Consider the following 144,179-nt stretch of genomic DNA (forward strand, 5'->3'; position numbering starts at 1 on the left):
GGAGCTGGAGGAGTGGCGATTTCGGTGACATGGGTGGACTGCGTGGAAGACTGACTGGTGGTGGACAAATTGCTCGAAGCATTGTCAGCAATCCACGACATCACCTGTTCGCACTGTTCTGGCCTCAACAGTGCTCTACCACGAGTCCCAGTAACTTCAGACATGAACCTAGGGAGTGTAGCTCTGCGGCGTTCCCCTGCTCCCTCATCAGCAGGTGGTGTCTCACCCCGCCCAGGACCACGGCCTCTGACCCCTGCAGTAGTTGGACGCCCACGTCCCCGCCCTCGTCCTCTACCCCTAGCCCTCGGGTTAAACATTTTTAAAATGAGAGTTATAACTTTATTTTTTTTTTTACTTTTTTTTGTGTTTTTTTGTGTTTTTTTATTTTTTTTTGTGTTTTTTGTTTTTTTTTGAGTTTTTAAAACCAAACAATGCTATCCTATTGCTATGGCTATTTTCTAGCCAAGTATCAAAGGAAGCACAGTACTATGCCAGATGAGATGACACTGAGTTATTGCCTAATAGAAATCCAACCCCTACTGAATTTTGCCACTTCGGCCTTTGCTATGGATATGTGCGCCACTAAGCGCAGAACACAGCGGTCGCAAGTCCCACTACAAATTGCTCAGAATTGGCAAGTACATGCACTGCAGAAACTACAGCCACCAGCAGATCAACCAGAAATCAAATATATAGAACGCTACTGTAGGCTTCAAGATCAAGAAGCTGTTTGTATTCTCCTATGGCTATTTTCTAGCCAAGTATCAAAGGAAGCACAGTACTATGCCGGATGAGATGACACTGAGTTATTGCCTAATAGAAATCCAACCCCTACTGAATTTTGCCACTTCGGCCTTTGCTATGGATATGTGCGCCACTAAGCGCAGAACACAGCGGTCGCAAGTCCCACTACAAATTGCTCAGAATTGGCAAGTACATGCACTGCAGAAACTACAGCCACCAGCAGATCAACCAGAAATCAAATATATAGAACGCTACTGTAGGCTTCAAGATCAAGAAGCTGTTTGTATTCTCCTATGGCTATTTTCTAGCCAAGTATCAAAGGAAGCACAGTACTATGCCGGATGAGATGACACTGAGTTATTGCCTAATAGAAATCCAACCCCTACTGAATTTTGCCACTTCAGCCTTTGCTATGGATATGTGCGCCACTAAGCGCAGAACACAGCGGTCGCAAGTCTCACTACAAATTGCTCAGAATTGGCAAGTACATGCACTGCAGAAACTACAGCCACCAGCAGATCAACCAGAAATCAAATATATAGAACGCTACTGTAGGCTTCAAGAAGCTGTTTGTATTCTCCTATGGCTATTTTCTAGCCAAGTATCAAAGGAAGCACAGTACTATGCCGGATGAGATGACACTGAGTTATTGCCTAATAGAAATCCAACCCCTACTGAATTTTGCCACTTCGGCCTTTGCTATGGATATGTGCGCCACTAAGCGCAGAACACAGCGGTCGCAAGTCCCACTACAAATTGCTCAGAATTGGCAAGTACATGCACTGCAGAAACTACAGCCACCAGCAGATCAACCAGAAATCAAATATATAGAACGCTACTGTAGGCTTCAAGATCAAGAAGCTGTTTGTATTCTCCTATGGCTATTTTCTAGCCAAGTATCAAAGGAAGCACAGTACTATGCCGGATGAGATGACACTGAGTTATTGCCTAATAGAAATCCAACCCCTACTGAATTTTGCCACTTCAGCCTTTGCTATGGATATGTGCGCCACTAAGCGCAGAACACAGCGGTCGCAAGTCTCACTACAAATTGCTCAGAATTGGCAAGTACATGCACTGCAGAAACTACAGCCACCAGCAGATCAACCAGAAATCAAATATATAGAACGCTACTGTAGGCTTCAAGAAGCTGTTTGTATTCTCCTATGGCTATTTTCTAGCCAAGTATCAAAGGAAGCACAGTACTATGCCAGATGAGATGACACTGAGTTATTGCCTAATAGAAATCCAACCCCTACTGAATTTTGCCACTTCAGCCTTTGCGATGGATATGTGCGCCACTAAGCGCAGAACACAGCGGTCGCAAGTCTCACTACAAATTGCTCAGAATTGGCAAGTACATGCACTGCAGAAACTACAGCCACCAGCAGATCAACCAGAAATCAAATATATAGAACGCTACTGTAGGCTTCAAGAAGCTGTTTGTATTCTCCTATGGCTATTTTCTAGCCAAGTATCAAAGGAAGCACAGTACTATGCCAGATGAGATGACACTGAGTTATTGCCTAATAGAAATCCAACCCCTACTGAATTTTGCCACTTCAGCCTTTGCTATGGATATGTGCGCCACTAAGCGCAGAACACAGCGGTCGCAAGTCTCACTACAAATTGCTCAGAATTGGCAAGTACATGCACTGCAGAAACTACAGCCACCAGCAGATCAACCAGAAATCAAATATATAGAACGCTACTGTAGGCTTCAAGAAGCTGTTTGTATTCTCCTATGGCTATTTTCTAGCCAAGTATCAAAGGAAGCACAGTACTATGCCAGATGAGATGACACTGAGTTATTGCCTAATAGAAATCCAACCCCTACTGAATTTTCCCACTTCGGTCTTTGCTATGGATATGTGTGCCACTAAGAGCTAAACACAACGGTAGCAAGTCCCCCTGCTAATTCCTCACAAAATGGTAAAATATGCAAATTAAAATAAAAAAAGTAGAACGTTATTGTAGCCCTAAGAAGGGCTGTTGGGTTCTTTGAGAATCACTCCTGCCTAACAGTAAGCTAATAGAACACCCTAACGCTTTCCCTGAGCAGCAGCAGCTCTCTCCCTAGCGGCATCCAGAGACAGAATGATCCGAGCAGCGCGGCCAGCGGCTAGTCTATCCCAGGGTCACCTGATCTGGCCAGCCAACCACTGCTATCGACGTGTAAGGGTACCACGTCATGCTGGGTGGAGTGCAGAGTCTCCTGGCTTGTGATTGGCTCTGTTTCTGGCCGCCAAAAAGCAAAACGGCGGGAGCTGCCATTTTCTCGAGCGGGCGAAGTATTCGTCCGAGTAACGAGCAGTTTCGAGTACCCTAATGCTCGACCGAGCATCAAGCTCGGACGAGCATGTTCGCTCATCTCTAATTGTGATGTTTGGGAGCCAGGCTTGGAAAAGTTATGGTCATCTTTTAATGCAATAGTTGTAGCAATAATCGGCAATGACTAATATTATATGGCATTCACCGTATAATCTACACCTAACATTGCGACATTACATTATAGTGCTTTCGGTTGTACAATGTATTCTATGTATAGAATATAGGCACTTTTCTCACAACAAGTATGGAATCTTTATAAATACCCTACATGCTTTTTACACCTTCTCAACATACACAATAGAGTTATATAAAGACACCCAACCCCCAGATGATTAACTTTTCATCTACAGATGGAACATTGCTTCTCCTTTGTATGTACCAGTTTCCACTTACTGAATCTTAGCCATTGCTCCTAACTGTGCTCAGTTTAAAGACAAAGTCTGACCAATGTAAGTATATTGTATGGCTTACTGGGGTTTTAGAAAAGGCATTGCCTTCACTGTAGAACTAGCGAAGAATTTCTTTTGAAGCCTGTGTAATTTTTTTTCCATCACAGACCTAATCTTTTCCATCAGAAAGGCACACTATGCCATTCTAAGAAAATGGAGAAAGGCTTTTGTAAAAAGGGAATTGTCAAGCTGAAAATTATCTGCCTCGCCAGTTTTTCCGGAGCCTTTTTATAAAGTAATATACTTTCTACAAACTTATGTAAGGTAAAATCATTTGTATGTGTTACTTTTACTCCAGTACCTGTCACATTGTAGCTACAGCTCAGTCTGATGGGTCTTATGATGTAGAGATGGAAATCTTTTTCCCAGTTACATATTTTGAATAAGTTTCTTAAAAAGGATAAGTAAATAAAACTGCATGTCTATAGCACTACCTCCACAGTGGGAAACCAAAATTTCGTATCATAAAATCTATATTTCTCCAGATCCCTCTATGACGATGCAACCTTACCTGAATGTGAATCCATTAGAGAAGTAAGCCCTAGTTTGCACTAAAAAACTGTCTGCACCACATTTATAAAGAGTTTTAGACAGTTTTCTGCTTCTCCTATGGCTAGCTCAACAAAGGGGCGTGGCCTAAGAAAAGTAGCGTGTCTTCATGGCAAAAAGGTCCGTGTGCCATAAATACTGCTGACCCAACAGAATTGTGCCTTAACATTCTGGTATAAAGTACATAAGCCAACTAATGGGAGATGCTGAGTACAACTAGACAGTCTTATACTAGGACAGATTTATCATCCAATATTAGACACTTGTATTCCCTTTTTCCCTTTTGTTAATAAAAAAGTAAAGTTAGATGAAAGTTTACCTTTCTCTCTGCAGAGCTGTGTCCCATCTACTATGGGAGTGGCAAGTGAGGAGCATTTTCCACCCCATCCTTGGGAAACTGCTCTGTCATGCGTCTATTTCAAATAGGAGGAGATGGGATTTTTAAAAATTGAAATAGACACATGATAGAGCGGTTTTCTGAGGGTGGGGGTAAACCACTCCGCAATGGCCACTCCCATGGGACACTGCTCTGCAGAGAGAACGGTAAACTTTTTATTGGAAAAAGAAAGTTTTATTATAAAAACACTTTGGCAATGTGCACACTATGCTCTACAGTCACTTTCCACTGCAATTTCCACTGCTTTTTATGAGTCTGCAGCTTTGGAACAAACACTGTAGCTTCCTGCTTGTATATTTGCTGTGATAGGTACTACATTCACTTGAGTGGAGTATGGTGAAAGAAGACCATATGACATATTGAGGTGACATATCATAAGTCTCACCCAAGTGAGTGGTTTTCTTAAAAATTAACATGGGTTGCATCCAATAGTATATTACTAACTGAAGGAATGACAGGTTAAGCATTCAATGTCTATGGGAGTCCAGAAGTTACTGAATACAGGAGTGCTAGACTTAACCAAGCAGTGTGCTCTGCAATTTCTGCTGTTCCTATAGAACTGAATGGAGCGGCAAAATACATGCTTGACCTACTACTCCATTAGTGATAGCGGGACCTCTGTTCTCATGATCAATGAGGGTGCCGGTGGTTGGACCCCACCCATCAGATTCTTTTCCTCTGGCCTGCATATAAGAGATAACATTATAACTTGCCACAACCATTCAACCCTCACCAGACACTTTATTAGGTACACCTGTCCAACTGCTCGTTAACACTTAATTTCTAATCAGCCAATCACATGGCGGCAACTCAGTGCATTTAGGCATGTAGACATGGTCAAGACAATATCCTGCAGTTCAAACCGAGCATCAGTATGGGGAAGAAAGGTGATTTGAGTGCCTTTGAATGTGGCATGGTTGTTGGTGCTAGAAGGGCTGGTCTGAGTATTTCAGAAACTGCTGATCTACTGGGATTTTCACGCACAACCATCTCTAGGGTTTACAGTGAATGGTCCGAAAAAGAAAAAACATCCAGTGAGCGGCAGTTCTGTGGGCGGAAATGCCTGTTGATGCCAGAGGTCAGAGGAGAATGGGCAGACTGGTTCGAGCTGATAGAAAGGCAACAGTGACTCAAATCGCCACCCGTTACAACCAAGGTAGGCAGAAGAGCATCTCTGAACGCACAGTATGTCGAACTTTGAGGCAGATGGGCTACAGCAGCAGAAGACCACACCGGGTGCCACTCCTTTCAGCTAAGAACAGGAGGCTACAATTTGCACAAGCTCATCGAAATTGGACAGTAGAAGATTGGAAAAACGTTGCCTGGTCTGATGAGTCTCGATTTCTGCTGCGACATTCTGATGGTAGGGTCAGAATTTGGCATCAACAACATGAAAGCATGGATCCATCCTGCCTTGTATCAACGGTTCAGGCTGGTGGTGGTGGTGTCATGGTGTGGGGAATATTTTCTTGGCACTCTTTGGGCCCCTTGGTACCAATTGAGCATTGTTGCAACGCCACAGCCTACCTGAGTATTGTTGCTCACCATGTCCATCCCTTTATGACCACAATGTACCCAACATCTGATGGCTACTTTCAGCAGGATAATGCACCATGTCATAAAGCTGGAATCATCTCAGACTGGTTTCTTGAACATGACAATGAGTTCACTGTACTCCACAGTCACCAGATCTCAATCCAATAGAGCATTTTTGGGAAGTGGTGGAGCGGGAGATTCGCATCATGGATGTGCAGCCGACAAATCTGCGGCAACTGTGTGATGCCATAATGTCAAAATGGACCAAAATCTCTGAGGAATGCTTCCAGCACCTTGTTGAATCTATGCCATGAAGAATTGAGGCAGTTCTGAAGGCAAAAGGGGGTCCAACCCATTACTAGCATGGTGTACCTAATAAAGTGGCCGGTGAGTGTACATCACCTCACCACATTTTGTAACATTTGTGACAACTTTAGGAGATGTGAATTTAGATTAGACAATCTTATAGTTAGGTTAGTGCAATAATGCAACTGATTTATCATCCAACATACTGTAAGACACTTCAACAAATCTGGCACATTGAAAGACCGTCTGGTCTATCTGTTTAAAAAGCATTAGTGAATCTGCCCCAATATTCCTGTGAATACATTCAGTCTTCTTTGATCCGATCTACATTGAGGCCTTTATACTAATTCTGGTTGTCTTTCAACTTTCACAGTTGGAAATTACTTTATTTTTCTATATACCCCATTGAACAATGTTAAACTTTTTTTTACCTTGTCAAAATTTTACCAGGCTGTCAATTGAAATATATTTTGTGAAAGTTTTGAGATACTTGCTTTGCATTTAGGATGCCTTGAGCCATCATATATCTAGCACTTTCATATGCAAAATCAGCAAAGTTGAATTCTTGTGTATGTTTTCCCATATCCATGAACAGTAATGAGATTAGTGGCCCAGCAAGTGGCACTTATGCAGAGCCCAACTCTTTTAGATACACAAGATCAATAGTAATTGCATGCATTGTGAGCATCAGGAAAGGCATTTCTCCCGCTGTTCTTGGCCTTTGAACCTGGAGAATCACAAGAATTGCAAACTGAACCTGAATGCCCTTAGAACCTGATGTTCACAGATGTGCAGATACCATAAACCTAATTCCTTCTTCTACCAAATGAAGAGAATCAAAACACCCTAATGAATCCTGCTGGGAATTAAAACCTCCAGGTTTAGTTTCTCAGTCGTAAATGTGAAAAAACAGGGTCAGGATTATGAGATCATTCTTAACTTTTTCCAAAACACAATTTTTCCATTTCTTTCTGCTGTTACAATCTTAACGCATTTCATATTTCTCAAGTTGCCATAATGTTAATCTTTCGTATCTTTAGTTTAGCGTTCACACCAGTTTTCTGTCTGACTTTGCACTGAAGAGAAAGTGCAAACTGCTTGCACATGTATTCATAAAGTGTCTGCGCCAGTTTTGTGTCGCGGTTGCACTGTGTCCGACAAGACAGAAAAAAATGTTCATTTAAAGGGGCGTGTTAGTGCTTAGTTTATGCTTGACATTTATTACTGACATGCGCCACAATTCTGCAGCATGAATAAAGTGCACCAAAAAAAAATGTTGCACAATTCCGGAGCAGTGCAGGAAATGCAGCTCTGCTACTGTGCTATACAGGGGATACAATGCCCCGCTGCTGTACTATACAGGAGATACACTGCTCTGCTGCTGTACTATACAGGGGATACACTGCTCCGCTGCTGTACTATACAGGGGATACACTGCTCCGCTGCTGTACTATACAGGGGATACACTGCTCTGCAGAATAGCTCAGCATTGCTTCTCAGTCTACGCCACCTTCAGGCAGGAGTTTTTGCCAAAATTGCATCTAAATCGAAAAATCGCTAATGATGAATCATTAGTAGGTGCAGCAAAATGTATGGATTGATGGGATAAATGAGGAAAACATGGATATTATTGATTGGTGTTTAGGTGCAAAACTAGTGCAAAATTACTGAGATAAAATGAAAAATCGCTAAAACAAAACAAAAAAGTGATACATCTGACCCCATGTAAGGAAACTAAGATATTTGTCATTACAAATCTTACGTGAAATAAAAAAATACTGGCAAAATGTTTTCTTATGCCAACACATTTCATCAAGGATTTGCAGTTTCAGTGAATTAACTGTAATATTCATAGTCTTCTTATACTGGGGCACCTTCATGGAGTTGTTTTCACATAAGTTGCGCTATGCAGTTTCTTTAATGACACGTCCTTTCATGACAGAGATTTATTTACCGTCTGCTGGCATTCCTTCTACATGCTGAAAAAATAGACATCATGGTGACTCACTGTTTGATTTTCTGTTGCCAATTATGTCAGATTGTTTACCAGGTCTCTCTAGTAACTCAAATTCATTTACCTTAAAAAAAGCTCTACATCGTATGAGGACTGCAACTGTAATGTTTTCCTTATTAGATGCAAAAGAAGGTCCTGGAGAAAATTTGTCACTTGAAAGTGCACGGTCATGATATGGATTCCGTACCCTTAATTATTCGGTTTTCTGGGATCTTACTGGCACCTTCTAAATTAGCTATTCCCTCACACATTGCCTTTTTCAAAAATACTAGCTTGGTACAGGTTAGACTCATTTCACACCTAAGTCAGGGCTTGCAGCTACTCTCTCCATTTTGTGGGAGAGTGTAAGAAAAATTAAGAATGTACGGTACAGAATGTCTTCGATCAACATCTGTTCCCCTTTGACTTACATGTATTTAAGAAACAGGGGTAGACTGTCAGGAACACGAGTAGTGGAACCACTGTACCACCGCAAGTGGTGATGTAAGACAACACCTGGGAGCGAAGTCTAAAAGGCAATAAAAGTTTCAAAGTGATGCAGCACCTTATCTGTAGGAGGAGCTCAAACAACGGTCCCAGGATGGATCCAAAACATCCGAAGATTTGAAGAAAATATTCTACGGTATGACCGGAGCTCTATTTAGTCTACAAGTCCCTTAGTTTTCATCCAGATTCCTATGCATTATGTGTACACCTTTCAATAAAATCGCTTGTCCTGTTGGACCATGAATATTCCAGACGAAAATAAAGCACCATCCAGACACGGAACCGCTCAAATATATTTCTAGTCCCTAAGATTCTCCAAGTATTTTATTGAAAGGTATACACATAATGCATATGAATTTGGATGAACATTAAAGGACTTGAAGACTATATAGAGCTCCAGTCACACCATAGAATATTTTCTTGAAGTCTAAAAGGTTTTCACCAGAGCCCGCCACAAAGCGGGTTGAACTTCCCGCAGCGTGGTACCACCCGGTCATTCCACAGGCACGCATTTGTCCGTGGTGGCGGCCAAGGTGAGGTACAGAACTGTGAGGCAGAGACGGAGTCATTGACAGGTAGGAGGTTAGGACAGGCAGCACGGGATCAGAGTCAGGGACGTAGCAGAAGGTCAGGTAAGGCAGCACAGGAGCAAAGTCCGGAAAGGAACCAGGGTCACAACAGCAATGTAGCAGACAATCACAAGGCATAGGGATAAAGCTTTCTCTCAGGCACGAGGCAAAAAGATCCGGCGGGGCATGAAGAGACAGTCTATGCATTAAATTGCCAGGGGCCAGCGCCAATTAGCAGCGCGCTGGCACTTTAAATCTCAAGAAGCCGGAGCGTGCACACACTAGGAGGCGAGGAAGCGTGTGCCGGAACAGGGGAGATAGCACTGGATCACAAACAGATGAGCGACCCTGCCGCAGGGGGGTACAAAGGGAAGCATACGGCCTCCCGTATGATAGAGGAATTAAAATGCTGTCCGCTGCCCTACATTTCTACTGTTTCATCATGGAAGAAGGAACGCAGGTGTGAACTGAGCCTTACAATTTTAATATACTTTCTGACCTGTTCCTCCATCTCCAGACAAATTGTGGAAAGATTGGGCACACGATCTTAGTGAATTGCGGCACAGTGCATTTCCATCGGACAATGAACTCCACGGACTGGGTAATTAAATGTGCCCCAATGTCTGTCTGTAGGACATCATCTTATGCAAATATGGTGGCATATGCCTCTAATAACTTTGGTGAATCTTGCTTAAGCACAGCCATATTTTAAAGGGATGTGGGGGGACAAAATTATTAATGATTTTGCAAAGAATAGGTCATTAATTTGTAACTGGGGAGGAGCAACATTGGGCTTTTGTGATATCCGTAATATGTGATTGCATAGGAACAAAGCAGTGTCATGGTATAGGGGAGGAAATGTGTGGTGGTGTTAATACAGGAAAGAAAATATATACAAATATATGGAACATAGTATTGGCACCCATTCGATTTTCTTTTTTTCTAACTTTTCTTTTTATGGGAAAATGCCAGTTTTATTATAAAAAACACTTTGGCAATGTGCACACTATTCTCTATGGGGACATGGGTGATCCTGATGACCAGTTAAAAGAAATGTGGTATAATAAATAATCTGGGATTTATTTGAACAATTATATACAGTGTCCAAGAGGCAGGTGATTACTGATAAATGTAATTTTATACAACAATGATATTATTCAGTCAAAGTGTTAGTAAAAAATGATAACAGACAATTTGAAAACAAATGCAAACATCCAGGGGCAGGGCTCAAGCCAATCGCATTTATGTTTCTAGTGATCCGTAATGAGCACCTGGTCTCTTGCATTGTTTACATGCGATCAGGTTGAGCCCTCTCCCGAGAAGCTTGCATTGCATTTTTAAACAGAATACTAATCTAGCATGTTAATGTATCCTAATGTTATGTAGTGGCTTTGCTGGTTGACTGAAGGATTGTCTCCAATTCAGATGACCATCAAGGATAGTGCTTGTCATAATCACATATTAATAACCTATTCTAGGGATAGGTCATTACTACTTCTGGTCCAGAAAACTCTTTAACCCCTTAAGGACGTAGCCAGTTTATAGCTTAAGGCTCAGCCGCATTTTTAGTATTCTGACGTTATATGGTTATAACACTGTTACTTGTCAAAGCTATTCTGAGATTGTTTTCCCCCAAATGTTGTTCTTCATTTAAGTGGTAAACTTTGGCTGACTATTTTGGGGATAATTACTGTCTTGAATGAAATTTTAAATATTTAACATTTAAAAACCTCCTATCTATCAACCCATTTTCAAATCCGCACCCCCCCCCCCAAACTACCATAGATAACTTTTAGGAAGATTGTTAACTAGAGATGAGCGAGCACTAAAATGCTCGGGTACTCGTTATTCGAGACGAACTTTTCCCGGTGCTCGAGTGCTCGTCTCGAATAACGAGCCCCATTGAAGTCAATGGGAGACTCGAGCATTTTTCAAGGGGACCAAGGCTCTGCACAGGGAAGCTTGGCCAAACACCTGGGAACCTCAGAAAAGGATGGAAACACCACGGAAATGGACAGGAAACAGCAGGGGCAGCATGCATGGATGCCTCTGAGGCTGCTTAATCGCACCATTATGCCAAAATTATGGGCAACAGCATGGCAATGACAGAGTGACCGAATGAGGCTAGATAGCATCTAAAACATCCAAAAATTGACCCTGACACTATAGGGGACGGCATGCAGAGGCAGCGGCAGCAGTGGCAGGCTAGAGAGTCTCATGGCGACATACCCTAAATGGACTCAGGTTTCACCAAAGGAGGTGAAATGATTTCCTATGTGAACAAAAGGTTGACGGTATATTTAGTCGATAACACAGCATGGTGGCGACATAGTGACCAAGTTCCATAACGTATCTGGTGAAACACCCGAAAAATGAGCCTGACACAGCTCTTTTGATAAGGGGACGACATGTGGAGGCAGCCATGGAGACGACTTCCATGATTAAGAGCGACAGTATGGGGCATTCATATTGCGCTGCTATGATTGCAACTTCAGGTCTCTAGCATGGCGGCGATAGATGGGCCGAGTTCCACTATGTATCTGGTGAAACACCTGAAAATTCTGCCTGACACAGCTCGTTTGATAAGGGGATGATGTGCTGCATATCCTCTCGTGCTCCAGCGTCTGGGGTATAGAGAGTTGACATTGGTGGACGCTGTGGAGGATCGTGGAGGCAAAATGGACAGGAAACAGCAGGGGCAGCATGCATGGATGCCTCTGAGGCTGCCTAATCTTGGGATGGAGCTGGCGGTCCACTGCCAGGCGAGCTTGTCCAAGCCCCTGTCTCTCGGCTCCTCCCCACCCAAAATGGGCCTGGGGGCCAGAAGCGTTTACTTTGAAAAAATTATAATTTTCAAAGCAGGCTGGGTCGTTTGAATATTCCTAGGAATAATGGAATAGCATAGTGGTTCTATTTTTAATTGTTTTTACGGAAATGGTTCCATGATTAAGAGCGACAGTATGGGGCATCCATATTGCGCTGCTATGATTGCAACTTCAGGTCTCCAGCATGGCGGCGACAGATGGGCCGCGTTCCACTATGTATCTGGTGAAACACCTGAAAATTCTGCCTGACACAGCTCGTTTGATAAGGGGACGCTGTATGGAGGCAGTGAACTAGTATTAGATTAAAGGTGCTGCAGTTAAAACTATGTTAGTTGGATCTTGAGATGGAGCTGGCGCTCCGCAGCCAGACAAGCTTTCGCCAATCCAAGCCCCTGTCTCTAGGCTACTCCCCAAACAGCACTTCTAAGAACCTTTTGTATAAGATCAAGTGTAGTACCGTTCTTATAAGTTTAGGATATGGCGGGTGAGGGGAATGTAAACAGATGCGCAAGAAGCGCTGAAATAATATTGGTAAATGATAAAAGTTTGCCAGTATATTTTGTGGATTACACAGCAGGGTGGCGACAAAGTTAACAAGTTTGATGTGGAATCCATGAAAACAACCCAAAATTCTGCCCGACACAGTTCGTTTGATAAGGAGACCATGTATGGAGGCAGCTATATGGACGACTTTTGGAGGCAGCTATAGCGATGACGTGTGGAGGTAGCAATGGAGACAACGTGTGGAGCCAGCTAAAAAGACGACATGTGGAGGCTGCTATGGAGACAATTTAATTTGGATAGTGCCTATATGTGGCAGTCCAAAAAAGTTTTCAAACCAGAGGAGCAGGTAGGTGGTCCTCCAGAAAAATTAAATAGATTGAGTGCCTGTATGTGGCACTCCCAAAAATTGCTTAAAACAGAGGATCGGGTAGGTGGCCCTCCAGAAAAATTAAATACATAGAGTACTATAGCTAGAGCCAGTTGGCCCTGGCAAAAAATAGCCAGTTTCCTATGCTTTAGTGTACAAAGAGGAGGAGAAGGAGGACAATGAGGAGGAGGAGTGCATACATTATTCAGGTTGAGCTTCTTTCACCTGGTGGAGAATGAAAATCCGGAGAAATCCAGGCTTTATTCATCTTGATAAGCGTCAGCCTGTCAGCGCTGTCAGTCGACAGGCGTGTACGCTTATCGGTGATGATGCCACCAGCTGCACTGAAAACCCGCTCGGACAACACGCTAGCGGCAGGGCAGGCAAGAACCTCCAAGGCGTACAGCGCCAGTTCGTGCCACATGTCCAGCTTTGAAACCCAGTAGTTGTAGGGAGCTGTGTGATCATTTAGGACGATGGTATGGTCAGCTACGTACTCCCTCACCATCTTTCTGTAAAGATCAGCCCTACCCTGCCGAGACTGGGGACAGGTGACAGTGTCTTGCTGGGGTGACATAAAACTGGCAAAGGCCTTGTAAAGCGTACCCCTGCCAGTGCTGGACAAGCTGCCTGCTCGCCTACTCTCCCTTGCTACTTGTCCCGCAGAAGTACGCCCTCTGCCGCTAGCGCTGTCAGAAGGGAAATACTGTTTCAGCTTGTGCACCAGGGCCTGCTGGTATTCATGCATTCTCACACTCCTTTCCTCTCCAGGGATGAGAGTGGAAAGATTTTGCTTGTACCGTGGGTCCAGGAGAGTGAATACCCAGTAATCGGTGCTGGAATAAATTCTTTGAACGCGAGGGTCACGGGATAGGCAGCCTAGCATGAAATCTGCCATATGTGCCAGAGTCCCAACGCGCAAGAATTCACTCCCCTCACTGGCCTGACTGCCCATTTCCTCCTCCTCCAACTCCTCCAACTCCTCTTCTTCTGCCCATACACGCTGAACAGTGAAGGACTGAAAAATGGTCCCCTCTTCTGTCTCGCCAACATTCTCCTCCTCTTCCTCCTCCACCTCCTCCGATATGCGCTGATAAACAGACCTAAGGCTGCTTTGGCTATCAACAAGGGAATCTTCTTCCCCCGTCTCTTGTGACGAGCGCAAAGCTTCCGACTTCATGCTGACCAGAGAGTTTTTCAACAGGCCAAGCAGCGGGATGGTGAGGCTGATGATGGCGGCATCGCCACTGACCATCTGTGTTGACTCCTCAAAGTTACTCAGCACCTGACAGATATCAGACATCCACGTCCACTCCTCATTGTAGACTTGAGGAAGCTGACTGACCTGACTACCAGTTCTGGTGGAAGTTGACATCTGGCAGTCTACAATCGCTCTGCGCTGCTGGTAAACTCTGGATAACATGGTTAATGTTGAATTCCACCTCGTGGGCACGTCGCACAACAGTCGGTGAGCGGGCAGTTGGAGGCGGCGCTGCGATGCCCTGAGAGTGGCAGCATCTGTGCTGGACTTCCTGAAATGCGCACAGATGCGGCGCACCTTCGTGAGCAAATCAGACAGATTGGGGTATGTCTTGAGGAAACGCTATGAGATTTAACACATGGGCCAGGCATGGCACATGTGTCAGTCTGCCGAGTTGCAGAGCCGCCACCAGGTTACGGCCGTTGTCACACACAACCATGCCTGGCTTCAGGTTCAGCGGTGCCAGCCACAGATCAGTCTGCGCTGTAATGCCCTGTAATAGCTCTTGGGCAGTGTGCCTTTTATCGCCTAGGCTCAGCAGTTTGAGCACCGCCTGCTGTCGCTTAGCAATGGCACTGCTGCTGTGCCTAGAGCTACCGACTGATGGCGCCATGCCCACGGATGGTAATTCGGAGGAGGAGAAGGTGGAGGAGGGGTGGGAGGAGGAGGAGGAGGCATAGTAGGCCTTTGAGACCTGGACCGAGGTAGGCCCCGCAATCCTCGGCGTCGGCAGTATATGAGCAGCCCCAGGGTCAGACTCGGTCCCAGCCTCCACCAAGTTAACCCAATGTGCCATCAGCGATATATAGTGGCCCTGCCCGGCAGCACTCGTCCATGTATTCCGTGGTCAGGTGGACCTTGTCAGAAACGGCGTTGGTCAGGGCACGGATGATGTTCTCTGACACGTGCTTGTGCAGGGCTGGGACAGCACATCGGGAAAAGTAGTGGCGGCTGGGGACCGAATACCGAGGGGCGGCCGCCACCATGAGGTTTCGAAAGGCCTCGGTCTCTACCAGCCTATAGGGCAGCATCTCCAGGCTAAGCAACTTGGAGATGTGGACGTTGAGGGCTTGGGCGTGTGGGTGGTTTGCACTATACTTCCTTATGCGCTCCAGCGTCTGGGGTATGGAGAGCTGAACGCTGGTGGATGCTGTGGAGGATCGTGGAGGCGAAGATGGGGTTTTCGCACGGGAGGTGTTTGGGCCGTGGTCCTGGGCAGGGGATTGACTAGCAGATGACACAGGGGAAGGAGCAGTGGTGTGCCCGGCCAGAGGTGAACGGGCTTGGTGCCATTGAGTGGGGTGTTTAGCATTCATATGCCTGCGCATACTGGTGGTAGTTAATCTAGTAGTGGTGGAACCCCTGCTGATCCTGGTTTGGCAAAGGTTGCACACCACAGTCCGTCGGTCATCCGGTGTTTCTTTAAAGAACCTCCAGACTTCTGAAAATCTAGCCCTCGCCACGGGAGCTTGACTACAGGCAACATTTGGCGCTGATGCACCAGCTCTGGCCCTGCCTCTCCGTCTGGCCCCACCACTGCCTCCTCCAACCTGTTCTGCTATAGGACTCGCCTCCGTCTCAAAAGCACTGTGTTCACCCGGCCTATCAACCCATGAGGTCTGTCACCTCATCATCCTCCGATCCCTCAGTCTGCTCCCCCCTCGGACTTCCTGCCCTGACAACAACTTCACCACTGTCTGAAAACCGTGTCTCCTCATCGTCCGACACCTCTTTACACACTTCTTCCACTACGTGAATAATGTCATCATCACCCACAGACTGCGACTGGTGGAAAACCTGGGCATCGGAAAATTGCTCAGCAGCAACCGGACAAGTGGTTTGTGACTGTGGGAAGGGTCCAGAAAACAGTTCCTCAGAGTATGCCGGTTCAAATGCCAAATTTTGCTGGGAGGGGGGCCGACTGGGGGGAAGGAGGCTGAGGTGGAGGAGCCGGAGGAGTGCTGATTTCGGTGACATGGGTGGACTGCGTGGAAGACTGACTGGTGGACAAATGGCTAGAAGCATTGTCCGCAATCCACGACATCACCTCTTCGCACTGTTCTGGCCTCAACAGTGCTCTACCACGAGTCCCAGTAACTTGAGACATGATGAACCTAGGGAGTGTAGCTCTGCGGCGTTCCCCTGCTCCCTCATCAGCAGGTGGTGTCTCACCCCGCCCAGGACCACGGCCTCTGACCCCTGCAGTAGTTGGACGCCCACGTCCACGCCCTCGTCCTCTACCCCTAGCCCTCGGGTTAAACATTTTCCAAATTAAAGTGTAAACTTTAAAAAAAAAAAAAAATTCTGTTTTTTTTTTTTTTTTTTTTTTTTGCTATGGCTAGTTTCTAACCTACACTGACTGCACACAACTGGATTTTGTGCTGTGCCTGATGAGTTTGAGCTATAAAATGAAATAAAGGTAAAAAAAAAAATAAATCAGCAGACTCTGCCTAATTCTAATCAAACCCCTAATAAATTGTCCCACTTCGGTGTTTGAGGTGGATATGCGTGTCACTAAGAGCTAAACACAACGGTCGCAGGTCTCCCAGCAAATTCCTCACAATATGGTACCAGCTGGACTACTAATGCCAGCAAGCCCAGCCACAAGCAAACAAAAAAAAGGAAAATATAACGCTATTGTAGGCCTAAGTAAGCCGTTGGGGTTCTCCTATGGCTATTTTGTAGCCGACACTGAAAGCACACTGCTTTGCAAGATGAGTTTGAGCTATAAAATGAAATAAAGGTAAAAAAAAAATAAATCAGCAGACTCTGCCTAATTCTAATCAAACCCCTAATAAATTGTCCCACTTTGGTGTTTGAGGTGGATATGTGTGTCACTAAGAGCTAAACACAACGGTAGCAAGTCCCCCTGCAAATTCCTCACAATATGGTACTAGCTGCACTACTAGTGCCAGCAAGCCCAGCCACAAGCAAATAAAAAAAAAAATGTATAACGTTATTGTAGCCCTAAGAAGGGCTGGTGGGTTCTTGTAACACTATTCTAATAGAACACCCTAACGCTTTCCCTGACCAGCAGCAGCTCTCTCCCTAGCGGCATCCAGACACAGAATGATTCGAGCAGCGCGGGCAGGGGCTAGTCTATTCCAGGGTCACCTGATCTGGCCAGCCAACCACTGCTATCGACGTGTAAGGGTACCACGTCATGCTGGGTGGAGTGCAGAGTCTCCTGGCTTGTGATTGGCTCTGTTTCTGGCCGCCAAAAAGCAAAACGCCGGGAGATGCCATTTTCTCGAGCGGGCGAAGTATTCGTCCGAGCAACGAGCAGTTTCGAGTACGCTAATGCTTGAACGAGCATCAAGCTCGGACGAGTATGTTCGCTCATCTCTATTGTTAACCCCTTGAGATCTTTATGGAGGTGAAATTTAGAATGGTCAAATTTTGTCGGTTATATGTTTATTTAGCCAAAAAATGTACACTTTTCCAAAAGATAAAAAGAAAACTCACCTTTCAATTTGTTATGCAATTTCTCCCGAGTACAGAGACCCCCCACATGTGGCCTTTCTTGCTTTATGGGCGCAAAGCGAGGCACACAATGGACGAAGCGCCCTGCAGCTGCCAGGATTTTAGTTTCCTCATTGGCCCCTTTTGCAGGCTATAAAATTTTAGGTTTTTCATTATTGGGGCCATGTTTTTTTGCAGAATGAGATGCTTTTTCCAGTGTTACCATCATGGGGTTGGTATCCCCTGTTGTTGAAAATTTATGAACTTTTTTTTACTTTTTGGATACCATACTTGAATATTAGTAAATTTGCCAAATAAAACCCTAATGTGGGGAAAATTTATTATTTTTGCATCGCCGTCTCCCAAGTGACATAACACCTTTTTTGCCTAAGGAGCTGGTTGATGGCTTGTTTTTTGGGGGACATGTTGTGCTTTGCTACAGTATCATTCTGGAGTACATATGTTTTGTTTTATCACTTTTTATAGAATTTCTTGTGGGATTAAATAGGTAAAAATCTTAATTTTTGGCAGGTTTTTAACATTTTTTTATGGCGTTCATCGTGCAGGTGCAAACTGTTAATGGCCAATATTGGTACCACATGTTAAAAACAAACACATCGTGCAGGTCCAGTAATTATTTACTTTTATTCTACGGTTTGTTACGGACGTGGTATGTGGGGTTTGTGTTATGATTTAAACTTTTTTTGTGGATCATATGTCTCTTTATATGTTATGGGGCTTATGGGCATTTTTTATTGATTTATTAATTTATTTTTTATTGAATAACTTTTTTTCGTACTTTTTTATTAGATCACCATGGGACATGAACAAGCAATCATCTGATTGCTTGTTCATGATAATACTCTGCAATACATCAGTATTGCAGGGTATTAGCTGTGTCAGCCTATGCATATGTATAGGCTGACACTGTGCCTTTAAGATGATATCATAGCCGCCATCTTACAGTCACTGCCTGCAGGCAGCCCTGGGGTCCTGATCGACCTCAGGGCTGCCATAGGAATGATCAGCACCCCCCGAAGATGGCGTTGGGGGGCAATCGTGGGGCAGAGACCCCTAGAATGCAGTTCAAATGCTGCAGTCGCACTGACAACAGAATTTAACAGGTTAAACACCCACAATCGGAGCCCACTCTGACTGCGGGTGTTACTCAGGGATGTCAGCAGTTAGTTACAGCTGGCACCCCATGTTTTCCGATGCCGGCTCTGCTAAGATCTTGAGCTCAGAGTCGCATATATCTGCTGCTGAGCTCCAAGGCACTGCGCTCAACGGCGGATATATCCGCTGCGGAGCAGGGAAGGGTTAAAGGTTCACTGCCAAGAGATTTTACACTATTAAAGTGTAACTGTAGAGTTACTTGACAAAAAATAGTTTTAGCACAGCTGGAAAGAGCCTGTGACAACAATCCCAACAGGAGCAATATCATCCTTCTGTCTTCTTCCTATTCTGAGATATAGGGCTATTATAGGGCTAGTTATATGAGGCTCTCTGTAATATCCTTTCAGCTTTTCTTGAAATGGGGGGGGATTTCCTGTTGTGACTTCAGCTATTGGCAATGATGCCTATAGCACTCAGGGCATTCACATGAACGTACACAAACAGCTCAGCCAATCAGGACACTTTGTTCACAGATCTAGTGCAAGAGCATGCATTGGAGTTCTACATCACAAAAAAAAAATACATGTCCACCTACTCTATAAAACACCTACAAAAGAAGATGAACACATGGTAGAATCACAGCATGTATAAAGGACCCACTCCTGGTATGTAACTGAATGACCTGAAGCATATGATTAGTCACATGCTTATGACATCACAGCAGGTCCTGGAGCTTTGTACATGCTGCCGGAACTCATATTGTCTTGCATCCAGCAGCTACGGATCAGGAGCGTCCAGCTACAGATTCCCACAACAACCAACCAAGCAAAGACAGACAGACAAGGTAGCTGCTAGCTGACAAACAGCTGCGGAAAGTTAATGGGGCACATTTACTTAGAAAGACAGAAACTTCACTAAAAGTACTCTGTCTGTGTATATGTCAGCACCTGTCCGGCAAACCGCGCAACCACAACCAGGATTGGCTCTAGCTGCCAGACTACGTAAGTGGTGGCGAACTCACCCTGCGACGTCCCTGCGTGCTAAGGCCCTGCCTAAAGCAGATAAACCGCCCTAATAAGAGCGAACCCACTATCAGGAACCTAACCAACGGTCCCTGAGAGACCCTACAAGATGACAGGGAAGACCTACTTTGTCTGGCAGCTGCTGGATGGTGGAGCAGACAGGTGACTGGAATACAGAAATAGACCAGTGTTCACATTGGTGCACAGAAAACTAACTCAGGACTGAGACAGGGAAAGCGGGATGACACTAGGAGGTAAACGATACTGAGGGACAAACAACGGATACAGGATTTCAGGCAGGTTATACACAGTTCAGGTCAAGATCAAGCAGGTTATATACAGGTCAGGTTCAGATCAAGCGGGTAATATACAGGTCAGGTTCAGATACAAACAGACAAGCGGAGACAGATCAAGATAGCTACAAAGGTACAGAATCGGATACAAAACACAAAGAACCAAGCAAGATAGCAAGAGCTCTAGATACAGAGGTAAGACTTGAAGAATAAAAATAACCAGCCAGGTATAATGGGAATAGGCAGGTATATAAGGCCGATCCTGGACACGCCTCCAGCAGCACACTGGGGAACTGTCCATCAGGCTAGTAACCCTTGCTGCGCAGGACAGAAATGCAAAGAGCAGGATGTGGCTCAGATAATCCAAACACAAGCACTAAGCTGCAGTTCACACACAAATAAACGCATCTATTCTGCCAACAGTGGATAGCGTGATGTTTAGGCACGGACGTTACAGTATAATGCTGGGTGCGACCGATTCATTAATTTGTCGCTTTCCCGCACTGGCCTGACAACCTTTTGCTGTTGCATGGAGGCTAGCGCAGCTGCGCCGCAAAGGGTCGCGTACGACACAATAGAGGCGCAGACACTTCTTAAATACCTGTGCAAGCCGTTTTCACCTAAAAGAACGTGCAAAGTCTGTCAGAAATGTGGTGCAAAGCCCTCAGAAAATGTACCCCAATGAGTGTAGATTATAGAATTGCTTATTTTGGCTTAGTGCAGAGCTATGCAAAAGTTTTATACTTTACAGTTGTACTTCAAACTACAACCCCCCTCAGGTATTATATGAAATGTCCTTATTAGAAAAAGTGTATAGAAACATGCTTTTGGTGTTGTATGAAACATAAGAAGAGTATATTTGTCATGGGCACGGGTGCTCCTGTGACCCATATCCCGGGCCTTAGGCGCACCCGTATTCCTCCCTGTGCCCCCGGACCCAGCCTGCATGGAAACTTACCTTCCCCGGCTCCAGTGGCGGTCTCTGTGGCTCCCGTGGTCCAGCGCACCTGTCTCCTAGGGCGTGTCGGCTAGCTAATATTTAATGGGCCAGGCTGACCGCCTGCCCTGATACATTCCCAGCCCCTTTCTGTGTTCCCTGCTGGGTCTTTGTGCTTCTATGCCTATGAGAAAGCTGTGTCCATGCCCTTTGCAATTATCCTGATTTCCTGTTGTGACCTCGAATACTTTCCTGACTCTTATCCCATGCTGCCTGTCTTGACCTACTATTACGTCCCCGACTCTGATCCTGTGCTGCCTGTCTCGACCTCCTGCCTGGCCCGATCATGAGTTTGCCTTATGATTCTGTTCTTGGAACGACCTGGTGGTACCATGCTGCAACAAGTCCAACCTGCTTTGTGGCGGGCTCTGGTGAAAACCGGGTACCACTTAGACTCTGGTTTCAGGTGTTGGCTTTCATCATTTCCAAGGTGGTCCGGGGGGTCCACTACCCTTAGTGCCTGACAATATTTCAGATTGCATCAGTCTTTTAGTTCTGTGAGCTACAGACCTGGAGATACAGGAAGTTTAATACATAGTTGGGAATGCGAGCTGCTGATAAAGATCCAGTTCCAGTCTGCATTTTTATAGGTAAACAGAAGAGATTTCACAAAAGAGGGGACTCTAGAAAGGTCATTTTATACCTACAAACAGAACACTTAGCCAATTCAAAAAATACACTTATTTTATTGCATATTCAATTAAGACAATATATCACAATTCATAAACAAATCAACAGGAAAGAACATACAAGTCGATGGGGCTATCACATAGAAACGTTAAAAACATGTGGGACGGGATTGAGAGGTGGGGTACATAGTCATATGGATCACATGTATATACAACTTCAATGCATAATACAGTACATGCCCAGTACTGGGTAATTAAGCAAATGATGCAATAAAGTGCTTGCCATACAGCCTGATGTACGTTAGTTCCCTATAGGCATGTAAAGTGCTCAATGCATGTGCAAAGAGTGTAAACATACCCTTGGCCATCGTACACCTCCCGTCTGCCACAACCAGGTTCCCAAGGTCATTTTATACCCTATACTGTGACTGTGGTAATCTTCTTATATTTGTTATCCATGGCCTCCTTCCTTCAAAAATCAACTTTTAACATTATGATAATGAGGCTGTAGGGCTCTGGGGGTGTTACCAGAACCCCTCAGTGCTGCAACTTTACAGGCTGCTACAGAGTGCAAGGAGCACTTCTGTTTTCTTTTTCTTTGCTGCAATGAGATCACTTGGAACTGTTGGGAGAGCATAGGGAGGGTGAGACAGTGTAATAGCCTGTGAAGTTACAGCACTGAGGAGCTCTGATAACACCCCCAGACCTCTTCTGGCTCATTAGCATAATGATAAAACTTGATTTTAGAAAAAAAGGATATGAAATATAAGAAGATTACCACAGCCATGGTGACTGGTTCTACGAGTAAGTGTCCCTGGTTTAAATGAGGCGGATTATTGCGCCTGAATTATCACAAGCTACAACCATCTGTGATGAGTTGAGTTCATGCCTCTTGGTAATCACTTTTGAGTCTTGATTTTGCTACTGCACTTTATTTTACAATATGTGATCAGTGGCGTAACTACAAGCTGATGGGCCCCAGTGCAAAGTCTATGCCAGGCCCCTCGACTATAATGTATGGTTTATAGTATGGGAAAGCGACACCATAAGGGCACCCTAAACCTCTTGGGCCCAGGTGTGACCGCAACCTCTCCACCCCCTTAACCCCTTAACGCTCTGCGCCGTAGCTCTGTGGCTCAGGGGTATAAGGGATGTATGAAGAGGGCTCACGGGCTGAGTCCTCTTCATACAAAGGTGGGGGTTTTTGCATTTTGCATAAAACCCCCACCGCTAATAACCACGGTCGGTGATTGCCGCCGGCATAGTCGCCGGCGGCGCTTAAAAAACGGCGGCGCGCGGGTGCCGCCATCTTTAATGCGATAGCCGCGCCCCCGAACGTCATCGGGGGGCGGCGATTGGTTGCCATGGTAGCCTCAGGTCTTCTTTTGACACGAGGCTACATGGCTTCTGCAGATTCGTTACAATGAGCCAGTGGCTCATTGTAATGAATGACCTACAAAAATGCCATATATTGCAATACAGAAGTATTGCAGTATATGGTAGGAGCGATCTGACCATCTAGGGTTAATGTACCCTAGATGGTCTAAAAAATAGTGAAAAAAAAAAGAAAAAAAAAAGTTTAAAAAATAAAAAAAATTAATAAAATATTAAAAATTCAAATCACCCCCCTTTCCCTAGAACGGATATAAAACATAATAAACAGTAAAAATCACAAACATATTAGGTATCGCCGCGTCCCAAAATGCCTGATCTATCAAAATATAAAAACGGTTACGGGCGGCGGTGACCTCCGAGGCGGGAAATGGCACCCAAATGTCCGAAATGCGACTTTTACACCTTTTTACATAACATAAAAAATTATCAAAATGTCGCACAGACCTCAAAATGGTAGCAATGAAAACGTCGCATCATTTTGCAAAAAATGACCCCTCACACATCTCTGTGCGCCAAAGTATGAAAAAGTTATTAGCGTCAGAAGATGGCAAATTTTTTTTTTCTTTTTTGTACACATTCGTTTAATTTTTTAAAATGTATTAAAACACAATAAAACCTATATAAATTTGGTATCACTGCGATCACACCAAACCAAAGAATAAAGTAGGCATGTTATTTGGAGCAAAGTGCGTTTTTTTTTCAATTTTTCCACATTTGGAATTTTTTTTCAGCTTCGCAGTACACGGCATGTTAAAATAAATAACATTATGGGAAAGTAAAATTTGTTATGCACAAAATAAGCCCTCACACAGGTCTGTACACGTAAAAATGAAAAAGTTATGGATTTTTGAAGTTGGAGAGCGAGAAATGAGCCGAAAAACCCTGCGTCCTTAAAGGGTTAAGTTACGTCCTCCAATAAGCTTTACTCTGCTTCTCTCCCACACCCCAGCATGAAGATGACACTCGCAGCAGAGCCCAGGTGTCTGACAAGCTGCACCCAGTGATCCTCCTCAGCAGTGGCTTCCATCATCTCCTGGAGGGGTTCCCCAGGGGTTCTGCTGCCTCCCTGTCATTCTGGCCAGTATTTCTCCCAAGAACCAGAGTGGTCATCATGCTACACGGGTCACTTCTGTGTTCTATCTGAAAGCTCCTAAACACTTCTTTTCTATCCTGCTTTGAGCTGCTGCATTTGCAGATAATTTGTAAATAGAAGCTTATGAACTATGAACAGTGGCTGCATATATTATAAACATTGACTGAGCTATGCAGCTGTACTACATAGGTGCTACACTGCTCTGTAGAAGAGATCAGTGTCTTGCTTCTCAGTCTACGCCACCTTCGGGCTGGAGTGTTATTGTGCCAAAAGTGCGCCTAAATCAAAAAGTCACTAATGATGAATGATTAGTAGATGCAGCAAAACATCTGGATTGGTAGGATAAATGAGGAAAACAGTTATTTTTGATGTGCCGCTAGTTTGGTGGTTTGATGCAAAATTACTTTAACAAATTACATATACTGTATTAATTCCCATTAGCATAAAAAGAGGATAAGGATTAAATAGCAACATACCAAATTGCAGTATAAAGAAAAGGAACTGTAGATCCAGAAAAGAACTGGAAGACATGATAATACATGTAAGGTTAATATCGTTTCAGCTGGAGACAGTTGGTGACTGTCTGCTATGGAAATTCCTGCCAGTGTTGTAGGTCGAGGTACAGCTTAGACACTAGTATATAGAGTAATCTAAGCTGGGAGGTGAGTGCGCTTGTTATGACATGCCGTGTCCTTCACCCTGTGCACCTGCTCTAACAGTAAGTAAGGTCTGTGGGTTTTCCTTGACAGATCTTGGTGTAACTGCTTTAAGTTATGTGTGGGTGAAGGATGTGGGTAGACCTGCCTCTGCTTGCTGTTCTGTTTCTGATCTCCAACCTGACATCACACAGTATTTCTTTAACTTGCCGCAGGGGGCAAACAGACAGCTTTAAAAATAACTTGAAGAAGGAAACTCTGCAACTTAAGCAACCACTGAAATAAGAGTAGAAATCAGTATGAGAACCTGAAGAAGTCTTTGATGATAATATATCTTAGCTTGGTTGTGGGCAAACGTAGAATTGATTATATTTCCCACCATTAAAAATATAAATATATCCTTTTTTGTTAAAAATTAAAAAACTCTGAATCAGCAGAATCAGTCTATTTACAAAAAGCAGAGGAGATAAAATGTGGTTATTATCTGGCCAGATGTATGTACTACCCGGACTTATCAAATATAGAGAACAGCTGCTGGGATTGCAGCGATGCCAGCAGTGGCCTCACTTTCACATGTCCACAGAAGTTGTATGGAACTCTTCAGATCTCTGATAAGGCAGCTGCATTGGAAATCCAGAATCTCTAGTGCTATGGAAACTGACCAAACAAATGATACACTGCTGTAAGAACCATACATCTAAAAGATTCTGCCGAATGCCTGCAGAGGTGGGGTATCTCCAGCACACTGATGCTTTTACTGTGCGTTACAGTCACATACTGTATTGTGCAAGGATTAAAAACTTGTTTCCTAAGCATTAGATATGTCATCAGTAGAGATGAGCGAGCACTAAAATGCTCGAGTGCTCGTTACTCGAGTTGAACTTTTTCCGATGCTCGAGTGCTCGTTTCGAATAATGAACCCCATTGAAGTTAAGGAGACTCAAACATTTTTCAAGGGGACCAATAAAATGTGTCATTTTATTGAGAAATAAGTAAGTCAGTCCTGTTTTTTCGATTTTTTAATCAATGGAATATTCGTGGAACTTCAAAAAGGAGAATGACCCATGTTAAACAGAACAGTTAAACTGACAGGATAGAATATCTATGTATTATTTTATTCTATTCTATTGTTTGTAGCAATGTACATATTCCTGAAACAAAGAACATGGTGCACATCAGTTGGCTCTACACTGTATTGTCGTTCTTCACACATATGAAGAGATATGTTCTTCACAACTTAGCAGAAAACATGAGTCCAGAAAGATGTTCTTCACAATAGTATGTGAAGAACAATATGTGTGAAGAACACATTGCAGATGTTTCCATACATCTGCTAACTTATCAGAAGTATATTTGCATTGATTGCCATCAATCGCAAATGTGTGTATTACTGTGATGGTGTATTGACAATAAATGATCCTTAAGTGAAAGCTCGTTCTCGAACAGGCGAAATACTCGTCCGAGCAACAAGCCGTTTCGAGTACGCTAATGCTCAAACGAGTATGCTCGCTCATCTATAGTCACCAGTGGTTGTGCGTAAAATATGTTTTGTACAAAATTATATTCTTTTAGTTTTATAAGTTTTTTGTGTGATATTTTTGTGTTTTTATTACTTGCTTTTAATTGTGATAGCACAATATCCTCTTTTCCTGTAATTTCATTTTTCTATATACAGTAGCCATTTTGTTTTACAACCTTACTCATAGTGATGCCCTAATCCAACCACAGCTGTTTTGGTATCATTTTTACTTTTAAGCTCCACTCCTTTTCATATTTGATTTAATGAGAATGTCTGGTCTGGTGGTTACCCTGATCACTTATCCATAAACGCTACAGGGTTAATTATCACTAGGACAGTTCTTGGGCTCTCTTAGGAGCTCCACTGCCCACCAGGTTTATTCAAGTGGCTTCTTCCCTTCATTAAAGCAGTTTGCAATTTTAAAAAAGGTTGCAGTGCATAAATCTGGCCTTGCATGGCCTAACACTGCCGTGTACTAACCAACAGATTGATATATCTTTCGGATAGTGCTTCTATGCTTCTTTGGATAGAATTGCCCCAGTTTGTTCAATCTCTTCAATGAGTCCCTCCCATCTTTTTGAATGCTACAACAGTAAGAGGGAGGGGCTATGCTGTGTTCAGTGAAAAGATCTCACACGCTCCGAATCCAGCTACAATCATAGAATATCAATTCAGTTTTTACAGTCCTGATGCTAATATCAACACGTACAAAGGTATAGTTACACACATCTCAAGCATAGCTACCTAAAACTATGGGGCAAATTTACCTACCTGGTCTCTGTGCAATCCCCGTTCCGGAATGTCAGAAGAGGATGAACTCTGCCGCGATTCACGTGCGACACAATCCTCTTATAAATGCACCGCAAAGCAGAAATTGTTTGACTATCCGATGAAAGATCTGGCTGCAGGACCCTCAGTAAATGAGACCCTGTCTGTAGCTTTGTATAGTCACAACTGCTGACAGATGTGCTTTAACTGACAATACAGTGTGTATTTGCATGTATGACACTGTATCTTTTAGGTAGATCACTTCTCAGTGTACTGGTTTTTGTGAAGCAGGAAAATTCTAGCCCTGTTTTGTAAACACCCAAGGAATAGTGGCATGTTTATTCCACTGTATCATAGACACTTAGACCACTAGCAGCCCCAGTTACATCCCTAGCCCCAATATATCAGATTATCTAAAAATGTTTTATTATGAACAAGCTGTAGCTCCCAGCATTGCCTGGGATGGTAAATAACGGCTATTAGCTACAACAAAATAGAATGGATTAAAAAAATATTTTATATGTATCTATACACTATGTCAGACTTTTACTGACTGTCCCTTTTTTGTAAACTTTTTTGACACTGTTATTCTGTTATTTTTAACGACTGTCTCTGACACTTTCATTCCAGCGACTGTCTGTCTCTGACATTCTCATTCCAGAAACTTTCTGTCTCTGATACTCTAATTCCAGCTACTGTTGTATAGGTTAAAAAAAATATTTTAAATTTATTTATGCACTATGTCAGACTGTCATTGACCGTCCCTTTTTTATAAACTTTTTTGACACTTTCATTACAGCAACTGTCTGTCTCTGACACTCTCATTCCAGCAACTGTCAGTCTCTGACATTCTCATTCCAGCGACTTTCTGTCTCTGACACTTTCATTCCAGCAACTGTCTGTCTCTGACACTCTCATTCAAGCGACTGTCTGTCTCTGACACTTTCATTCCAGCAACTGTCTGTCTCTGACACTCTCATTCCAGGTACTGACTGTGTCTCTGGCACTCTCATTCCACCGAATGTCTGTCTATGACACTCTCATTCCAGCAACTGTCTCTGTCTTTGACTGTCACTTTGTCTATGGGGAGATTTATCAGAAGTGTCTGAGAACAGAGCTGCTCTTGTTGCCCATGGCAACCAATCAGAGCTCAAGTTTCCTTTTGCTCAACTGTTTATAAAATTACAGCTGATCTCTGATAAATCTCCCCCTATCTCTGTATCCCTATCCAGCTTACCTCATACATAAGTTGTCTTATATTCATTGCTTCTATTAACCAATCAAAGCTTGAAGCTCATACTAATGACCTGTGACAAAAATAGCAGCCAATCACGGCTCAGCTTTTAACTGCCACAGCAGCAGTAGACACTGGCTCCTGATAGGGAAAGTTATAACATCTGCTACTGTGGTTTATGATAAGCTGAGGATAATTCTGTACATTACTGCATAACTACTGACTTAGATTGGCGCTTCATAAATTATTACCTTATTATCACTGTATTCATTTTTATAGTAAATATATGTAATATATAAAGCTGAATGTAGGTATGTGTGTGTATGTATGTATGTCTGCCAAAGGAATCTGTAACGTCACATTTACAATCACCAAATTTAGCACAGCCGCTTTCTGTGACTCAGGGAATGTTATAGACTTGGTTTTGAGCCAAACTATTTACTCTGCACTTTCCAAAATCCACTTATTACCCACCATATACAGTAAGATAACAGAGGCAGTGTTGTAATTCAATAGTTGTGGATATTCAGGCCACTTTCGTAGAACACACTGAATTCTCTCCTGAAGACATGTTGTAGTCAATCAGCTGACAGGCATCACATGTCTGATGCTTCATTTAGACTAATAGAGAGAGCAAACTGTGTCACTGGCAGTAAGCACTTACTTTTACACAGTAACATATTAAATTAGATTTCCCTCTAAGTAATTTTAGCTTGGATAATTGCTTAATTTTTCCAGTGGCCATTTTGTAATGTCTCATTAGAATGCATCTGTCATCAGAGCGCCGGGCAAAATGACTTTATAGCTCATGTCACAGGTGGTCAAATTAGATTTATGTAGCTTATTACGTAGTTTGACAATGATGGTAACGGCAAATAAGAATATTTTTACTATGAAAGGTTATGGTATGACCACACCACTGGGTCATATAGCAGCAATAAAATTAGCACGAGTTAAGAAGCTAAACTGAGGTCATTTTACCACCAACATCAGAACATTTGGGGCAAATGTGTCAATCCAAAATCCACCTGTTCACAAATACAGATAATCTAGTGAGGGAAGAAAATGAGCCCATGTTAGATCATTGAGCCAGTGTGAAAGAACATAAAGTACATGTGGCAACTGTGATAACAACTATATGGTACCTTAAAGGGGTTGTCCGAGTTTTGATAAAAAAAATATATGTGGCCGGGAGCGGGCTGACTAAAACAATAAAGCTGTACTTACCTCCCGGTGCCCTCCCGTATCCAGCGCTGCTGTCGCTCCGGTCCGGGCGCCATGTAAACAAACATGGCCGCCGGAGCAGCGCTGGATTCAGCTTCCGGCCGGACACGACAACCTTCCGGCACCCATACACAATGCTGTGTATAGGGACGGATAGGCGCTGCTCCGGCGGCCATGTTTGTTTACATGGCGCCCGGACTGGAGCGACAGCAGCGCTGGATACGGGAGGGCACCAGGAGGTAAGTACAGCTTTATTATTTTAGTCAGCCCGCTCCCGGCCACATATATATTTTTTTTTTAAACTCGGACAAACCCCTTTAATAAAATTTTATCAAATTTCAGTTTCATGAAGAGCCAGACAGAAAAATCCTGTAACCTGCAATGGAGCCCTATCCATTTCTATAGATGCCATGTTAAGACTGTGGTAGTTGTATAAAACCATAATAGAATCAGTCATAGCTCAAAGACATGTCAAAAACATGTCCTTTCTGTGGCATGCTATGAATGCTGGGAAATTTGCAGGTTTGTAAATGTGTGCCAGGACAGAAAAGTACTGTATATACTTGAGTATAAGCCAACCCGAGTATAAGCTGACTTACCTTATTTTAAAACAAAAAAACTAGTTAAACCTATTGACTCAAGTATAAGCTACCCCCAGTATATAGCCAGCAAGAGCATGTCCCCTAGTAAATAGCCAGCAGCCCCTGACCCCAATATATAGCCAGTCATCCTCCTGCCTCCAATATATAGCCAGCCAGCCCCCCTGTCTCCAATATATAGCCTGGCAAGAAATGTTCCCAGAATATAGCCAGCCCCCTGCCTGCCCCCAGTATATAGCCAGTTCCATGCCTGCTACACCATGACCTCAGTAAATAGCCAGCCCCTTGCCTCCAATATATTGCCAGTCAGTCCCTCCTCCATTATATAGCCTAGCAGCCCATGTTCCCAGAATATAGCCAACCCCCTGCCTTCCCCCAGTATATAGCCAGCTCCATGCCTTCCAGCCCATGACCTCAGTATATAGCCAGCCAGCCCCCTGCCTCTATTATATAGCCAACCAGCCGCCTGACCTGCTTATTTAGCCAGCCCACTGGAAACACTGGAGCACTGGAAACAAGAAGAGGACCTGCAGGGGGCATGAAAATGTGTGTACAGAGTTCATTTTTTTATAGACTCAAGTATAAGCCAAGTTAGGTTTTTTCAGCAGATATTTTGTGTTGATAAACTTTGCTTATATTCAAGTAAATACAGTAATTTAATGTACTGTCTTTTCAGGGTATTTTCAATACAGGGATCCTTGTGTTCTCTGAAAAGTGGCAGAGCTGGGGCTCCCAGTCCAGTTACTAGACATAGAAGTGGGCTACCTGTTCTGTGTTGCCATTCTGGTGCAAGGGGCTGCCAAAATCAGCCATTCCGAGTGTTGAACTCCCATTAATCTGGAAATAATTAATGACCTTTAATTTGAATCCTATCCAATAGATAGGGCATCAATATCATAAACAAGGTCAACCCCTTTAATATAGGAATAACTCTCTAAGTTAATATGTCTACATATAAGCTATAAAATGTTATACCAAGGTGAACATACACTTAAAGTGTTAACTGAACTACTGGTGTACATATTACACCATCTCACTGCGGTGCAGTCTAAGCTGTTACATTTACGTATTAGTCTGCTTAGCATCCACTTCCTGCATTCTGCAGATATTTCATTCTGTACTTTCCATTTAGCTGTAGCCAAATCTCTTCAAATCATTTTCAGACTTAGGTCAATGTGCATCTGACCACCGATTATTTAATAGCTGCAAATTAATATAGCGCAAAATCTATTACAAGCTGTATTCTCTAACCTCAGCAAGACTTGTCATTTAGGAAGATGTTTGAGCTTCAGCTCAGTATATCTCAGCTTGAATATTTGCATGTTTTAGTTGCTAGTTTGGCTATTGTTGGTATATGTATTAAAGCGATTTTGATAGCATTTTTATATATAAATTTTTAGGAAAAAAATAAGCAGCACATGTTGGGTATAACTCCATTTGTAAGAACCTACCTTATATAAAATTATAAGATCACTTTATTCACATTTCATATACTGGTCTAATGACACCAGTACCACCCCCATATGACCTTCCATTGAGGAGTTCTGATCCATTTTAAGTTTGATGGAGTTTAAGCTATCAAACCCAAGGGGAGATAAACTAGGATTCTCTGAACTCTTTTTTGACCATCTAGTTATATTATCCAATTGTTTTAGGAATGAATGACTGGTGATATCTTGTAGTCCGGCAGCACTAGAATCATGCTATGCAATGAGTGTCCAATGTTTGCAGCTTCAGACTTAAATTTCTTAAGGCATCTGTTTTGTCAGACTTCCTCAAAGTAACATAGTGCTTACCCAATTGACAGCAAAAAAAAGGATATTTACCATTACTGTTTTGTAAAACAGCTTCAGTATTTTGGATCATATGTTGAATGACTTGAGCCTTCTAAAGCATCCAATCAGGGTGCGTTAAACCTCTCTTCCAATTCTGGGACTTGAAAAAGGCACTGGCTTGTTCGAAAACGTTTTTGTTAAAAAACTTATTTTATTTAAGCCATAAATGGCAATAAAATTGATATAATAATAAAAGTTTAAAAGTGGAATGACGCATTTCACGCTTGAACTAAGCACTTTTTCAGATTCTGAGGAGAGGTTTAACGCACCCTGATTGGATGCTTTCGAATACTGTACACTGTCTACAGGAGAGCGAACAGTAGGATCTGGCAGCGGCATTGAATTCCGTTACAGACTTCAAAAGGAGTTGTGCCCTTTGTGCACAAACCTTAAAGGTGAGTGTAACACCACACCATCGATATTCATTTAACCAAGGGTAATACGCCATAGGAGTGCTCTCCCTCTCTCCTTGTCTCTCCACTCTATTTTTATATCTTGAGCCTTCTAAAGAGGTTCAGGCTGGACAATATTTACTGTGCATGCTATCGTTGTTTGTCATCCAATCTATCCTTTTGTCAATGTACACTCCTAGATACTTGTACGATCTGACCAGCTCAATTGGTTGCCCTTTGATCACAATTAGTTTTGGGGCTGTTCTGTTCATTATCCTATTAATTATCATCTCCTTGGTCTTATCGAGGATCAGTTTGTTTCTTTCGCACCAGTCCAGGCATTATGTCCTTAGTGTCCATGACCCTCTGGTCATTGCAATTTGCATGTTGGTAAATGTTATTGACCATTTAAAGAAGATAAAATATTAAATGAAAAAACAATGAAGCTGTTGTTCCTGTTTGGGCTTCAACGCTGTCCACTGTCCTAAAATTTTCGCTGTGCATGTGTTCATGAGTGTAATTTTGTTCTTTGGGTTACATTCTGTCCTTATTAGTCTGAACACTGCTTTACTATTTCACTGGGTTTCTTAATTGATTACCGCCACACATATCTGTCTCTTGTGGATTTTGCTCTGGTAAGTTAAATTAGCTGAGATGTTGTTAAGATTGGTACACAAAAGACAGGGGATAGTGAGCCCTGAGCTTGCCCCAACCTCTGTCCCTTCCTATAGCCCCCCCACGCTAAACCGTGGGGCGACTACTTGAAGACTTCGAGATACGCTGGAATAAGTGTGGGAAGGAAAACACAAACAGACTGACAACATAAAACACAAAAGAATTGTAAACAAGCCGGAGTCACAACGAGAGGGTACGTCAATAGCAAAATCAGTAAGCAAGAGTCAAAGTCAAAAACTAGCCGAGGTAACAACAATACAGATAAAGATACTGAGCAATACAACCTAGAGCAGCGAGTGGAGAAAGGGATTTTCAAACACTGGCACAGGTGACTAGTGAAGCTGCAATTTATGCAGCCAGAACTCCACCTCCAGAACCTGATAGGTGCTGGACAGCATCTGGGAATTAACCCCCCATGGTGCAGAAACAACCAGGCACCAAGCAGAGGTTCAAAGTCCCAGCCACTCCTAGACAGCGCGAGATCTTAGCAGCCGCTGCCCAGGACGAGAGGTGGAGTTTGCGCGGATACGCGCCGGGGTTCGGAGAACGCTGCTGGTATCACCAGAAGAACCAGAAGTCCCAGCAATCTCCCTAGCAAACCTGACAGATGTACAGAATATTCCTTCCTCACACTTATCCCCTTTGGGTTTGTCTGTAATTCCGTGAAATGGCCCAATCAACTTCTGGAACAGAACCTAGCTGGGCTTTATCAGTTCTGTATTTTAGATTCTTTGACCCTTGGTCTGTTTCTCGCTATACATTTCTGCCAATTTTTTCTGTACTGCATTGTCCTCTCTATTATGATGTATTTGTCAACTACCCTTCTATGTTTGTATTGTCTAGTCTTTGTCTCTGTGTTTGCACTTTGACACAGAAAGGTAACGTTGACAAGTTGTCACCAACTTCTTGGGGTAGGCTGGGAAGCCTGGTAGCTGAGAAGAGGATTAAGCCTTAGGGGTTTGATGCCCTTGTATGTTCTTTCAGTCCATCCGTCTCTAATACTTACTGCACAACACACAAACTACTTCTATGTGCACATATGGGTAAAGACACGTAAAACACACAATGGTTGAAAAAAAAAACGGATAACAGTGTAAAAACAATAATAAATGTAAAAAACTGTCAGAAAACACATTGATCCAGAAAATGGTAACCATAAAACAAAGTAAAGTGAGCCATGACTTAATAGAAGAAACATTGTTTTCCTTTTTTCGACAATGTTTTTTTACACAAAGCAATACATTGTATTTTTAACGTTTAATTCAGAATATTACAAGCAGTTTGGTCTGAGTAACATTGACATTAGATTAAGTAGAAAAGTCAATTATTTAATTTATACAGACTAGCAAAATGTCTCCAGTAAGTCTGTAGCTAAATAAAATTTTAGCCACTGAGACTGTTCCTTCAAGGCTCCTCTGTAACTTATTAGATGAAATCAAACCACCATAACTTGGTTCTTACCAGATTTAATTTCCTCAACATAATACACATGAATATATATATATATATATATATATATATATATATATATATATATATATATATATATACACATACATATATATAGTGAACTGTATGTAACAGAGATTTTATTGTGAATATTTTCCACATTTTACTAACAATACAGCTTGTAAAATGTTGTAATATGAAGGCATAAAGCATAATGTCATTCTCTATGTCTCTATGTCATGTAGTTATACTTTTGTGTACTCAATGCTTAATTAATGGTAATTGCTGTATTTAATGTGTAGTAATAACTACAGATTACTAAGGCAAATTCCATATGGAAAAAAGAAAAACCAAAATGCTAAAGAAAATGATACTGTAGGTAAATCCAAATAATAAAAGAAATGCCTTAATATTGATACTTTTGGCAGTATGTATACTTACAAAATGTATTCATTTTAACACACATCTAAGTATCTATGATAAGCTGGGAAATTATGGACTTTTGTTAGAACTTGTATTTGTGCTAATCAATCTTTTTGTATTTGAAGTGTAACCATTTTTTTTCGTGGAGTGGGTGGTAGTGGCTTTAGGACATTCTATAATTCATCTCTAACATTTTTTATTTATGTTCCATTAGATTCTATAAGCTAAATAGACTTTGTGTTACTATCTATATGCAAGCCACTGCTCGCCTTTAGTACACCCCACACCACCAAACTGGGTTCTTTCGGCTAAGGAACCTCCGGCAGGTTGGAACGCTATATATCTTTATGGTGCACATTGGTAAATGTATATTGGTAAATTACCCCCACACATACACACACATTACAAAAAACATAAGCTAAAGTGGCCAAGCCCTTTAACGTTACTACACCACAATAGTAAAGTGTTTTTGCCAGATGACAACCAGATCCCCAATCAACATACCAATATTACAGAAGAAAGTAGGACACTTTAGACACTTCATATGTTCTTGGTTTCCCATTGATTTATTGTATTATTTCAATTTTTTACTTTATATAAATGCCGTTTTGGTGCCATTTTGTGGCCTTATTTGCTGGTACATCTTTATTCTTTTCACTAAAACTTTCAAAAGATATATCAATCTCTGAATAAAGGGGAAATGCTGGGTGGTGTTGGATGGACAGTGCAGAAAGATGATAATGGCTGAACCAGGAGATGAGACCACACCCCTCTGCTACTCAGTTAAATAATCTGTTCTTCTGTCGAAAATGTGTCTTCGAAGCTCATATCATGCTCTATACACTACAGTTTTTACAGGGGTGTAACTAGGAGAGACAGGGCCCCATATGGCGCACTTATGAATGGGGCCCCCCTTCCTTCTTCGAAATTATACATGTTTTTATACTTACACATTTATACTCTCTTACACATTTATGCCCTTATACAGTTCTGTCCCAGTACCTGATGACCACATGGGGAAGTAGATGACAGGAAGTATACATGAGAGTTCTGTTGTCCCCTTTCTCTCCTCCAACATTTCTTATCTGAGCTGCTGGTTCATACTGTGGACGATGTGCAGTGTCTACTGTGTTTACAATGTGCAGCATAATATGTATATAATAGTGCACATCCTATATTCTTAAGTGTGGAAGGTTAGAGGCCAGGGCCCCTGACACTGTGGGCCCCATGGCAGCAGCTGTGGCTGCTACCCCGATAGCTATGACCCTGCGGTTTTAGGTATGGGATCATTAGGGAGATGGAAGCTCTGGCTGTTTTAGTTTATAACGATGCATAAGCAGAGGAATAATCATTCACATATAGTTTATAGTCACTTATAGTTTATAGTTACATAGTTTATCAACATCACTGTACATTCTACAGCCCATCGGCATACAGCATATAATGGTGGTACTGTTTTTAACAAAGCATGAAGACAGCACACAATATATCTGATTAGAAAAAGCTTTGTTATCACTGGTTGCATTTTACTTGGAGTCATATGTATCATAGTTTATATGGTGGAAAAAAGATACATGTCCATCAAGTTCAACTATGAAAGGGAAGGGATTGGATGAGGAAGGCATTTAGGGGAAACAATTCTATCACATCAACCATCCAGTCAGCAAAAACACATCAGAAAGGTACCTCATTCAGACCTCCAATAAGTCTCGTCTGACACGGTCCCCATTAATACCTCATCATGTCTTGGTGCACTCCTGTATAGCATATGACACGGTCCCCAGTAATACCTCATCATGTCTTAGTGCATTCCTGTATAGCATATGATACGGTGGACCAACCATGGACCAACATTAATCTGGACGGTAAGGAATAGTAGAGTGGATCTCACCAGTCTTCAATGCGCCGTCTCCTGGTCGAGCGGTACTGGTCCGGAGATACAGGACTTATTAAACCCTGCGATTGGTAAGTATCCTGACCACACAATATTGCTTCTGCCCTGACAAGGACTGTCCCAGTACTGTCCCTTACAGACCCTGTTAGTCCCTAATATGTAATCCCTATGCGTTTAATACATCGTGTGAAACACTCATCAAGGGAATAAAGTAATGTAGTGGACTGTGCAGCCTTGAAACTAAGTATGGCTGCAAAAGCTCCATATCCAGGAGTTAAAGTGAATCAAACACGAGCAGTGGCCCGTATAAAACAAGTTATACTAGTATGGTGGCTAGATGTATTGGCATGGGCCCATGTATTGTACATCAAGAACTAAATTAAAGAATAGTCAGAGAAACCAGTACACATGACAATTTTTTTTCCATTTTTCTATAGGGCCCTTTGACATCTGTGTATGGTGATCCCTACTGACCTTCACTATTCTAGCTCTGTAGTGTAGAGATACTACATGTTGTCATGTTGTATTGGTTTACATTGTGCATAAGCTCCCTGATAGGACCCTAGGATACAAAATGAAAATATACTTGTGGGTAATCTATTGAAGCTTCTTTGATATATATATATATATATATATATATATATATATATATACACACAATACACAATTTGTACAGAAATATTTAGCATCTACAGTATATTGATCTCATTGTTATTCTGAATGTCACCTCAAAGTACAGAAAAGCTCACCATGTGCTGATGTATTGTCACATTAGTATATTGCTAGGACTGCTGGTATTGTAAATGACACCTGCAGGTCATATACATCCTCATCTTAAATTCTTTACAGTGACATGCAACCATAGCTGTGCTTGTGACCTTTGCAAAATAGCAGCCTGTACATTGAACCTATTTATTAAAGCTTTTGATTGTATCCCCTATCAACCTTGAACTTTTATTGCTTTTTATCCAAATCGTTATAATTTATTAATGTGCTGACTTTCATTGTCTTTCTCCTTTCAGGTTACTGTTATAGACCGAGCATTGCTTACTGGTAATCATATGATCTTAACAGCTTGTGTCCTTCCATGGAATGTATCATCACACAATGGCTTCCATACCCAATGCTAAATATTAAAGAGACCTTTCAGCTTCTGATATATCTACATCACTGACACCTAGGATGATGGAGCCAAGAGCTGACCAGCTTAATGAGCTGATAATGTATTAGGCAACATAAATAAGTGAGATGGAAGAATAACTCTATTACTTGTGTAGTAGTCCAGCTATTTTACTGCAGGTTAAATTCCATACATTTACCCCAGCTCTGTGTTCTGTTTTGCAATGCTAAAGGCAGCTAGAATAAGCTAATCCATTAGGGATAGATACTCACCAACCTGATATATCATACATACTCGAGTATAAGCTTAGTTTTTCAGCACAAAAAATGTGATGAAAACTCAAACTTGGCTTATACTCGAGTAAAAAAAATATATCAAAACTCACCTTTCTGGCTTCCCCTGCTGCTGGCTATATACTGGGGTAGGGGGCTAGCTATATACTGGGGGGGGGGGGCAGGTGCTGGCTATATACTATGGGGCAGGGTCCTGCAGGCTATATACTGGGGAGGCTGTGACCAATGCATTTCCCGCCCTCGGCTTATACTTGAGTCAATAGGTTTTCCCAGGTTTTTGTGGTAAAATTAGGGGCCTCGGCTTATACTTGGGTCGGCTTATACTCGAATATATACAGTATATGCAAGAACAATAATGTAACTGCAACATCTGTGTCTTCCTTGGTCCCTGAGACTGAAGAGACTGATTTTCTGCTGCTTTGACTGATTCAGTACCACACCTGTTACGGTCCTGCAGCCTAGCTTGTTCCAATAGTAGCCACCTTTTCATTGACTGATATATATATATATATTATACAGCCGACACCCACAGCTTCTACCTCACGATGCAGCAAGTCCCTGCTGCCTATTATGTAGCACTACGTCCAATGTTGCTAAGGGTTTAATTAGTAATAGGAGAAGAAAGAGGTGGTATCACTCACCAATGAAACAAATGTTTTTATCTGCTTATTTAAACGCACAAAAACATAAATTAAGGAGCATGGTCCTTTCAGTACTTTATTACTCTTTACTTCAGTACATGGCAGAACATTCTTAGTTTTTGACAACTTGTACCAGAGGATATTGATGAAAAACTGTTCCTACTATCTTTTACAAAGTGTCTTATAGTGACATTAAGGCAGATGTGTGATAACTGCTGTGTTTTACTACAGTCATTATTATCAGCTTCACTGGATGTGATATTTTAAATTGACTAAAAAATGATTTTTAATCATTTTGGTATATCTGCGGATATCTCTGTCAGTTTAACAAATTTTTTATTGAGTAAAGTTGGGGAGTCTACACAAGAGAAGTACAGATATGTTTTTTTAAGCCAAACTTGCACTTATGATTTGGTAATTTCACCATACAATATCACACTTACTAAAATAAGAGTACCATTGCATAGAGCAGTAGTGTTAAGTAGATGCTGGGGGTCAGGGCAGGGTTCAGCTTATTACCCCCCCCCCCCCCCCCCGTGGTTACAGGAGTGCTTACCCATTAAATGCATCTGGCAAAGTCGCCAATGGCATTGAAATGGCTGCGGACATGCGTCACTCTCATGTGTTTCTACGATAACGCAGGTTAGTGCCGGAGCGCGTATGCCCATGGTAATTAAAATGTTGCTTTTGACTTTGCCAACAGGATTAAAACAGTTAACACCCATAGTTGGTTCTGGTAGCTGCTGGACGGAGATGATGGTGCTGAACCGGAGGAACCCGAATGTCAACGGGTCCGCTCCTCACTAGCCAGCAGCTGCTAAATATGTGCTCTTTATTTTGGACAAAAAAAAAAATTATCTGGAGTCTTGTCTCTCATTTCAAAGAAACATGTTAACTGCATGGCAATGGAATATAATAGATCAATGACCAATTTAGTAAAATAGTTGACTGTTGGCTTTCAGAGCCCTGCTGGGGTGACACATGGTGAGAAATACTGTCTGCATGCCCTGAGATGCTAAAAAGCCCAGAAAAATTGCCCCTTTCGTTCATGCTATCTGATGTCAAATAAAGATCATTGTGACCTGTGTTGAAAATATAAAATTAACAGATACAACGATTTCATATATCTCCTTATACAGAAGTTTTCGACTTTATTCCAAGTATTTAAGTTATGGCAGTTTGACATGGTTGTCAGCAGTAAATACAGAACATCAGCACAGATGCTCTATTCTTAACTACCCTTAACAGCTAAAATCTGACCACAAGTTTAATTCTACTCATTTTCTTGTCAGGAAAAGTTCTTCTGAGATCCTTTTGTTTGTCGTTGTTACCCATTAAATAATTTTTGTCCTTCTCTGTAGACAAAGTAATGGCATTTATATTGATTTTTGAAAATTGCTACATGAATGACCAGACATCTCTTAGCATTTATTATTATAAAAAAATTGTCACAGACAAACAAGAGTGTTGTTATTGAAAGTATGAATTTGGCCCTTGTACTCTTAACTTTTCCAATTTTCTCAGCTTTATACACTGTTTTGCTTTAATAGAAGAAGAACAACTGTAACATACAATGTATTACTGTGAATTATAATTGTAAGTCACTGATCGGGAGCATAATATTACAATACACAAGAAGTAAATCTACTGCCAGCTGCTTCTGGACAAATAAAATTAAAAAAAAAACTGTAGTATATGGTGGATATTTATCAGGGCTTCTGCGCCACATCAGTGAGCTTATTGTTAGCACTTGCAATTATTTTACCCAATTCGCCACCTTCACGCCAGGCAGTTCTAGAGGGACTTGAAGGGGGTTCGATTGGCCATGTATCATGTTATTTATATATCAACTATTACCCATGTGGGTTACCCTATGTGAGATGGTCTCTAACTGGCCATTGCAGTATGAGGTACTATTATGCAGTGTATCTTAACCTGTTGCAGCATGTATAGGAATCCACCACCTACAACACACTCAATATTGGACATATAGACCATATTTGTATACATGTTCTTTGTAATTGGACAATATTTTCTTATCCATATTGTGATATTTTACCCTTCTGCTTGGTACTGTTAACCTCCACTAAGCCAGAGAAACATGTTACATATAAATACGTATAGATTGTTTATCCCTGGTATATAACTTTTATATTTTGTAGTACAGGCAGTCCCCGGGTTACGTACAAGATAGGGTCTGGAGGTTTGTTCTTAAGTTGAATTTGTATGTAAGTCGAAACTGTATATTTTATAATTGTAGATCCAGACAAAAAAAAATTTGACCCCAGTGACAATTGGAGTTTAAGCATTTTTTGCTGTAATTGGACCAAGGATTATCAATAAAGCTTCATTACAGACACCTTACAGCTGATTATTGCAGTCTGGTACTATAGTAAAGCATTCAGAAAGCTTCACCAGAGGTCAGAGGTGTCTGTCTGTAACTATGGGTTGTCTGTAAGTCGGGTGTCCTTAAGTACGGGACTGCCTGTGTATTGTATGTATGTAATATCAAACTTTGTTTATGCATCTTATTGTAGAATTTGACAAAGGCATAATGACAAAAGCATCACTTGGCAATTTACTCAAATTGTGTGCATATATTTCCTTTGGATATTACAGTGGGGGATGTTGAAGCTGTTTGAATTAATCTCTCATAGTGAGATACCAGTGCAAAATGTCACCCTACTTAATATATGTGAATTAGGATATTAGTTTTCTTGAGTGTAACTGAGACCTTATGAGTACTACTTTAGCAGTTATTCCTATTGCACTGTGGCTGCAAATTCTAGACATTTCAGATTTTCATTCCAAGTGTCATTGAAAGTACTCACATATTATATAGGGCAGTGTTCTTTATGGCCTGCTCAGGCTCCCAAGCTTGGATGTTATATTCCCTCTTTACCCGTTGTTTTTATACCTCCAAGGACTCTAGGAGAGTGCAAGTAGACTGTACAATAACAAAACAAATAGTTCAAAATAATCTCTAGAGGTTACTCACAGGATCAGCACTGCTAGCTTCCAAGTTCTGGAATAGCAGACTTTCATATGTAGATATGTCTATCTGCCATGACAGATTCTCTTTAACTATGTTTTAAGTAAACAAAATCTGGGTGGCCAGACTCTTCTGGGTTAGACTTGCCAGAACGGCTTATGATAGATGTAGTTGTAGGAACAAGACAGAAGTTATGTGACACATCAAATCTTGTCTATTTAGTCTAACGACTACTGTATGTGAAGAAGTGTGGACATCGAAGGAACATTGAACAATGTTACTAGGGCCGAATAGTTTGTAAACAGTGACTATATACACAACAATGTGATATTTTTGTAATATTTAACCCCTTAACACTCTGCGCCGAAGCTCTACGGCGCAGAGGTATAAGAAGTGTATGAAGAGGGCTCACGGGCTGAGTCCTCTTCATACAAGGGTGGGGTTTTTTGCATATTGCAGAAAACCCACACCGCTAATAACCACGGTCGGTGCTTGCACCGACCGCGGCTATTAACCCTTTTATTGCCGCCAGCAAAGTCGCCGGCGGCGTTTAAAAGATGGCGGCGCGCGGGCGCCACCATCTTTATTACAATCGCCGCATCCCCGAACGTCATCGGGGGGGGGGCGGCGATCGGTTGCCATGGTAGCCAGTGGCTCATTGTAATGAATGTGTTGCAAAAATGCCATATTTTGCAATACAGAAGTATTGCAGTATATGGTAGGAGCGATCTGACCATCTAGGGTTAATGTACCCTAGATGGTCTAAGATATAGTTGGAAAAAAAATAAAAAGTTTAAAAAATAAAAAAAAATTAATAAAATATTAATAATTCAAATCACCCCCCTTTCCCTAGAACTGATATAAACAAAATAAACAGTAAAAATCACAAACATATTAGGTATCGCCGCATCCCAAAATGCCCGATCTATCAAAATATAAAATCGGTTACGGCCGGCAGTGACCTCCGAGGCGGGAAATGGCGCCCAAATGTCCGAAATGCAACTTTTACACCTTTTTACATCACATAAAAAATGAAATAAAAAATGATCAAAATGTCGCACAGACCTCAGAGTGGTAGCAATGAAAACGTCGGCTCATTTTTCAAAAAATGACACCTCACACAGCTCCGTGCGCCAAAGTATGAAAAAGTTATTAGCGTCAGAAGATGTCAAAAATGTTTTTTTCTTTTTTGTACACATTCGTTTAATTTTTGAAAATGTATTAAAACACAATAAAACCTATATAAATTTGGTATCACCGCGATCGCACCAAACCAAAGAATAAACTGAGGTGTTATTTTGAGTGCACAGTCAAAGTCGAAAAAACTGAGCCCACAAGAATTTGACGCACGTGCGTTTTTTTTCAATTTTTCCACATTTGGAAATTTTTTTCAGCTTCGCAGTACATGGCATGTTAAAATAAATAACATTACGGGAAGTTAAAATTCGTTACGCACAAAATAAGCCCTCACACAGGTCTGTACATGTAAAAATAAAAAAGTTATGGATTTTTGAAGTTGGAAAGCGAGAAATGAGCGGAAAAACCCTGCGTCCTTTAGGGGTTAATGTAATATTTTGCTAACTTTATTGAAATACTTTATTTGAAATACTAACTAAAAAAAAACAATATTTAAAGGATTATATTGATTTCATACATTAATGGAATATCTCCAGGGTATAAGTGTATCACTGGAAACGCCAGGGTTACACCACTATTTTAGGATTTTTGTGTAGGGAACTACAGGGTATTGGGGTTTTTGATCCAGATTGCACATTTTGGTCAAAATATGTATTCATTAAAAATTTATATCATGTATATCAGACTGCAGTCAGGTTTTGTGATGTTGTGGAAGAATAGGGATTAGTATCTGCGCACAGTGCTTACAGAGGGGCTTGCCAGTCTTTCTAACCTTTGAGCAAAAGGTTGTTAGTCAGCATAGCACCCATATCTGGTGGAGACTCCCACTGAATGTAGCCCAGACAGTGGTACACAATACTATTCTGCATGCAAAATGACTATTGTATGGACGGGGTGCGTGGGCATGCTCTCACTGACAGAACCAGTGAGTCACTTTCACAACGTGGAGACAGGGAGGTAGGTGCACGTGTGTTAAGTGTGGTAGCATGGCCGAGCGGTCTAAGGCAGCATTGACTCTCTGCATCACTCCCAGAGACAGTCAGCTCAAAACTGTGAGCTGACTGTTGGACATTGCTGGTCGGAACCCTTTTCAAAGTAAAGTGGTGGTGTCCCCAGGGCATGCGCACCTAGAACCCTCGCCATAATCCGGCCCTGGTTAGGTTTACCACAAATATGTTACATTACAATACCTACTGAATTAAAAACTTCTTTGTGAATTCTTTCAAGCAGTTGAGAAATTTATTCCTGTACCTATAGTGAATGGATTCATTTCTAGAAGGAAGCAAATCACAATAATGATTCTCTTTTTACATCTTGACATTTTTTACTTTGCTCAGTAATCTTTTCCTACACCCCATATTTATTGAATTGTGTTTTAAGTGGATCCGTAAATTTGTTTTGGATGTTATGGTATACTTCTCTTAACATGTCAATTCAGGATTCATTTGCTATTGCCTTGTCCTGCCGCACCACGGAGAGAGGTTAAAATATAATAAGGTCATTAGTTCATTTGAATTGCTGTCTGCACGACTTTGAATAGATTCAATTAAGCAGATGTTCTGTCAATTTCCATTGAGTCACTTAGGGTACCATAAATTCTGCATTTGCACAATGTCTTTCATAGTGTCTCAGCGCTGCACAATACCTCAATGTCATGTATCAGTGAACTTGGCATTTACTTAAAAGAATTTTAATATATGGAGTTCAAGAAAAAGAACACTTACTTTTCCAATAGTTCTCTGCTGCTGAATTTTACATGATTGAAAAAGCACAAAGCTCCAGAACTTCCATGAAATTATCCTGCTTTGCATTTCAGGTTAATTCTTTTATCCTGTTCATTATTTTAAATAACAAATGAAAATTGATCTCTTTACTGTGCAGTCTTATCAATGACATTCACTTCCTAGATTCCTATTGACTAATTGAATGTTAAAGTAACGGTCCATTAATTGATCTGAAAATAATTACTGCTCGCTCATCAATTTTTAGTGGTTCACGATGAAAGCACCTCTAGAATATGATCGTTGAAAGCTATGATTAGCAAAGTGTACATGTTCTTTCAGATTACATAGTCTGTAAAGCCTAAAGCTAGCAATGGAAAATGTTCTTAATGCTTTTGCCAAAGCTTCAGTGAACACTGAATTTTAAACTTAGAAGTAGAGAAATAGTAGAGAATGATAATTATCAGGATAGTATAAATAAAATAAATTAATGTATTCTGAGTGAAGACCAAGGGTAGGATGTGGTGGAAGAGCTCTTTCACATTGGCATTGATGTTCAGCTTTAGTTGCACATCAGTTTTGTCTTCCGTTTTGTCTCTGTTGACAACTGCTCAGCCTCTATGACCAACAAGAGGCCTTATGACATGATGGGAGATTAAAACCAAACCAGTATATTTATTCCAGAAGGAACAGATCCCCAACTTTAGACATGCCTGTTGGGTCTGTTCAGTACAGTGTAGGGAACTGGTTTGACTGAGTCAGAGATTCCTGAAGGTCATGCTTGATGTCAAGGGAGCTGCCTTACAAGGTAGCTAAAAGAGTTGTGGTTTTCCTTGTCCCATACTGGAAAACATTGCATATTTTGCCAGAATCCCCTTAGTGGAGTATTAATTGCTATAAGTCTCCACAAGCCTACATGGCGGCCTTCATTGGCAGTCTGCGTAAGGAGAACTTTTACTTCCCAACCCTAGTCACAAGCCTTTCACACAGCCAAACCAGTTCCCTACGCTGTATTTAAGAGACCCAACCAGGTGAAAACAGTACTGTTTACAGTTAGGAGTCTGTTCCTTCTGGAATAGATATACTGGTTTGGTTTTTATCCTCATCATGTCATAAGGCCTCTTGTAGGTCATGCTTGATGTCAAGGGAGGTACCTTTTCTTATACCATCCTGGAAATCTTTTCATATTTTCCTTTTATGTTTTACCGCATATACTCAAGTATAAGCTGACTCAAGTATAAGCCAAGGCACCTATTTTTAACACAAAAAACTGAGAAAATCTATTGACTCGCATATAAACCTAGGGTGGTAAATACATTGCTCACATGCCTCCATTATATATAGACAGTGCCTCCTCTCTAGTATATAACCAGCAGCCCCCTTGTATATAGCCAGTGGCTGCCCCCTTGTATATAGCCAGCAGTCCACTGCCCCCAGTATATTGCCAACAGCCGCATTTTATAAAGCCAGTGCCTGCCCCCCCCCAAGTATATAGCCTGGGCCTGTCCCCTCGTATATAGCCAGTGCCTGCCACCTTAGTATATAGCCATTAGCCCCCTGCCCAGCCTTACCACCCGCAGGGGGCTAATGACGAAGCCGCAGGGTGAAACGTACGTCGAGGTTCTTGGACCGCGGCGTGTCTGTGCTTCTCCTGGCAAGATGACACAAGGTATACACGGGTTCGAGTAATGCATCTAATTGTGGGAGAGATTCTCTTATCATGCGATTTCTTTTTCCAGTGCCTCATCTTTAGACTGTTAACCCTTGTATCTAATCTTTGTTGGTGATCATTTACATCTTCACCTTTGTACCATAGTACACTTATATTCCTTGTGTTTGCCACTACTATTAATATATCTATGAGGACATGTTATAACTGGTATTGTTCTCATGGGCTTTCTGGCATTAGTCTCTTGCCAGGTGCACACACACACCGCGGTAGCTTCTATATCTACCCACTTTGTAGCCAGTCATACTCTCATGTGAATTGTTTTCTGGTTTCTCCATACGATAATTTGTCTTTGTAACCTTTACATTTACACATATATTTTTTTATGGTATTGTATCAAATAAAATTTTGAAATTTTATATTTTGTCTATATGATTATTATACTCCCGCCCTCTTCTTTTGGTGTATAGTAGTGGCTCTCCGAGCCGAGTGAGTGGGTACATTGGGTGATGACCCCTCTTTCTTTTGAGGTTCTCTTTTTGGTTAATCAGCCTTACCACCCCCCCAAAAAAAAACTCACCTTTCTGACGCCCCCCTTCCCCCCAGGTCCTCTTCAGCAGGAACATTATCATACATTGGCAAGGACTGTGGCAGAAGAAGGTCGGGAAATACAACCAGAATGGGGAGCTATAAGCTATTTAAAAGTCATAAAGCTAAGTAAGGCAGCATTATTAATAAATGTAAAAGTCTGAATTGACTATTGACGTGTTTTAAACTTAACTAAATACATTTTATTTTAAATGCAGCTTTGACCTGGAACATGTTGAGTGGTCATTTGAATAAATATTGCATCAGAATAGTTCTGTTTTGTGTGAGTAGTGTGCATTTATTCTTAATACAAATTATTTTGATACCTGTGACAAATAGCTGTGATGCATTCCTATATTCTTGGCTGTTCTGAGCATATCCTAGAGGGGCCTAAGTTTGTGGTCCACGTTGATTATAATAAGATCAGCTTGTTAAACCATCATGATATCATTACAAGAAAAGAAAATTATAAGATCTTATTGAGTCTGCTAATGGGGCTTCAAATGCATATGTGAACATACCCTTACAATAAGACATTAGGCCTTTTGTAGTTACACTTAATACACATTGCTTTTACCATGGAATTGGTGTCATGTTCTTATAGGGATTTACTAAAAAAATGAATGAAACCACCATTTTTTTCACCTTATGTTTTCTGCTTGGTGTGCTGCCTTTTCTTAGAATATTTTCAAGGTCCTGATGACCAAACTGGCTTTACACTCTAGATATTGGAATAGTTGTAATGCTTCTGCTCTCTTTTTCTAGATGTATAGTAAGACAGATAAATAACTAAATAAATAGAGTAGAATAAACTATGACACAGATTAAAGCTGCTTTCACGTGGCCAAGTTTAGTATGGGCGATTTGTTCCATGTTGCCAATTTAACATCTGACACTCAACTCAGCATTAGTTTAACAGAGACAGGCCAGTAAATCTGGCCAAAACATGTAGAAAGTTTCCCAGTCCAAACGTGACCCTATAAAAGAAGCCCCATGGATTTTGTTGAGCACATACCACTGCATTTTAACTTGTGCTGTTTTCTATAAACAACTCCTTTTTTTGCAATGGCAACCTGGTATGTTGAAAAAAATACCTACTGTACTAATGAAAATGTTCATAGCTCAACGTAGAATAAAGTTTGTTCCAAAGCTTCCTTTTTACATCACAGCGAGGAATAGGGAGAGGAAGTCCAATATCCAACAAGCAAACTTATCTCCAGAAGCCCAACTATGGTTCCAAACACTACACTTTCCCATCAACAGCCACTTAATTCTTATAACTTTCTCTATACTACCACCCTCTATGTGCGCCATGTAATTACACTATGGTGCTTTGATGTTGCACAATGATAAGCCATTATCCCAACCCTTGATATCCCGGTCCAATGAGAGCTGTATTGAAAACGTCTTATATGCAAACTGCTTGGCACAAATGGTACAATGTTTTTCGATACATTAGACAGAAAAGTTGTGCAAGTCTTCAAAGCAGCAATCTGGGTGTGTACGTGCAAAATTGGTATTCAAAGGGATCCTGAGCAGCAAATAACAGCTTTGCCTTGATTACTCCTTTAAGTTTCTTAAAACAGACCTCCATAGTTTTCAAAGCCATCCACTCCCCTCATTAGTGCAAGGGTCCACACAAAATGAAACTGGGGACACCATTTGGTCTATGGGCCACACATTTTGCACATGTGTTCTCAGGTATTAGAGTGACGTTTATACAGAGCAATGTACTATCATAGTTCAGATGCTTTCAGTAGATGCTTAATTTACAAAATATATTTTCTGTTCAACAATTACTTCAATAAACATGTCATTTCTTTATGGGCCTAAATCAGAATTGTCATTATTTTAGGAGTAGTACTAGAATGAATTTAGCAATTTAATTCCATGGCTAAGTCTCAGCACGTGTGCTAGGTAATACAGTAAGATAAAAATCAATCATGGAAAGTTTTGGCCAGCATAGTACAATTCATTTTGGCAAAATTTAGCCCGAAGGTTACTAACAAGCGGAAGGGAGAGAATGTAGTCCAGCTGGCACTGTAAATTACAAAGGAATCCTCTAAGGCAATTTTGAATAAAAGATCAATTTGCAAAGGAACTAAAAATAAAAATGCATCCCTTAAAGAAGTAAACTGAATGCATACAAATGTGCGCATATATTTGGAGTATTTAGAAAGCTTGACTTTTTCTTGTAGAAATGGCTTGAGATATATTCTGAATATATACAAGAATTCATTTTGATAGACAGTGGCATCATCCTTTCTCCAGATGGCATGCAAAATAATTTATAAATGACAAAGTTCAGTAAGTTTAGAGCAGCTGTTCTCATTCTGTTCCAGCTCCTTGGCCACCCACTTCAGTAGAACTGAGAACCTTCAATCAAGCCATGCTTCTCTCAGGACTTTCAAACAACATTAGAACATGTGTTCAATATGTTTCCAGAAGGGACTGGGCCAAATCTGAAAGTAGTTCAAATGCAATTTGTAGATAGATGCAATATATTATCATACATATTGTGAATCTGCTGCTTGGAAATAAACCACATCAGATTGCGTTTTGGAGATGTGTACATTTCTCTAGTTTGATATATTTTAATGCTATTAAACTTGATAGTTGCCACGACATTCAGAAAATAAATCCTTGTTTTCTCTACATTATTATGTTAGCATTTGTTATACTTTGTGCAAGCTTTTAGTTACACTGCGATAAAAAATTTAAAATCTTGGCTTGTTCCATGTCCATTTGTTCAATTAGCCCCAATAACTGCCATTCACTACTAAAATATAGAAGCCTGGAAATTAGATAATACATGACGAAAAGCATCAATAAATAAAGGTTGGATTGTCATGATACTGGAAAATGACTGGGATAAGCGTGTTACATCCATAATACAAAATAGCATTAACGCCAAAATACAAAGAGGCATTTGGAAAACTGTCAACAAACTTTTATAAGCCTGTATTCACACACATAAAAGGCACAATTACTAAGAACAGTTGCCTGTGTATGTTAATCTTGAATCTGGCACTCCCTGCACTGCCCTGAGAGAGTGCACCACTTTTTTTGGTGCACCTTTAACATGGGCCATGCAACACACTTCTGTTGAGGTTTGCATGTTAAATCTGGAGCAAGGTCTGACTGAGCACTGGAAAGCCTACCCCCCCACCCCCCCCCAAAAAAATGGTTGCATGCAACACAAATGTGGCACATGCGCTTCTTATAGAGGACATGTCACCCATAAATTCGGCACTACTAAAGGAGCTGCTTAAACAAATGCTGCAGTGTTAGAATGATAACGTTATCGGAAACCTCTGTTTACATTGTACTCTGCGCCACAGTGTTAATTAGATACCGTTATCGGAGGTTTCTCATATCATTGAAACAATAAAAAAGGCATTTGCTATTGGAACTCGCAAGTGCTACACATAGGAACTACATTTCACTAGGCTTAAACTAACCAATACTACAGGGTAGCTGTGCCATGGTAATAGATTTTGGAGGAGACAGTGGACATGATTTGGACTATGGGTAGTCTTATAAAATCAACTAATCTGACTAGTGTGGAATACATATTCTTATGGAGCAAAAACAAAATGCTTTGAATTCACTTGCAGAACCTATTGGATGCAAGAATCAGTGAAGCAAACAGGGGGAGAAGGGTGACCTATTTGGTCTGATTCCACAGAAGAATAATGAAAAAGAAAACATTAGTTTTAAAGTGTAACCATCAGTTTGTGTCTGTGTGGATTATGTGTTTATACACAAGTGTAGGGAAAGCTGAGGAGAGATAAGTGGAGGTGTTTGGTCACTACATTAGTGAGGGCTTCTCCCTGCACATGACTGACATGAGTGCTGGGGCAGTGAGCCATGAGGTAATCAGCTGATTGGAGGGAGAGAGATGTGATTCAGACCCTTAGTAAATGTGATTCAGAACCTTAGTAAATGTGCTACAATGTGTTTCTTTAATATCATTAATCTTATCAGTGTTGTCTGTGCAAAGAACATGTCACCAAAATGGCCACAGTGTAGTTTATATTGTATTTGAATGCAAATAATAATAATTCAAAGACTAATATTTACATAAGGAAATACTAGGAAATACTCTTAGGCCTAAAGCAAATGATATATGTTATGCCCAGGCCGGGACTTGGGTGTAGAATACATTTGAGCTGGAGAGGTGCTCACCCCTCCCCTCTCCATAGGGATGCATAGCGTCCAGCCGTACATACAGGAAAACATAGAGCATGGCTGGTGCCATAGGGGGCCAGATATCTAGTCGTGTACATGATGATTTATTAGGATATTTCTCTTATATACAAGGTGGTCAGTACCCCACTGATCATATATCTATGATCTATCCGAAAGATGACAAACCCTTTCTATAATGAAATATTTCTAATAAAGCACCCGTAGTGAACACACGAACCCAAGGGGATTGTTGAGCGCTCAACAACCCAATTGATCATGAGAACAGAACCCATAGCAATATTGAGAATGAAGTCCCATTCTACCTAACAGCAGCCAGAAATTCATGCTTGGAGTGCCAAAAATTGAAGTATTTGTAGTCATCAACTACTCACATGGAATTGGACGGAGCATATGCTTCTCCTGATGCTCCACCCATTAGTGAGAATGGGACCCCCTTTATCAGCCCCTCACCGATCACCTTGTTATCCCCTATTGTCATGGGGATATCTTCCTTAGTTGGGACAACCCCTTTAAGCAACTATCTAGTTCCCTTGCAGCAGTAATATTTGAGTCATGTGAGAGATGCTGATTGCAGTGAATGTTTAGCTAACAGACTTATCTAAGCTATATTTGGAATATCACACATTGATTTATAACAAACATACCTATAGAAAGTGACAAATGACAAACCTTGTCGACATTATCGCCTCTGCTTCACCTATATCCTACATAAACTCAGATGCTCAGATAATGGGCACAAAACAATTTCCCATCTAAACAGAAAGCAATTTATTATTGTATTTCCTGTTAAACTCTGTCACACAGTCATGAATACAAAAGCAGTCTATAATGGTAGTGTAGTCTGAGGTCAGCTCAGGCTCCTAATACAATATAGCCTTAGGTTATCAAGTAATGTTTCAAGGCAGGATGAATTAAAAGCCTAATTACACAAAGGAAGATGTGTCTTGCTCATTTTCCGTAAAACAATGTGCTTATTCAGACATAGCAAGTCTCTGGAATAATCCCAAGTATAAATTATCAGTGTCAAAATATTGTTGTTGTAGATGGTGAGTTGTTATATGATGTGTTGGAAACACTGAGACATACTGTTCGCTTGTCTCTTATCATACACCTTACCTTCACTCCAGCACCTTACCTACAAGAGTCCATGGCAAGGAAGCCAAAATCAGATCACCCAATCCTGTTCTTTGTAGCTCAGTCATGGTGACCCTAAAGAATATCTAAGAATACTCTATAGCGGGGGTCCTATAATCACTGGGTTCGCTTAGGGTACATTCACACGTGGTATGCCCTCTGTGCAGGCATACTGCCGTGTGCTGGAGAGGAGGGGGAGGTGGCCCCTCCTCCCTCCACAGAGAATAGCGGCACATGTCCGCACACTCGCCGAAAGATAGAGCATGCTTTATCTTTTTGCGGTGTGCGGCCCGGATCGGTGCCACACATGTGTGGCACCGTATCTGCGCCGTGCCGCTATTGCCTTCTATGGGGCCCCGCAGACGGCCATGTGAATGAGCCCTTAGTTCTTGGTCACCAATACAGAGGTGAAGCTCCACATAGTGGCGTAACTAGGAGAGGCAGGGTTTCTGCATGGGGCCCCACATATTTTCATATTCACACATGTAAGTTACAATCACACATTTATACACTCATATTGACACAGAGCATATACACAGACATACAGTGCCGTATACAGATGTACAGCATATGTACTGTACACACATACAATATATACAGACACTTTACATGGTATACACATCACAGATATACACACATATACAGCATTAATACAATACATATATGTTATAAACATATTATGCTGTACAATGTGCATCATAATATGTATACAATGATGCACATCCTCCATTCATTAGTGTGTCAGGTTGGATGACAGGGGCCCTCTGACACTGTGGGCCCCATAGAGGCTGCTATGGCTACTACCGCTGTAGTTACGCCCTGACTCCATACGCCACCTTCAGGTCTCTGCCCTTTCGGTTGCTGCAGAGACAACCAGGCGCAATGTGGTGATGTCATTGTGCCCACCAGTTTCTTAGCCATGAACAGCCAGCCACAACAGAAAATGAGTCATTTAAACCCCTTACTCAGAAAGTAAGCCTTTGGATGAGAAGTGTATGCATATCTTGTACATGTGATGGATGATGAGGGATTAGAATACGTTAGATGTGAGATGACGGAATAGTAAGCATGCAATAGGTAAAAGAGAGTTGTACATATGTGATATATGATAAGGGAGCTTTACACATGTCATATGGGGTGAGGGGAGTAGTAAATATGTTAAAGATATATTGAATGACAGCAAGCAGAGATCTAGACCACTGTTAATAATTGACACAGAAAGCATAACTTTTCACAATTTACAAACAAAATGAAGATGGCCACTTTTATTTGTCAATGTTAGGCTGGCAGAAGATGGCCTCAGAATCTGCTCAGGGTGTGTTTGTTTCAGGTATTATTTTTAATTACAGAATATAATAAGGAACAAGTTGTGCAGCCAGGAAGCAGTAGTTCTTTTTTAAACACTGTTGAAGAAAATGTCGGCCAACTCTGGAAAGAATGAAATATCTAATAAAACTGTCAATATAGGGGAAATGTCTTCTCTAATTAATGTGACCAGAATGATGTCTGTTTCAGCACATATTATGATAATCCATGGCAGCCAATTTTTAGTTTACAATACCTTATAAGAAATGATATTAAATATGTAAAAAAAAACTTCTTAAAGCGCTATTTCTGCTATAGACTTCTTTGTTAGATGTTTCCCTAAAAATAAGATCATCACAAGCTGTTTCCAGGTGGCACCATAAACTGCAAACTGTAGTGAGCCTTCGGTCCATCAGTATATACCCAACCCTCTGACCCCCAGTACATAACTAGCCAGCCCATACCCCCTAGTTAATAGCCAGCCCATACCCTCCAGTATATAGCCAGTCAGCTCATGCCCCCAGTATACAGCCAGTCAGCTCATGCCCCTAGGATTGCAGCCAGCCAGCTAATTCCCCCAGTAAATAGCCTGTCAGCCCCTGCCCCCTAGTATATAGCCTGCCAGCCCATGCCCCCTAGTATATAGCTTGCCAATCAATGTCCCCTAGCATATAGCCTACCAGTCAATGCTACCCTAGTATATAGCCAGCCCTCTGCGCCTTCAGTATATAGCCTGCCAGCCTATGCCCCCTAGTATATGGTCTGCCAGCCAATGTCCCCAGTATGTAGCCTGCCAGTCAATGCCCCCTAGCATATAGCCAGCCAGTCCTCTGCCCCCCCAGTATATAGCCTGTCAGCCCCTGCCCCAGTATATAGCCAGCAACCCTTTGCCCCCAGTGTATAGACAGCCAGCTCATGCCCCCAGTATATGTCCAGCCAGCCCCTGCCCCAGTATTTAGACAGCCAGCCAATGCCTACAAGAAAAAACAACAACTCTGTACTCATCTTTCCAACGACCCGAGTACAGAGTTGTTGTTTTTTATAGACTCAAGTATAAGCCAAGGTAGGTTTTTTCAGCATATTTTTTGTGCTTATATGGTACAGCATTACCGTACATCAAGCCTATTGGTTTGAATTGAATACCCTTGTTAAAGGGGTTTTGTGGACTGATTGAAAATGTAAAAAAAATGTAGCCATACTCACCGACCGGTGCTGCCATGCTTCCTTAGTAGCGATTTGATTGTCTATAAGGTCAACGGATATCGGTCATGGCAGCCTGATGACTGAGGGAGTCACTGAGGATGGCAAATGGGGATATCTCAAAAAAATCTTTGAATTATATGTATGCTGGGTGCTTCTGATTGAGATTCACGAATAGAAATTCATCAATTCTTGTGTAATTTGTACCAAATGTGTGCCAACCGATACCAAAGGGTTTCGGCGCACAATGTGTGATGTACGCTTAGCATAGTAACCGTAATATTCATCCACTATGAGCCACTGCAATTAATTAGACTTTTTGGCCTGGGCTTACATTGCCTACTTAGTATTAATCCCTGTCCTAGTCTCGTGAAACCCCTCCTGCCCTTCCAGAAACCCCTTTAAGTGTCAGAAAGCCTCTTGTAACTTGACTACTTAGTTTTAGGCTGTAGAATGTAAAGGATGACAAGGTGAAAAGGTTGATCCTCCACAATTTCCTCTCTCTGGAATTGCATCTGGCATAACTTTCTTCCCTCCGCCATTATCTCAATGCTGCTGCGTACCTCTTTTTCATGCAGACAGCTAATTTGTCACAAGTAAAATGTCACATCATATTGAAGTTTTAAGCAAGACTCATCTGTGACCCTGCAACAGAAACATCAAAGGGAGATTCACATCTAATACCAAATTTGCAGGAAACCAATTGGATTATCATGATTTATGATTGTGAAGAAAAAAGTGAAGTAACATGTAGAGGGGGAGTGTATGTGAATTTAATACTACATTAATGGTCTGGAAATCTATCCAAAGGTCACAGAACTGTGAAATAAGTCTATGCTTGCTAATATCCAAAATAGGAAAGCAAAAACATACATAAGACACTCTTCAGGTAGGTGTATACCTATATTTGGCCTCACACAAGTGCAGACTGTTTAGCAGTGACAAGTGTAAGTAACAGATCAACCTAAAGGGCTGTACACACCATCTGATTAGTATGCCTGAGTATGGCTCCACTTGTAGTATTCTAGGGGGCACAACGTGATCAGCATACAATTCATATGATATGTAGCAGAAATCCTACTCGTAATAACTGATCTCCCGAACTGAAGATGGGCTGAATTCTAGTATGTATTGATAGATAGATTATGGAGGAGTCCCAGCAGACAGCTCTACTCACTAAGTTGTCCAGAGAAGGCTGCTTATGGAGTTAGGGACAGGCAGGGACTAAATGCCCTTTTCAGGGCAGCTAGGTATGGAGAGAAGACTGTTTTATAGAGGGACAGCTCAAAATTTTAAATAATTGCCCTTTTCAGTGCAGTGTAAAGAACTGCATATGTATAATGATACTGACCTATAGTGTCATAATGCTGTCACTGCCTGTCTAACAGCCTACTCTGCAGTCACCGCCTTTTCTAAGTTCAATGATCCAATACTGAAGTCACTGCATGTCTAATGTCAAACAGGCCTATACCACAGTCACTGTTTGTTTAATTTCAAATGGTCTGAAACCCATAGCATCTTATAGCGCTATTGTAACGTCTGTGCCTGAACGTCGCTCTATCCGCAGTTGGCGGAACAGAGGCGTTTATTTGTGTGTGAACTGTGGCTTAATTCTTGTGTTTGGATTAATTGAGCCACACCCTGCTCCTTGCATTTCTGTCCTGCCCAGCAAGGGTTACTAGCCTGACGGACAGTTTCCCCAGTGTGCTAGTGGGGGCGTGTCTGGGATCGGCTTTATATACCTGCCCATTCCCATCTTACCTTGCTGGTTATTTTGAGTCTAACCTATGTATACTTGCTTGATCTTGATCTTGGCCTGACCTGTGTATATCCCACCTGTACCTGTATCCATTAGGCTTGCTGGTTAATTTGAGTCTTGTCTTCCCTGTGTTTCTAATTCAGTTTTACCCGTCTCTGTTTGTCTGCCTGTATCTGTTCCTGACCTGTATATATCTGCTTGATCTTGTCCTGACCTGTATATACCTGTTTGATCTTGACCTGACCTGTATATCCCGCCTGTACCTGTATCTGGATCTGACCTGTGATTATCTGCCTTAAGACCTGTATATATCTGTCCCTGTCTCAGTCCTGCGTTCGTATTCTGTGCTCCAGTGTGAACACTGGTCTATACCTGTATTTTCGTTACCTATCCGCTCCACCATCCAGCAGCTGCCAGACGAAATAAGTGTCTCCTGTCCTGTTGTAGGGTCACTCAGGGACAGTCAGTTAGGTTCCTGATAGTGGGTTCGCCCTTATCAGGGCGGTTTATCTGCTTTAGGCAGGGCCTTAGCCCGCAGGGACGTCGCAGGGTGAGTTCGCAATCACTTACGTAGTCTGACAGCTAGCGCCACGTCTGGTTGTGGTTGCGCGTTTGCTGGACGGGTGCTGACAGCTATTACATTTTATTTGGTTTTAATTTAATTTTGTTTTTTAAATGTATTTCTTTATTTTAGTTTTTATTTTCTGTTATTATTATATGTACTTTATCTAATCCACTTTTGGCAATGTTATTATCTCCATTTTGCAGCTCTCTAGCTCTCGTTGCCCGCATTTAACAGATAATTTGGGTATTAAAGTTTGGAACCCCATTGATTTCAATGGGGTTCAGTGTCAAGTCTGAACTTGTTTAACTTGAATTTCAACAAACCCACTCATCACTATTTATCTTGAAAGTCTGATTATTTCTTCTGGTTTGGCTAGGAGCATGGCGAAATGCTCTTGTGCCTACAGTATACACAGCTGGTAATCCAGCAGAGCTGTACTGCAAAGCAATGTTATCAAATACAGAAAAAGCAATGTCTATAATTACTTTTCATATGGATGCCAAAGATATTGTTTGTGAAAGAAACACTAGATGTAGGTACATGATTGACTATATTCTCCTCACTCAGATGTATTAGTACTCATACAATTATAACTTAAGGTAGATTTACCAGAATGCTAAAAACATTATACTTAACACCTACTCTGCCTAAGATCTGAGACCTTATCTAACAGATATCAGATCCATCAATTATGCTGGAAAGGCTCAAGAATTCTGCACTTACCTATGGCAATGTGAACACTAGGTGGCAATGTTTTCCTATTCTCATTGTGTAATATCTAATACTATAGTTCCTCTGCAAAGACATCAGCAGTTTCTACTCATGTACAGTACACTGATAAGGTATGTATAAGAATAGTTAAGCATGTTGAAGTCATGAAAAGTTATTATCAGTTGGGCCCAATGTAAATTTTGTGTACTGCTCCCAGCAATGGCCCCTATTTTCCAGTTCCATGTCTGTATACTCCCTTACGTTTGTATACAACATAGGGAGAGGCATCCTGCTGGGAGTCTCATTCCACTATTTGCACAATGTTGTATGATTTTCTGAAAACTAATAAAAAAAATGTGTTTAAAAAAAAGTTATTGTCAGTAAATGTATTCCTTATCTGCAAATACTGACAACAGCTTCCACACCACCAACAGAGGTCCCACTAATTATTCCAGCAGAATGTCCCGTGTGCCACGAGACCTAGAGAAAAACTTGAACATCTGATACAAAAGCCCATGAAGCTATAAATAAATGAATACAGCCAAACTCACAAAATGGAGCTTAAATAGTGTGCTTTAATGATTCACTAAATTTTATGGGCTTTCTAAAGTAGCTGGAGTTATCTCCAAGATGACTGCCATCTCCAAAGTCCTATGATCCTTCAGTTTCCAGTAACCCCTCCACCCTCTCATGCTCTGCTCCCAGTGATGATGTAACAGACTTTCTTGCTCTGTTACCATAGTAATGATGTGTAACTGCCATCACTGCACATTACATTACTGAGATGACGTCTCACCACAACACTGGCCATACTGGATGCACTGCAACCAGCCGACTACAGCCAAATATAGTGGTGATCACATGACCTGCCCAGGCAGCTACAGGACATGTGATGTGGACATGTGACCAGCAGTCATCTTCTGTCCTGCGTCTTCACCACCTGGGCAAAATCAATGGCCAAAATGAAGAAACAGTAGAATTTTAATTCTTCTTAATAGTTTATGTTCACAACATTTTTCTGCTTAGGGGAGCAAAATTCTTGAAGAACATGTGCCACAATTCATGAATCTGATGCACCGTGAACACTTCGGGGGACATAAATCATAGGCTGGTGCTATAATGCTGCCCCCGGCCCCTAGCGCTCACAGGTTTATCTATATTCAAGTGGACAGTAGCTCAGTGCAGCAATGTGCTGTGCCTCTGCAGCTCGGACCTGGTGTAGATTTTCGTCATAGCCTGCACCTGAATGGGAAGCACTAGATGCAATTTGCCTGTGAAAGGGGATATTTATTTTGTACACCTGAAGCCTGTCACAGACAGTGTAGGAGATCACATATGAGCGACCACTCTTTGGCTGGAGCCTGGCGCCTATGTGCACTTCTCGGCATAACCCTTTTTCCCAAATGTGGCATCAACCAACTAGCCCACTCCCCCCGCGGAACATTCATTTATGACCAATACAACACCCCCACCCCCACCCCAGCAAAGTTTATTTCAAATGCCGGGGAAAGCGATGCCCAGTAGAAGAAACAAGTTGGAGGACATCCGGGAGTTAGCACTGTTGATGGCCTGTGCGCGCTGTGATGCTCTGTATGATGCAGTTGATGGTCACCGGCTCCACATCTGTCACAGGTCCGGCACTTTACTGAGTGAACTACATATCATAGTCTTATATAGCTGCTAGCGAGCAGATCATGGATAACTTCATATGGGGCCCAGATCTGGGTGGGCGTGGGCCCACAGGAAGCCGAAGACCACAGGTGCTCGCCCATAACGCCCATGAAGATCCGCCATTGCACATCAGAAACATATATTATATATCACACCATAATTGGGAATGACCCCCATCCCTCTTAGTCCCTATGAAAATGCATCCGATAGAAAAACATTCAGACATTACTGATGTAAACAATAACAAACTAATGTGGTTCAACTGACTTCAAGAGAGGGCTGCAGTTTACATTCAATGTCCCTTGTCCATAGACTGGCACAGACCAGTGGTGTTAGCGTAATTTTCCTGTCAGTAAGTTAAAGATAAAGAAGCTGTCAGACATAACTTTGAGTAACACTGGCACAAATGCTTATGTCCTGCCTAAAAAAATAGCAATAGGGTTATAATAATAATATAATAATAATAATCTTTATTTATATAGCGCCATCAAATTCCGTAGCGCTGTACAAATCATAGGGGACATATACAACTATATTACATTACAAAGAACAAACAGTCATATGGAACAATAGGAGTGAGGGCCCTGCTCACAAGAGCTTACAGACTATGAGGGGGTGACACAAGAGGTTGTATAATGGTCCAGCCATTCTTTATAAGGGAACAATATAAAATAATTTAATAAATAATTTAATAAACAACGATGTTGCTGCTTGAACCAGCCATCAGCCGCCATCTTATTTACAGGGTCCTAGGTGAAAAAGACTGCAGAGAAGCCTGGAGCTTGGTATATATCAGCTGTTTGCCAGATAACAGATGGGAGGAGGACATAGGATGGATTAGTAAAGGGAGAGTTGACATTTCAAGCAGTTAGCGAGTGTGATAGGCTTGCCTAAAGAGATGGTTTTTAAGAGCACGTTTATAGGGTTGTGATAAAGTCATGGCTACAGCAAATGGTGACCAGTGCTGTACATCCAACCAAGTAAGTGGTCTGCTGCATTCTGCAATATACAGTCCCACATGTCCCACAAATTGGATTTAATAATATTAATAATGATTATCATCATCATCTTTATTTATATAGCGCCATCAAAGCCTGTAGCACTTTACAGATTCTGGGTTATATACACAAGTAAAATAAGACATTACAGAGTCATAACAGTCATATAAGACAATAGGAATGAAGGCTCTGCTCACAAGAGCTTACAGTCTATGAGGATGAGGGGTTAACAGAAGAGGTATTGTGGGCTTGTATAATGGTCCAGCCATTTTTTTAAATTAGGGAATGGATTCAAAATAATTTAATAACTAAAAATGCTGCTGCTTGAACTAACCATATGCTGCCATCTTATATACAATGTCCCAAGTCAGTGGGACTACAGAGAAGCCTGTAGCTTGGTACCTGGCATTTTCCAGACAGGGGGAGTACCCAGAATTGGTCAATATAATTGGCTTATATACAGCAATATCCAGTATATAAAAAGCAGCCACGTATGCCACCAATATGGAGTTCTTGTTATCCCACATAAATCATAGCCATATTTGTTGATAGCTTAAAGAAGAGGAGTAGTTTTCCTCTTGGATTAAGAGTTCTTTTGAGTTTGTAGTGGACACTCCTCAGTTGTGGAAAAGTTCTTAGTGTTGAATTTGCCAAGGGAATTTCTTAATGTGAAAAAGATATAGCAGGGATAAGATCACCACTCAAAAGATGGGCGGGTGGGAAGGTTCGTCTTTGACACTTCATAAAACGGTAGACCTTGTCAATACCCCCCTGCTCCTTTTGTTAACCTTGTTCAGTGCTTGCATCTTGCTGGAGCCTCCATGGGTCTACATTCTGTACTACCAACTGTTATGGGACAATTGATAAGAAGATCATTTCTGTGGTATTCCTTGTGAATATAACTATTGCAAACTCTGGAAAGAGAGGGAGAGGGCTTCCCTGTGGGTATGCTCAGTTAGGGGATTGTTATAGCCTCTCTTCCAGAAATGGGAGACTGGAAGGCAAGCAAAGGATCTCTGCACATTAGGGATATCCTCTGGCTTACGTTACCCTGGTTCTTAAGGTGATTCCCTCTTGTGGTCTGGGAATGTGGAAAGTCAAGACTTTTTGAAGGAAAGTCCTTTATTAAATGGTTCTGCAGAATCACTTTAAGTCAGGATCAGAGGGTTTGAAACTTCAAAATGCCAAAAGTATCCCCTGAAAGTTATGATATTTGGCTTGGTGCTGTTTCCATTGTAAGTTATATGTGAGGGCTAACCTGAAGGGTATAAAATATAAGAACACTAGTTTTCTCCACAAGGATTGGTGAGCATGCTGGAAAATATGGGTAGCTGCTTCATTGTTCCACACAAACACAAACAGGTGGTACTATCAGCTGCCCCAAGTTAGACAGTCTTACCTATGTAGATTTGACATTCAGACATTCTGAAACCTGGGTGTCAGGGACCACTGTATGCCTGGTTAGCATAGTGTTCAGGTACTACCCATGAAATGCACTAGTAAATCCCCCTGATGGATGAATTATTAAGGAGCATTCCCAGTCACTTTCTTCATACTTGGTGTAATTGTAATCTCAAATAAAAATTAAAAGGAGAAAAATTTCCTTTAATTGTCAAATCTAGGCACATGTGGGCACATTACACCATCTTTTATATATTTGGGCCATTGGGACCTTGTCATTAGCGGGGTAATACTTAAAGGGTTATTCCCATTTCAACAAATAAATGTCATTGTTTGTATAATGAATAAACAATATTCAGTTTTTCAATATACTTTCTGTATAAATTGCTCATTGTTTTCTGGATTTCTGTTTGCTGTCCTTCTATAGAAAGCTTCTATATTTACTTCCAGTGGATAGAAATCTGACCATAGTCACACAGGTATCATGGAGAGTAATCAGAGCTTTGGGATATAACGAACTTTGCACCTGTGTGACCTTTGAAAGATTTCTGTCCACTGGAAGAAAACATAGAAGTTTTCCACCGAATGACAGATCTAGAAAACTGTGAGGAATTGATACTGAAGGTGTATTGGAAAATTTTATAACTTTTCATCATACCAACAATAAAATTAATTGGGAGAATGGGAATACTCCTTAAGTTACCCCTAGTTATGTGTATTGTGTGAATATTGTGAGTATTGTGAGTAGTCTGTTTGTATACAACTTATAAGTGTGATGTTGGTGTGAATGTTATTTTGTGCTTGTTGTACTTGTGGGTGTGGATTCAGTGGGTGTATAGTGACCTTAAAGTCTTCCTTCAAGAACATGTGATGTTTCTAAATTAATCACTAGGCAATACCAATTGTAACCTAATAGCTAGGAAAATTGTTAGAGTGATTTATAATACAGTTTAAAAAACAAAGCATCATATTCTGGCCTTGAAAAATGAAATCCTTGCTGTGGTAGCTATTTTTAAATTTGCTAAATGGTTTTATGCATCATAGGCTACAGCTTAAAGTTGTTGGCCACTATACTTTTGTAATGGGTAGGATATTAGGTAATATACCAATATAAATCTATTAAAAGTTCTATACCACTTTCTTAAAATGTAAAGTAAAGCCCCTAGTTCACAAATGTCTTTTACCTTAACAGGTGCCATTCGGGTTCATAAAATGGCTGCTTATGGGGGGGGGTGATCTCTAACTTTAAATGGCCAACCTACTTCCCAGGACTTTAAAGAGGATCTGTCAGGGCAACTTGAGACACTAAACCAAACACTGGCCCTTAGCAACTGGTGCTTAAGTGTCTCAAATTGCCCTTTTCAATCTGTGCCCGCTAAAAAACCAAAAAAAAAAAACCTCAATCCAGAGCTTCCGGCAGCTGTGCAGTCACATATTAAAGCCAGCCGACTAAAGCTTCGCTGTGCACGTACCGTGGGTATGGCGCAGTTGCAGAGAGCACCATAGAATGGTAGGCACCAGAGATGGAACTTAGAGTGGTCATGGATAGTTAGAGTCACATGACCTTCCAACTATGGCTATTTTATGGACAGGAATGACCAAACCATATCAGAAGGAACAGATTTCAAACTGTAGACAGCACTATTTCAACATGGTTGGGTCTGTTCAGTACAGTGTAGTGAACTGGTTTAGCTTAGTGAGAGGTCTTGGGTCAGGGAATAAGAGCTCTCCTTTATGGAGACTTTGCCAATTAGGAGCCACCTTGTAGGTGTGTAGAAACTTATTGCCATTGATGCTCCACTATTGGATTCTGGGAAATATGCAAATATGACACATATTACAGGATACTTGAGTTAAAGTGGCCAACCCCTTTAAAGCAGACTAAATCTTTCAACAAATTTAAGCATAAGCCACATGGTATTTTTTGCTCATTTTATTCCTTTTTTCTGCATTAACCTATCTCTATTAACCACTTCTGATGTAGTAGAGTAGTTTTCCTCTTGGATTAAGAGTTCTTTTGAGTTTGTAGGGGACACTGCTCAGTTGTGGAAAAGTTCTTAATGTTGAATTTGTCTGTATCACTGCTTTTTCACTCGCTCTAAGTAAATGTTCACCCACTCGCTCCTCCCCCTTCATAGACTTCTATGCAATTTGATACCTGCAGTCCTTCTTTGAGCTACATGGATTTAGCAGAGTTTTCAGAGTAAAAGTCAGATTGGTAGAGAGAGGGGCAAGAGAAGACCAAGTTAAGTAGAAAAGGGATTTTTTCTAGAATTTTTTCTTTTAGAATTTATTTCCAAGTTTCTTACATTCACTTTTACTACTACTACTTTTTCAACGTTTGCAGCAGATAAAGCAAAGATTCAGTTTCCCTCTTTCTTTCTCTTCTTTCTGTTTAAACATATAAAAAAAATCCCATCTCATTTGTAACTTTATTATGCCATGTATTCTTTACATTGGCCGGAATTAATCAGTGATTGCAATTTGTTACTATATATAAGATTATATAGAACTATCCCCAAAATAAAACAAAAACAAAAAAAGATACTTGTTTGCCTTGATAACAGAATAAGTCTGCGGTGCTGCAGAATAATGAATAAATAAAAGGAAACAGTTTTAGTGAGGACATTCAGGTTTCTGATCCTGGAAGGGTTAAAAGCTACTATGGTTACTTTATCCTGAGCTAAATGGTCAGTGAGTTGTAACCCTAGTTCTCTCCTCCTGTCTTCATTTCAGATGCAGTCAGAACATCTGGCAAGCCTGATAACTTTATTCCTGCAATTCAAGTAACCGAAATCCATGCCCTTCCCAAATGAGGTAAAGAGAAAAAAAACATGTCTAAATAAAAGCTCTGGAGTCCCAAAGTCTGAGGCTTTGACAGGCCTAGGGCAGGGTGAGGTAAAGCAGCTCTTAGTAAAACATACCAGCTGATAAAGGAAGAACTGCCAACAGCCTGGAAAGAAATTCTGAACAAACATGTTACATAAATATCATCACCATTATAACCGTTGAACTGGCTGCAGTCTGCGAATCCATTTAAAGATGCTCAGCGCAGTTTGTTGCCAGGGGAAGTGAGGAACAGATGCGTTCTCCATAATCAGGTAGTGTGTTACAACTGATGGAAATGTGTTTTAAACATCCAGATGTAATGGATAACGGAGCAAGGCCTCTCCAAATACGAGGAGAGGGCTGGGCTTACAATGTATAAGTCTATAGGTAATGTATGTGTTACTACACCTGTTTTTTCTACTTTTTATTAAAAATAGCCAACTTCTTCTGAGGCTTCTTAAGAGAGAAACTGCAAACCTGTCTGTGTCTCTTTCATCTCCTAGCAGGAAGACATCAGCAGTAAAAGAAGGTGTTCTGGCTCACACTATAGGCCTCATGCACACAATTATGGTGGATGTGATCTGCCTGCAAAATTGGTGGCCAGATCATGGCACCCATAGAGGTCTATGGCACCTGGTCACGGTGCGGTGAGCACTCTTTGTCTCACTGCCCCGTGACCTGGCCGGGTAGCCACTGTGCGAATCATAGAAAGTCTCCCCAAAAGGCCTCAATGGGGGATTTTTTGACACTATAAGTATGACCACTAACTACGAATATCTATGGGGGCACCCCCATGGTCACACTCTGACTAGTACTATAGATAGAGGCATTATAGTTAGTATTACATTTTTACATTCCTCAAGCACAGATACTGGACGGAAAATAAGGTATGAATGTCCAATATCTGCGCCTGTGCTTTTACCTCATGCACAGTGGAAGACAAAGATGCCATCTTAGAGATGCAATGGCCCAATGACCCATTTATAATAGGACCTCTGACATCCGTGGTCTTCTCTTGGTGACTGAAGAAAATACTGAACTGTACTTGCAGGTTGCAAAATTCCAAACAACTTGCTTGGACAGCAGCTGTAAATCACTTGTTAAAATCAATGTAGCACAGGTCTTAAAATTTGTGATGGTATATCTATAACTTCTCTATTACCCTGTTTCCTCTAAAACTCTAAAATAAGTCACCCCGAAAAAAATAAGACCTACTGTTATTTTTTTCAAGCCTAGAAATATTAAGCCTCCCCTGAAAATAAGACCTTGCAGCAGTCATTTCTACAGCTCCCTCCATGCTGTACATAAGTATTAGTAGATCATTTAGAGAGGTTGTGGCAAGGATGAAGAATTCAAAAAGTCACTGACAGGTGCGCTGCAAACATGCTACAAGCAGTTACCTGAAGACGGGCTCATTTAAGGAAAATGCTAAACATAAGAGGTTGGGGCCAATGATTCTAAAAGAAATAGAGTAACAAGACATTCAGCATATGAATCATCATCATAAGTCTCCAAACACTGAATAATAAGATGGTTATATGACTGTCTTTTAATAAATGTTGCTTTTGGTTCATACAGTTTTGATAGAATTCAGGGTTTGGAGAGTTATAAGGATGTTATAGAAGTTGTTGACATAATGGTCTTTAATACAGAAATACCAGGATCAGTAAATGTAATATAGATTGTTGTACAAGGACATAGAGTCACCAGAAATTCTCGATGAATTCAGATGGTTATGCTGATGTTTGTGATGATATGAACACAGTATATTGATAAATGTAGATTTTTTTTTGTTCCACAATAAATGTGAGTTCTTGTTCAATAAGACATTCCCTAGTGCATTTTTAGGAACAAAAATTAATATAAGACACTGTCTTATTTTTAGGGAAACACAGCAATAACTAAAGTAAGTCTGAAAGAGCCTGTCATATTTAATGCTATAACTCCACAAAGAGTTATCAATCCCCAAGTTGTAGCTCCTATGTAGTCACTAATCTGTGGCAAGAGTTGTGATGTCTGAGAAAGGTACAAATACCAGGATAATCCAAGACAATTAAACTCCAAGTTAATAGCCAAAGAATGATCCAAATAGGTCAAAGTGAATGTTTAACCTCAAATAGCAGGCACACAATAAAGCATTATTTTAAGCAGCCTCCAGTAACTAACATATAGGTAGACCAATGTGCATTTAAATATGCCTCCTGAGGTAACACAACAGCTGGGGCCTTTCATTGAGGGCATTGTTGTGGCACAGGAGCAGAAGGCAGGGATAAAAAATGTTTAGTTCGGTACAAAAAATAAGAGAAGAATAAAAATGAAACTTCTTGCGTAGTCCTTGACTACCCCTCTTTTTGCGCCTAGGTAGATACCTGTCCAGCAACTTACTTTAAGCTCCTTACACAAATAAACAATTCATATCCTGTGATCCTGATAGACCCAGATTAAAAATATGATGAAAGAGGCCACCAAAGGTAAGCAATGACATATTAAGGATAATAAAATTAAACTGTATTAAAATTTCAGTAGTTAATTCTCCATCCAGTCAAGAATGTCACTGTAAGAATAAAGAAGTATTGAACTACTTAATCATATTTTGTTACATTTTTAGGCTTATGTCATAATAATAAAAGTATTCTATCACTATGTGTATTAGTGGCGAGTGATTAAGTGAGAGTCTAATTTAGAAGTCTATTGTTATTACCCTTATCCAGCTTGATACAGAATTTATGCAGCAGTTGTACAATTATGCAAGGACCGAAATCCCATTACATTTTAATGCTAAGACCATCATTACTTGAACTATTTTGATAAGAAAAACTGTCTAAGCAGAAATTAGCACTTTTAAAGGTGTTTGTGATTATTAAATCCTTGTAGAAAACGTTAATTTGACTCAAATGAGTCTGTGGGCTGTCGGCTGGAGTCTGAATACTTGCATTTATCTATTAATATGAGACTGGTCTTCTAGACAATGACGATGATTATAATAATAATGATTAGAAGTCAGAAAGAATGAAATATCTGTAAATATCTTAACTACCAAACAAGGAGCAGGACATAACATTTCACTTTCTACAACATTTAGTGATAATAAGAAACAACTTTTTCAATGTTTACACTCCTGAGCAGTTTTTGGTTCTGTTTCTTCCAATGAAGTATCCAAGATCCAATATATTTCTCTTTACCTGCTTCATATATATTGTTATATGCATGTCAAGCTGATAATGCATTGTTCTCTTATATAAATGCTGCTATGCAGACCTTTCCTGCTATACTAGCCATAAGGCAATGACAGGAAATATGTCCCACAACTTGCAATTCATTTATGGTCAGGGCTAAGAGTCTATTCATGTACCATCAATCCTGACTGCAGCATCCAAGAAATTTAGAAAGAGGGAATGTCCCCCATTGCACCTTTCCTTCCAACATGACTACATGCTTCTCATGGTTTGACAAACTGATATTTCTACACAAGTAAGAAATTACATTTCTTACACCTAAGGAGCCATCAAAATTAAACTGTAAATAAACCTCACTAAAAACTTTATAGACCGGCTCACAAAACAAATATACATAGGTGTGTAGATTACTTCACCTATCTGATTACAGTTTTCTAACGCCACCTCTGATGACTTTTCTGTATCTTACGTGAGAGAACTATCCAATGTAAAGCTATTCTATGTAAAGCATCTATTACCTAACCAAAGGATGGACAATAAATATCTGATCATTCTTGGTCCAAAATGGTGCTCTTACCAATCATAAGTACATGAGTACAATCATGAGTTCTCTGTGTGAATGTTAATGTGCACATAAGCGACCGTAGTTCCATCAACTTCTATGGATTGGAAGAGCAGTGTTCAGCTCCATATTTGTCAGTGCCATAGAAATCAGTTGAGTGGTGGTCCCAATTGTGCATTCCACTAACAGTACACTCACATAGTAGACTCAGAAATACTTATGTTATGTGGCATCCAGCAGAGATCCCTTAACTTTATATGGAATACCACTTTAAGTCAGATGGCTATGTAGAGAACCACTTGTTCTCTCTGACTGTAAAATGAGCTACCTTACAAGGTGGCTAAAAGAGGCATGGTTCTCCTTATCCCATCTTGGAAAGCTTATTTTCCCAGAATCCCCCTAGTGGAGCATCCATGGCTATAATACTCCACACACCTACATGGTGGCCTTAATTGTCAGTCTCCATAAGGAGAACTCTTACTTGCCGACCCTAGTGACAAGCCTCTCACCCAGCTTCCTACGCTGTACTGAGGAGACCCTATAAGGTCAAAACAGTGCTGTCTGTAGTTGGGAGTTTGTTCCTTCTGGAATAGATATACTGGTTTGCTAGTGATGAGCGAGTATACTCGGACCGGCTCATTGCTCGGACGAGTATTTGCCCTGCTCGATAACGAGCATTTAATTAAAAAAAAAGAAGTGAAGAACAGTAAAAAAATACAATTAAAACATTTAATTTAATCATTTAATTGAAGAAAACAGTGAAAGAACACAGTGCAGAACAGATTGCAGATGTTCGGGAACATCTGCAATAGTATTTGAAGAACAATATGTGTGAAGAACACATTGCAGATGTTTGGCAACATCTGCAAGTTGTTCTTCACACATATTGTTCTTCAAATACTATTGAGGAGAACACCGTATTGCACGCGTGTCTCCGGAACAGATCGCAGATGTTCCCGAACATCTGCAATCTGTTCTGCACTGTGTTCTTTCACTGTGCTCGTTCAGTTTGTAATTTTACTGAAAAATGCTCGGGTCTCCCATTGATTTCAATGGGGCTCGTTACTCGAAACGAGCACTCGAGCATCGGGAAATGTTCGGCTCGAGTAACGAGCACCCGAGCATTTTAGTGCTCGCTCATCTCTATTGTTTGCTTTTAATCCTGTAGGTCAGGCTTGATGTCAAGGGAGCTGAAAGAGGTGTGGTTTTCCTTATTCCATCCTGGAAAGCTTTGCATATTTCCCATAACTTACACTCCTTTAGTCCTGGATTGTCTCAAAAAGATAGACAAAATATAAGCACAGCTAGATAAAGCATCAAAAATGGAATAGGTATCCACACTGGGGTAGAAAGAAGCAACAGCCGTGGAGTGCTAAAATACTTTTATTCATAAGAAGGCTGCTTTTTATGATGTGTGAATAAAAGTTTTCTTTTAGAATGCTTCCTTCCTTTTAGAATTGGCTCTTATGAGATTGGCTGGAAAAGCTTTATATCCTCTTCTATAAAATGACCTTCAACTACCGTGCTGCTCTCACACCTATATACCAGAAATCAAATATAATAATCAAATTTGTATAGAGTATATCCGAACCGTTGCTAATGTTTTATGTCTGTAAACATATTTCTTTAAGAAAAAAAAAAATTATTTTAGCATATGTTTTGAAAATCAAATAAAAACTATTGTTTAAAAAAATGTTTACACTTTTTATTACATAATCCAACGACTTATGATAACAAAACAGTATTACCAAATTGAACATAAATCAATCTCATTTTCATTGATAATATTGGTATAATGAACATATTTCATAGCCAGAAATCTCAAGCTGTGACCCAAGCATAAAGGAAGTCAAAATTCAGAGACAGCTTCATAAGAATCTATAGTATGAAAATCTAATTTGCTATAGACAGTGGAATTGTCACCCGGTAACAGCTGGCGGGTGATAACAGGCTTACTGACGAATCTTCCATTTGGCACAAAAAGTAAATTTTAATGCCAACAGGGAGTTTGAAAGCACAAACTCTAGCATGATCAACTTTACCTCCTAATGTTTCTTGGATATCTGGGAGAAAGTGAGAATTTTGAATAAACTATAGCAGATGGAAGCATGCATGGATTTTAGGAGGTGTAAAACACAACTACAGCCTGAGAGGGAAAGACAAGGTTTCAAACAGAGAAATATTTTAATGAACCAAAGAGAGCAAATGTTTGATGTAAGTGGTTTAGCTAAAAACCCCAAATTTACCATCTTTGGAGAAGAAATCAAATTATAGGTTTGTTGAACAGATTGATCAGATGAATACAGTAAACCCTTCCAAATTTTCATCTATAATATAATAGAAGATAAGACGCAGGTCTATCATGTCTAACCTATGACGTGGACAGTTAGGGCGCAACAGTGTGTTGCCCCTACAGGTATTTCAAAATGTTCCAAATGTAGCATGATGATCTGGGGAGCAATTGTATACGACGATCATCTTAAGTATTTACAGAAAGGACACTAATACATCAGCTATATGTGCAAGATATCCATCTGCCACATGTTTTGTCTCACATGGCATTTTTCAGCAAGCTCATGCACTGCACTGCAAGGTTTTTTTTTGCCAAGCCACCAGATTAATGTCAAATGAGCATTTATGGCACCAGCTCCAGCTTCAGCAAGCCAAAAGTGTGCAGGATTTACAGACCCAGCCAGCTTCAACATCTGTGGGCAGATGTTCCAGTGCATACTATACAGAACCTACCTCCATGCCAACCGAATCCCATCTTGTATCAAAGCCAGAGGCGAAGAAACAGTATTCCAGTGCCTCTTGTCTATTGCACAGTTTTTTGCATTATTTTGGAAAAATTAAAAAAGTTTTCCTTAAAGTTTTCCACTCTATAGCCGATGATGACTAATCAGAAATTTAGAAATCTTGCTAATTTCTTAGAAGGAAAAATAAACTTTTACTGTGACATAAATAGTCAACCCATTTACTCAGTACATAGCTGAAGCACCTTTGGCAGTAATTGCAACCTCATGGGTACGATTTTCAGGTCTCTCCAGAGATGGTTAGATACCTGGCTGAACCACTCAAAGCCACTTCTGTTTTGTGTTAGTTGTGTGCTTAGGTTTATTGGCTTGTTAGAGGGTGAACCTTTGAATCAGTCTGAAGCACAGAGAACTTTAGGTCAGGTTTTCATCAGAACAAATAATCTTGTTTAACACAGCCTGAGATACCTTTGGGTAATTTTTGCAAAACCAACATATTTTCTTTCTAAATAAATGCATTATTCTGGCTACTCCTCTACAAAAACCAGATTGGTTTTTGTAGAGGAGTAGCCAGCATGGAGTGCTGTAATGAAGGATGACTTTCTGGATCTTTCCCCAGAAGACACAGGATTTTTAAAGCTTGAAGTGATCCAGGGAAGAAACGGCTACAATGGTCTGGAAGAAAATTCCCTTACCAACTGTCCCTATCTAATTGCCTAACCTACCTTAAACAGTATGTACCACTGGTCGACATTCCCTTCGAACATGAAGACAAAGACAAGACAATACAAAAATAGAAGAGTAGTCAACAGATAAGGGTCAGAACCAATAGGACAATACAGTAAAGAATCAAGGCAAAATGGATGATCAGAAAGCAAGTAGTTGGTCAAGAAATCCAAAATACAGTAGTCAACATAGCCCTCAATCTCCAAATAAGACTTATAGCAAGCACAAGTGAAATGGCAGGGAAACCTTATAAGAGAGTTCCATTCCAGAAGTTGATTGGACCAGTTCCCTGACATGCAGACAAGAAAGACCAGTGTGGAAAATTGTGAGGGGAGGAAGAATATGTCCACCTCCGTTAACTTAAAGGGGTTGGCCAGTTTACCTCATGGTTTTTGCAAGGCATGTGTAAGTTTAAGGGGCAGGGTTTCAGGTAATTTGCTAATATACATCTATTAAAAGTTCTGCTCTGATTTCTTGATATGTGAAGTGAAGCCTCCTGTCTTTTACCTTATCATCCAGACATTACTGTCCAATGTTTCAGCTCCTACACATTGGAGCCTTGAGAGAGGTATCGGTGTGTAGGACAGTCAGTGACATGGATCATCATGTGATACAATGTGGTGTAAAACAGAATATGGAAAGGGATAGATCTTTGAGGCAAAATCTAACTACATAGAGCATAAAGTCCACTGTCTACTTGCTCTGCAGTAGCTTTAAACTACATTGTTGTCACAAGTTTATTAGTGTGAGACTCCAGATCTTCCATCTGCTTAAAATGTTGTTGTAGTAATATTGTTATGTAAAATCTGAAATTTTTCATAACATATTGATGAAAGATCTGCAGTAGAGAATTAAGAGAGTTTCCTGAATAGTCATAGAAGAATCTTGAGTGGAACTTAGCACTGGTACTCAATAATTATGCGCTGGATCTGGATGGTAGAACACCTTAAAGACATCTACCACTAGGATGAAGGATTGTAAACCACACACACTGACATACTGGTATGTGCCCTCTCTGGCAGGATCCACTCTTCTTTTAACACCCTATGCTTTGGTTTTTACAAAATAAGGCTTTTAAAATTATGCAAATGAGCCTAAGGGGATCCAGGCTCCATAGGTGTTAATGGAGCCTGGTGCCCCTCAGGATCATTTGCATACATTTTAAAGCCATTTTTTCCTAAAAAAAAAAGGGGAAAAGGAAGCTTAAAGAAGAGCAGATCCTGCCATAGGGTGCACATACCAGTCATGTCAGTGTCTGTGGTTTACAATCCTTCATCCTTGTGGTAGATGTCCTTTAAATCTCTGGAGAACTCATATACTGTATAATCATTGGAAGAAAATGTTAACTTTTAGCAAAAATGTTAATATTTAGATTTTGCATGTTATTTGAAGTATTAGATTTTAATGCAAGCTTTACAAAAGCTTCCATACACACAATGTATATACTGCAACCCAATAACTCACTAAGTGCAATGTCGTTTTTTCAGTGTATGGTATTATTAGTCAATGTCTGAACCTGAGCTAAGGTCTTTGAGCTTCACATGAAAGAATCTTGGCAATCACAGTACTGTGGAGTCTCAGATTTCAGAGTTCCCCTTAGAAATTCCCTCAGCAATAAAATATACAAGTGAACTTTTATGACTTAGAAAAGTACTGACTGTTTTTTCACTAATGCTACTTCACAACTCTGTAAAGTTAATGAAATAAAAGAAACACAGGGTTATTGTTTAAAAGTAATTTAAAATCTGACTATATAGCCCCTCCTTCTCCGTGACCTTGAACTGCATCAACCAAATTTTAGAGCTCCTATATTTATAAACTGGAAATCTATCAAAAATATTAGCTGACTTGTTGAATGATGACAGCCAATACCAAACAGCTGTGGTTAACAATTTCTAATTGTTAAGAAACAGCAAGAAATACTATAAAAAAATAAAATCTTGCCAATAATATTCCAATCACACTCCCTCTAAACCACAAGGAAAGATCCAGGTCCTAGCAGTCTAGCAGTGCAACAATAGCTTTATTGCCCCACACCATAGCGAGACTCCGGGACCCAAAATAAATCAATCATGAGACAATATGATATTGTTTACAGGGAAATGTGTTGATCTGTCATAATTATAAACATTAATACCCATGCATAGTATAAAGTGGACTCAATAATGTTGCATCATGAAGTTGAAGCTGTCTACATTTTGTGGTAAAATGATCACTTAAATCTTTCAGATGGTCAACCCTCTCTCTTCATACATAAACCTCTGTTCAACATGTTAGACAGGGGTAGGGAAGATATGGCTCAGGAGCCAGATGTGGCTCTTTTGATGGTTGTATCTGAGTCACAGACAAATCTTTAATAAAAAGTGATCAGGGCTGCGTGCATCTAAGACACACGAAATGTATGTATATAAAGAAGGGGGGGGGGTTGTGTGGCATACACCAAATGATTAATTTTCCCCTGATGAAGCCCATCTAATGGGCGATACGCGTGGGGCATCCTCACTCCCTTGATCCAGACGACTTCTGGTAATGTAACCCATTTGTCTTATATTTGCTATTGTACGCATACCATTAGGGACTGTGTGTATACTTTGTGTCATTGGATGCACATAGAGGGCAGCGCCCGTGTAACTATTTCCTCAGTCCTTATGTATTTTGCTGCAACACTGCATTTTCACCATTCCTTTAAAGTGCATGGACATAATTGGGTCTTCATCATATTCATGATATTTACATCCTTTATGGGAGTTTTTGTGCTTTGTACCTAAATGAACTTGGTTCTTTGGGTTTTTAAATGATTTTAATAGTTCTTTTTGTATACTTTCAATAAAGATTGTTACCCCTTAGCATCTGCTTTCTCTCTCTTTATACTCATCTAAGACACACATAGCGCTGATCACCGAGCTGAACTGAGCATGGGTCATAGAGAAAAGCGTGGGAGGATTGAGGAACTGGCTGCAGGTCTCAATTTTTTTTCTTGCTGTGACTACCTATTTACTGGAGATCCTTATGCTATGTCTACCTATCTACTGGAGGAAGATGTGCAATGGCTACCTTTCAACTACCTTTCAATCTATCACGTAGTGCATGTAGGGCATGTACATATTGTTTGGCTCTCATGGAATTACATTTTAAAATATGTGGCGTTCGTGGTTCTCTCATCAAAAAAGGCTCCTGGCCCCTGTTTAGAAAATGTTTCTGCTTAGGATAAGTGATCTGACGCATAATTTGCATTGGGCCCCATAAGCTTGATTATACTTCTCTCTACTTTCACATATGAAACCTCCCTCCACTACGCTTCTTTTCCAGAATTCTACCTGACCTTGGTAGCTACACTGTATGGTAACGGAATAGGAAGGGAGATTATTTGACCGATGCAGATAGTAGAACAGAATTTTGGACTGAAGAGAGTAATACCTAAATAACTATTTTTTGACTAACTACAAGGCTAAATAAATAATAGTAATGTTGAAATAAATACAAAAAGAGCTTGTTAAAATCCTTTATTCTGACTTTTTCCTGACTGCTATCAGTTGGCAGTGAAGCTAGAACTACTCAAGCCTCTAGATTAGATATTTTTATCAAATGTACCTCATATTACATCAAATGTACCTCAATGTCACTCTAATCATATTACTCACAAAGTGAATAAATTATTATGATCATAAAATATACAATATTTGTCTAAATCTGCTTTTAAAGTTTTATGTCTGCGCAACTTTTGTGTTACTATGTTCTTGAGGCAGACTAGACATGAACAGCATATAATTTATCAATATTGGTTGCTCATTATTCATGCAGAATCCCAAAATATACTGGCTTTATTGAACTCTGTATTACAACACTAATGGGAATCAGAGTTTCTAATTATGACTTACTGACCCTCAAAGGGATATTCCCACGAAGACAAGATTCTTATATGTACTCAGGATAACAAACAACAGATTCTGTAATTCAAAGTTATTAGCAAAAATATAGCATTTCACAGATATAATTCCAACCTGTCTCTATCAGTCCTCTATCAGTGTACACAATTATGGTTTCTCCAAGACCCAATCTGGGATCTTCCGAATTTAGGGTGGGCAGATCTGAGCTTCTCTCAGCCTCCAGCCCCCAACCTTGCAGTCATGGACAAGCTTACACACAATGACTTCCTGCTGGCAAACAACAACACATTGTGAGGAGAGCAAAACTACAAGCTACAGGCAGATGAGATCTTTATCCAGGGAAGTATATAGCAGATCTGACAGTATGTAATGGCTGTGATAGCAGAGTGGAGAAGGTCATGTGTAATATGCATATTTTGGATCTCATCATCTTTCATCTCTGATCCATCTCGTCTCTTGATGTCAGATACTAGAAGAATGTTCAGATGCTAAAGGAAAATGTATGTAAACCTGTGTCCTGATATTCTATCCACATTGTCACCACACAGTATTAGAGAAATCATGAAGTGTCTGGTTAGAGAGTCCCCGACCACATTTTGGAATCTTGGTTCTCGTGATTGGTGATGGATTCAATAGTAAGTCCCCCACTGCTCAATGTGATCAATGGGGATGTAGGGTGAATGACTCTGGTGATACCACTTCACATTTATTATTTGTATATAGTATGGACTATAGGAGCTTATCTGTTCCTCTAATATCACAGTATTCCATACACATAAAAGCTAATATTTAGGTAGCTAAGGGGAGTACAAACACTAGCCTATTATGGCAGGTTTGAGATGGACACAGTAATTAGGTGTGTCTTAATGCATATCAATAACATTTGTATTTTTTAATATATATTTACAATTTGACTTATTCATGACACCAGTCTTTCAATGCTTGGGCTGTCTGAATGTTTTCTGGTGTCTAGCCGCATGTATATTTTGTAACGTTGGTCTGATGCATAGTGCATTTTAAGTAAATAGGCCCATTGACCACTATTCTCTATTTACCCAAGGGAAGCTAAAAAGACTCCATTGAAGAGGTATCCAGTGTTTGCCTTTATTGCTATGTGGTAGAGCACAGTGGGCTGTGCTTTTCATAGTGTAACAGGTTGCAACCAGTTACAAAAACTTAAAGCTATGGGAAACTTGGGCACCTTCTTGGGGCATATGCCATACAAAATAAAACTAATGACATTTGAACAATTAAAATTATTTGAATAAAAACCCTACTTCAGATGCAAAATTGGAAAATATAAGCAAGTTTAACTCATAGTTGAACAGAGAATCAATGGACTGTACATTGATTTAAACATAATCAGCACATTTGAACTACTTATCCATGATGCAATAAATTTCATGAAATAATATAAAATATACAGACAATATTAATAAGAAATGTATTTTCACCAAATTTTTTGAATCATCACAACATATAAATGGAACTAAAAGGGGTTTATGTTTATTTTCATCTTCAAAACCGTATCTGAAAATAACCAAAACCTCCAGAACTGCTTTCAAATATCATTGAATAGCCTTCATTCTTCACTGTGTGATATACTTACAATGAATCCCTTCATCATTGACTTTCAAACCATTGTACCCTGTTATCTGATCGAAACCCAATTCCTCCTATGTGTTATAGTCAGGTTTCTAAGAATTCTCCACTGCTGCTTCATGGTCTTTTATTTTCTAGAGAAGTTTTATTGGTTTGCAAGATTTTAGAATCCGAATGAGAGAATAAAAGCTTTGCAGGTGCTATACGTCCTTAAAAATGATATGATCTGGGCTACAATGTTTATGCTGAAATTCAATCTTGATGGTTTTCTGAAAAATGAGAAGAGGTGCATAAAATTGCAGAATTTTATAAGCAGCCGAAAACATCTGACTGTTTTATAAGATTACACTAGCATGTAAAAGCAGAACGGAAACAATATTGTAATTCTAAACCCATCCACTCACAGTTGTACTTATAGCAAATCTAAACTAGAAATTCACATGCTGTAATAGGAAAAAGGAAGATTAGATAATGCCTTGTTCTCATACCTAAGTGTTTTCCCAGAAAATATTCTAACATGTACATAGACCTTGGGCTTATTTGTAAGGAAATGTTCTATAAATTGAGAATTGTCTGAAGAGCTTCTAAAATTGTCACACAGTGGATGGTGAAATCACATAGGATACAGGAGGCAATTACTTTGGACTTAGCAAATCACAGCAGAAGAGGTGCTCAGAAACAGTTAGCTTCTTATAGCCAATGAAAGATATAATATAGATCTAACCTTTGCTACATTAAACAGTACATAGAGGTCTTGAATCACGACTAGAACTTTCACATAGTGTTAAACTGCTGTTCCTAGAGGAATGTTTCAGTGTAGCAAATGTATTCTGTGGTCCATTAGACAGCCAAATACTGTAAATTATGGCAAAGGCAATGTCCTAACCAGTGTCTGTATTATTGGCCTATCCGTTCCTTCAGGTCCACAGCTGTGTCATGTGACCAGTATTAAGACTTTCCAGTGTCTTATGTGTGGACAGGAAGCCACTTACATCAAGACTCCTGTAATAATGAATAGAGAAACAGATTTTCTGAAAACACGTAAACGTAACTGGAGAGACAGAGGGGGCCTTTCATGACTTTTGGTGCAGGGTCCGTGTTTTTGGTGCATGAATAATGTGGTAATTTAGACTGAAATGTTCAATTTTGGCGCAAAGGATTAATGAATTGATGCACGACCGAAAATTATCTGAACTAACTTCACAATCATGAAGGTGAAATAGAACTCCGCTTTTTGCAGCTAGAAGGGCAGGAAAAGTGTTGGGATTTCAAAGCTGCGCCTAAATTGTTCAGTCCAAAAGAACCAATAAAGTGGGACTAACCCTTCAGAAATAAAATGCAACAGGCGCAGCACGAAAAATTATTGCAAAACTGTCAGAAAGTCAACAATGAATTCCCCGCAGAGTGTCAGGCACATGACACAAACAAAGACTGGGAGGCACGGACTACAGGGCAATTGACTACAGAGAAAGCTATTGGTCAGTTTTAGAAATTTGCAAATGGATATTAGGTAATATTTAGATGTATATCAACCAAAATAAACAAGTATGGCAAATGTCTATATATATGCATCAATTCCGTTTCCTTACAAAACACCAAACCAAAAACACAAAAGATAGAAGCTTGTCACCTAAATAACGTGTTGTAAAAAATTATAATCTTCTATGAATGCAAAAAAGTCATGATAAAAATGTTATACATGGAAACAGTACAGCACTGAAGGGCACTTTGTAAATATAAAATGTCAGCATAAGTACGTATTAGTGTCAGCAACTGTGCCAAAGACATATGATTACAAGCACAAGGTATGCCAAAAACTGTTTGTACAATTATACAGGGTTATCCTAACAAACGTGTCAGATTAGGGTATTAGATAACTACCTGTGCAGTGCTTGCGTAACTACTCTACCCTATTTATAAGGGGACCCCTTGTAAAAATTCAAGCAAATTGTGTGAATGGAGTCTTATGGTCAAAATTGGACCAATATTAATAAAAGCAATCATGAGTTGCAGAAAACACACACTCCCTCTCATATTGTGGGCCATCCCCATATTGTAAGCCCCCCCTAAAGCTCCCCATCATATTGTACCCCCACTCATCTCCCCTTCGTATTGATGGCCTGTCCCCTTCTCCTCTCACATTTTGGGCCCCTTTCATCTCCCCTCATATTGTTTCCCTCTCATTTCCCTCTCATATTTTGGGCCCCTCTCATCTTCCCCTGTATTTTGGACCCCTTATAATCTTCTTTACTGCTGCTGCCATGTGTGCATTGGCACTCTTTTGGGCCACCTGTGCATGCAGTAGAGTGTGCGGAAATCCACTGCAAATTCTATTTGAGGACAGGATCACACATGGGAAAATGTTGTAGAGAATCCTCAGTTATTCCTACTACAGCAGAAACTAACCCAAACCAATGAGTTTCTGCTGGGGCTTTGAACGTGTTTTCCAGGATTATTTAAATTCCCCAGGGGGGTTAGGGTGTGATAAAATAGAACACATACTTACCTTGTTCCTAGATCCTACAATGCTACGGTATGTTTTTGGGACTACACTTTGCTGGAAGTTCCTCAGGGGATCAAGGGACCCACTTTCTAGAATAAATTACCTCCCAGAAACAGAGGACATCACTTCTATTTCCAGGGCTTCACTTCATGTGCTGTTCCCTGGTCCAAGAAGACCACTTACTGTATAAAGCAGGGACGGTGAAAAAAAAAAGTAATTAAGTAAAAATTTTGATCACCTCCATTTTCCTTCTATACCTAAATAAATAGAGATAAAATTATAAAAAGGTTTGGTATCCCCACATCTCAAAATACTAAATTATTATCTCAGTGAACCCCAATGTCTGAAGTCCTGTTTATACCAATTTGCTATCCAAAAATTTTAGAATAAGATTAAGTTTAATCAGTTTTCAAAATGTTATCAATGAAAATGTCAACTTGTCCCACAAATGTTTTTTGATTATATTAAGACACAACGACAGAATAAAGAAGATGAGTTATTGGGTTTAAGAAACCAAGCATGACGGTTTGGCAACAGCATGCCACTATGTAGAGAAATCCGGTTGGCAGTGGAGCGAGATGTACTGCCTGTGAACTATGACTATGCAGACCTCTCAGCAGACCCACAAATACTTTTCACCTGGTTCTAGCAGCCGTAGCCAATGAAAGATTTTGGATGAAAAATCCTTAGAAAATTATTATTGTATTATGTTAACAGTACATATTACAGTCACTAAATTTTGTAAGTTTGTAATGACTTTTTGACAAAATTCCCCAATTTCATGCCGTCAGCTGGATCATAATATTTGACTGGCAACATTCCAGCTCCACGGTTGCACCATGAATTGGCACCCTAAGCAGTTTAGTCATTTGAAATTGTCAGTTTCGCTTTAAGGGGTTAAATACTTTCCATTTGCGCATAACTATACTTAGATAACAGGTTTAATTGTGCATCAAGCTTATTAACAGTCAATCAGCTGCTTTCATATGATATTGGCTGCTGGTAACATGGCAAAATTTCCTCTGAAATAAAACCAGACTGCATTAAAAACACAATATGGCCAACTGTATAGAATCCATTGACAGAACAACTGCACTTCTCAAATAACCTTATCTAGTAGTATAATGTATGTCTGTGATGCTCCCCTGAACACAGAGGAAATGGATGTTGAGGCATCAGAAATATAAAAGAATTGAGACTGACTCCTAACTAAATATAGTTACAAGGCAGACTCTTAAAGAGAATCCATATGTACATACCTTTGCATTGATATCTTAATATTTTGTATTTCCTTCCAAGTAATCTAAGCATAATTAACTTTGCTAGTTCCAACTTTTTTCCTATTCCCTTTTCCTGCCTATAGTAATAAAATGCTGATTACATTTGGCTGCAAGATATCTGCCCTGTCTCCCCCCTCCTCCTTCTTCTCGCTTTATTCCAGTTGTCAAGGCAGTGTTTGGATTTCAACTGTTTCTGGGCTCCGAGAAGAGAGGAAGCAAATCAGACAGCAGGAATTGAAATCCTCGAGAGTTTATTGGGTCATTGTGGAGCTGGAAAGCAGCCAGGTGATTAGGTGGTGCTGCTTGTGAAGCTTGCTAGTGGCAGCTTCTCCCCAACAACACTGCAAAAAGCCATTGGAAGCCCACATACTGTGGACCAGTTTAATATGTTTTCTTCCATCCTGCTATGGTAACAGCGAGAGGGGAATTTTCATTCCTCCACCTCCATCATTGTGTTCTCTTTAAATTCTTCTTTATAGGAACTGCATTTGATTATCCTCCTGCATAAAATATAGAGCAAGCAATGTTATATAATAGTAACGCTTAGTCCTCAAGGTTAAAATCGTAACATATGGTAATGAGGAATAGAAAATAAAAGAAAAAAAAATTGGATTGCAGAAAAAGTGCGTACATTTATAGAATTTTAACATATGCTGCAACCAGGTAATGTAACCATGTGAGTGCCATAGCTGCTTACTTTATATAGGACATTAAGCTCACACACAATTCTGATGACGCAGATGGACAGTGCAGGGATGATTTGACAGCCTGTATTCCTGCTACATTGCCAGATATGGGGTAGTATAACTTTAAGAGATGCTCTTATCGGCCCAATATCATTATAGTTAACATTGCATGTAATTCATTATTTCAACATCATATAAGCATCATGAGGGACATTTATCAGAAGTGTCTGAGAGGAAAACTGTTCTAGTTGCCCATAGGAACCAATCAGAGATCAGCTTTCATTTTCCCACAGCTGTTTATAAAATTACAGCTGAGCTCTGATTGGTTTCCATGGGCAACTAGAACAGTTTTACCTCAGACACTTCTTTATATTTATATAAAAACATCTTCAATATTCAAATGCAAATTGTAACTACCTAAATCTCTGGTTCTGTAGATCGCAGAACCACAATCTTGATTTGGCCTGAAAGATGAGATTTTTTTTCATCTTTAATATGACACCAAAAGCATGTTTCTAGGTTCTATAGAACTGAAGATAGGGGCGTCTGAATAATCCTGCTCTACAGCCTCTAAACTTGACTCATCTGAGGCAAAATATGACTCCTCTCTGCTCATTTTCACATGACTTTAGAGGAGATTTTTGTATAGGTAACTGGGGGAATTAAAGAAAGTATATTTCATACCCTACCTGAAAGGGTTCACAGTTTAATATGGTAAAATCTAGTGACAGGTTCTCTTTGTGGGAAATGACTACTGCTGACATGTAAACAAATTTCAAGGCTTATTAATATTATAGCTATAAATAATAATAACAATAATGATGATAATCTTGAAATACTTCTTTAAGCAGAAGAAGTGAATTGCACAATTGATGCTTTTACACAGTGTACCTTTTATGTATTATTGGAAGATTACAATGAATACTAACAGTACGATACTCACTAGTAATTAGTATTTTGTACTTTAAGAGGTTGAATATATATGAATGTCTATACAGTAACTGTTTGAAGCCTTGGAGATCAATGGAGCCCAATAGAGGCATTTGCATGCAGCCGATTCTGCTGGACCTGCTGGTTTGAAAAACTGGCCAAAAGAAGGATACAAGCCAACATCCTCTCTGTGGCAACTATACTGTAATGTCATATACAGGCCACTAATACAGTGGTGGTAGAGCAGGAATAGATAAATTACCAGCTCTGTCTTACACACTGCATACAGATGAATCATTTTTGCCTCTGTCCGTTCAGTATACATAGGATCCAGCAGGAAACACTATATGAAAAAAGTGCTGTAGGCTGAACTGTTTCATTCTGCTTCCCTCTGAAAAAAACAGTTTATGCTCAGTGGAGGCCTATAAAGGACAGATGCAACTAAATGGCATCTGTCCACGACCTCCAGATAGTGTAAACAGAAAGTGTTACCTCAGTGATGTAAGGGCAGCTAAATAACTAGGGAGACACCCAGAACATCGGTGTAGTTAGGCCCGGCGCCAGCACGCAGCTAACCCGCTGTCCGGGAGATTCCTTGGGACACAGATCGTGATGAAAACATTTGCACTCACTGCTTTCCCCGGAGGCTGAATGACCTTTGATGATGTCATGGTCACATGACCTGCCGGGGAAAGCAGTAAACAACAGAGAGAGCTGCATCAGTGAGATGAGGGGGGAGACATTAATGGGGGCTGTGTGAGGACATTACTTACTGGGGTTCTGTGTGGGCACATTACTTACTGGGGGTCTGTGTGGGCACATTACTTACTGGGGGGCTGTGTGGGCACATTACTTACTGGGGGCTGTGTGTGGGCACATTACTTACTGGGGGACTGTGTGAGGACATTACTTACTGGGGGGCTGTGTGGGCACATTACTTACTGGGGGGCTCTGTGTGGGCACATTAATTACTGGGGGGCTCTGTGTGGGCACATTACTTACTGGGGGGCTGTGTGGGCACATTACTTACTGGGGGCTGTGTGAGAAACATTACTTACTGGGGGACTGTGTGAGGACATTACTTACTGGGGTTCTGTGTGGGCACATTACTTACTGGGGGTCTGTGTGGGCACATTACTTACTGGGCGGCTGTGTGGGCACATTACTTACTGGGGGCTGTGTGTGGGCACATTACTTACTGGGGGCTGTGTGAGAAACATTACTTACTGGGGGACTGTGTGAGGACATTACTTACTGGGGGGCTGTGTGGGCACATTACTTATTGGGGGGCTCTGTGTGGGCACATTAATTACTGGGGGGCTCTGTGTGGGCACATTACTTACTGGGGGGCTGTGTGGGGACATTACTTACTGGGGGCTCTGTGTGGGCATATTACTTACTGGGGGGCTGTGTGGGCACATTACTTATTGCGGGGCAGTGTGTATACAGGAGGAGGCGTGGCAGTGTGTATACATGGGAGGGGGAGGGGTGGCAGTGTGTATACAGGATGAGGGGTGGCAGTGTGTATACAGGAGGAGGGGTGGCAGTGTGTATACATGGGAGGGGTGGTAAAGTGTATACAGGAGGAGGTGGTGGCAGTGTGTATACAGGGGGAGGGGTGGAAGTGTGTATACAGGAGGAGGGGGCAGTGTGTATACAGGGGGAGGAGGGGGAGGGGGCAGTGTGTATACAGGGGGAGGGGGGCAGTGTGTATACAGAGGGAGGGGGGGCAGTGTGTATACAGGGGGAGGGGGGCAGAGTGTATACAGGAGGGGGGGGAATGTGTACACGGGGATGAGGGGCAATGTGTCCACGCGGGGGGGGGACAGTGTGACTACTGGAGGGGGCCCATAAAGGGGCCCACTAGGGCTCTGTCACCCAGGGGCCCACTAAAACCTGGAGCTGGCCCTGGGAGTAGTAAATAACTGCCTTCTGCTTATGTTCACTCCTCCTCTTGCTTTCAGAGAGGACATATTCCAGTGTATGAACACATATTGATATATGCTGCTGCCTTCCTAACTATTCAGGATGTATTCTTGCACTGAAAATGTGATGTGATGTGAATGCAGCCATATTATACACTGCTCACAAAATAAAGGGAACACTCAAATGACAATATTGAAATAAATTAAATATTCTCGTTGAAAACTTTGTTTGGTACATGTGCTGAAAACAAAATCACAAAAAAAACATCAATGGAAATCTAATTTATTTATCAATGGAGGCCTGGATTTGGAGTCACCCACAAAATGAAAGCGGAAAAATACCTTACAGGCTGATCTAACTTTAATCCACTGTCCTTAAAACAAGTAAAAGTATCAAGTAAAAAGTATCAAGTGTGAAACAAGTAAAGTAAAAGAGACTCAGTATTGTGTGTGGCCTCCACGTGCCTGTATGACCTCCCTAGAACACCTCAACATGCTCATCATGAGGTTGCAGATAGTTTCCTGAGTGATCTCCTCCCAGTCCTGGATTAAAGCTGGTCTGTCAACTCCTAGACAGTCTGTGGTGCAACGTGACGTTGGCGGATGGAGCGAGACATAAAGTCCCAAATGTGCTCAATCGGATTCAGGTATGGAGAACGAGTGGGCCTGTCCATAGCTGCAATGCCTTCATCTTGGAGGAACTGCTGACACCTTTCAGCCACATGAGGTCCAGCATTGTCCTGCATTAGGAGGAACCCAGGGCCAACCGCATCAGCATTGTCTCAAAAGGGGTCTGAGGATCTCATCTGGGTATCTAATGGTAGTCAGTCTACCTCTGGCAAGCACATGTAGGGCTGTGCGGCCCTCCAAAGAAATGCCACCCTACACTATTACTGACCCCCTGCCAAACTGGTCATGCTGAAGGATGTTGGAGGCAGCAGATCAACCTCCACAGCGTCTTCAGACTGAGTCACATCTGTCACCTGTGCTCAGTGTGAACCTGCTTTAATTTGTGAAGAGCACAAGGTGCCAGTGGCGAATTTGCCAATCCTTGTGTTCTCTGGCAAAGTGTTGGGCTGTGACACTGGTACAATTGATCCGGGGGCTCAAGTGGGCCCCTCCAGCACCTCAGGGCCCCAGCACTTGCCCGGGTTGGCCGGGGGCTGGTGCCGGCCTGAACACTTGTATCATCTAGAGTTTAGGTTTAATGGGCCTGGAGGAGAAACATTCACATGATAGTGAATAAAAGTGTCATTAGCAAAGTCGCAGACAACAGGCTTTCTATTTAAAAGGATGTTTTCATTCTGATCAAATGTTTGGTCCCCTGAAAAGGCAAATGCCCAATACTGCAATTAGTAAATGTAGAATGGCACTTGAACAATTTTGATATATTTGATAATCTCCAGATCTCATCTCTTTTGGCCCACATACAAACACAGTTCATTCCTTATTATTGCCTCAATTACTGAATACAGTATATTTCTATTCTATATTATTCTGAATATAGTGTATATGATGGTCACACAGTGGCAATTTATTATGATATGTTTATATACTTGCTAAAGCTTGTGAAGGATCAAAACCTTAGTTGGTGTATTTCAAAATGAAACATCTCTTGTATGACAGCAGTTCAGTCAAGGTACCATTAGGTAATGAGCCTAGTGAGACATGACTGACAACAGTGCCAAAGGGCTCAATGGAAACTACATTGCAGGTTGCCATTATGACTGGGTAAGGGACTACTAGACTACTATAAAAATAAATTGCATTGCTGGAGCTCCAATTGGGAATTGTCAAAGTGTTGCTCTGAATGTATTAATACCGATATATTTTCTTCTATATGTTCTTTTGTCCTAGGGACACTCTTCCCTAGGTCTGTGAGACAACATGAAAAGGGTTAACATTTGTTTTTCCTGTGCGATTTGTATAGAATTAACACACCAGTTTGTAAACTAGTTTGTAATTAAAATTAAGAGGATGGAAGAACAAATCCACCAAGTAATCAAAATAAAGTAGACCGCTTTACCGAGTACATCTAAATTACAGGATGCCACAACTAACTACTATTAACAAGGTGCAAAGCAATCCCTAATTAAAGATCATCCCAGAGATTATGGATTTGGAAGATTACAGCCAATTGCAATCACATGTTATGAAAAAGAGCAATCTTTAAAGCGGTAAGGGCTTGAGTCTCTAAAGTTGCACTCTTAACAGTAGACTACTTTTCAGTCTTGACCTTGGGTTGAGGACAACTGTAATCCAATGTTTGTGAAATAAATGCAGATCTGAAAGCTTCCAGCTTAATATGCCACATTGTCTCGAATATATTTATATTAGGACATTTCACATAATTGAATAGTTTAGAGGGAAGCAAAGATATTAGTTATATTATAATAGGAACATTAAAACAACGGCTAACCTCAGAGAAGTTCAAACTTGTGATATGCCTCAGACGCTGGTATTAAAGTGCAGGCACATCAACGGGAACATTTTTTTGTTTCTAAATAATTCACAATACATGAGTATTGTGTTGTAGGATATCAAAGTTAGTTGAGCTGCATCTGTCACATTTTGCCACAGGGAAAGCACTTTCATCTGTAAGATTCTCTTTTCATATCACTTAACAGAAGGCAATTTTGCAATGTTTTCACAGTTAAAGGGAAAGTAAAGCATTTTATGCAATATGATACAGATGGAGCATGTTTCCTTTCAATGAAGCACATATGACTGAATCTGTATATGGTACTGTATATATCTCTTATTGTCCCAGCACATTTTAGATGCATACGTTTTGCTTTAACCTTACCCAGACAATATATTTCTCAGTTTATTAAAAATAACACAACATTGTAATAAAATAGTCTGCCTTTATTTCCCTGGTCCTCCACATTTAACATATATTGTCATTCCCTTATGAATTCTCCAAATATGTACAAAATCTAACTCCAGCTTGTGGACAAAATAAAAGGTCATAGTAAAATCTAATATCTAATTGTCTCACTAAAGTATTAGGGTATCCTTTGGTGGCACAAGGCTCTGACACAGTATTAGATCTGAGGAATGGTCAAAGGACAATTCCATTTAGTGTTAGCTTTGTAGCCTACCACTTATAACTAGGCTCTGTTTCCTTTATGAACATTAAAAAATAACTTGTAGATATGTCCCGTCTGTACAATGTCCTTTGTAACTTTAGATGTGTCCTACTTCCTTCCAAGGGCAAAGTGAGCCTCATCTATGGACAAATTATGGCTGCTCAGGAACCATGAGCTTTTCATTGATAGAAAAGTGAGCCTTATCTACAGACAAACTATGGCTACTCAGGAACCATTACTTTTACATTGATAGAAGAGTAGGACTAAAGGCTTAAGTCATCCAAAACTCTACCAGCTTTGCTATTTTCTGTGTGAGTATGGGGTTGGAGGGAAAGCTTGTATAGAAGCAGTTATACATGCATGAAGAATTAGTAAAAAAAAAGTAGGACACAGGTACATTTTTCTTTAATAAAATGTTTATCACAAAGTTAAATATTACCATCTGCACTATTAAAAGGATTTCAAATGTTTAGTTATGTTTTTAAAGTCCTGCAAGTCGCAAGTGTTGCCTTTATGAATTGTAAATGGAGCAGTGAACCTAGGGAGTTCATGACCCTGGTTCTGGTACTGTGCTTGCCAGGAACAGGACATGGGATTTGGCAGATTTTAGCTGTCACAATTTACCAATTTTTCTCCTTTGAACACATTAATTTTAGGAAAGGATCCTTCCTGCTTCATATACTCCACCTCATGACAGTTGCCATTATAAACTAATAATAGGTCCCCAGCCACGTGTTTCATGTTTTAGTTTATATTAGAGAATATACCAACCACATATACCCATGTTGTAATATATTAATAGAAATGTCAATGACAACTTCTACAATGAAAATCATGTGTAACACATAATGTAGTCTATAAGTGGATTAGTCACCCTGACCAGCATTACACCTCCTTGTCTGCACGGAAAAATAAAAGCGTCAATCTGATTATCTGTTATGAGCAGCCATCCGGCTCTATACACTTTATTGTATCTGTCCTAAATAATATTAATAACTTAAAAATATAAGCCACCTTATCTTGAGAAAATGTGACACGAGAGGTGCAGAATCAATATACCATATTATGTCTGACACTTCATATAATGTGTCAGTCTATGTCTGCATATAAGTCCATACAACTGAGCACATCTGTTCCTAAGGATACAAATGTATGCCTTATGTTAAGGTCAATATGTAAAGTCATATCTGATTAAAAGTGCAACTGGATAAGTCACATCTGTTGCCAAATGCGCAGACCCACCTGGTTTTAGGTTAATTTATCCTGTTAGTGCTTTTACTAGCAAAATATCACTTTAACCACTCCAGGACCTGTCCAGCACAGATAACCAGTTGGGTAATAGTCCATGGAAAAGAATTACATAAGAAACCAGAATGTCATGTCAGATAACTTTATAAAATGTAATGCTTTGGTTTCAGGTACAGGTTTCAAGTGCAATATAGGTTTTGTAGGGTTGTTCTTATGTTGAATTTGTATGTAAGTCCGAATATGTATATTTTGTAAGTGTAGTTTTATCCCTGTGACAATAGGATTTTCATCATTTTGGGCTCATTGGGGCTAATGTTCAGTAAAGTAAAGCATCCAGGAAGGAAAGATAAGATTTTTATTGTTTTTATAACCCCCCAGGTGCTGATATACATTTTGGTAAAATCTGGACAACCCATTCAATCATCAGCAATTGAGACCATCTCTATATAAGTTATGACAAGTTTGCTGGTCTCTAGGATCCTGGAATGTGTTGACATATCAGCAATGGTCTTGGAGAAGCAAATGCTGTTGCCATTTAATTGTGGAAGGGTTTTAAGACCTCTTTCAAACAAACTAAAGTCCGTCATTCTACAGTGAGATAGATTATTTGTAAAAAAAAAAAAGTGAAAAAACAGGATAGTAAACTCTGCCTAACATTGGAAATCCCTGCAAATTCACAGGAAGGTCCATGCAACACTAATAGAAATGGCAAATAACTCAAGAGCAAAACCGCAGGCCTCAGTTATCATGTAAATGGTTTCATTTCATTACAGCACCTTTGGGTGCTGGGGGAACATCTCTTTCTAAAAAGAATTATCCATGACATTTTCAAAATTGCATGTGGTTGGTAGCTTCATAATCATCTGAATGTATCAGTTGAAGAGACCACCATCAGTGCTCTTCAAGTATCCATTGTTTGGCTCCCTCCACCAAACTTGACAGTTTATCCATTAGTCAATTTGTCCTTTGATTGTTCTGGACTCATTTTCACCCCTCAGAGTCCAGGGGGGTTATTGCTTCAAATATTTCGCTGTCCACTCCAAACCTGCAAACTCAAGGCTCTCAAGGCTTCTTCACCTTTTTTGGGCCCCTTTCCAGACTTGTGTAATGTGAGTTATGCAGTGCTTGCATCATCTCATCACCAATAAGCATATGAGCCACCTCCAATGTTATGTTTGTTGCTCCTGACCTGATAGGCCTTATGATGAGCTTACTTGTTGACTGGGATATTTTGCACTTGTCTTTGGAATGTAAGGATGGAATTCACTTTATTGTAATCTTCCACCCACACATAATGCTGTTTGGTTATTTTCTTGACTGACCGCTATCGATGAGTTGGATGTTGCTCCTTGATTATAACCAGTGAACTTTAACTTGAGTAACAACCCAATAGCACACTGATTAATTAGGGAATGTGAGAAAAGGTTGTAATCTGTAATATACAAGAAGAAAAATTGTTTCACTGCCAGGAGTAAAATTTAACAATGCAGTCAAATTTATTTATAGCCAAAAAGATGGTAGCCACATATTCAAAGCTGTAGTGAATGATGAGAATTAGAGCTTGAAAGTCAAGATTTCAAAACATTGTTATCCCCTTTCTTCTCAGTGTATAATATACTGAATATCTGTGCATCCTTTTAATATATTTTCAATGGTCTTGGACATTCTCTTTATGCTACATGAATATATTGTCATTCTTGGCCTTCACAAGCTAAAGCTATTTAACAAGTTCTGTGGATAAGATTTCTTTAATAACATTTCATCTTCCTTAAACAGCCGCATAATTTGACAGGAAATTTATATTTTCCTGTGTAGTACAAGATGCCAAGGTTCCCAAATAAGCACACACAGTGGGTACAGAAAGTATATAGACCCCTTTAAATTATTCACTCTTTGCTTCATTTGGGCCAATTTGGGCAAAGGGTTTGAATTAGAGATGGGCGAATCGATTCAAACAAAGTGGAATTCAATATGAATTTCACAGAAAATTCAATTGTCAGCCAATTTTGTTACTGAAGCGACTAGGAAGAAATCTGTGTCATATCCGCACAGCTGCTGTAGTGATTTCTGCTCCTTTTACAGGGTGTCTGTTGTGTATCTGTATAACGCAAATTCGCTAAAGTTGAGAGCAAGAAATACGAGTCACATCCACATAGTTTATAGAGTGATTTTCGCTCCAATTGCAGGGTGTCCATTGTGGGGTATCTGTATAACGCAAATTCCCATACTTTTGAGTTGCTAAAGTTGAGAGCAAGAAATACGTATCAAATCCACATAGTTGATTAACCACTGTGTCAGACTGAAAGGTGGCAGGCTGACTAGGACACCCAATACCTCAAATATGACATTTGACAACCCCAGCCAAGTGTCTGTGAGTTCGTCAAATACAACAATTAGTTGGCATGGCCCAGGAGCAGGTCAGCGGCCCTCACCTGTCCTCAACCAGCCTCTGTCCTGTTCATTTCCCTCAGCCAGAGAGCTACTTGGTGGTCTGTGTTTGAGAACAGTCAGCAGCTGCTTGGCAGACATCCGCTGCTTCGTGCAGTAAGCAGGCTGTGCATACTGACACTGTTGAAGAGAATAGCAGTGACAGGGAAACTCAAATTGACGATGATGTAGCCGATCGCAATTGGGACCCGGGTGTATCACGGGATTCATAAGAGAGGGTCAGCTTGTGCATAAGGCAGTAGAGCAGGCAACAAATCGCTACTGTGGGCATGAGTCAGCAGGGTGGCAGCAGTGCGAGGACGGTAGCCAAACGGCCATGACGTACAAACCCCGCTTCGGAGGTCCAAGCAAGCGGTGGTACAGGGGGTCAGCAGGGTTAGTGGTCACTCAGTGCAGTGTTATCAGTAAAATCACCATCTCGGCGGTGTGGCAGTTTTTTGTTAAGAGAACAGAGGAGCCGAGTGTGTGTGTATGTAGAATCTGCGGGCAGAAAGTGAAGCGTGGTCATGGAGCTAACGTTGGCCCTGTGTCAACACATGCAACGTCACCATCCAATGGCCTGGGAGAAATGTCGAACAGATGTGGAGGTCCATCCTGCTGCCACAGCCAATGCAGAATTACTGTCGACACACTCTGCACTCTTTTGGGGGGTTTCTACATTTATCCGCGTTTAACAGAACAGGTTCTGTTATAATCTATGGAATCATCTGATGTCAGTGTAAAAAGAGTGCACTCTTTGATGTTATAGTGGGATCTTGGTCCTCAGCTCAGTCCTTTCGAGCTGGCACAGACGTTACCTTGTCAGGCTGTGTTCCCGCTTCATTTATTTGGTGAAGTTGGCCTATGCAAGTGCACATGGAAGTGAACAGTAAAGCGATTCTAAGAGTGGTGGCTGTCATGTGCGTGTCATACTAAAACACAGCATTGTTGGAAGACCTAACCACACTCCCTATGCATATTCAAGCATGGCACAACGTTCTACAACACCCAACAGGCTCTCTGCAGCCAGGAAATACCGTTTTTTGCCATGATTCGATTCCGGTCGAATCAGGTCAAACTAAATTTCAACAAATACGCCCATCTCTAGTCTGAGTACTTATGACCATGCGATAATTCAGTTTTTCTTGTTTATGAAATTATCAAAAATCTCTACATTTCTGTTTTGATGGGCTGCAGAGTATACATAAACTTATTAATCTTGCCAATGGTCTGCCATGAAACAAAGAGTGAAAAATTTAAAGGGATCTGAATACTTTCAGTACCCACTATACATTTAGCCCCTCCATAGCATTTCAGAATAAAACATGGCATATATTTCATAAACTTGTAGAAGATAACATATATTAAATAGAAATATTCTATACCTGTTTAGTGTAAACAAGTCATGTAGCCTTTCTGAATGAGCAGGATGGACCTTCACAAAGTCAAGTATAAGCCAGTACGGACCTTGCCTATAATCTAAAGCAGAGCAATTTTTGTTCACTGTGGAGCTGTTTATATTCCAAGAAGAGCATTGGCAACCATACAGTAAGCTGATATATTCATGTTTAGTTTTGGAATATTTCAAGGAGATGATAGAAGGATACATTTCTGTTTCACTTCTGCAGAGATGTATAAAAATGGTCACTGTGTCTATATACAGGATACATTTCTCCTACAGTAGAGGCTGAAACAGCTGCCATTAAAGTGTTCTGGGCACTGTTTAATCTGTAAGTGCATGTACAACAATGGTACATGGTGTGTGATTAATGGAACTGGAGACTAAAATCAGACATATTAATCAGCAGGATCCAATGACTGAGGCAGAGACCATGGAGCTGTCTAAACAGTTTCATTAACCTTTCACCAAAATGTGAGAGATTACATTGCCACTCAGAGCTAGCCGTTAAATGGATAATATAAGTCTTATGTATGTGTGACGTCTGCACACGTTTATTTTCTTTCCTCTAAATGGGTCTAAGCCTCCTGACAAAATGTACAGTATGACAATTTACAGTATAGCTGCAAGACAGGTCTGACAGAACAGAAGTTCAGCTTAGGATACAGAAAGTGAGAGGCAGCAGTGGAACATGTACATTTCCACACAGGGAGATATCCTCAAGTGCACTCAGGCAGACTGACTTCATTAGTCAGCTATGTTGGAAAATATAATAATTTAAATGCCTGTTTGACAGAATTCTGAAAAGGATCATGTCCTTAGATGCTCCCCAGTTTCTATAGCCCTTATCACGTATAGGAGAGGTCAGTGCTAAAATAAAAGGGGGCGTGGGTGCCGCATACCTTTGTGTCAGATTCATTTTTCAATGTCAAGCATGGCCTGGAGTTTGTTTCACCATAATCGCTTCATGCATTTCTATGTCACACATACAGAAATCATTTCACTTACAAAGACTTTCTTGTATTATCATTCCCTATACATGATATTGATGTCTGATTTCTAGCTCAAGGGGATGTGTTCTATTACAAGCAAAAGAGGATGTAAACAACTGCAATACAAATCAGAGGTAATGCAGTACATTATGTATAAACTCCTTAGTATTTATTATCTATAATTTCCCTCAGATTCCGTTGACTAACACTGGGGCCCATATTACCTCTATTTTCCCAATGAGAGCTTATATCCCTAATAATGATCAACCTATATCAGAATCAGAGTTTACTACTGCCTATATGAAGATACACACTAGCAGAGATATCATACAAAGTAAATAGAGTACCTAGAGGACACATAGGCAAACACAAGTTGCCCTTGTTGAGATTTGAACCCTACATTTGACTGCTACATGGTGGCCCTTTTGTGGCCAATGGATATCAGATTCTGGTTAATATAGGGTTAACTTTGCATTTAGATAACATCTTTTGATTATGGATTGCACTGGCTTTCACCAATGGCAGATGCTTGGGAAAAGAAGGTTAGGCACTTTTGGATTTCAACACACCCAATCCTTTGTTTCCATTGTAAACTGGTTACTGCCAAGGTGGTTGACAGTAGCTTGCTTGGATTGCATGTGTAAGAGGAAATTAAATGATGTGTAAGAGGAAGTAAGAGGATGTGTAAGAGAAATTAAGATGTATCTTGTGGCTGACAGCTAATAAAGTGTACACCATCTTTTGATTCCATATTACACTTGCTTTTCCAAAATAACTGCTGATGTCTTTCTTCCTTGGCATGGTGTTGACATATGCCGAAATGCTCCAAACTGCTCAAACATCTGCTTTTATATAGGTGGTTACAATTGCAAACGATCAATTAATCAAGGGCGTTAGGATAGCAGTTGCAATGTGACCTAGATGTCATGGTGTAACTTTTCAAGTGTTTCAAGGGTTGTATTTGCCTAATTGTAAGACCTCCCTAGGACCAGATGTCCTGTTAGGAATGTTCTGGAAAACTGTAGCATATGAAGATGGTATACTTTATTCTCATGAATTTTGTGCCAATGAGTATGTTTTATAGTGTAAGAAAACCCATGACCCCAAGGCTTCTGGCCTATAAGCCATGTATGTATATACACACACACACACTTATGAGCATACAAACTGTAGATTTTGGTCACTCTCAAAATCTTTCTGTAGCCACAGTCTATATGTGAGGTACTTGATTTACCTATGCAGAACACCTATACTTTTATATAATAAGAGATGAGTACATCTATTTATTGGTTCATAGATTTGGTACAAACCTGCCATTTTCAGACACCAATTTGAAGCCAAATCAATTTATGCAACTTTCTAATTTCAGAGAGGAGGGCTCCCATTTAAGATCTTAAAGGGGTTGTAAGGTGGCAGACATTGCCCTGCATGTTGAAGACAAACAAAAGTAACTCCTTATATGAATTCAATGTTATCAGTGATTCTAGGTACATTTACAGATAATGAAATCTGAAGTTATAAGGTCAGCTTTTGTTTATACTACCTCATCTCCTGGGAATCGACAACTTCACAGTCCCCAGCGCTGGCCGCGCATGCGTGGTAGGCAGTCTTCATCATCCTATGTGCCTGCATATGTGCTGCACACAGTGTAATTCTCTGTGCAGCTTCCTTCCTTGTATGGACAGTGCCCGCCTCCACCTCCTCTACAACACAGGCCCAGAGCTCTAGCAGCCAATCGCTGCTGTGCTGTGCATTCTGGTGGGAGTGAAGCATCATGGGACTTGTAGTCTCAATGCAGAGTGCGGCGGCCATCTTGCTTCCTCTGTTCCTGCCCCCAGGAATAAAGAGGTAATTCTTTGTAAAAATCGCAATTACCACAATATTTTAGTGGAAGGTATTGTAGTAGATGGTGTAGAGGGGGTGTTTGTCACACACAGGAGTTTCTTTTGGAGGTTCAGGGACCATACAACCCCTTTAACTTCAGTCAGAGTGGAAAACTTTTGGAGATCTCAGTGTAAAAAAGGTTTGTTCTAAGTCAAGTGCATGACTTACTAGACTTACTAAATCAAGTATGTTGTGCTTTATCTACTGTGTATGCTTTATATTTTACAGAACAGATCGATGAGAATCAGCAAACGGTTTCTGCGATGGAAATCCACAAAAATGGTCTGTATGTCATCCGAATGGCTCCATATGTTTGCCATAAATAGCAACTGATTTACTAATATAGACAACACACAGATGACACCATTGTCTGTATTTTTCACATTTCCATAGACTTCTATGGTGAGGCACAGACTGCAAACATGGGCAGGAACCGGACCTGCTCCGAATATTTTACAGCCTACTCACAGATCCATAAAAACATGTAACATTTGCACTTAAAAAACATATAGCACACTAACTAACAAGAAAAACCTTCATGAACAGTAGGTCCATTCTTTGTGTAGTTGCTGAGCTGTAGTTGCATGGAAGCGAAGCTACAGTTGCCCAGCCTAGATCAATAAATAGAAGCAGCAAACACCCTTTGTCACTAAACACTTAAAAGAAATCTACTGCCATAATAAACTGTATAAACCAGGGATATAGATACAATTATGCTAATGTGCCTGAAAGGCTCTGGTGGACATTAACAGAGCCCCACCATGTTGCATATTCACAATCTGTTACAGTGTACAAGGAGCATTTTCCTTTCCCACCATGTGCTGAAATTTACTCTGATGGAGTGAGATTACATAAGCAAAGGTAGGGGTGAAGTGCTGAAGGATCAGAGGAGGAGACTGTGTAAGAGTTTGTGAAGCTCAGTTAAACACCCCCAGATCACTTCATAAGCATAAGCATACTCATAAGCATGCTCATAAGCATACTTTTAAAAGTTGATTTTAGAAGGAAGGAGGTCATAGATAAAAAATATATGCAGATAATCACAGTCACTGTGCCCGGCTCTACAGGTAAGTGTCCCTGCTTTCTTGTTCTTGATTTTGATGCCAGATTTCCTTTAAGTAAAGAAAAAAAAAACCTCTCATGCTTGAGATTTACGAAGAATTTTTATTCTAATGCACTTGTCAAGACTTAATTTTTAGTGGCTTGCTTAGCATTATAAGTGACATGATCCTATCCTAGGTTAAGTAGGCCTGATCCTGTCATGCAAATGAGTGTACTGCTGCAAAAAGTAAAGCTATAACATGACAAGCATGACATACATTATGCATGCAGTAAAATGTAGAGATAAACAGCATATATGTTTTTTACTTCTATTTTAGACTCCTGTAAAAAGCCACAGAGCACATCAAGATACATATCTGTGTTATATGGCTGAAACTGAAAAGAATCAAATTCAGGTCCATGGAGATCAATATGAACGCTGAAAAAGCATTATATAAGGGAAGACAAAGAGACTATCCTTAAGCAATGATAAATTACTTGCATGACTGTGCATGGCCTTTAAGAAGGTAATGACCTAGAGAAAGTCATAACAAATTATAACTTGAAGCACAAGGTTTTGCTCCTTAGTCTTTCTTTTCCCTTCAGCACATCAGCAGCAGGCTCAGAAATGTCTGCAGTACATATCTCACAATATATAGACATACAAGGCTTTAAAATGTACACAAACATCCATTAAAAGTATGACAAAACTTCCCAGTAACCTGTACAGGAACAATTACAGAATGACATTGTCAAGATTGACACTACATCTGGATTTTCTGGCCTGAAGTAAATGTTCTGCAATCACTAATTTGCTGTATTATAAGAATATAAGCACACATCCCATGACCACATAGAACCACAATGTGAGAATATAAGTGGATTTATATAGATCACAAAACTCCAAGATGCCAGATATCCTTTGTAATTATTAGGGTGAAGTAACTCCTTGTACTCAATGGTGGATCTACTTATAATGTAGCTCATCTTTATTCAATGGGGCCCTGAAATTCACAGGTTCTCCTGGAATAGTTGTTAAAACAACTGGTTTAAAGTGAATCTGTCAACACACTAATCCCCCCAATAGTACCTTCTTCTGTAATATATACATCTCCTAGAGGTGTTTTTTTTGCATATATCTAGGTTGCATCATGAATGAAAAATCATATTTTATTCTTTTTTAGGATGCAGACAGACAGTCAGGTAACTCCGCCTCCTGCAGTCAGGTAATCCCACCTCCTGCAGTCAGGTAATCCCACCTCCTGCAGTCAGGTAAGACCGCCTCCTGCAGTCAGGTAAGCCCATCTCCTGCAGTCAGGCTGCTCTACCCACTCCATGTATCTGGCCCAGCCCTGACTCCTAATTGTGAAGTCATTACCTAGCTACCTGAAGATCTAGGAGTCAGTGGTGGGCCAGATGCATGGAGTGGGTAGAGCAGCCTGACTGCAGGAGGCGGGGTTACCTGACTGCAGAAGGTGGGGTTGCCTGACTGTCTTACTGCTTCCTACAAAAGAACAATAGTGATCTTTCATTCATGTTGTAACCTAGAAATATGCTAAAAACACCTCCAGGGCACGTACATATTACAAAAGGAGGTACCGTTAGTGTGCTTGTTGGGGTTAGGTGAAAACAATATTGAAAACTGTACAGCCGCATATAGCCCAGTAGGTGATAGGGTTCACCTCTACTTCAAAATAAAAATATTAACTCTGAAATCACATGCAAATTATTATAATAGTTTTTATAGAGTATATTTTTGTCATGGGTGCCCCCGCGATCCATGTCTCGGTTTCCTCTGTGCACCAGCTTCAGGTTCCAGCAGCCATTCCTGTGGCAGTTCCTGGTACCCCTCCTGTTACTACGACTTATTGACCAGTGGCAGAAACAAAGCTCAGACTCTCTATGCCTGCCAAGTATGATGGCGATTCTAAGTTGTGCAGGGGCTTTTTTACCCAGTGCTCACTGCACATAGAACTGATGCCATCCCAGTTTGTCACCGAACGCTCCAAGGTGGCATTCATCGTCAGTCTACTTTCCCGGAAGGCCCTGGCCTGGGCTACATCTCTTTGGGACAGAGGCGATCCAGTCATGGCCACCCATACTGCATTCCTGGCTGAATTACACTCCGTGTTTGAGGAACCTGTATGAGCCTCCTTTGCTGAAAAAGGCACTGCTGGACCTGCGCCATGGAGACTCGACCATTGGCAAGTATGCCGACAAGTTCCCTACTCTATCTTCTGAGGTCTCCTGGAACGATGCTGCCCTGGCTGCTACTTTCAAAAAGGTACTGTCTTTCCAGGTCAAGGACGTATTGGTCCCTTATGACCTACCTACTCTGAGTGCTCTCATCACCCTGGCCACCCAGATAGACATGAGTTTATGGAGCGTGCTGGGGAATTCCATCATGAGCAACCTCAGACTCTGCTTCCTCAGCTACCTTGTTTTGCTCTGGTCTCCCAAAGGCCCAAAAGCCTCCTGACGCATAGTCGGAAGTGGAGACTAAGCAATTCAACATAGCCCGTCTCTCTGTCAAGGAGCGTTCCAGACGTTGTCAGGAGAACCTCTGCTTATACTGTGCCAGTCCCGAGCACTTAATTGGGGCTTTTCCTGTCCGTCCCCCCACGTCCAGAAGATGCCAGAACCTAGGGGTCCTGGGCAGAACTTCCCTAGGTGTGAATACTGTTTCTCCATGCCGGAAAATTCCTGTACTTCAGCTTTCTTGGACTAGGCGGGGAACTTTATGGATGCCGCTTTTGTTTCCCGGCATCACATTGAAGTGGTTCCCCTCAAGCAGCCCCTTGGCATCTCCTCAGTTAATGGACAGCTTCTCTCCATTCCAGTACTCCACTGACCCTATCTATCTTCAAGTGGGAGATCTTCACAAGGAGAAACTGTCATTCTACATGCTGCCACGCTCCACTTCGCCTGTCCTCCTGGGTCCCCCATGGATGCAATGTGATGCACCTGTCCTCAACTGGGAGACGGATAAGATTATGTGTTGGGGTCCAGATTGCCTCTCATGTTGCATTGCCCCTCTATCTGTCCTAATGTCTTTGGATGTTGAGGGAGAAGGGCCAGTCCCTCAGCATATTATCTCTCCTGTAGAACCTGCTCTCCAGAAGAGGTTTCTTGGGACCAAGAAGAAGAGGAGGAGACAGAAGGGGGGGTACAGTCTTGTCTCGGATCTCCGTTGTGCTGCCCCCCGGCCCAAGCACCAAACTCAACTTTCCATGCTCCCACTCCATCCCGGGCCAGTGCCCTGCTGAATGGCGCTGACACTCCCAGGTTTCGTTAAAAGCCAGCTATTCTCTGGATTCCCTGCTTGATAGCTGCACTCATTAGCCCTAGAGAAATCTTCCCTGTGAGTTCCTGTGTCGTTCCTTGTTCCTGTTCACTGCCTCTGCGTTGACCTCTTGTTGTGACTTTGGACCTGACCTCTGACATCTGCATCTCTGCCGCCTGCCCTGACTCCGTGCCTGTTCCTGACGTTGAGCCTGAACTCCGATTCTGTACCCCTACCTCGGCTGCCACCGCGGGATGCTTGCAGTTGTGGAACGACCTGATGGTGGCCCCCTGCTGCAGCAAGACCATCCCGCTTTGCGGTGGGCTCTGGTGAAAAGCAGGTGCCACTTAGACTCTAGTCCCAGGTGTCTAGATGATCCATGTCCATCAGAAGTGGATCACATAGAGAAGGGCAAGTTAGCACAGTGTGAAATCTTAGTCCTGGCTAATGGAATGTCTCTTTTATCAGACATTGAATGGGCCGTCGTATTAGTGAGGTTGTTCTAACATCCAGTGGAAGTATATTAATCGGATTGACTAATCTAACTAAGGTTTTATATTCCGTACCAAAAGAGAAGTTTCATTCATTTTTAAGTTTCAGGTAAGAGATTTACATACTGTGCCAGAACATGAAGGCATGCTTATCCTGCCGCTTTATCCATTAGAGGGAACAGGATCCCCATTTTCCATATTGCTGCAGGGGCCCATTCTCTTGATTGGTAGGGGTCCTAGCTGATATGATCAGCTTATTATCTCCTATACTGCGCAAAGTAAAAATGATTTACTTTGTACTATGCCAACAGTTTCCATTACTAATGCCTAGTGAATAGATGGCCTGTATACATCAGGACACCGACCAAGAGGCAGTCAGGAATCATAGTCAGTGAACAGATCATGCAGACAAAATGAAGTCATAATAAGCAGTGGACAGACAGATAATCCCCATTATTGATGGTTAGTTTGCATATCTAGCATAGAATTATGGACAGAGAATCACTGGGGATCTACCATAGGTAAGATTTCAAAATAATCAGATTTACCAAATGCTGCAGGCATTTTAAATATAATCAGAAAGTATTAGTTAATGTTATTTTCTGGTATACTATACCAATAAAGCCATACTGAACTATGTTGGCTCATTTATTAATTCATACTGTTCAACTACTATTCTATTCTGGAGTATGTTTCTCATAACCTTTTAATTTCAATAAGTTAATTCATTTGCAAAGGTCATTTACGCACGTTCAGTCTGTGATTACTGTTGCTTAATTTAATAAAGAATTGAACCTTATGGAAGTCATGGCAAGACAATCTCCATGTGTTAACACTTGTATTAGCAGTTCAAAAGGTTTGTCTCTTTCCTATAGCCCATAGGTATGTCTGGTGATTTTGATGAGTGACTCATTTTTCTTGTGTTTACTTTTATCAAAGGATGTGTCTATTGACACAGTGTGACTATCAATCATCTTCCGTTTTTAGAACATGCTGGGAAATTTACAAGCTAATCTCAGCACACCCTTCAACAGTCTCTTAGTCACTAAAAGCAAAGCCAAAAAATAGTCTAAGCAGTTTAAATTTCTCCATTTGTAAGATCTTGTTAAATATATAGCTTTTCAAAGCATAATATATGTAGTAAAGTATGGTAATTATAAAATTAATTGCAGGACCTACTTTATACAACTTTGTAGCAATCTGTGATTTGTGCAAATAGTTGCATCTTAATTTAATTACCTGTTGTTGCACTTGTCTAAGTGGTATATAAAGACGGAATAAAAATATCCTGATCACCTTTGGACATGTTCTTTGACATTTGTCAACAGAAGAAGCCTTGCAGTTGTTACTTCAACTTTAAAAAAAAGATGAAAATCAGATAACATATCCCTAAATTTCACAATCTAAGAGCAAGCCAACAATTTACAGCCAACGTTTGTTATGCAACTGTTAAACCTTCTTACAAGCAACAGTAGGACCTTCTAACAATCCATTTCATAGTTTTTGTATTGACAAAGTCTACATTCACTTTGTGTCTTTTGGGTATATTTAGCATTTACACCAGGAAAGCTCTGAAAGCACATGCTAAGCATATCCATAGAATTATACTGGTAGATGGAGGCTTCCTTTTTTCATATAATGTGGGTGTCCAACTATGCACAGTTATGTCACTCAGGAGATGCCAAGAATATTGGCAGCATTGAATCATCGGCTGTTCACTCCTCCTTCGGCTTTCAGAGAGGAGGGGATGAACCAGGGAAAGTATCCCACTGAATGAACATACGGTGGGATACTTTGTAGTCTTCTGTTGTAAGGATACTTCACTGAAGGTACTCAATTCAGATTCAAAACAATTGAATTTAATTTTAATACCTTTATGTTTCTATGTCACTGAATATGCTTTATACTATACTATGTCATGGAGACATGCCCAAACAGTCATCTCCGCTAATGATTATACCTTAAAATCATCAGTATTATGAACAGATGGAAATGAAATATTCATTGACTTTATAGTACATCCACTTTGAGGAAGGCCCTTTTCTATTCCAGTATGACGGGGAAATGCACAAAGCAGGCATTGGGTGCATTAAGTGAGGAAAAGTCTACTTAAAAACAAGGGAAATCAGTCACTATTTCATTTTTACAAATAAACAGTTTTATAATTCATTGTGACAGCATACAATGAGGGTCTGGAAGTAAGAGTTCTCCTTATGGAGACTGCCAATTAAGGCTGCCGTGTAGGCGTGTGGAGTCTTATAGCCACGGATGCTCCACTATGGGCTTCTGGAAAAATATGCAGTCAGGTAATCCCGCCTCCTGCAGTCAGGTAAGCCCACCTCCTGCAGTGCCCCTCATGATAAAATCAATTTCAATTTTTTTTAATAGAAAAATTTAATAAATGAACTTGAACCTTTGTGAACTCCCCAAACTACCTGATAGCACAGTGCTCTAAACTCTTCCCATCAAACATATTTGGGATTATTTAGCATAGAGATTGCAACCAGAGCCTTTACATATAATATCTAACTTCACAAATGCAGGATTGCACACACTAGAACAATGACGACAAACCAACACCAACACTGTTCACCAACAATATTGTAGAAAGCCTTATCAGTAGAAAAAAGCAGTTTCTACTGCAAAAGTCCATATTACCAACCTTGGATTTTGAATGAGATGTTATAAATGTTCATGTAGGTGTCATATTAGTCCCAATACTTCTGTCTATATAATGAAGTTATTATTGACGGAGGGGTAGCTATAAGTTTGCATCAGTAGCAGTAACTCCTGAGCTATTGAACCTCAGGGGCCAAATACCTCTCTGCTGTATAATAAACGCAAGTATTATAAATGGCACATGGGAAGTGAGGCTGTGCTACAGATTGTGAATTAGTTCCTGAAAGTCTCAATTTATGTGTCTAACTTTAGACAGGCAACACATTGTAAAGATATATTCAGCATTTAGCTTTAAAATATCAACTTATGATACATTATAGATATATCCAGCTTCGAGCTATGCATCCACAGGGAAAAACTAAGTATACCTTCCTTAGGATTTCCGTCATATAGTCCATAATTGAACTACTCGTCCTATGAAGAATTTCCCTTTCGCAGCTGAACAAGATGAAATCGCTTCTTTCTCTACCACAAAGCGTGGTGTCATATCTTCTGCAGAGGGTCTTTGTATGTGTGTGGTCATCTGTTTTAGCACTCTGAATAAACTATGAAACTCTGACAGGCGGACACTAAAATAGCAAAGTTTTAATGAAAAGAGAAGGTCTGCTTTCAATGAATGTGTATTTTTTGTGGGAGCTATTGTGTGTTCTGCTGAAAAGGTACTGAAAACACAAATGAAGCTACTTCCAATGCAGCAATTCTCCTCTCTATGCAGATCCCCTTACAACAACCCTTCTATGAAAAATGCATGCCATAGGACTCCATTGATTTTAATGTGGAACTGCTCTATGTTTCATTCTAAGGTATCCAATTTAAAAAGGCCAGACCAATATTCTAGATCGTGCCGGAGTTGCCATCTGCAGACTTCTTATTCCCAATAGCGTACTGTCAGATTGCATAAATATCAATAATAATATTCTGGCCTGAAGTTTGTGTAAGTGATATATTTTGTGGTAATAGCAAAGCTATAGTTTCTATTGATTACTTCCATTTTAATGCATAAGAATGTCTTCAACTATCAGCGCATACCGTTTTTTATCTAATATATTGCCTATTGCTGCTAAAGCTTTCTAGTTGCCGGCAGCCTTCATTCTGTACAATCAAGTTGAAGATTATAGGACTAAACAATACAGTCAAGATAGAAATAATCATTGATGTATAGTTTATGTAACAACTATAATACAGTCCTCCATTACCAATGTGTAATGACATACAACTGGGTTAAGAATATGCAAAAAGGTTTTACATTGTGGGTAGAGGAAATGTTTGTTACCTAAAAAAGGAAACTCCCTCTATCTAATTCAATGTCTGACTTTCCAGATTTTCCATCTTGAGCCAAAACATTTGGAAAACTCTCTTCAGTTTGCTCTGGACAGTGATACCTTGGCCAAGGAACCTGTTTTGTGCAGTAATTTGGGAATTGTTTTGTACTGTTTTGGTCATTTTCTTGACTCCATCTTTGGATCACTGCTGCTTTAGATCTTAATCTGTCTTATTGTGTTTCTTTACCATACTGAATCATTTGATATGACCATGGTTCTTTTAATCAATTCTTTGCTTTGGGTATGTTACCAGGAATCTATCACTTATATTTACAGTTTATTTACGGGAAATAAAGAGCCATATGTTGAGTATATACAGTATATACTCAAATATAAGCCTTGTTTTTCTGCACAATTTTTTGATGCGGAATGTTGCTGCCTGATTACATCATAGTAGTTGAGCACAGGCAGAGCGCATAGATGTGCTTATGCCCGCACTGCCAGGAAGCTGGGAGCCACAAGGAGAAGACAAGCTGTGGGGAGAAGAAGAGGAATCTGGAGGTGGGTACAAAATGTATAATTTTTAAGGGAGGCTCTGCTAGACATGTAATCATGAATGGGGGCTCTGCTGGACATTTAATCATTAGGGGAGGCTCTGCGGGACATTTAATGATAAAGGAGGGCTCTGCTGGACATTTAATCCTAAAGGGGGGCTCTGCTGGACATTGCATCATTGAAGGGGGCTCTGCTGGACATTTAATTATTAAGGCGAGACTGCTGCTAGATATTTTATTAAAAAGTAGCTGCTGCATTTCCCACTCTAGGCTTATACTTGGGTCAATAAGTTTTTTTGTGGCAAAATTAGGTGCCTTGGCTTATACTTGGCTCAGATTATACTTGGGTACAGTAATATAGGGATCTGTTAGGCCTTCAGTTATTTTGAGACAAAACCAGAATTGTATTACACCTTACATCTGTATAGTTGCCTGGTCTAGTTTTGTCTCAAAATAACTGAAGGAAATAACTGAAGACCCAACAAAAAATGAACTAAGCCACTCTACCTAGTTTTGAATACACAAGTTGCAGTGCCAGTCCCATTCCGGATACTTTGAGAGTATAGGAATTAAACCTTCATAATGTACAGATAAATACTATAATATGGAATGGTATTGGTCGCTGTACAATGTATGGCTTAAACAACAGTTAAAGCATGTGGAGTAAGTATTTGGACATATATTATTTTGCTGTTTACTATTTCCAAATAAAACTGTTAATTTTGAAATCAATACCCTAACACATAGATGAGAGAAGCTTGGAGATTAGCAGCTAACACTGGGCTTAGTGTGCAGGCAATCCTCTTTTTTGACAGTAGGGCATAGCCCGGGGCCGTTTTAGATACATGTTAGTTTCATAAACTATTCTAGTTGCCCATTGATATACATTGGTGACAGCCCCTGAATGATCCCTTTGTGTTAGAATAGAGGCTTTTAATATAACCCTTTGTTCAGACCTCTATTACTGCTTTCCTTCTGAAGATGTCAGAGATTGGATAAGGCATATCATCTGAGCTGGCTATGACCTTGTGTGTTTAATAGCAAGCTGCCCTAGTGTCAATGAGTGACAGTAAAGACCACCAGTCTTGACGCGCAATATGCTGGTTCTAATACCAGTACACATGACAGAGGTGATAGCTACTATGGATATTCTCTATAACCTGGCTTAATACCCTGGAATAGTGTGGGATTTGTAGGGGCAGCATCTTTTATCATTGAAATAACATAGAGTCAGGCCTTTCACACACAAAAATGTTTGTGTGACATATCATAGCCCTGTTTTTGTGGCTACCCTACATTTTTGTGTCATTTATAGGGCTTGTACACATGGCTATGGTTTCCTTTTCTTGCCCATGCTTTTGGCTCTAGCAGTCTCTTCTCCCATCATCAGTGTGTGAGTGTAGCCCACAAACGGGATATGTATGTATAGCTGGTGAATGCACATGTTTGTGTCCAAGAGACCTTTGATGCTATATACTTGAGTCCTTCAAAGTTGCTTTATATGATTGGATGACAGTAAAATAAATCTATAAGTATACACAAGAAAGAAAGTGATGCAAATATATGGCCCATGCAAAATATATTTTATTAGAAAAAATTAATGACAGAATAAGAGACACATCCAAGATAAAATCTCTGCAAGAAAGTACTAAACAGTCCTGAAAATGAATATATACAATACCTCAAAGTGAAGAACGTATATAAAAAAAACAAGTTATCCAATGAAAAAGCAGAATAGATGAGGCAGATCAGGCGGGGGAGGGAAAGAGTATAGGATGTGGGTGAGAGACACCACGCATTAAGTCACGCCACCGTGACTTCCTTAGGGGTAGTGAAAGTCCTAAGTTCTGTCCCGCTTATATGAGAAAACAGTCCCCAGATTACCTTAGTAACAGGTGTGTAGGATGCTATGTCCGTGCATTCACATGTGAGCTCTGATCCCTGAACTGGAAATAAAAATACATGCATGCACTGTTAAGCATGTGGCATGTGCATAGTTTCTAATAACATTATCACGCATGCGCCGAGCAGAGGCAATCGGCTAGAAAATATATACTTCACACGAAGCCGAAATGTAATTGCTGTGCATGCACAAAGCGGAAAGAGTCCGCTACTGATATGGTACCTGCAATAGGCATGTGCAACATCCCCCACCAGGGTTTAGCCTTTTCTTGGGGCCTGGAGGCAGCCAGGGCCCAAAATACCGGAGTGGCTGGCGGTTGCGGGCTAGGCACGCTGTTGTCACAGTGCTTGGTATGGGGACCGGAGGCCTGTCCTACAGCCTGGCAGGTCTCCAGCAGGTGGTGTATTCAAGAAATTGTAGAGGGAGAGGCTGATGTACTTGAATCTCCCTGGGGCAACCCCTTTTATGTCCGTAGTATGAGTTCCTGGGTAATGGATGGGGGATCCCTTGGTGGGTCCAGCCTTATTCAGAGATCAGACAGAGGCAAGGTTGTGCAAAAGTAACTCACGGTTCTTTATTGGAACAGCTGCAGGCAATGAGCCAAACGATCTGGTTACAGATGTCGGATTGTTGGAGGAATTCTGGATTACTGGAGTGGCCATGGAGATTGATCCTCAGGAGTAGATTGACCAGCCTGGTAGTAGGTGTAAGCTGGGAGGTAGATGTGTCCAATACTGGAAACTGCAGCTTTGTCCTGAGTGTTCTGTGTGTCTGTGCTAGTGGTGCACTGACACTCTGTCTGTGGTCACTCAGAGTGTTTTAGAAGGTGTGCTCTCAGAGCTTAGGCCTAAGAGTTGAGAGCTAAGACAGACTCTCTGCTCTGAGAAGGGGGCCTGGGCCTAAAGAGAGACTTGCCCCTTCCTGTCCAGGGGTTTTATTAAACCCTGGTCAGGTGGTGCTCACTCTCCAATCACACTCCAGCTTACAGATTGGAACATCATTGGATAGCAAACATTAAATAGTCTTAACCCTTGCCTGTCCAGGCAGAATCTACCATTGCTAATTGCCTCTAGATAGCTGTATAATCCCTGAAGTGAGTTGTGCAGGCTCATCTACTGGGGAGACACAAAAAAGGGGGCTTATTTGCAAACACTCCTCTGCCTGCACATTGGCAGGAGTGTTGCACATGGTTAAGGAAAATGCATATGCCCGTGCATGCACCAATATGAGCTTACCAGTATGCACTTGCATCAATAGTGCCATTGCAAACTCATGGTACACCCACACACCTATGGAACCAACCTGGTTACAAAGAGAGCAACGTTCCACCAAACAAGTGGAACACTTGTAAATCATTACTTCTCTTTGTAACCGGATTGGTCCCATATATTTGCATCACTTTCTTTCTTGTATATACTTATAGTATTTGTTTGGATGCATCTGGCCTCAGTACGTATTATATAATATATACCTATACCTTAAATACAATTATTTAAGTTGTAATACACAATTGTAATATACAGTGAAAAATACATTAGTTAAGTTATTCAGTTACTGCTCATGTCCCAACTTTGGATAAAATTTGGTTTAAGGAACCTCTGATCGGAACATTATTGTCTATAGATAAGGCATGCTGAATACCAATATTACCAGAGGAAAAAACTGGATAATGTCAATGTTTTGCTACCAGCTGTAGTGTTTGTATGGTCCGATGTAATTTTTAGCCAGGCAGAATTCATGTCAATGTAATGTCATGTATAGAGCAGCAGCAGTTGATATAGCGCAAAGCAAAGGTTATAAGTCCCCTGAGGATGGTATGAAATGGGTGACTGAACTACCAGGAGAATTGACACCGCTACAGTTATGTGCTTGCTATATATGTGAATTCTAAATTGCTGAAATGAGGCCTATTAGTGTATAAAGAATATTTTTACTTAATGCTTGAAGCATGTCAACTTGATCTCAAGATAATTTGTCTCTACATAGTTTGACATTCTCATCACTGATTGGAGAGTATGTATGAAAATGGACCATCAATAGAGATGAGCAAATCTATTTGTTGATTCTTAGATATGGTATGAATCTGGCTATTTCCGGCACCAAATTGAGTCATAATGGGGCAAATAGGCTTTGTGACACATTTCTTTTGGTCTTTGCATGTTAAATGTGGCGTGCTGTTTGAGCACCAGAATGCCCCTATCAGTGCAGAAATTTGTGTTGCATGAAGAAAAGTGAAGCGGCACCCTAAAAGGGTCACGTGCAACACATTTGTGGTGCAAACACTTCTTAATTACCTGTGCAAGCAGTTTGCAGTAGAAAGAACATGCAAAGTCCAACAGAAAACTGCCACACGACCCTTAGTAAATGTGCCCCAATATTCTCTGATTCACAACGGACAAATCTTATATAAACAATGATGATGGAATTCTAACATATAACCCCTTCCCGACACGCACCATAATAGTTTGGAGCACGCCGGGAGCTGGAGGACAGAGAGAACTCCAGAACTCCAGAGAAAACCCTCTCTTTACCATGTGGGTTTTACTGCATATTGCAACAAACACCCACATTCAACACCCACAGCCGGTGCTGGTACCGATGCCGGATGTTAACAAGAAAAATGCCTCCGACATGGAATGTTAGTATATGGTAGGATCAATGCTAGGGTTAAAATGCCCAAGGAGGTCTGAAAAATAGAAAACATTTCCTTAATAAAACGTGAAAAAGAATAATAATAATAAAAAACATTAAAAATTTAAATCACCCCTTCTTTCCCCAGAACTTCTTTCCCCCCGGACTGGGAATTTAAAGTGGCCTTGGAAAACGTTAAAAGTGGCCCCATTCAGTGGGCGGAGTCAAAACAAGTAGGCGTGACAATGTGATGTGGGTGGGGTTACTAAACTCCACACTAACTGTTTATAGATGGTCACAGAGAATGAGACTCATACTGCCTCCCTTGTAAAGAAATAAAAAGAACACAACTTAATAATGCCTTATATAAGTACAAAAAAATTTAATACAATACCTTTATACAAATAAACAAGAATGTAACTAATATAATAAATATATTATAATACTACATTTTATATACAAGTAAAAAAATGGACTAGAGGATATAGGGGAACACAAATCGCAGGAGACTCAGGTGAAGGTGATAAATAATTAGTGGAAATTAGAAAGTAACATGCTCACCTTCTGATGTAGGTTATATAAGCATATAATAGATGGTGTCTTCTTCACCAAGAAGAGCAGCTTGCAGTGGCTGTGTAGTCACGGGGTAACCATGTCCAAAGGTGCGAGTGGTTTAATGGTAGAATCCAATGTGCAGCAAGCAAGACCGTCCACTCTAGAAGCGCATCTTCCCGAAGTCAAAACGTTTGTTTTTTTTTTTTGTTACAAAAGGTATATAAAAGGTGTGTTTCGGCATTGTACTAATGCCTTCATCAGGTTAAAAAACAATCTAAATACAACAAGTGTTTTGATTGGTTTCCATATAAATACAACAAGTGATTTTGAAAACACTCGTTGTATTTATATTGGGTTTTTTCAACCTGATGAAGGCAATGCTGAAACGCATTGTTTTTATATACCTTTTATATACCTTTTGCAACAAAAAAATAAAGAACGTTTTGACTTAGGGAAGATATACTTCTAGAGTGGGCTGTCCTTGCTTGCTGCACATTGGATTTTATATACAAGAATATAAGTACTATAATATTGCATTTTGTGTACAAGAATATAACTACTATAATACTGCCCCCTATGTACAAGAATATAACTACTATAATACTGCCCCCTATGTACAAGAATGTACTACTATAATACTGCCCCCTATGTACAAGAATATACTACTATAATACTGCTCCCTATGTTCAAGAATATAACTACTATAATACAGCCCCCCCCTCAGTATATAGACAACCTGCAACCCCCCACACCCCATCTTGCATACAGACAGTCCTCTCCCCAACACATTAAAGTTAAAAAAACAACTAATCACTTTACCGACGCGCTCCCCGAAGCTCTGGCCGGCACTGACAGGTCCGTGTGTGACGGCGGCTCACAGACTATGACGTCAGCCGCTTGCTGATGTCACAGTCTTTGCAACGTCGGAGCTTGGAAAGGTGAGTAGATGTTTTTTTATTTTTTAACCGTCTCCAGACAGACAGATTCTCCCGATGGGTTACATTGCCAGTCCAAAACAGTTAAAATCATAAACATGTTAGCTATCGCCGCATCCCAAAATGTCTGATCTATCAAAATATTACAATGGTTATTCCCAGAAGTTTAACTCCATAACGGAAAATAGCGGCCCAAAGTCAAAAATGCCACCTTTAATATAAAATGTGATCAAAAGACTGTACAGTCCTCAAAATGGTTGCACTGAAAATGTCATCAAAAGTCACAAAAATGACGCCACTGACAGCTACGTACACCGAAGTCTGAAAAATTTATTAGCGCCAGAAAATGGCAAAATGTAGAATTTTTTTTGCACAGGAGGTTTTAATTTTTGTAAATGTATGACAACATTATAAAACCTATATAAATTTGGTATCCCTGTGATCATACCGACCCAAAGAATTTAAGAGACCTCTCATTTGTGGCACGCAAATTTTTATGCAGAAAACAAGAGCTCTTTACATAGAAAAATAAAGAATTTATAGATTTTTGATGGCAGGGAGCAAAAAACAGAAACACAAAAATGAAAAAGAGCCAAGTCATTAAGGGTTTATAAAATTGATGAAATGAGAAGTGCATCTAGAAATATTCGCCCATCTCTACTAATTATTACTATTAAGCGAACACAACAATATTTGTGTTCGTCAGGTTCGGATAGACTTTAGAAAAAAGTTTGGTTCTAACCCTAACCCTAATTGCATAAATCAAAATAAAACAAATTAATAATTTCAAAAAAATAAATTAAAATCAAATACAATGCTATTAATGATGAAATTAGTACTGGCAATGGGACTGTATGAATATCCTAATCCAAAACAATGGTATTTCCCATTGTAATAAAGAGGAATGACAAAATAAAATATCAAGAGCTCAAAAGATGTTCTAAAATTATTTTAAAATTTGATAAGTAGCATGTCAGATAAAAAAAAAATCGCCTTGATCTAGATTATAATAAAATACATTTTAAACAACGACAATCAGTGATGATTTTATTTCTGTCTGTGTAAGTAAAGTCTTCACTAGGAGGTCAATGTTTTTTATTATCTAGGTAACACCGAACATGCACCAATAAAAGTGTCAAGCTCTTAGAAGTCTCTGGGATTCATTAAAAGACAATATGGTCTGTAATATCATATTTTGATATTTAAGTTAACACCTGGATGATAATCCAGGAATGACATACTATATAATATTTCTCTGGGCCCCCAGCCAACAGTTCACTGCTCTTTGAAGTTCTCTAATTTCAAAGGGATTTTGTGCATTTATTTTATAACATTCTAATAAGGAATCGAGGATTAATGTAAGGAATATTTTGTGGTATTTCACCATCGTGAATATCACATTTCGGCAGGTTAACTGCGGACAGTGGGGTACAGATACTCTTACAAGACATTGCTGAATGATCTTTGGTTAAATATTGAAGGTGGTTAAGTTAAAGAATAACAGACTGGGGCTCATTGATAATTTAAGAGAGGCAAGTCTTTACCTGCAAAGCAATTTGACTTCAATCATGACTGAGGTTTCTGTATTGCTAATGGAAGCAAACAGACATTGTAACTTAATTCAATCTACTTATCCGATGGTATGCCTTGTAATGCCAACTTGAAAGCAAAATTTATGCCTAATGCTTGGTCAGCACTTTTCTTATCCCTCATAGAAAGATTTGAACACTCAGTTTTTTTTTTAATGTTTTTTACCTTTTTATTTCTTTTTACTATTTTCATACCTCCTAGGGTACTTTAACCCTGATCTGTGCATATGATCTCTGCAAAATCCCATAATTTGCCACCAGAAATAACAAGCTCTTCGGTCTGTCATGGATGGTTGCTCCCACAATTAAGTCACAGAGCGACGATTACATCCAAGATGGTGGCAGAAATAAACATCTGCTAGAGATCCCCAAAGATGGAACATTTTCTGCAGTAACACTGCTACCCAAAAATGGTTCCAGCATGTTCCCTCAACCCCCACTTTTGCTTGAAAGTCTTTGTATAATGATATCTTAAGGAAATCTTAGAAAGTTGATCTTACATAATTATAGCAGTAGCAAAGATTTAAGAACTCTTTAATTTAACTGAGCTGCCATTAAGTTGTCTTTCCTAAAGTATCAGCAGATACCTGGATGGAGATTTTTTTTATGTAGGAGCATATGGCCTAGATATGAATTATCTATATATTTCCTTCATGTGGAAGTTCTAGATCAGTGGTGGCAAACCTATGGCACAGGTGCCATAGGTGGCACTCGGAGTCCTCTCTGTGGGCACCCAGGCCATCACCCCAGAATCGAGTTCACCAGACAGAGCTCAAAGAATACTGGCCCAACTATTCTTCCTGTACACAGGGACCCTGGAGAGAAGCTGCAATAGCCCAAATTTGCCCTCCTCCTTTCAACTGCGTTTGTGCCCTCAGCGATAAATTACTGCCTAAATTGCTGTGCTGGCACTTTGCCATAAAGTGGCTTTTGGTTGAAGTTTGGGCAATCGTGATCTAAAAGGTTTGCCATTACTGTTCTATCTAGATGTTACCTCAGCTGCAGAGGACACTAGCCATTTCTGACCTTCCATTTTTCTGGCAGATTTTATGATATGGCTTTGGTTCCTGTGAAATGCTTGTTTATGACACAGGCCTATAGCTGGTTTAGGTACAAGGGTAGGAATGTCAGAGGAATTTCTGGAGAGGTGCTCCTACTTTTCTTCTTCATTTGCATATTTTTAAACTTTTATCACCACACTGGGAAATGATTATAGAGTACTAGGTACCCCAAGCTTGAAATTGGCTTGGCTGCTACAATTTACATAATTGTGTATGAGCACTAAAGGTGCGTCTGAGTGGACAAACGTGTTATAACAGCAAAAATAATGCAGTACAGTACAATTTTTCTGTTGTAAGTGACAGAAGCATGGCGGAAAGGAAAAATTTATATATGAAAGTCAATGGAAATAGATAGTTGATAGATGGGACTCCACTACCATCAGTTTTCGGTGTACATGGAATACAGAAACAGATACCACTAATGGGGGTGTGAAGAATGCCTTATTTTTTCATTACATGACATATCAAATGTTTATGTGGGGGGGTAAAGGTAAGAATAAGACAACCTTCCGTGACCCTGATATTTAAAATCAGCCCCCATACAAGACTGGTTTGCACAAGGAAGCATGATGTATGTGCACATAACATAAATAACTGAACACAAAACATGAAGTTGAAGCTACTTTCATATGCTGTTTTACCCTCCATTGTAATGGAATCCACCTGATATATCCTTACAATGGAGGGATATAATGTATATCAGTTACATTACTGGGGACCCCCATTGTGTACACTCAGCAGAGGCTGAGGATGGATGTAATACAGTTGCATTGGTCCCCCATAGGAAATTATGGCCTCTCCTGAGCATATGCTTGGTATATAGGTGCAAATACATATGGGTAAGGAATTGTCAAGAGCGGCGTAAAAACAAAGGCTTGATAAATGCCCACTTATGTCAAAAACATCTCACTGTAAAAATCATTAATGGTACCATACAGTTTTTGCTTACTTCAATATTTCATGTTTTTTTCCCTATTGAAGTAAAACAAGGAAAAAACTCTATGGCTAAAGCGTTCAATACACTATACTTTAAAATGCTTTGAACAAATGGAAAATCATAAGCTGTACATTGCTATCACACCCAAAATGCTCTTGTATGAATGCGGCTATAGAAAAGTATTTGTTATTTTATTTTAAGCTACGAATTGTTTGTATAAGTAGAATGCGGCACATGGAGCCATGTTTTGTTCTTGCTCTGCCCATGTCTAAACATAGTTAATACATAAAAGCTTTGACTTCATTAGTTTTGTTCCCTGGTGTGCCTTACTCAATCCACATAAAGTAATGTTTGTTTATTTGTCACCCTATTGATATCTTCCATTGTGCTCACCGCGTGCTAATTGCTACTTAGCAGCATTAACCATAGTTGATTCATAGGCTATCCATTATTGTTATTGTTTATGTTCATTGAATCCATACATACCTCAATTTAGTTTGTTTCATGAGGAAAATGAAAGGTTAGAGAGACTATTACCACAACCAATTTACCTATGTAAAATAGGAGCTTACACACACGACAGTAAATGCTCAACTCCTTCTCTTTCGAAACATAGTAAATGTAGTAAAGGTAGCACTTATCTTTCTCTATCATGGACAATTCTTAATGAAAGACAATACATATCAACCTTTTTCTCATAAATATCAACATACTGAGCACTGCAATATACAGATGCAGCACTGCTGGATTAATCAGTTACCTGGACATGATAATGCAGTTTGTAGTGTACCCAATTTCTGTGATAACTAAATGAGTTATCTCACTTTAAAGGGGTTTTCATTTTGGGAAATTAATGTTTTTGTTTACATGATGTAAAATTATCAATTTTTCCAATATAATTTCTGTATCAATTCCTCACGGTTTCCTAGATCTCTGCGTGTTGTCATTTTATAGAAAGCTTCTATGTGTACTTCCAGTGATCAGGAACCTCGTTATATCCCTGTGATGTCACACAGGTGCACAGCTTGTTAGTATCTATCAGAGAAGTGTGTTTTAACGAGCCGTGCATCTGTGTCACCATTTCTGTCCACTGGAAATAAACAATAAAGCTTTCTATAGATGAGGAATTGGTACAGAAAGTACATTGGAAAACATTATAACTTTTCATTATAAAAATGATAAAATGTATTTGCTGAAATGGGAATAGCCCTTTAATTGATGTTAACCAGTGTTGCATCTGTACGTGTGTATTCATATTTAAGAAAAAGTGTTTTTTATAAAATGTGTTTATATGAGTTATATTTTATATGAATTATATGTTATATGTGTTTAACACCTTAGTGCTGAGGCCTGTTTGGCTCTTAACCCCTTCCCGACGCACACTTTAATATGGAGTGGGCTCACGGGCTGAGCCCTCTCCATAGCCAGTAAGTCTTTGCTGCAACATGCAACAAAGACTTACTGGTAACACCCATGATCAGTGCTCGCACCAAACGTGGGTGGTATTAGATCGATCGGCGGCGGAAAAGTTGCTGGCGCTTCAAAAAGATGGCGGCACAGGGGAGAGGCAATCAGTCTTCTGAAGACCCAAGGCTGTCTCATTTTAACTCATTCATTACAATTTGCGATTTACACATTTTAATGAATTAGGTGGAAAATCCCCATATACAGGCAGTCCCCGGGTTACATACAAGATAGGGTCTGTAGGTTTGTTCTTAAGTTGAGTTTGAGTTTGTTCTTAAGTTATGTCGGAACTGTATATTTTATCATTGTAATCGCACCCAGAACTTTTTTGGTCTCTGTGACAATTGGATTTTAAAAATGTTGGGTTGTCATAAAAATCAATATTAACACTAAAGCTTCATTACAGACACCTGTGATAACTGTTTCAGCTGATCATTGTAGCCTAGGACTAAAGTACAATAAATTACCAATATCCAGAGGTCCGTTTGTAACTATGGGTCGTATGTAAGTCGAGTGTTCTTAAGTAGGGGACCGCCTGTACTGCTATTCTGTGGTAGGGCAGCATATGGTAGAATCGATCAGACAACCTAGGGTTAAAGTACAAATAAGTAAAAATTTCAAAAACTGCATTTAACAGCACAATGGAAAATAGTGCCCAAAATTAAAAATGCCACATTTTTGCCATTTTCATAAAATATAAAAAAATATATAAAAAGTGATCAAAAGGTTGTACAGTCCTAAAAATGGTAGCATTGAAAACGTCATTAAAAAAAGTGTACACAGGATGCATTTGGAATTTTTATCAAAGACAAATACCCCGATGGTCTTTATCTTCTCTAAGCCTTGACAGAAGAACGGCCTCAAAATGCTATAAAAATTAAAGGGGTACTTCAGTAATACCAGGTTATGACCTATGCACAAGATGGGTGATAACTAATGATAGTTGGGATTTTATTGTTCCTCATTTTTGGTAGCAGCAAGTTCAGAGGAATAGAACCTGAATGGAGATGTTGTTGCAAATACTCATTGGAGGGGATTTATTATGCTTTCACCAGCATAAAACTGGAAGAGAAGTAATGAAAATATCCATGGCAGTTTTAAAGATTTGGGGATTTTTGAGGATTTTGGGAATGCCCTGGCTTACCGCATTTATTAGAGTCACTTCTGAAAACTATAACAGAAATATCTCCACCAAGTTAGACTTGGTCTAAAGAGGTCTAAAAATCCAACATCAGTGATCGATTCATCTACAGTTTCTGTAGGTCTTTACAGTATAAATACGATGCATCTCCCTTGCTTACTTCTACCTAACTACTTTGTTTAGGACTAGGTTAGACATCAGCATACCATGTCAAAATTTACATTCCAGTGAATCCCATCCATGTATTTAAACACGATAATCTTATTTGCCTTTGCAGCTGCTGTTTGACATTGAACTGGGGAAAGTGTTTAAAAAATCTCAGTGTTCTCTTAATGTAAAACAGAAGACATCCTCATTCCCGCAGTATAAGGAAGTTTATTTATTGTTTTCCTTGTTTCTGCTCCCTAATTTATGAATTTAACGTTTCAGGACATAGTCAGTTCATAGTTATGTCCCATTTTTTGTATTCTGACATGCAACGCTTTATATGGTTATACATTTTGAACATTTTTACCTATCAAAGCATTTTTGGGTTAGTTTTGTCCTAACATGTTGTACTTTATTTTAGTGGGTAATACGTTTTGCGTTTATTCATAAATATATGTTACTTGTTAAACAGTAATTGTTGTAGGGGTATTCAGCGAGATGCAGAAGGGAAGGAGGGAAATGCATCAGCCAGTTTTGCCTTTTAGAATTGAGTAGTTTTTAGTTGGTTCATGGCGCATTTGTTTGAGCTATAAAGTATTTGTCTGCGGGGGTTTATTATTTGATAACATGCATTTTTCAGAGGTACTATTTTGGGGTGACTATGCCCTAGTGCTGAAAATATATTAATTTTTTTTTCCTGGATGGGTTGTAGAAAAACCATCAATTCTGTAATTGATTGTTTACTAGAGATGAGCGAGCACTAAAATGCTCGGGTACTCATTATTTGAGACAAACTTTTCCCGATGCTCGAGTGCTCGTCTCGAATAACGAGCCCCATTGAAGTCAATGGGAGACTCGAGCATTTTTCAAGGGGACCAAGGCTCTGCACAGGGAAGCTTGGCCAAACAGATGGGAACGTCAGAAAAGGATGGAAACACCACGGAAATGGACAGGAAGCAGCAGGGGCAGCATGCATGGATGCCTCTGAGGCTGCTTAATCGCACCATTATGCCAAAATTATGGGCAACAGCATGGCCATGACAGAGTGACCGAATGAGGCTAGATAGCATCTAAAACATGCAATAATTGACCCTGACACTATAGGGGACGGCATGCAGAGGCAGCGGCAGCAGTGGCAGGCTAGAGAGTCTCATGGCGACATACCATAAATGGACTCAGGTTTCACCAAAGGAGGTGAAATGATTTCCTATGTGAACAAAAGGTTGACGGTATATTTAGTCGATAACACAGCACAGTGGCGACATAGTGACCAAGTTCCATAACGTATCTGGTGAAACACCCGAAAAATGAGCCTGACACAGCACTTTTGATAAGGGGACGACATGTGGAGGCAGCCATGGAGACGACTTCCATGATTAAGAGCGACAGTATGGGGCATCCATATTGCGCTGCTATGATTGCAACTTCAGGTCTCCAGCATGGTGGCGACAGATGGGCCGAGTTCCACTATGTATCTGGTGAAACACCTGAAAATTCTGCCTGACACAGCTCGTTTGATAAGGGGACGATGTATGCAGGCAGTGAACTAGTAGTAGATTAAAGGTGCTGCAGTTAAAACTATGTTAGTTGGATCTTGAGATGGAGCTGGCGCTCCGCTGCCAGGCGAGCTTTCGCCAATCCAAGCCCCTGTCTCTAGGCTACTCCCCAAACAGCACTTCTAAGAACCTTTTGTATAAGATCAAGTGTAGTAGCGTTCTTATAAGTTTAGGATATGGCGGGTGAAGGGAATGTAAACAGATGCGCAAGAAGCGCTGAAATAATATCGGTAAATGATAAAAGTTTGCCAGTATATTTTGTGGAGGCTGCTATGGAGACAATTTAATTTGGATAGTGCCTGTATGTGGCAGTCCAAAAAGGTTTTCAAACCAGAGGAGCAGGTAGGTGGTCCTCCAGAAAAATTAAATATATTGAGTGCCTGTATGTGGCACTCCCAAAAATTGCTTAAAACAGAGGACCGGGTAGGTGGCCCTCCAGAAAAATTAAATACAAAGAGTACTATAGCTAGAGCCAGTTGGCCCTGGCAAAAAATAGCCAGTTTCCTATGCTTTAGTGTACAAAGAGGAGGAGAAGGAGGACAATGAGGAGGAGGAGTGCATACATTATTCAGGTTGAGCTTCTTTCACCTGGTGGAGAACGAAAATCCGGAGAAATCCAGGCTTTATTCATCTTGATAAGCGTCAGCCTGTCAGCGCTGTCAGTCGACAGGCGTGTACGCTTATCGGTGATGATGCTACCAGCTGCACTGAAAACCCGCTCGGACAACACGCTAGCGACAGGGCAGGCAAGAACCTCCAAGGCGTACAGCGCCAGTTCGTGCCAGTGGTCAGCTACGTACTCCCTCACCATCTTTCTGTAAAGATCAGCCCTACTCTGCCGAGACTGGGGACAGGTGACAGTGTCTTGCTGGGGTGACATAAAACTTGCAAAGACCTTGTAAAGCGTACCCCTGCCAGTGCTGGAAAAGCTGCCTGCTCACCTACTCTCCCTTGCTACTTGTCCCGCAGAAGTACGCCCTCTGCCGCTAGCGCTGTCAGAAGGGAAATACTGTTTCAGCTTGTGCACCAGGGCCTGCTGGTATTCATGCATTCTCACACTCCTTTCCTCTCCAGGGATGAGAGTGGAAAGATTTTGCTTGTACCGTGGGTCCAGGAGAGTGAATACCCAGTAATCGGTGCTGGAATAAATTCTTTGAACGCGAGGGTCACGGGATAGGCAGCCTAGCATGAAATCTGTCATATGCGCCAGAGTCCTAACGCGCAAGAATTCACTACCCTCACTGGCCTGACTGCCCATTTCCTCCTCTTCCAACTCCTCCAACTCCTCTTCTTCTGCCCATACACGCTGGACAGTGAAGGACTGAACAATGGTCCCCTCTTCTGTCTCGCCAACACTCTCCTCCTCTTCCTCCTCATCCTCCTCCACCTCCACCTCCTCCGATATGCGCTGAGAAACAGACCTAAGGGTGCTTTGGCTATCAACAAGGAAATCTTCTTCCCCCGTCTCTTGTGAGGAGCGCAAAGCTTCCGACTTCATGCTGACCAGAGAGTTTTTCAACAGGCCAAGCAGCGGGATGGTGAGGCTGATGATGGCGGCATCGCCACTGACCATCTGTGTTGACTCCTCAAAGTTACTCAGCACCTGACAGATATCAGACATCCACGTCCACTCCTCATTGTAGACTTGAGGAAGCTGACTGACCTGACTACCAGTTCTGGTGGAAGTTGACATCTGGCAGTCTACAATCGCTCTGCGCTGCTGGTGAACTCTGGATAACATGGTTAATGTTGAATTCCACCTCGTGGGCACGTCACACAACAGTCAGTGAGCGGGCAGTTGGAGGCGGAGCTGCGCTGCCCTGAGAGTGGCAGCATCTGTGCTGGACTTCCTGAAATGCGCACAGATACGGCGCACCTTCGTGAGCAAATCAGACAGATTGGGGTATGTCTTGAGGAAACGCTGAACTATGAGATTTAACACATGGGCCAGGCATGGCACATGTGTCAGTCTGCCGAGTTGCAGAGCCGTCACCAGGTTACGGCCGTTGTCACACACAACCATGCCTGGCTTCAGGTTCAGCGGTGCCAGCCACAGATCAGTCTGCGCCGTGATGCCCTGTAATAGCTCTTGGGCGGTGTGCCTTTTATCGCCTAGGCTCAGCAGTTTGAGCACCGCCTGCTGTCGCTTAGCGACGGAACTGCTGCTGTGCCTAGAGCTACCGACTGATGGCGCCATGCCCACGGATGGTAATTCGGTGGAGGAGGTGGAGGAGGGGTGGGAGGAGGAGGAGGCATAGTAGGCCTTTGAGACCTGGACCGAGGTAGGCCCCGCAATCCTCGGCGTCGGCAGTATATGAGCAGCCCCAGGGTCAGACTCGGTCCCAGCCTCCACCAAGTTAACCCAATGTGCCGTCAGCGATGTATAGTGGCCATGCCCGGCAGCACTCGTCCACGTGTCCGTGGTCAGGTGGACCTTGTCAGAAACGGCGTTGGTCAGGGCACGGATGATGTTCTCTGACACGTGCTTGTGCAGGGCTGGGACGGCACATCGGGAAAAGTAGTGGCGGCTGGGGACCGAATACCGAGGGGCGGCCGCCGCCATGAGGTTTCGAAAGGCCTCGGTCTCTACCAGCCTATAGGGCAGCATCTCCAGGCTAAGCAACTTGGAGATGTGGACGTTGAGGGCTTGGGCGTGTGGGTGGGTTGCGCTATACATCCTTTTGCGCTCCACCGTCTGGGGTATGGAGAGCTGAATGCTGGTAGATGCTGTGGAGGATCGTGGAGGCGAAGATGGGGTTTTCGCACGGGAGGTGTTTGGGCCGTGGTCCTGGGCAGGGGCCTGACTAGCAGATGACACAGGGAAAGTAGCAGTGGTGTGCCCGGCCGGAGGTGAACGGGCTTGGTACCATTGAATGGGGTGTTTAGCATTTATATGCCTGCGCATACTGGTGGTAGTTAAGCTAGTAGTGGTGGAACCCCTGCTGATCCTGGTTTGGCAAAGGTTGCACACCACAGTCCGTCGGTCATCCGGTGTTTCTTTAAAGAACCTCCAGACTTCTGAAAATTTAGCCCTCGCCACGGGAGCTTGACTACGGGCAACATTCGGCACTGATGCACCAGCTCTGGCCCTGCCTCTCCGTCTGGCCCCACCACTGCCTCTTCCAACCTGTTCTGCTATAGGACTCGCCTCCGTCTCAGAAGCACTGTGTTCACCCGGCCTATCAACCCAGCTTGGGTCTGTCACCTCATCATCCCCCGATCCCTCAGTCAGCTCCCCCCTCGGACTTCCTGCCCTGACAACAACTTCACCACTGTCTGACAACCGTGTCTCCTCATCATCCGACACCTCTTTACACACTTCTTCCACTACGTCAATAATGTCATCATCACCCACAGACTGTGACTGGTGGAAAACCTGGGCATCGGAAAATTGCTCAGCAGCAACCGGACAAGTGGTTTGTGACTGTGGGTCAGGGTCAAGGGTCCAGAAAACAGTTCCTCAGAGTATGCCGGTTCAAATGCCAAATTTTGCTGGGAGGGGGCAGACTGGGGGGAAGGAGGCTGGGGTGGAGGAGCTGGAGGAGTGCTGATTTTGGTGACATGGGTGGACTGCGTGGAAGACTGACTGGTGGACAAATGGCTAGAAGCATTGTCCGCAATCCACGACATCACCTGTTCGCACTGTTCTGGCCTCAACAGTGCTCTACCACGAGTCCCAGTAACTTGAGACATGATGAACCTAGGAGGTGTAGCTCTGCGGCGTTCCCCTGCTCCCTCATCAGCAGGTGGTGTCTCACCCCGCCCAGGACCACGGCCTCTGACCCCTGCAGTAGTTGGACGCCCACGTCCACGCCCTCGTCCTCTACCCCTAGCCCTCGGGTTAAACATTTTCAAAATTAAAGTGTAAACTTCAAAAAAATTTTTGTGTGTGTTTTTTGTGTTTTTTTTTTTAAACAAAACGATGCTATCCTATTGCTATGGCTAGTTTCTAACCTACACTGACAGCACACAACTGTATTTTGTGCTGTGCCAGATGACTTTGAGCTATAAGATAAATAAACGTAAAAAATAAATAAATCAGCAGACTGTGCCTACTTCAAATCAAACCCCCAATAAATTGTCCCACTTCGGTGTTTGAGGTGGATATGTGTGTCACTACGGTCGCAAGTCTCCCAGCAAATTCCTCACAATATGGTACTAGTTGCACTAGTAATGCCAGCAAGCCCAGCCACAAGCAAACAAAAAAAAAGGAAAATATAACGCTATTGTAGGCCTAAGTAAGCCGTTGGGGTTCTCCTATGGCTATTTTCTAGCCTACACTCAAAGCACACTGCTTTGCCAGATAACTTTAAGTTATAAAAAGAAATAAACGTAAAAAAAAAATAAATCAGAAGACTGTGCCTAATTCAAATCAACCCCTAATAAATTGTCCCACTTCGGTGTTTGAGGTGGATATGTGTGTCACTAAGAGCTAAACACAACGGTCGCAAGTCCCCCTGCAAATTCCTCACAATATGGTACTAGCTGCACTACTAATGCCAGCAAGCCCAGCCACAAGCAAACCAAAAAAAAAATAGGAAAATATAACGCTATTGTAGGCCTAAATAAGCCGTTGGAGTTCTCCTATGGCTATTTTCTAGCCCACACTCAAAGCACACTGCTTTGGCAGATTACTGTAAGTTCTAAAAAGAAATAAACGTAAAAAAAAATAAATCAGCAGACTCTGCCTAATTCAAATCAAACCCCTAATAAATTGTCCCACTTCGGTGTTTGAGGTGGATATGTGTGTCACTGAGAGCTAAACACAAGTCTCCCTGCAAATTACTCACAATATGGTACTAGCTGCCAGGGGCGTCACTAGATCAAAAGATCCGGGGCCCGTGCCCCAGATCTTTTGTCTGGTGCCCCGGATCTCTCTGGGTCAGCAGGACATCAGTCCCGCTGCCCGGGCATCCTCCTCTCTCACCACGATTCTATGTCCTCTGGACATAGATCGTGATGAGACAGGCACAGTACACAGCCTACATGCTTTCCCTGCAGGACCTGTGATGATGTCACGATCACATGACCTGCAGGGGGAAGCAGTGCACGGAGCTGCACGAGTCAGGTGAGAGGGAGAACAGAGGGAGATCTATATGGGCACATTACAGGAGGATCTATATGGGGCACATTACAGGGGGATCTATATGGGGCACATTACAGGGGGATCTATATGGGGCACATTACAGGGGGATCTATATGGGCACATTACAGGAGGATCTATATGGGGCACATTACAAGGGGATCTATATGGGCACATAACAGGGGGGTCTATATGGGGCACATTACAGGGAGATCTATATGGGGTACATTACAGGGGGATCTGTGTGGGGCATATAACAGGGGGATCTATATGGGCACATTACAGGGGGATCTGTGTGATGCACATTACAGGGGGATCTGTGTGGGGCACATTACAGGGGGATCTGTGTGGGGCACATTACAGGGGGATCTGTATGAGGCACATTACAGGAGGATCTATATGGGGCACATTACAGGGGGATCTTTATGGGACACATTACAGGGGGATCTATATGGGCACATTACAGGAGGATCTATATGGGGCACATTACAGGGGGATCTATATGGGGCACATTACAGGGAGATCTATATGGGCACATAACAGGGGGATCTATATGGGGCACATTACAGGGAGATCTATATGGGGTACATTACAGGGGGATCTGTGTGGGGCATATAACAGGGGGATCTATATGGGCACATTACAGGGGGATCTGTGTGATGCACATTACAGGGGGATCTGTGTGGGGCACATTACAGGGGGATCTGTGTGGGGCACATTACAGTGGGATCTATGTGGGGCACATTACAGGGGGATATATATGGGGCACATTACAGGGGGATCTGTGTGTGGGGACATTACAGGGGGATATATATGGGGCACATTACAGGGGGATCTGTGTGGGGCACATTACAGGGGGATCTGTGTGGGGCACATTACAGGGGGATCTGTATGGGGCACATTACAGGGGGATTTGTGTATGGGGCACATTACGGGGGGATTTGTGTGGGGCACATTACAGGGGGATTTGTGTGGGGCACATTACGGGGGGATCTGTGTGGGGCACATTACGGGGGGATCTGTGTGGGGCACATTACGGGGGGATCTGTGTGGGGCACATTACGGGGGGATCTGTGTGGGGCACATTACGGGGGGATTTGTGTGGGGCACATTACAGGGGGATCTGTATGGGGCACATGACAGGGGGATCTGTGTGGGGCACATTACAGGGTGATCTATGTGGGCACATTACAGGGGGATCTGTGTGGGGCACATTACATGGAGATCTGTGTGGGGGCACTTTACAGGGGGATCTGTGTTGGGCACATTACAGAGGGATCTGTGTGGGGCACATTACAGGGGGATCTGTGTGGGCAAATTACAGGAGGATCTGTGTATGGGGCACATTACAGGGGGATCTGTGTGGGGCACATAACAGGGGGATGTGTGTGTGGCACATTACAGGGGGATCTGTGTGGGGCACATTACAGGGGGATGTGTGTGGGGCACATTACAGGGGGATTTGTGTATGGGGCACATTACGGGGGGATTTGTGTGGGGCACATTACAGGGGGATTTGTGTGGGGCACATTACAGGGGGATTTGTGTGGGGCACATTACAGGGGGATGTGTGTGGGGCAAATTACAGGGGGATGTGTATGGGGCACATTACAGGGGGATGTGTATGGGGCACATTACAGGGGAATGTGTGTGGGGCACATTACAGGGGGATCAGTGTATGGGGCACATAACAGGGGGATGTGTATGGGGCACATTACAGGGGGATGTGTATGGGGCACATTACAGGGGAATGTGTGTGGGGCACATTACAGGGGGATGTGTATGGGGCACATTACAGGGGCATGTGTGTGGGGCACATTACAGGGGAATGTGTGTGTGGCACATTACAAGGGGATCTGTGTGGGGCACATTACAAGGGGATCTGTGTGGGGCACATAACAGGGAAGCTGTGTGGGGGGGACATCACTGGGGATATAACAGGGGGGCTGTGTGTGGGAACATTACAGGCGAGCTGTGTGGGGCTCATTACTGGATGGATGTGTGGGGACGTTACTGAGGGGATGTGTAGGTGAAATTACTTGGGGGGGGGGTGTTTGGAAGACATTACTGGAAGTCTGTGTGGAAGACATTACTGGGAGCTGTTTGGGTGACATTACTGGGGAATGAGTGGGTGACATTACTAGGGGCTGTGTGGAAGACATTACTGGGAGCTGTTTGGGTGACATTACTGGGGGATGAGTGGGTGACATTACTGGGGGGAGGACATTACTGGGAGGACTGTGTGGGGGACATTACTGGGGGCTGTGTGGGGGACATTACTGGGGGCTGTGTGGGGGACATTACTGGGGGCTGTGTGGGGGACATTTCTTGGGGCATGTTCACACGTGGCAGTAGGAAGGGCCTAGGTTTGATCTCACATGAGTTTCCAGTGATGGTTATGTGATGGATAAGAGCATCTGGTGTCTTGTATTTGTTTAGATGCAAACCTGTGAGCGCAGCCTTACAGTATTTTGGGAGAGTGTTAGGGGCAGCAGCAGGACAACACTGTCAGGGTGCAGTCACAAGTTGCAGTTACAACTGCATCACAATCAGCTCTGAGGTGGTTTTAGGTGCAGTTTTGCTTCTTTAACAAGTGAAAGACATGAATTGAATGGGTGAATTTGAGATTAAAGGGGAAACCTGCACCACAAATGTCTTTCACTTGATAAAATAACTAAACCACCTAAAACCTTCTCAAAACTGATTGCGATGCATTTGTAACTGCAACATGTGAACTCAACTTCGGAGAACCAAGATTTCGGGACAATGAAGGACATAAGATGTCTGTGCGGTGAACTCCACAGGAAGGAGACGTGGTGATGCCGGGCCTAAGGGTGGTGGCACATGTGGCGTTTTGATCCAGGTTTTAGTCTGTTTTTTGAAAACCCATCCGTTTTTGTCCGTTTTTAATTAAGATAATTGGGAAAACCGGACAAAAACGAATGCGTTTTTAACAGACTGAAAATGCTTGAGAAAAAACGGGTTCAAAACGTCACGTGTGCCACCACCCTAATAGTGAAGTGGACATGTCACCTGCAGTCACTGGATGTAAGTCAGGATTTCTCTGCTGTTTCTGTAGCTGTATACACCCTCAGTAAAGTTGTTATTGGCACAACCGCGTGTGAGGGGGTTACTGAAAGTCTGATACAAATGCATTGGGGCCCGTGCCCCGGATCTTTTCTCACCCTAGCAATGCCCCTGCAAGCTGCACTACTAATGCCAGCAAGCCCAGCCACAAGCAAACAAAAAAAAAAGGAAAATATAATGCTATTGTAGGCCTAAATAAGCCGTTGGGGTTCTCCTATGGCTATTTTCTAGCCCACACTCAAAGCACACTGCTTTGGCAGATTACTGTGAGTTCTAAAAAGAAATAAACGTAAAAAAAAATAAATCAGCAGTCTCGGCGTAATTCAAATCAAACCCCTAATAAATTGTCCCACTTCGGTGTTTGAGGTGCATATGTGTGTCACTAAGAGCTAAACACAAGTCTCCCTGCAAATTACTCACAATATGGTACTAGCTGCACTACTAATGCCAGCAAACCCAGCCACAAGCAAACCAAAAAAAAAGGAAAATATAACGCTATTGTAGGCCTAAATAAGCCGTTGGGGTTCTCCTATGGCTATTTTCTAGCCCACACTCAAAGCACACAGCTTTGGCAGATTACTGTGAGTTCTAAAAAGAAATAAACGTAAAAAAAAAAAAAATCAGCAGTCTCGGCGTAATTCAAATCAAACCCCTAATAAATTGTCCCACTTCGGTGTTTGAGGTGGATATGTGTGTCACTAAGAGCTAAACACAAGTCTCCCTGCAAATTCCTCACAATATGGTACTAGCTGCACTACTTATAGCAGCAAGCCCAGCCACAAGCAAACCAAAAAAAAGGAAAATAAAACGTTATTGTAGCCCTAAGAAGGACTGTTGGGTTCTTGTAGAATCACTCCTGCCTAACATTATTCTAATAGAACACCCTAACACTTTCCCTGACCAGCAGCAGCTCTCTCCCTAGCGGCATCCAGACAGAGAATGACGCGAGCAGCGCGGGCAGGGGCTAGTCTATTCCAGGGTCACCTGATCTGGCCAGCCAACCACTGCTATCGACGTGTAAGGGTACCACGTCATGCTGGGTGGAGTGCAGAGTCTCCTGGCTTGTGATTGGCTCTGTTTCTGGCCGCCAAAAAGCAAAACGGCGGGAGATGCCATTTTCTTGAGCTGGCGAAATACTCGTCTGAGCATTGAGCAGTTTCGAGTACGCTAATGCTCGAACGAGCATCAAGCTCGGACGAGTATGTTCGCTCATCTCTATTGTTTACCCTTTTTTTAGGTATTCACCTTATATACTAAGTAACATTCTAGATTTATTCTACGGGTCAGTATGATTAGCGCAATACCAAATTTCTATACTTTTGATTACGTCTCATTTTGTAAAATAAAACATAATGTGGGGAAAAATTGAAAATGTTTCCATTACCATTTTCCAAGTGGCATAACTTGTTTAATTTTTGGTCTATTTGATTTTTTTGCGGGACATGTTGTGCTTTATAACATTAACATTTTTGTATTGCATTGTATTGCATTTTTTTGATAATTTTATATTGCATTTTATGTGGAACAAAGTAGGTAAACATCATAATTTTAAGTGGGTTTTTTAAAATCTTTTTTCATGGCGTTCATTGTGCAGGTTTAATAATGATTTTGTTTTATTGTACGGGTCATTACAGATGTAGTAATACTACAGATGTGGGGTTTGTATACTGATTTTCCATTTTTTATTTTATAAGTAAGTGTAATATGTAATTGGCTCTGGGGGCCTTTTGATTAATTTATTAGTTTATTTTAATTGAAATTTTTTCAACTTTTTTCTTGTCTCACTATGGGACATAAACAAGCAATTGTTTGATTGCTTTTTCATTATAATGCCCTGCAATACTGATGTATTGCATGGTATCAGCGCTATGCCTATGCTGATAAATCAGCTGACACACTGCCTGTAAGGTATTTACTATGGACAGCACTGGAGTCTTAGTTCAGACCCCAGGGTTGCCATACCAATTATAGGCATGCCCTGAAAACACTGCAGGTGGGCACCAATCGAGTAAGTAATCTCCCTGCCCTCTCTCGGTCACACGGACTATGCCATTTAAAGGGTTAACATCCGTGATCGGAGGTCGCTCTGACCATAGCTGTTATTTCCACTAATATCCCATGCTATTAGTTTGACTCTGTGCCGTACTAGTATGGCAAGTGGTTAAAAACCCTCTTGCTATCAGATTTTACTTGCTATTTCGGACCCTCTGGAAGAATTTTTATATTTATGTAATGTATGAATGAAAGTTGTAGAATAAAAATAATTATTAACAAAAATTATGGTATACCCGCAGTGTGTTTTCTCAAATCTGACAACTGGCACACTGTCAAAATGTCAATGAGCATTTTACACTCCTGACTGCTTTTGTGCAATTTTACATCAATTAGTCATTCTCCTAAAAAAAATCATGCTTCTGCCTACGTCTAATTTTGGAAAATCATAAATTTAACTGGATTCACACATAGCATTAATGCACATATTTCAATCTGTTTCTTGCTATGTTTTGTCAGGGGGGGGGGGGTTCCAACATAAAGAAATACAGTTTTTTTGGTCATAGTCAGTGGCACCCCGCTGCAGCAAGACCATCCTGCTTTGTGGTGGGCTCTGGTGAAGACCAGGTGTCACTTAGACTCCGGTCCCGGGTGTCAGCTAGTACCATCATCTCCCACAGTGGTCCACAGGCTCCACAGACTCTTTAAGACCCCAAGACCTCTTCTTGACAGGAAGATCCGGCCATGGACCCCGCCAAGGAGTCACCTCCAGAATGGATTGATCTTCAAATGCTGTATCCCGGCAGTCTCAGCAACTTCGAGGTCGGCTTCGATGTTCGCCGCGCTTGGCTCCGGCTTTCCAAAAGCCGCTCCACTCTCTGGCTTTCCAAGAGACACTTCAGTCTCCAGCTTTCCAGAAGCGGCTCCAGTCTCTAGCTTTCCAGAAGCCACTCCAGTTTCTGGCTTTCCAGAAGCCACTCCAGTCTCAGGCTTTCCAAGAGCCGCTCCAGTCTCTGGCATTCCAGAAGCCACTCCAGTCTCTGGCTCTCCAGAAGCCACTCCAGTCTCTGGCTCTCCAGAAGCCACTCCAGTATCCGGCTTTACGGAAGCCACTCCAGCTTCCGACTCTCCAGAGTCCGCTTCATTCTCTGGCTTTCCGAGAGGTGCTCCATTCTCTGGCCTTTCAGAAGCAACTCCAGTTTCTGGCCATGGACCCGCCAAGGAGTCCAGTGTTGTATCCTGGCAGTCTCAGCAAATTGCTGCTCAGGGTGAACTGCTGGGCAAAGTTGCTTCCGCGCTTTAACAGCTGCTTGATTCCCAGCAACAGGCTTCTGCATCTACTCCTGCTTCACCTCCTGCTCCCTGTTACCTTGGCTGCCACCGCGGGCCTAGTCACACCCATGGAACGACCTGGTGACACCCCGCTGCAACAAGACAATCCCGCTTTGCAGTGGGCTCTGGTGAAGTCCAAGTGCTACTTAGACTCCGGTCCCGGGTGTCGGCTAGTACCATCTAGAGGCTTCACAGACTCTTCCTCCTGGTACTCCCTTGTACCCTCTGTGACCCTGACAGTCATCCCTACGAGCTGTCGACGAATCTCATAGTTACACTGATTCACAGCACACATGTGTGCGTGCTGATAAGGGAAAATTGAGAACTCTTTCCAACACGCAATTACATAAGGTTTAAACAGCAGCTGCAAAAATGCCTTGTCATAGCAGCAGACAAGTTTTTGAAGCTGCTGGGGCCTCCAACGTCCCCCAAACAACAAGATGCAGTGTTCTTCAGAGGTTTTCAATTATGAATAAGCCATCCTGTTGGCTTCTTCTATCCACTGCACACAAGCAGAAACGGCTCCAGTCATGGGGAGTGAGATTGGGGCTCCTTTTGGATCCCTGAAGGGGTAAAGATGAACTCCATAATGTAAGTGGAGTTTCTCAAACAGCAATTCCTGGCATGGTTTAAGAACTGTGCATTCTGCAGCAAGGTCATTTTCATGCATGATAAATGCTAGCTGCTATGGGCATAAAAGTGGACAAAAGTGGCCCCCATGCTCTCCTGACCTCAAACCCATTGAGAACCTCTGGAGCATCATCAAAAGGAGTGTCTATGATGGTGAGAAGCAGTTCACATCTAAGCAACAGCTCTGGGAGGGTATTCTGTCCTCATGCAAAACAATTGAAGCAGAAACCATCCAAAAACAGGCAAATTCAATGGACGAGAGAATTCAGAAGCTCTTTTAGAACAAGGTGACTTGGAAATTGTTTGATTTCAGATAGTAATAACCTGCTAACCTGCTAACTGTTATAATGTTACAAATGACCATTTTTTTTTGTTCTTAATAAAAATGAAAAGGTTTAAAACTCTGCTGTACATAATAATTTAGAACATGCATTTTGAGTGTTTAATCTTTTTTAAATATACTGTTATCATGTCACGATCCCTGTCTCGGCTCGCGGACGCACCCGTGTCTCTCCGTGTACCCCCGGAGCCCGGCACCGCTTACCCCTCCTGGCTCTAGCAGCGATCTCCGCTGCTCCTGCGGCTCGGCGCTCGCGTCCCTGTCTCCTAGAGCGCGCGCTGGCTCGCTAAGATTAAAAGGGCCTGTGCGCCGTTAATTGGCGCTGGCCTGATATAAATTGCCTCTTCCATGACCCTTGCTGGATCTTCAAGCTTCCCTGAAGAGAAAGCTCTCCTGTAATTCCTGCGTTCCTGTGATTCATGCGTTCCTGTGATTCCTGTATGCCTGTCCGTTTCAGTGATCCCTGCTTTCCAGTGTGCCTGTCCGTTTCAGTGATTCCTGCATTCCTGTGTGCCAGTCTGTTCCTGTGTACCTGTGTTCCTGTGTGCCAGTCTGTTCCTGTGTGCCTGACCTGCGTGCAAGCTCCTGCGATTCCTGACTTGAGTCCTAGTGTGCCTTCTTGTGCTGTTATCCTGGGTACAGACTGTCTCCTGTATTACTACCTTGGCATTCACCGCGGGCTAGTCACACCTGTGGAATGACCTGGTGGTATCCCGCCGCAGCAATCCCATCCCACTTTGCGGCGGGTTCTGGTGAAAACCGGATGCCACTTAGACTCCGGTCCCAGGTCGGCTAGTACCATCTTCTGCGGTGGTCCTGAAGGTCCACAGACTCCCAGCCATGACATATCATAGGCAGTTTGTTCAAAAACATTTCAATTATACTCGATTAGTTGATGACTGGAAAATTACAATGACTGCAATTCATATAGGTAATTTTGGAAAATATGAGAAAATATTATTTGCATAATAATTTGGAACACATTATAAGTGAGTGACCCTACAAGGTGACAGGGAAGACGTACTTGGTCTAGCAGCTGCTGGATGAAGGAGCAGATAATGATATAGAACGGTGTTCACACTAGTCTGCAGAAAAGTGTCAAGCCAGAACCAAACAAACCTGGGACAGGGGAAGGTGGGAAGATACACAACACTGATGGACAAACAACAGATACAGACAGACATACAGAGTCGGGCAGAGCACGGTCAACACCAAAATGGTGGCAAAGGGTACAGATTTGTATAGCAGTAGAGTATCAGTATTCAAATACATAGAATAGCAAACAAAATAGCAAAAGGACTAGATATCAAAGAAGACTGAATAACCAGCACCCTCTGAAGGAACAGAGCAGAATATAAAGGGAGCAATGAACACTGCCTCCAGCACTGACTGGTTCAGATGTCCACCACTCAAACCACAGCTGCAGATAAAACTCACACACACACCAAGGAAAGATTAGAAAGGTAACTGTCAATCACAGGAAGTTCTGTGTGTGGTTTTCGGGCACAGAAGTTTGTTACCTTATCCCATTTAGAACAATTTGTAAATTCTGACAATCTATCTACATATAGACATACAATATATGATAACTTTTTCAGATTTTTTTCAGAATTAATGTAATGACCATTGATAAACATTTCATGTTTTTTTTATAAGGGGTGCACCATGCCACTAGAACAGTGTTTTACAGGATTACCAAATATATCAATATAAAACCTTTATTTTGCTAAAAAATATACATGGTGATCATGATTAGAGAATAGCAATGACAGTTATAACAAAATTTTATAAGGGTTACAACAGTCAGCAATCGGTAGGAAGTATGCAGGCCTTTGCGTTGAATTACTTCAGCACACATGTGGCCAAGACATCACACTGTCTTTCACGCTGCTCTGCTGGGATTTTGGTCCACTCGTCTTCCAGTCTCTTAGTTCTGTGACTGTTGTGGGTTTCTTGGCCATCATTTTGCAATCATTTTCCAGAAGTTTTCTATTGATCTTAAATAGGACTATAAACTGGATATTTCAATATTTTCTGTTTCAAGGAACTGCTTTACTTGTTTTGTTGTGTGACAGGGGGACTTGTCCTGCATGGAGATTGATAGTTGATTAATTGAAGAATGCAAGTAGGGACCACATGTTGTGATAGACACTTTCATTCACTCTGCCATGTAGCTGTATGAGAAGTCCATCCCCTGCTGCAGAAAACATTACCCAAATAATGACACTTTCTCCACACCACCATTTACTGAATTCTTTGAGTCTTTCCCCAGTTTGTTAATGAACATAATGTTTGCCATCAGACCCAAGTAAATGAAACTTGCTTTAAATCACTAAGTGAACTGTGGACCACTTCTCCTTTGTCAACACAGCATGCTCCTCAGCATGTCTAGCCTTTTGATTCCTTCTGCTAATGAGAGGTTTGGTCACAACTTTTAGTCCAAATGCTCTTAAACGAGGCACTGAATGACAAGACAGATCCTTACCTTGTTCAGTGCTGAACTAGTAAGCAATTCCAGCTGCAGTGTTGAAGCGGTTTTCCATGGAAATTCTCAGCATTATCCTGATCTCTGTTGCATTTGTCTTTTGAGGGGGAATTGGATTAACTAACTTCTCTTGCTATGGCTGATAGGGTCCCCCATTTGGCTTTCATCAATATGCTTTTATGCTACTTATATATTTTATTAGAGATGAGCAAGCACTAAAATGCTCAAATGCTCCTTACTCGAGTCGCTCGAGTGCTCGTTTCGAATAACGAACCCCATTGAAGTCAATGGGAGACTCAAGCATTTTTTAAGGAGACCAAGGCTCTGCACAGGGAAGCTTGGCCAAACACCTGGAAACCTCAGAAAATGATTGAAAAACCATGGAAATGGACAGCAAACAGCAGGGGCAGCATGCATGGATGCCTTTGAGGCTGCCTAATCGCGCCATTATGCCAAAATTATGGGCAACAGCATGGCGATGACAGAGTGACCGAGTAAGGCAAGATAGCATCTAAAACACACAATAATTGATCCTGACACTATAGGGGATGGAATGCAGAGGCAGCAGCAGCAGCGGCAGGCTAGAGAGTGGCATGGCGACATACCCCAAATGGACTCAGGCTTCAAACCAATTAAAAAAATTCCTTTTGGCGAGGATAACGTGTAGCACTGTACGTATCAGTATTTGGCCTGGTTAGGGCGGCAGAGAGGGACCAAAGGAGGTGAGCAAGAAGCGCTGAAATGATTTCCTATGTGAACAAAAGGTTGACGGTATATTTGGTCAATAACACAGCATGGCAGCGACAGAGTGACCAAGTTCCATAACGCATCTGGTGACACATCCAAAAATGAGCCTGACACAGCTCGTTTGCTAAGGGGACGACATGTGGAGGCAGCTATGGAGAGAACTTTTGGAGGCAGCTATGGAGACGACATGTGGAGGCTGCTATGGAGACAACGTGTGGTGGCAGCTATGGAGACAACATGTGGAGGCAGCTATGGAGACGACATGTGGAGGCTGCTATGGAGACAACATGTGGAGGCAGCGGCTGCAGCCTCAGGCTGGCGATTGTCCAGGCAAGTCACGCTGAAATAATATCCTTCATAGATAAAAGTTTGGTGGTATATTTTGTGGATGACACAGCAGGGTGGTGACAAAGTTAACAAGTTTGATGTGGAAGCCGTAAAAACAACCCAAAATTTTGCTGGACACAGCATGTTTGCTTAGGGGACCACGTGTGGAGGCAGCTATGGAGACGACTTTTGGAGACAGCTATGGAGATGACGTGTAGAGGTAGCAATGGAGACAACGTGTGGAGGCAGCAATGGAGACAACATGTGGAGACAGCTATAACGAAGATGTGTGGAGGCTGCTATAAAGACCACATGTGGAGGCTGCTATGGAGACAATTAAATTTGGATAGTGCCTGTATGTGGCAGTCCAAAAAAGTTTTCAAAACAGAGGAGCAGGTAGGTGGCCCTCCAGAAAAATTAAATAGATAGAGTACCTGTATGTGGCAGTCCAAAAAAGTTTTCAAAACAGAGGAGCAGGTAGGTGGCCCTCCAGAAAAATTAAATAGATAGAGTGCCTGTATGCGGCACTCCCAAATTTTTTTTTAAATGGAGGACTGGGTAGGTGGCCCTCCAGAAAAGGGCCTGCTGGTATTTATGCACTCTCACACTCCTTTCCTCTACAGGGATGAGAGTGGAAAGATTTTGCTTGTACCGTGGGTCCAGGAGAGTGAATACCCAGTAATCGGTGCTGGAAAAAATTCTTTGAATGTGAGGGTCACGGGATAGGCAGCCTAGCATGAAATCTGCCATATGCATCCCAACACGCAACAATTCACTCCCCTCACTGGCCTGACTCTCCATTTCCTCCTCCTCCTCCAACTCCTCTTCTTCTGCCCATACATGCTGAACAGTTAAGAACGGAGCAATGCTCCCCTCTTGTGTGTCGCCAACATTCTCCTTCTCTTCCTCCTCATCCTCCTCCACCTCCTCCGATACGCGCTGAGAAACAGACCAGAGGGTGCTCTGGCTATCAACAAGGGAATCTTCTTCCCCTGTCTCTCTTGACGAGCACAAAGCTTCTGACTTCATGCTGACCAGGGAATTTTTAAACAGGCCAAGAAGCGGGATGTTGAGGCTGATGATGGCAGCATTCCCACTGACCATCTGTGCTGACTCCTCAAAGTTACTCAGCACCTGACAGATATCAGACATCCATGTCCACTCCTCATTGTAGACTTGAGGAAGCTGACGGACCTGACTACCAGTTCTGGTGGAAGTTGACATCTGGCAGTCTACAATCGCTCTTTGCTGCTGGTAAACTCTGGATACCATGGTTAATGTGGGACTCCACCTCGTGGGCACGTCGCACAACAGTTGGTGAGCGGGCAGTTGCAGGCAGTGCTGAGCTGCCCTGAGAGTGGCAGCATCTGTGGTTGACTTTCTGAAATGCGCACAGATACGAGATGCGAGATGTGAGCAAATCAGACAGATTGGATGGGGTATGTCTTGAGGAACCGCTGAACTATCAGATTTAACACATGGGCCAGGCATGGCACATGTGTCAGTCTGCCGAGTTGCAGAACCATCACAAGGTTGCGGCCGTTGTCTCACACAACCATGCCTGGCTTCAGGTTCAGCTGTGCCAGCCACAGATCAGTCTGCGCCGTGATGCCCTCTAATAGCTCTTGGGCGGTGTGCCTTTTATCATCTAGATAAAAGGCGGTGTGCCTAGAGCTACCGACTGATGACGCCATGCCCACGGATGGTAATTTCGGAGGAGGAGGTGGAGAAGGGGTAGGAGGAGGAGGCATAGTAGGCCTGAGAGACCGTGACAGAGGTAGGCCCCGCAATCCTCGGCGTCGGCAGTATATGAGCGCCCCCCAGGGTCAGACTCGGTCCCACCAAGTTAACCCAATTTTGCCGTCAGCGTTATATAGTGGCCCTGCAGAGCAGCACTTGTCCACGTGTCCGTGGTTAGGTGGACCTTGTCAGAAACGGTGTTGGTCATGCACGGATGATGTTGTCTGACACGTGCTGGTGCAGGGCTGGGACGGCACATCGGGAAAAGTAGTGGCGGCTGGGGACCGAATACCGAGGGGTTGCCGCCGCCATGAGGTTGCGAAAGGCCTCGGTCTCTACCAGCCTATAGGACAGCATCTCCAGGCTGAGTAATTTGGAGATGTGGACGTTGAGGGCTTGGACGTGTGGGTGGGTGGAACTGTATTTCCTCTTGCGCTCCAGCATCTGGGGTAAAGACAGCTGAACGCTGCACATGGAGACATTGGTGGATGCTGTGGAGGATCGTGGAGGCGAAGGTGTGGTTTTCGAACGGGAGGTGTTTGTGCTGGGGTCCTGGGCAGGGGACTGACTAGCAAATGCAGCAAATGACACAGGGGAAGGAGCAGTGGTGTGCCTGGCTGGTGAACGTCCTTGGTTCCATTGAGTAGGGAGTTTAGCATTAATATGCCTGCGCATACTGGTGGTGGTTAAGCTAGTAGTGGTGGAACCCCTGCTGATCCTGGTGTGGCACAGGTTGCACACCACAGTCCGTTGGTCATCGGCTGTTTCTTTAAAGAACCTCCAGACTTCAGAAAATCTAGCCCTCGCCACGGGAGCTTCACTATGTGAAACATTTGGCACTGATGCATCAGCTCTGGTCCTGCCTCTCAATCTGGCCCCACCACTGCCTCTTCCAACCTGTTCTCGTATAGAACTCGCCTCCGTCTCAGAAGCACTGTTTTCACCTGGCCTATCAACCCAGCTTGGGTCTGTCACCTCATCATCCTCCGAACCCTCAGTCTGCTCACCCCTCGGACTTCCTGCCCTGACAACAACTTCACCACTGTCTGACAATCGTGTCTCCTCATCTTCCGACACCTCTTTACACACTTCTTCCACTACATCAACAATGTCATCATCACCCACAGACTGAGACCGGTGGAAAACCTGGGCACCGGGAGAGGGCTCAGCTGCAACCTGAGAAGTAGTTTGTGACTCTGGGAAGGGTCCAGAAAACAGTTCCTCAGAGGATGTAATTCCAAATTTTCCTGGGAGGGGGCAGACCGGGCAAAACAGAAATATAAACTGTAATTTTTTTTTTTTTATTGAACAAAACGTGCAGAAGAAATCATACAGCAACCTCAGAAGATGATTGCTATGGCTAGTTTCTAACCAACACTAACAGCACAAAAAATTATTTTGTGCTGTGACTGTCACTTTAACTTTTGAAAAACGCTAATGAAGCCCTAACAAGGGCTGTTGGATTCTTGGAGAATCACTCCTGCCTAACAGTAGGGTTCTTGTAGAATCACTCCTGCCTAACAGTAATCTAATAGAACACCCTAACGCTATCCCTGACCAGCAGCAGCTCTATCCATAACGGCATCCAGGCAGAGAATGATCAGAAGAGTGCGGGCAGGGGCTAGTTTATTCCAGGGTCACCTGATCAGGCCACCCAACCACTGCCATAGACATGTAAGTCTACCACGTGATGCTGGGTATACTGCAGAGTCTCCTGGCTTGTGATTGGCTCTGTTTCTGGCCGCCAAAAATCTAAACGCCACGAGATGCCATTTTCTCGAGCTGGCGAAATACTCGTCCGAGCAATGAGCAGTTTCGAGTACGCTCAGACGAGTATGCTCGCTCATCTCTTATTTTTATCTCTCGTGGATAGGTTTAGGGCCAGAAAATTTTAAGACCAGGTTTTTACACATCTCCTTTATTCAACTTGTGATTAAAATACAGTACAACAAACTTTGCATATGAGGTTCAGAAACTTCAAAAGTCCTGTAAAAAATGTGGAAAAGCAACTTCAAGCACCTTCGACCATTTAAGGTTTAGACCTTCACCAATTTTACAAGGCTCTTGTCAGTACCTGTCCAGTAACAGCGCAACCACAACCAGGCTTGGTGCTAGCTTTCAGACTAGGTAAGTGGTGACGAACTCACCCTGCGACATCCCTGCGGGCTAAGGCCCTGCTTAATACAGATAAATCGCCCTGATAAGGGCGAACCCACTATCAGGAACCTAACTGACAATCCCTGAGCGACCCTACAAGATGACAGGAAGACTTACTTCGTCTGGCAGCTGCTGGATGGTGGAGCGGACAGGTAACCGGAATACAGAAATAGACCAGTGTACAAACTGCTGCACAGAATACTAACACAGGACTGAGACAGGAAAAGCGGGATAACACTAGGAAGTAAACGATACTGAGGGACAAACAACAGATACAGGAAGACAGGCGGGATATACACAGGTCAGGTCAAGATCAAGCGGGATATATACAGGTCAGGTTCAGATCAAGGCAGACAGCTCAGGTTCAGTTTAGGCAGGGACGTTACAGCTCTGTAGTTTTTACTATAGCTGATCTGTTAAGTATTGCCTTTCTGTGGGTTTATCAACACATGGAACAATACAACACTGTGACATCTCTTGTACATTTAACATTTTTTTTTAACTACATGTTTCATGAGACTGTCAGTTATGGAATCAGAAGTCATTGATATCCAGTATGGGTGAACTAGGGGAACCATGCTGTTTACTAGAAGAACATATTTATATAAGTGTTGAGAGCCTTAGTGATTGGGTTGACATGTTGCTTCACAGAAGGTGTGTAAGGGCAATAGCCACATATACTGCCTAAGCATGTTACATAAACACGCTTGATATATGTTTACATGTAGCAACTAAAAACTGATAAACACGTACCGGGAAGAGCCCTTGATGGTTATGCCGGGTAGCTGAGATACATGCGATGTAAATACAGCCTCACATAGTATTCAGTTATATAGTATTTAATTATTATAGTTCTGACTTTTTAAAGGTGCCCATTTTTTGTATTGCACTCCATTTTTAACTTTCTTAATATTTCCTTAAGTTTTACCATTCAATTTACCAAATGTGTTTTGCTTGGTCGAAATAAAACTTTTTAAACATTATAATCAATACCACTAATATACTTATATTCACATTAGGAATTACATATTTCCAAGTAAGCTGTAAATTGCATACTTGGGTTGTTTTTTCAAAAGTATAAATACTTAGAGCGTAGACTAAAATGTAAAAAAAAAAGCCATTACTAGAACCCCTATGGCTATACAGGAAAGTTAATATATATCCACAGAGTTTCTCCTTCCCTGAAATATTGAGATCAACTGTACACTGTCTGTTATGTCTCATTACTTCCCACACATTTTATTGCACAAAGTGTCTATACCACAGTATAAACATGAAGGTAAAGCAAGTGATATGAGAAATCTAGTTACGACTGAATATAAGCAAAACTTTGTAATTGGCTGCATGTGTAGAAATATATATAGTAAAGTTTATACCCTCTTATCTTCTCTAAGAAGGCCTGAGGTTAGTTAGAAACTTTTAGGCTTTGTAAAACAGCAATGTGCACCTATATACACTCACCGGCCACTTTATTAGGTACACCATGCTAGTAACGGGTTGGACCCCCTTTTGCCTTCAGAACTGCCTCAATTCTTCGTGGTATAGATTCAACAAGGTGCTGGAAGCATTCCTCAGAGATTTTGGTCCATATGGACATGATGGCATCACACAGTTGCCCCAGATTTGTCGGCTGCACATCCATGATGCGAATCTCCCGTTCCACCACATTCCAAAGATGCTCTATTGGATTGAGATCTGGTGACTGTGGAGGCCATTTGAGTACAGTGAACTCATTGTCATGTTCAAGAAACCAGTCTGAGATGATTCCAGCTTTATGACATGGTGCATTATCCTGCTGAAAGTAGCCATCAGATGTTGGGTACATTGTGGTCATAAAGGGATGGACATGGTCAGCAACAATACTCAGGTAGGCTGTGGCTTTGCAACGATGCTCAATTGGTACCAAGGGGCCCAAAGAGTGCCAAGAAAATATTCCCTACACCATGACACCACCACCACCAGCCTGAACCGTTGATACAAGGCAGGATGGATCCATGCTTTCATGTTGTTGATGCCAAATTCTGACCCTACCATCTGAATGTCGCAGCAGAAATCGAGACTCATCAGACCAGGCAACGTTTTTCCAATCTTCTACTGTCCAATTTCGATGAGCTTGTGCAAATTGTAGCCTCAGTTTCCTGTTCTTAGCTGAAAGGAGTGGCACCCGGTGTGGTCTTCTGCTGCTGTAGCCCATCTGCCTCAAAGTTCGACGTACTGTGCGTTCAGAGATGCTCTTCTGCCTACCTTGGTTGTAATGGGTGGCGATTTGAGTCATTGTTGCCTTTCTATCAGCTCTAACCAGTCTGCCCATTCTCCTCTGACCTCTGGCATCGACAAGGCATTTCCACCCACAGAACTGCCGCTCACTGGATATTTTTTCTTTTTCGGACCATTCTCTGTAAACCCTAGAGATGGTTGTGCGTGAAAATCTTGGTAGATCAGCAGTTTCTGAAATACTCAGACCAGCCCTTCTGGCACCAACAACCATGCCGCTTTCAAAGGCACTCAACTCACCTTTCTTCCCCATACTGATGCTCGGTTTGAACTGCAGGAGATTGTCTTGACCTTGTCTACATGCCTAAATGCACTGAGTTGCCGCCATGTGATTGGCTGATTAGAAATTAAGTGTTAACGAGCAGTTGGACAGGTGTACCTAATAAAGTGGCCGGTGAGTGTATATGGTTTGTGCCCATAATACACTACTGTTCTACTAGGCTATTGATTGTTAGTTGTATCGGTTGGTATGGGGTCCTAGTATTTAGTTTCATAAACCAGACTTCAGATAAAATGAGTGCTCTTTACTAAGAATTTCGGCACATTGATGCTTTCTGTCAATCCACTAAGGCCTCCCCTGATTAGATTATTATAGTATAGAAAAATTTCAAAAAAATTCAAACTGTCATGCTAACTGGTAAGGGGGCTGCCTTACAAGGTAGCTAAAGAGGCAATGTTTTCCTTATCTCATCCTTTAAAATTTATTTACATATTTTCCAATATCGAATTGAAACAATTTCCTTCACAACCATACCAAAATCATTAATATTAAAGGGAACCTGTCAAAAGATTTTGCCCCATTGAACTACTAGACCCTTCAGGTTGAGAAACGTCATATTTACCTGTGATAAGTCAAGTTCAGTGGCTGCAGGGGGAGTGTCATTTCAGGAGTCCCTATCTTTAAATCTATAGTGTCTAGAAACATTTGGTGTCATATTAAATATAAGCATCTCATATTTCATATCCAATTTATGCCTTTTTTATCTGTATATTCACTTCTCTACATCACTGAATCACAATCTTGATGTGATCTTAAAGATTTTCATCTTAAATATGAAACAAAAACATAGTGGCTGACATTTATCAAAACTAGTGCAGTCTGTTCTATGTGTAGTCTGCCTCTGCAGAGTGCACCCGATTCATCAAAACTGGTGCACAGTCTTCATTAATATTAATAAATGTGGAACATAATCTGAACGCCTCTTTATGTGCAGAATTTGTGGCAAGACAGACACAGTGCAGTTGCAACTCAGTACTGGCACAAACTCTTTAAAATACATGTGCAAGCAATTTGCCGGTCCTTTTCAGTACAAATTCAGACAGAAAATTGGCGCACTTTAATAAATGTGGGCCAGTATGTTTCTAGGTACTATCAAAGCGAAGATAGGAACGTCTCAAATGTCAATCCCCCTGCAGCCTCTAAAAAATATTTTCACATGACCTTCCAGAAATTCCTAATGGGGTAAAATCTGATGACAGTTTCCCTTTAACTACAAAACACATCCCAAAATAACTAGAAAATACCTTTAACTGTGGTTAAGAAACATATGTTTCAAAAAAATGACATTTTCTGAGCATAATGAAATAAGATGTTAAGAATGCCGTCAGAAAATCATTTGTGTCTTTGGTTTTCATTCCACTCCAATACATTACATACCATTAATTCAAGGCAATTTCAATGCTTGTAAATGATGATGAGCTACGAATGCACTTAGGAGCATGTGAAATGCATATTATATACATGACTGATAATATTTCCCATCCCAGTCCAAATTACTCTTTGTAAACCCGCTTCAGATATTTGTTTGGGGAATGTAGATAAGATTTCAGCAACTGCCTTTTAATTTGATGAGCAGATTAAAGGCCTGGAGAGCGTGGATTGTACTTGTATCTTTTAATATGCCGATTCTTTCTGCTGTCACTGAAAAGAATATTTGTTTTGACCCTCCCTAACCTTCCTGGCAAGCAGAAGTCCACAGATTTATAGAAGTCTGCAGTGCAGAACCAGATGTCAGAGGCTTTTATGGGAGCTGGTCAGTGGCTTCTGCTTTGATGTGAATCCCCCTATCCTGTACTAGTCGGTGAAACTGTAACATTTTAATTTGTCATGAGCCTATTATAAAACCCAGCACAGAAAATCACAAAACAATTGTTATTTGGCTAATTCGGCACAATGCAACGTCGTAATTGACGTCTTCATCTCTTCATTAAATCACCCACACAGTGAAAATTTCACTCAGCTGAAACATTAAAGCCTCATAACCAATATAAAGTTTCAGCGCATAATGGTTGGAAAATAATGTAATGATATACAAATAAATTTATCGTCTTGCAGATTAATCTCCCATGCATATGGAAATCTTATCCTGCAGCATAACAATGTGCACATGGATTTGGAGCTTTCATCTCATTCTTTCCCGTTTCTCTTTGCACATAAATGTAGAGGGTGAAACCCAGGTCAGGCTGACAGTTTGTGCCTAATATAAATGACTTACTGGGTTGCTTGCTCTTGGTTATTTCATAATGGTGATGTATACAATGTAATGTTCTACTGACATCCTGGAGTCATGGTCAAAATTATTGTGTAGGAGTCTGAGTGATTTTCTGTTTCTTTCTTCTATTAGTCTGCACACCTAAAACTGCTCGAATTCTTTGCAGGTACAGATTTACTCACACTATATACTTGTCTGATTGAATGTCCCTGAACACAAATTGCTTACTTTAA

General features: G+C 41.4%; 1 long non-coding RNA gene across 4 annotated transcripts; it reads left to right on the forward strand.

The window, feature by feature from the left end:
- The first annotated feature begins 19,671 nt into the window (after positions 1–19,671).
- LOC140134054 (uncharacterized) lies at positions 19,672–97,634 on the forward strand. Of its 4 annotated transcripts, XR_011856048.1 has the most exons (6): positions 19,672–19,760; positions 64,867–64,947; positions 67,321–67,430; positions 88,205–88,392; positions 96,260–96,313; positions 97,411–97,634. It is a non-coding gene; the product is annotated as an uncharacterized lncRNA (long non-coding RNA). The 4 variants fall into 4 exon arrangements; XR_011856046.1 differs by lacking the exon at positions 88,205–88,392; XR_011856047.1 differs by lacking the exon at positions 88,205–88,392 and having other exon boundaries at positions 67,325–67,430.
- Positions 97,635–144,179: the final 46,545 nt, after the last annotated feature.

This window comes from Engystomops pustulosus, chromosome 5, assembly GCF_040894005.1.
Source record: "Engystomops pustulosus chromosome 5, aEngPut4.maternal, whole genome shotgun sequence".
Taxonomy (NCBI): Eukaryota; Metazoa; Chordata; class Amphibia; order Anura; family Leptodactylidae; genus Engystomops; species Engystomops pustulosus.